Source organism: Primulina eburnea, chromosome 9 (assembly GCF_022965805.1).
Source record: "Primulina eburnea isolate SZY01 chromosome 9, ASM2296580v1, whole genome shotgun sequence".
NCBI classification, from domain to species: domain Eukaryota; kingdom Viridiplantae; phylum Streptophyta; class Magnoliopsida; order Lamiales; family Gesneriaceae; genus Primulina; species Primulina eburnea.
Window position 1 is genome coordinate 23,956,127 of NC_133109.1, and position 144,179 is coordinate 24,100,305.

At 38.6% G+C, this 144,179-nt stretch overlaps 1 protein-coding gene across 2 annotated transcripts; it reads left to right on the plus strand.

Annotated features, from left to right (window-relative positions):
- Nucleotides 1-111,106: 111,106 nt before the first annotated feature.
- On the plus strand, nucleotides 111,107-114,875 carry LOC140841359 (translocation protein SEC62-like). Of its 2 annotated transcripts, none has more exons than XM_073208710.1 (5): nucleotides 111,107-111,261; nucleotides 111,661-111,975; nucleotides 112,686-112,887; nucleotides 113,758-113,986; nucleotides 114,470-114,875. In XM_073208710.1, exons 1-5 carry the CDS (start codon nucleotides 111,169-111,171, stop codon nucleotides 114,681-114,683), a joined length of 1,053 nt encoding a protein of 350 aa, XP_073064811.1. In that variant the 5' UTR covers nucleotides 111,107-111,168; the 3' UTR covers nucleotides 114,684-114,875. The 2 variants fall into 2 exon arrangements, with proteins under 2 accessions (XP_073064811.1, XP_073064813.1); XM_073208712.1 differs by having other exon boundaries at nucleotides 111,146-111,281.
- The last annotated feature ends 29,304 nt before the right edge of the window (nucleotides 114,876-144,179 follow it).

Consider the following 144,179-nt stretch of genomic DNA (forward strand, 5'->3'; position numbering starts at 1 on the left):
CAGTAACAGTATCCGAAAATTACTGTTCACGAGCAACGGGATCTGTTTACGGGCAGCAAGAACAGTACCATGGGCAGCCCAGTTTCGGATCCGGGGCGATTTTCTGATTTTTTAAAATTTTGGGTTAAATTGATATTTTATGAAAATACGGACAATTTTACCCTTACGATAATTTTTATAAAATCAATTACTTAAAAAATAAATAATTGAAATATGATTTTAATTATTTATGGTAAAATGTGTTTTACAAGAATTTTAATTATTTGAAATTAAATAAAAATGTTTATTTAATTTGATAATTATGGCGGTTAGTGATAATTTACGAGATACACGATTTATTGATAATATGTGATATTATCGGATTTATATAAGGCCATCTCCAATCCACTGCACTACATTCTGCACTACATTGGTGTTACACTAAAATCATCTCCAACCACATTGCACTACATTTTACACTACAATAGAATATTCCAAGAATATTATTTTTTTTTCAATATTAATCTTTCTGTTTTATGTTAATTATTTGTAACTTGATAATTTAATGATAATTAAATATTATAATTTATATATTAAAATTTATATATTTAAATATTTTAATTTATATATTAAAATGTGAATTAATTATTTCATATTAACGAAATAATTATTTGATTTACGTACAATTATTTAATACAAACTATATGTTAATAAAATCAAAATATTATTGAAAAAAACACGTTTATTTGATATTAAATTAATAATACAACAAAAATACAATATTAAATATTCGAATTATTGTTGTTTTTTTTCGTAATTTGCACCATTTTAACGCATTATTAATTTAATCTGTGTTTTTTTATTTTTTATTTTTACACTTAATTAACTAATCAAAATATTAACAATTTTATAATTAAAATTACAAAAAATTTATAATTTCAAAAAAATATTAATTAATTAAATATTAAACACTAATATAAAATTAATCAAATTAAAAACAAAAAAAAATAAAAAAAAAACTAAAAAAAATGTGGCGCAGCAACATGTGGTGCAGGTTTTGGCGTTGCTCCAATCCAGCGCCAAATTTGGTGCTGGATTGGAGTGAAATTTCATGGCACCACAATGGTGCCACACCATTGTGGTGCCATGATTGGAGATGGCCTAATATATGATATTATATGTTAAAAGTATGATCGAAAGCCATGACCAATGTGCTAGGTGTAAGGATATTTTACGTGTTTTAATTTTGATTATTTGATAATTAAAAGTAGACCTGGTTTATGGTCTGTTTCCACCCCCTAAATTTGTATTTCAATGTACCATGAATATTTAATGTAAATGTTAGAATCAATGGGAGATCAAGATTTGAAGACGGTGGGCCCGATCCTCAGAAGGAGTTTTGAAGATCGAATACATGTAAAATATTGGAAGCTTATGTAATATTGCATTTGCATCCCTGAATTTACCTAGGTCATGGACATGGATCCGTATGTGGCTCGTACGGATCAATTAGCTCTCGGTTATCGATCATTCTTTATTATTATTTATGATGTATGTGATATATTATAAATAATCAGTATGTGCGTTATTATATAATAACAAGAGTTGCATGAATCCGACAATCATACAAACAATCATGGCACGAGTTTTAAAATTAATGATGAGACAAATTTTTAAAATTAAAATCCCTCATTTTTAAATGAGATCCAAAATTTAAATCAAGCCCATTAAAAGGATAATTAAAAGAAAGTTTAATAATTCCTTGCCTTCCATCAACGGTAGTTGCATGATGAACGCTACCCGCGTTCGGTGTCTGGCTCATATTATTGGGGAGTCCTGGACGCTGAAAAGCTGTGACTTCCACTGACATATTTGATGTGAAATATGTTGAACTCCCATGACTTCGGCTCATATTATTGGGGGATCTCATGGCGATCGTCCACTAAGGTTCAACATTGATGGGCCGGGCTCGACACGTGAAGAGAAAGGGGATCATATTATTGGACCCTCCTCAAACGTGAGGCAAAATTACGTAAGGGTTGCAAGGAGTTGCAATTGGGCTCTACCTTTGGAAGTTATGATTGGTTGATATTATTCGGGATCATAATTTTGCAATTGAGCCTTGCGTACTCACTAAGGAAATTGGATTTCCCGTTTGTCATCAGAGGGTGGTGAAAATGTCAAAATAGTTGGAGGCAATTCGTAAAAACAAAAGTCCATATTTACGTCTTACAAAATATTTTAAAATAGTCGGTAACATTTATTCTGTTTCCGTATCAGTATATTTATGATTTCGTCGCGTAATTCATATCTGTTATTAAAACAAGATAACCGAACAATAATTTTCAAGATTGGCTGGGAAAATTGTTCTAAATTCGGAGAAAATAGCATACACACTAATATCAGTCTTGCTGAACTCACAAAGCATGAAAGATGATGGGATCATAGTATGCAAGCTAAAGTCTAATATACTAGCTTCTATGTCAAATGAAATGCAGAGACAATTTGAGGAAATGATGAGTGTTGTTGACATTCAAATACACATGCAAGAGTTGCACTGTGTATGAAACTCGCATAATGATGCACACCACTTCAAAGAACACATGACTACATGCATGCAAGATGTGGCTCTTGCCAATTAGCATGGTGTAAGTATGATTGGGTCTATTGAGAAGGTGGTGGGCCTGGAATTTGACAAAGCCCGATAAGTCGTGACATATTTGCTTCACTGCAAGAAGTCTGGACATAAGAAATTATCTGGGCCGGAAATGTTTTGGGAATGATAAGTGAATGTCCAAGTAAATACGATTTCAACAACAACCAAAAGAAAACAAGATAGTCTAAACCAAACACAATTGTGACACGTTAGGCTAGGACATGTTTCCCAAGGAAGAATCCACAAGCTAGTGGGAGAGGGCATGTTTGACTCGTCAGACATAAACTCTCTAAGAGACGTCTGAGTTCTATCTGAAAGGAAAAATGACCAAAACCCCTTTCCTAGGGAAAGTAGAACGTGCACATGATATGTTAGATTTGATTCATATAGATGTGTGTGGCCCGCTAAGTGTTAGCACGAGATTTGGCCATTCCTACTTCATTACCTTTACCGATGACCATTCGAGGTTTGGGTATATGTATTTGATGAAATAAAAGTCTGAAGCCTTTGAAAAGTTCAAAGAATACAGAGCAGAAGTAAAGAAACAGTTAGAAAAAAGTATTAAAACACTACGATTAGAACGAAGTGGAGAATACTTGAGTACTGAGTTTCAAAACTACCTTAAAGAGAATGAGATTCTCTCACAGTGGACTCCGCCTGCCACACCCCAGTTGTATGGTGTGTCAATACATTGTAATCGGACGAGATGGACATGCTCCGATCTATGATGGGATTCACTAAGTTGCCGCCATCCCTTTAAGGATATGCGCTTGAAACAGCGGCAAGGTTGTTGAATCAAGTCCATACAAAGGCAGTGAATAAAACTCCATATGATATATGAATGTAAATATTCTTTCTTAATAATATGGGGATGCCCTGCTTACGTGAAGCAGGCAGTGGGAGACAAATTGGGTAGTAGAGCCAATTTGTGCTACTTTGTGGGATATCCAAATAACTCTGTTGGATACTACTTCTCATAGTGAAACAAAGGGGTTTGTTTCAAGGAATGCACCTTCTTAGAGAAAGAGTTACTATTAGATAGAAAAGGTATGATGATAGAACTCGATCGGATTCGAGAACCACCCATGACACAAATAGCATAACCCACACCCCAACAGCCAATAAAAGAAACACAAGCTCTTAGAAGATCCGAAAGGATCTCAAGGCCGCCTAAAAGGTTGAGCCTGCTTCTTGAAGAGGGCCAATGTGAGCCCATTCCTGGATGTGATCCAAGAAATTTCAAGGACGCATTGTCTGATGTCAATTCATCTAGATGGATTGAAGTCATGCAGTCCGAGATGGACTCCATGTATTCGAACCAAGTATGGTCCTTAGTGGATTCACCTGAGGGAATTGTTCCCATAGGATGCAAATGGATTTACAAAAGGAAACTTGGAACGAATGTGAAGGTGGTGACTTTCAAAGCTAGACTGGTAGCAAAAGAATATACTCAAAGACAAGGTGTGGACTATGGGGAAATCTTTTCTCCAGTCACGATATTCAAGTCCATTAGGATACTACTAACAATGGCAACATGGTATGACTATAAAATATGGCAGATGGATGTGAAGACAGTGTTCCTTAATGGGGATATTAAGGAAAAGATTTACATGTCTCAACCTGAAAGATTCACATCAGTAGGAAGTGAGCATAAAGTATGCAAACTTCAGAGATCCATTTATGAATTCAAACAGGCATCAAGGAGCTGGAACCTCAGATTTAACAACACTATCAAAGAGTTTGATTTTGCGAAAAATCATGAGGAACCTTGTGTATAAAGGAAGATTAGTGGGAGTGCAGTGAGATTCCTAGTGCTTTATGTTGATAACATACTACTCATTGCGAATGATGTAGGGATGTTGCAGTCAGCAAAAGAATGATTAGCTGGTAAGTTCTCCATGAAGGATATGGGTGCATCATCATATGTATTAGAAATACAGATCTATGGGGATAGATAAAAAAGGATGCTATGGCTCACCAAATCCACATATATTGATACCATACTGAGGAGATTCTCTATGGAGGAGTCCATGAGAAGATATCTCCCAATGTCTCATGGGGTGAATCTATCCATGTAGAACCCGTAAATTAGACTATCTATAAGTCATACATGATTACTATTATTTAAATTAAAATGATTTTTTTTTTTTTTGCATGAGGATTTAAATTCTTTTCTTTAAATTTAATTATTTTATGCAGTAGTTTAGTTGTTATCTTTTCAGTTAAATAAGTGAGGTCGGACTGGAGTTGGAGTATTGAGATAAAATTTTATATTAATAAAACATTCCTAAAATTTATTTAAGATAAATAATAAGTTATTTTATTGAAAAAGAAAGTTTAAGAAATTATTTAAGCAATTTGAGATAAGTAGTAAATAAGTCCTATTAGGTTCAATAAGTAATCTATTAATTCACTAAAATATTTAATGGGTAGATAAAACTCTAAATATTTAAAATACATTATTTAATCAATTTTTCCCTCCCATTAACATATAAAATTCGGCCACCCCCTTAAAGAATTAACTTTGATTTGTCAACTCTCCATTTTTGATATCTTCCTTATCCCTTCATGGTAGAATAATTCCATCAACTTTAAATCCTCAATAATTATTAATTAAGCAATTTTCCTACCCATTTTTATCTAGCAATTTTCGGCCCCCATTTAAAAGATTTGATATTTGTTTAACAACCACCATTTTATTTCTTCCCTTATTCTTTTCTTGGAAGATAATTCCACCACATTTTAATCACCAATAATTAAACAATTAAGCAATTTTATCCCTTGTATTTTGAAAGATAGAAATTGGCCATCCCTCCATTTAAATCAAATCAAATCACATCTCAATTCCTATCTAACAAACTCTAGGATAGAAAGATTCATTTTGCCATTCAACTTTTCCTCTTATCTCGCAACCTTCCCATTAATTTCCTGGACTTCTCTCCCTCTCCATTTTCCAAAATTTGAGAGCATTTTCAGTAGAGAAAAATCGTGTGAGGCTTGAGAGAAAATTAGAGAGAAAAACAAAAGAAGAACACTCCGTCTCCGCCGCCGCGTCGTCGTATCATTTTTGTTTTCTTCAAAACAAATTTCAGGCATGTATACACGTTTCTTTCTCTTCAATCAAGTTATATAAATAATTTAAAACATAACATGTGCATGAATCATGAAGCGAAATCGATTTTTGGACAGCAACTTTCTAAAAACATGTACAGATTTTTCGGCCTTCCTCTTGTGCCTTCACGGCTTTTGTTGATTTTGTGGTTGCAGAGTTGGCTCGATTTCTAGGGGCTCAAGGCTGATTTTAGCCACAATCTAGGGTGGGTTAGGAATGTGTTAGTCCATTGGTTCCAGTCCTTCCTCCCCCCAGCAACGAGTTTTGAATGCAACACTTCATGTTGCGATTGTTGAGTCTCGAAAATTCTGTTTTTGGATTGTTCAAGGAGGTTCGAATCTTGGTTAGCTTTTGGGTCTGTAACCATGGTTGGAACCCTTCCATGACATGTCTAGGACGTGACCAAGATTCCATTTTATGGCTTGGTTCAGGTTCCCATCGGTTTTTTTAAAAAAACAAGAACAGTGCCCCATCGGTTTTCAAATTCTAATTTCTGCTGTGTGAGTTGGTTTTCGGTTTTGAGGTTGGTGTGGATCTTAGTTGGCTTTTTAGCCCTTATCCATGGTTCACACAATACCTCATGATGTCTAGGTCAAGCCATGGTCGATCATATGGCCATTGGAGTGACCAAGACACCAAGAGAAGCGCTACAACCCACGCACGCACAGTTGGGCTCTCGGGTGGAAGCGTGGCGATGTTTCTGGTGTTGCTTGGATTGTGGCTGGCCTAGGGCCCTTAGCCATGGTTCAAATCACACCTTATGATGTTGGTAAGAGGATCTGGTCGGTGGTTCAAGCCCCAATGGCCATTAGCCTTGCAAACGGCGCAAGGAAGCGTAACAGCTGCTGCTGTAATTTTCTTGATAGAAACTTTGTGCTTCGGTTTATAGGCTCGTTTGAGTTCTTTGTTGGCTTTTAGCCTATGGCCTTGAACTGGACAGTGCCTTATTGAGTTAGGAAGGTCATGCTTTTGGCTGTTTGTGATTTGGTAAGTTTAGAGGTTGGGACCGAGGGCGAGGACCAGTGAGCCATGTTGGGTCGGCAGTAGTAGGAACCCGAGGACCTCATTTTCAGCACTTACTATTTTTATTACAAACTCAGTTTTATTTTGTTGAATTATTTTAAGTTGTCATTTTGAAAAATTTATTTACTTCCGCTGCCATTTTAAACATTGAATATTTTTATCAGTATATTTTATGAAAGAGGCGTTTTATTTATTTAAAGAGAAAATTTTAAATTATTCCTCAAATTTTCAAATACGAAACACGAGCCTTTACAGTTGGTATCAGAGCCTATGTTCTTGTAAAGGGTTGTACTACTACTGACCTCGAGAAGCTCACAAAGTCACGTCTTCGCTCTGTAAGTTTAATGTTTACGCATTTCTTTTAAAGCATGAAATATTTTAACAGAATGTTTTCATGAAATATTTTACGTTCAGATTTTTATTACGCAATATTTATTTAAATTTAAAGAAATAATAGGGATTATGCATGTTAGTTACGTATGGGTTATGTATGGAACAGTATGCCTCCTAGACACGTTCTTGAGCGCACGAGAGATGATGAGCCTCGCCAGGAGGACGGTGAGAATCAGAGGCAGGAGAGAGATTTACCACCTCCACATCCACCGGACATGAATGACCAGATGTTAGCTGGGATGACTCAGTTCTTTGCACAGTATGCAGGGAACAATGCTGTGGCAACCAGGCCGGCAGGGCCTGATGCTACCTATGAGTGGTTCATGAAGATGAGACCGAAGGAGTTTTCAGGGACTGCAGATCCCATGATCGCCGAGGGCAGGATTAAGTCCCTCGAGGTTATCTTTGAGTTCATGGAGCCTAGAGACGAGGATAGGGTCCGTTGTGTGACCTATCTCTTTGGAGGAGATGCCCGCTTATGGTGGGAAGGAGCATCCGTAGCCCTGAACTTGACTACTGTGAGCTGGACGCGCTTCACCGAGGTATTCTAATCGAAATATTTTACTGACGAGGTGCATTCCAGCTTGACCAGGAATTTCATGACCCTGAGGCAGGAAGATATGACTGTTACGGAGTTCATCCATAAGTTTGAGAGGGGTTGCCATTTTGTGCCCCTGATTGCCAACGATGCCGGAGCAAAGCTGAGACGCTTTCTAGATGGTCTACGGCCGATCCTGCGCCGCGATGTTAGGGTGGCTGGCCCTAATAATTATGATGTCGTTGTCTCCAGTGCTCTAGCTGCAGAGCAGGATCAGCAAGATATAGAGAGAGACCGCCAGGGCAAGAGACCAGTCCAAGTGCTACACGCCCTCCTCCTCAGCAGCAGCCCCAGAATAAGAGGCCTTTCCATGGCCCACCCAGGAACAGAGGACAGCAGCAGCGAGGATGCGCAGTCTCGAGGACTTTTGAGCACCCAATATGTCCTAGGTGCACACGCCGCCATGCTGGAGCGTGTATTTATGGTTCAGGGAAGTGTTACAAGTGTGGTAGTCCAGACCATTTGCTGCAGCAGTGCCAACAGGGGAGTCTGCCTACCCAAGGCAGAGTTTTTGCTCTCCATGCAGCGGAGACGAGCCCAGACACCATGCTCATGACAGGTATCTTAAAGCTTTAAGTTAATATTTAAAATTCAATGTTTTGGGAATCTGGATTAAGATTTTGAACTTAGATTTGTGATAGGATTGCATGCTCTAATCAGTGATACATTCGGGAATTAGGTTAGAAGAACTTTGACCTTCGCATGTCTATAGGTTAGTTCTTGTGATTATTGGGTTCAGCTTGACGTTCCCACCTTTCAGGGAGAATTTTTATAGTGGGTTCAGCTAGAAATCCTTGCTAGATTCAGGGGCTACTCATTCATTCTTTTCGGAGACCTTTTGTAGAGGCCTAAAAATCCGTGTTTGAAAATTTGCGGAAAATTTAAAATTTTTCTCTTTTAAATAAATCAAAATTTTCCTCATTCATAAATGAAACGATAAATAAAGTTTGATGTTCAAAATGGCAGCGGAAGAAATTAACATTTTCGAAATAACAGAAAACGTTTATCCAACGATAATTAAAATGTTTGAGCAATCAAATAATAATAAATGTTGAACTGAGGTCCTCGGGTCCTACTACTGGTGACTCGAGCTGGCTCATTGGTCCCCGCCCTCGATTCCAACATCATCAGCACCTACCACAATCAATTCTAGTGAGTCTAAAGACTCAACATGCATATGTCGTAGATAACAAGTAAATAAATAGTAAAATTTTCATGCAAGTGAAAAGATCATGTCATGAGGCATAACGTAAAAATGTCGTGTCATGATTAATTATAATACGTGCATAACTGAACTGAGACATCGTAAATGAAAATGGTTGCTCCTTGGACCCCTATCATGAAATAACTTGTATTAATTTTCTGGTGAGATTATGGTCTACACAAGTAGTCCCTGAACTGAACTGAACTGAGCTGACCGGTAACTGGCAACCGGACCGGTAACTGCGACCGGGTTTAATAATGATGGTAAAGTGACCACAAGCAATATCGCATAAATCTCAAAAATGAATATTTTTGCACGTAATATAATTAATTAACATAATTAAATATCATGTAATAATTTTACTGATTGGATTGGATCGCTCCTAGATTCGATGACTGTCCTCACTGTATCAAAACGGGTCTTTCCAGTGTGCTTATGTCCTAACTCACACGCACCCTCGGAAACTTCTCAGGAGGTCACTCATCCCAAAATTGCCCCAAGTCAAGCACGCTTAACTTTACATAAAGAAGATGCACCTTCGTGATATGAGTAGTACCAATCAAATCTTTTAAGCCCTCTTCAACTGTACAGTCCATTACATTGAACAGTCTCGGAATCCCTCTCCTTCCCGTGTGGGTCGGTTCATTCATGTTCCCTCCACCTAGAAGCCTGCCAGGAGCCGCTCATTGTCCGTGCAACTGATGGCACCGACGATCACCCCCCGCCCTCTTCGGCCCAGGGCCTCACATGCCCACCAGCTTCCGCTTGGTTCTTCCCCGAATCACACCGTACTAAGAGAGGTCGGCTCTGATACCAGCTGTAGAGGCCTAAAAATCCGTGTTTGAAAATTCGCGGAATATTTAAAATTTCTCTTTTAAATAAATAAAAATTTGCCTCATTCATAAATGAACTGATAAATAAAGTTTGATGTTCAAAATGGCAGTGGAAGAAATTAACATTTCGAAATAACAGAAAAAGTTTATCCAACGATAATTAAAATGTTTGAGCAATCAAATAATAATAAATGCTGAACTGAGGTCCTCGGGTCCTACTACTGCCGCCTCGAGCTGGCTCATTGGTCCCCGCCCTCGATCCCAACTTCATCAGCACCTACAACAATCAATTTTAGTGAGTCTAAAGACTCAACATGCATATGTCGTAGATAACAAGTAAATAAATAGTAAAATTTTCATGCAAGTGAAAAGATCATATCATGAGGCATAATGTAAAAATGTCGTGTCATGATTAATTATAATACGTGCATAACTGAACTGAGACATCGTAAATGAAAATGGTTGCTCCTTGGAGCCCTGTCATGAAATAACTTTTAATAATTTTTTGGTGAGATTATGGTCTACGCAAGTGGTCCATGAACTGAACTGAACTGAGCTGACCGGTAACTGGCGACCCGGTTTAATAATGATAGTAAAGTGACCACAAGCAATATCGCATAAATCTCAAAAATGAATATTTTTGCACGTAATATAATTAGTTAACATAATTAAATATCGTGTAATAATTTTACTGATTGGATTGGATCGCTCCCAGATTCGATGACTGTCCTCACTGCATCAAGACGGGTCTTTCCTCCGTGCTTATGTCCTCACTCACACGCACCCTGGGAAACTTCCCAGGAGGTCACCCATCCCAAAATTACCCCAAGTCAAGCACGCTTAACTTTAGAGTTCTTATGTGATGAGCTACCGAAAAGAAGATGCACCTTCGTGATATGAGCAGTACCAATCAAATCTTTTAAGCCCTCTTTAACTGTACAGTCCATTACATTGAACAGTATCGGAATCCCTCTCCTTCCCGTGTGGGTCGGTTCATTCATGTTCCCTCCACCTAGAAGCCTACCAGGAGCCGCTCATTGTCCGTGCAACTGATGGCACCGACGATCACCCCCCGCCCTCTTCGTCCCCGGGCCTCACACCTTTGCTAATTTTCTCAAGGTCAAGACTATTGTGCTAGATATAGCCTATTCATTAGTACTGCCTTCGGGAGAGGAGATGACAGCTACTAATGTGATCCGAGAAATAGACCTCGAGCTTCATGGCAATATTGTTTATGTGGATCTTATCATTTTGCCGATGCCAGAGTTTGATATCATCCTGGGTATGTTCTAGCTACTAAGGAACAGAGTTTTGATTGACTTTCAGCGGAGGTCAGTTATAGTTCGACCGCCTGGGATGGAGCAGTTCTTATTTGAACCAGACATGCACTTTCATTTACAGTGTTTGATATCTTGTGTCCAGGCTAGGAAGCTCATGCATAGAGGGTGTCAAGCGTTTTTGGCAACTTTTATATCCGTTCCCGAGGCACCCAATCAGACAGCCTCCGATGTCGCAATTGTTAGGGATTTTCTAGAAGTTTTTCCTGAGTACGTCTCTGGTATGCCACCCGAGAGAGATGTGGAGTTTTCTATTGAGCTTATGCCAGGTACGGCTCCGATCTCAAAAGCACCATACCGATTAGCACCTACAGAGATGGCAGAACTTTAGAAGCAGATTCAGGAACTTCTTGACAAGGAGTTCATTCGCCCGAGTTTTTCACCATGGGCCGCGCCAGTCTTGTGTGTGAAGAAGAAGGATGGCACGATGAGGCTTTGCATTGACTACCGGGAATTGAACAGGGTTACAGTGAAGAACAAATACCCACTCCCGAGGATTGAAGATTTATTCGACCAGTTGCAGGGAGCTTCAGTATTCTCGAAAATTTATCTGCGTTTCGGTTATCACCAGTTGAGGGTGAAAGATGTCGATGTTCTCAAGACTGCTTTTAGGACTCGTTATGGCCACTTCGAGTTCCTTGTGATGCCGTTTGGTTTGACGAACGCGCCAACGATCTTCATGGATCTCATGAATTGCGTATTTCAGCCATATCTTGATCAGTTCGTGATATTATTCATAGATGACATTCTCGTCTACTCAAAGAATCAAGAGGATCACAGCAGAAATCTGACCGCAGTTTTGCAGACCTTGCAGAAGCTTAAGCTATTCGCGAAGTTTAGTAAATGTGAATTTTGGTTAGAGAAAGTGGCGTTCTTAGGCCACATCGTTTCTAGCAGCGGTATCGAGGTAGACCCAGCGAAAGTTGCAGCAGTCAGAGATTGGGTTGTGCCGCAAAATGCATCAGAGATCCGTAGTTTCCTTGGGCTAGTAGGATACTATCGGAAGTTTATTCAGAGATTCTCCTCTATCGCAGTTCCACTCACGTCTTTGACAAAGAAGAATGCGAAATTTATGTAGAGCGATGAGTGTCAGAAGAGCTTCGATACTTTGAAACAAGCTCTTATCTAAGCGCCAGTATTGGCCATGCCGTCAGGACCAGGAGACTTTGTTTTGTATACCGATGCTTCGAAGCTCGATCTAGGCGCAATGTTGATGCAGCATGGGAAGGTGATAGCGTATGCTTCTCGACAGTTGAAAATCCATGAGAAGAATTACCCTACCCACGATCTAGAGTTGGAAGCCGTAGTTTTTGCCTTGAAGATTTGGAGGCATTATTTTACGGAGAGAAGTGCCAGATCTTTACCGACCATAAGAGCCTCAAGTACTTCTTTATACAGAAAGAGCTGAATATGCGTCAGAGGCGTTGGTTGGAGCTAGTGAAGGACTATGACTGTGATATTAGCTACCACCCGGGTAAAGCTAATGTCGTTTCGGATGCATTGAGCAGGAAAGTCGCAGTGATGGCTCATCTAGCGATTTCAACGCCTCTTCAGTCTGAGATGCAGAGGTTTGATCTAGAGACTTATCCTCGAGGTAGAGTTCCCCGTCTATCTACTTTGACGATTCAGTCTTCTCTTCTAGACCGTATTTGCAGTGGTCAGTCAGCTGATGAGCAGTTGGCAAAGTGGAAGCAGAGAGATGAGGCCAAGGACAGTGTCTTGTATACAATTAGCGACGGTATTGTGAGATACCGAGATAGAATGTGGGTTCCTAGCAGTGACTCTATTCGAGCAGATATTCTATCAGAGGCCCATATGTCGCTGTACTCTATTCATCCGGGGAGTACGAAGATGTACAAAGACCTGCAGTTGTTGTATTGGTGGCCAGATATGAAGAAGGATATAAGACGTTTTGTATCCGAGTGTCTGACGTGCCATCTAGTGAAAGCAGAGCATCAGAGAACAGCAGGCTTGCTCAAGCATCTTTCTATTCCCGAGTGGAAGTGGGAGAATGTTACCATGGACTTCGTGACCGGTTTGCCGAAGTTAGTCAGAGGATCAAATGCTATCTGGGTGATTGTTGATCGTCTTACCAAATCAGCGCACTTCTTGCCCATTAAGACGACTTTCACCACGATTCAGTATGTAGAGTTGTATATCCGAGAGATAGTCAAACTTCATGGTATTCCCGTTTCTATCGTGTCTGACCGAGATCCTAGATTCACTTCCGCATTTTGGAAGAGTCTACATTCTGCAGTGGGTACGAAGTTGTTGTTTAGCACAGCTTTCCACCCTCGGACAGATGGGCAGTCAGATAGAGTTATCCAGGTTTTGGATGATCTTCTTCGTGCTTGTGTCATCGATTTCTCAAGGAGTTGGGAGTCGGAATTTGCCCTTGGTAGAGTTCACCTATAACAACAGCTTCCAGTAGTCTATAGGTATGGCTCCGTTTGAAGCACTGTATGGTCGTAAGTGCAGATCGCATGTTCATTGGGATGAAGTAGGGGAAATATCAGAATTGGGTCCGGAGATCATTCAGCAGGCTGCCGATGTAGTAGTCAAGATTTGTGACAGGATGAGGACTGCTCAGAGCCGACATAAGAGATATGCGTATCAGAGGAGGAGAGATCTAGAGTTTGCCATTGGCGACCATGTTTTTATGAAGGTAGCACCTATGAAAGGTGTCATGCGGTTCTGGAAGAAAGGAAAGCTTAGTCTGAGATTCATCGGACCATTTGAGATCCTCGACAGGGTTGGGACGTTAGCTTATCGTGTTGCTCTTCCGCTGAATCTGGCTAGAGTACACAATGGGTTCCACGTCTCTATGCTGAGGAAGTATATGGCGAATCCTTCGCATGTCTTGAACATCGAGCCGTTGCAGCTCACTCCGAACCTGTATTATGAGGAGAGACCAGTGCAGATCTTAGACAGACAGGAGAAGAAGCTTTGGAACAAGCTGGTTAAGCGAGTGAAAGTCAAATGGCTTAATCATTCAAAGGAGGAAGCTACGTGGGAATCTGAGCCAGAGATGAGGAGTCGGTACCCCGAGTTATTCGGGTAAGTTTTAATTTCAAGAACAAAATTTCTTTTAAGAGGGGAGAGTTGTAGAACCCGTAAATCAAACTACATATAAGCCATGCATAATTACTATTATTTAAATTAAAATGATTTTTTTTTCATGAGGATTTAAATTCTTTTCTTTAAATTTAATTATTTAATGCAGTAGTTTAGTTGTTATCTTTTCAGTTAAATAAGTGAGCCGAACTGGAGGTGGAATATTGAGATAAAATTTAATATTAAGAAAACATTCATAGAATTTATTTAAGATAAATAATAAGTTATTTTATTGATAAAAAAAGTTTAAGTAATTACTTAATTAATTTGAGATAAGTAGTAAATAAGTCCTTTTAGGTTCAATAAGTAATCTATTAATTCATTAAAATATTTAATGGGTAGATAAAACTCTAAATATTTAAAATACATTATTTAAGCAATTTCTCTCTCTCATTATCATATAAAATTCGGTCACCCCCTTAAAGAATTAACTTTGATTTGTCAACTCTCCCTTTTTGATATCTTTCCTTATCCCTTCATGGTAGAATAATTCCTTTAACTTTAAATCCTCAATAATTATTCATCAAGCAATTTTCCTACCCATTTTTATCTAGAAATTTTCGGCCCCCATTTAAAATATTTGATATTTGTTTAACAACTCACCATTTTATTTCTTCCTTTATTCTTTTCTTGGAAGATAATTCTCCCACCTTTTAATCACCAATAATTAAACAATTAAGCAATTTTCTCCCTTGTATTTTGAAAGATAGAAATTGGACATCCCTCCATTTAAATCAAATCAAATCACATCTCATTTCCTATCAAACAAACTCTAGGATAGAAAGATTCATTTTGTCCTTTTATCTTGCAACCTTTCCATTTATTTCCTAGACTTCTCTCCCTCTCCATTTTCGAACATTTCAGAGCATTTTCAGTAGAAAAAATTGTGTGAGGCTTGAGAGAAAAGTAGAGAGAAAAACAAAATAAGAACACTCCGTCTCCGCCGCGCCGCGTCGTCATATCATTTTTGTTTTCTTCAAAACAAATTTCATGCATGTATACACGTTTCTTTTCTCTTCAATCAAGTTATATAAATAATTTAAAACATTACATGTGCATGAATCATGAAGCGAAATCGATTTTTGGACAACAACTTTCTAAAAACATGTACAGATTTTTCGGCCTTCCTCTTGTGCCTTCACGGTTTTTGTTGATTTTGTGGTTGCAGGGTTGGCTCGATTTCCAGGGGCTCAAGGCTGCTTTTAGACACAATCTAGGGTGGGTTAGGAAGGTGTTATTCCATTGGTTCCAGTCCCTCCTCTCCCCAGCAACGAGTTTTGACAGCAACACTTCATGTTGCAATTGTTGAGTCTCGAAAATTCTGTTTTTGGATTGTTCAAGGAGGTTTGAATCTTGGTTGTCTTTTGGGTCTGTAACCATGGTTGGAACCCTTCCTTGACATGTCTAGGACGTGACCAAGATGCCCTTTCATGGCTTGGTTCATGTTCCCATCGGTTTTTAAAACAAACAAGAACAGTGCCCCATCGGTTTTCAAATTTTGATATCTGCTGTGTGAGTTGGTTTTCAGGTTTGAGGTTGGTATGGATCTTGGTTGGCTTTTCAGTCCTTAGCCATGGTTAACACAATACCTCATGATGTCTAGGTCAAGCCATGGTCGATCATATGGCCATTGGAGTGACCAAGACACCAAGAGAAGCGCTACACACCACGCACACACAGTTGGGCTCTCGGGTGGAAGCGTGGCGATGTTTCTGGTGTTGCTTGGATTATGGCTGGCCTAGGGCCCTTAGGATGTTGGTAAGAGGTTGTGGTTGGTGGTTCAAGCCCCAATGGCCATTAGCTTTGCAAACGACGCAAGGAAGCACAACAGCTGCTGCTGTAATTTTCTTGACAGCAACTTTGTGCTTCGGTTCAGAGGCTCGTTTGAGTTCTTGGTTGGCTTTTAGCCTATGGCCTTCGACTGAACAATGCCTTATTGAGTTAGGAAGGTCATGTTTTTGGCCATTTGTGATTTGGTTAAGTTTAGAGGTCGAGACCGAGGCCGGGGACCAGTGAGCCATGTTGGGTCGGCAGTAGTAGGAACCTGAGGACCTCATTTTCAGCACTTACTATTTTTATTCCAAACTCAGTTTTAGTTTGTTGAATTATTTTAAGTTGTCATTTTGAAACATTTATTTACTTCCGCTGCCATTTTAAACATTGAATATTTTTATCAGTATATTTTATGAAAGAGGAGTTTTATTTATTTAAAGAGAAAATTTTAAATTATTCTGCAAATTTTCAAATACGAAACACGGGCCTTTACAATTCAAGTCTATGTGCCATAAGACTGTTGAAGAGATAGAAACCATGAGCCGCATTCCATATGCATATGCCATAGGCAGTATTATGTATGGTATGATATCTACTCGACCTGATATTGCATATGAATTGTGTGTTGCACGCCAATATAAGTCGAATCCCGATCTACTGCATTGGAAAACAGTAAAGGACATTCTTAAGTACTTGAAAAGAACTAAGAATTTGTTCTTAGTATACGGTAGTGGAGAATTAAAATTAGAAGGCTACACTGATTCTTGATTCTTGCTTCCAATCATATGTGGATGATTCGAAATCAACCTTTAAATTTGTATTTAAGCTCAATGGTGGTGCTGTCTCTTGGAAGAGTTCCAAGCAAGACACCACATCGGATTCAACAAGTGAGGCTGAATACATAGCTGCATTGACTGCAGCAAATGAGGGTGTTTGGATGAGGAATTTCATCAAAGAGTTAGGTGTCATTCTTCCAACAGTTGATCCAGTCCCAGTTTACTGTGACAACACCGATGCTGTTGCGCAAGCAAAGGAACCGAGGTCTCATCAGCGATCCAAACATATACTGAGGAAGTTCCACATAATCCAGGAGATTGTGGGAAGAAGAGACATTTCGGTTGAGAGAGTCACCTCAGCAGAGAACGTTGCTGATCCACTGACGAAGCCCCTGCCAGAGACATTGTTTGAGAAGCATCGCGAAGCAATGGGTCTAAGATCTATGGCTAGTTGGATATATGACAAGTGGAAGATTGTTAGAGTAGGTGCCCGGCTAGCCAACTTGTGGCTAGGGCTTTTATTGACTCTAATGTAAAACAATCTTTATTTTAATAATATTTTACGATTTTATTCGATTATGGTATATACCCTTTATTTGTATACCCATGCAAGCTGCATAGATAAAGTCTTTGAATATACAATAAATACCATGAGGTCTGCATCACAACGTAAGATAATGAAACTCATTAGGAAGTGTACCGTATATTCTAAACAGGTTCCTAGTCGAATCAGCCGCCTAAAATAAAGGATAAAGGTCGCTCGAGCTTGAGACTAGCATCTGTGTTGTAAACGTCATGTTTCATTGGCAAGGGTATGGAGATGTCCATTCACATACATGGGTGATCATATGATGATGCACTGAACAACCCTCCCTCGATCTATCCAAGTGGTTCCCACTTATCGAGTGGAATAGTCCGCAGTTATGGTTGTACACCATTAGAAATTTGACCCGGGTCAATGTAAGGGCTATACGTACTAGCATGCACTTTGATTCGTTTACCGACTCCATCGAGGGTCATCAGGTGGCGAGGTTGGGTGTAGTTTCGAAATACGGAGCAAATGCATTGTAGTTGGGGATTCACCGTTCGCCTATGGGTGAAGATATCCTATGTGATCTGATGAGTTAATAGTGCAAGGATTCTCTGGCTGGAGAAAGAAATGTGCTTTAGGGAAAGGTGTTTTTCTAGTTGCACATGCCATGCCACTATTAGTACTCAAAGATAAATCGCATCGTTATCGAATTCATATGCAACTCTCGATATACCAATGGTTGCAGATTCGATTGGGATATATGTGTTGAAGGGACCGTACTGTACGCTAACCATGACTAAAGGTTCTTGCGGGAACTATCAGTGATACCTAGGGGATCATGGGGCGATGCTACTAGACGCTCTTACCATTATCCGATGGGTCCAATCAGAAATGAATTCTGACATTCTTGATCAATGAGTTGATGAAGAGAATGAGGTTAATAGAATAAATTTTATTCTGAATCATATGGAGATGTGAACCCATGGCTAGCTGTATCCCTGAACCATTGAGGGTCACAGAAGTATCGGATTCTGTGTTCCCGTTGAGATAGTCAAATTTTAAGTAGTTGGAATTTGGCGACTTTAGTTTGATGGAGATCAAACAGGAAGCTTATAAGAGAGTTTATGAGCTGATTCCATATGATGAAAGAAATGGAAGTTAGCATGATTGCTAAATAAGGAAGGTGAGAGGAACTGCCTATTTTGTGAAGGAGTTCACTAAAACCGGCAGCTGCCAAATATGGTAACAGCTATATATGGTAAGTTCTAAATTTGGTAAATGAAAATTTTGATCTTCGAAATTTTCGATTTTCATTATATGAACAATACTTATATCTTTGATACATCGACGCTCTCGGATCGTCGATCGTGTTTTTAATGAGTTCGGAATTATTTATTTAGTGAATTTGAAATTTGCTAATTAAATGGTGGTGCTAGTAGTAGTGATTACTAATATGCACAAATTCCCATGAAAATTCTAGAGGAGTGTAGAATTAAATTAACTAAGGAGTTAGTTTATAAATTAAATAATAGTTATTTAATTTAATATACATATACATGTATATATTTTATATGGTGATATAAAATATATGTATATGATATTATTATATCATGTATTATTAAAGGTTAATAAATATATTATATATTAATTATATGAGAGTTTAAAGATAATGAAATTATAAGAGTATTTGTGGGGGAGGGACTCATAATTAGATTAGGAGTCTCATTCTATAAATACAACATTAGGGCTCATTGTTGGGAGATGAAAAATTTGGCACACAATTTTTCCACAAAAATTTCCTTCTCAATTGAATAGTCACGGGCAAGCTTAGATTGGAAGAAAATAAAGTCATTAATTCTTGGATTAAGTGATTTAATTAATTTCCACAATAATTGATAAGAATCAATTATGATTTAAAGAAAATCTTCCCATCCTTTTCCCGTGGAAACTCTCGGCCAAATATACAAAGGGTTGGGAAAATTTTGGCCGAGTGATTTTTCTTTCCACCACCGCACCGTCGACGCTACATCGTCACCGGATTTTGGAAATTCGGAGACTACAGTCTCAACGCACAAATCGCTTGTAATTTCTAGTGCAATCCAAGCGAGGAACATAGATTTCGAACGTGGACCTAATTAGGTGATCAAAGGAGAAGAGCCGTTCGTAGGAAATTACAACAAGGGCTATGTCCGCCTCAAATCGGAATAGTTTGGAGTCCAGCGTTTAGAACGAAAAGGTACAAATTCTAAACACCCTATAAATGATTTGAAGACACGACGCACAAGAACAAAATTTTTAAACTTCCGCTGCATCTTGGGTGCGAGAATAAGATGTCCCAACACGTTAACCTCAGAACTATACATTTTTCCGCATTATACATTTATGAGTCAAGAGTAAATTAAACATTTTTATTTTATGCGTTTTCATATTTTATTATGTTGATGATTTAGCAGGATTTTCTAAAACATCTGTTATTCGTTTTCTTAAAACGTGCTAGAATTTTTCTTTTTAAAAAAACATTACTTAGCATCGGCCAAACCATAAAATATTTTTGACATCATTTTAAAAATAAACATCCAACTGCCATTTAAAAATTCAAAGGAAAATATTTTAAAGCATAAAATCGTCAAACATTTACCAACCTAAAAACATTATTTGAAAAGTATAGTACATACTATAACCTCTCAAAAATCTCTCATAACATAAATAAAGGACGAAAAAATGTCTTTAACATTACTTAAACTCATAAATAATAACTAGTGCGGAAAAATAGCGCCGGTCCTCAGGTTATGTGCACCTACAGTCCAGTCAGATCAACCATCAAGACCTCCATTATCATATTCATAACCAATATAACCTGAATCAATCATACCTAGTGAGTCTAAAGACTCAACACGTCATATCCTTGATAACGAGTAATACGTAATACAGTTAACATATAACAATGAAAAATAATTGTACTTAAAATATCGTTTTCATGAAGATGCATGAACGTTTTGTAAACATTTTCATGATGCATAAAAACATTTTCATAATCTTATGCATAAACATTTTCATATAAACATAAACATATCCATATTCATATCAACATATTCATATTCATATCATGTTCATATCAACATAATCATATTCATATTCGTATTCATTATCGTGTATGTTGAATTCAGATCGTTGATTGTGACTCGTATTCTTAAACGTATTGGGCGATGGATCCATCTACATGTAACCACAGTACTAGGCGGTGGGGGACACCATCAACACTCTCACCAGTCAACTGGGCCCTAGCCTTACGTATTAACATATTCGTGTCATTGGAAATACGATCTTCGAGGCTCTCTCTGGGGCCTTTTCCCATAAATGGGCTCCCTCTGGGGCCTTCTCCCCTCACGACATCTTCAATCATATCATCGTATTCGTATCCACGGAAACACGATCGTCGGGCTCCCACTGGGACCATAACTCTCACGATATTTCCAACATGTAGTAGTCACAATCCCTTCACGTCTTTCAACATGTTATCATCACTTAATAAAAACATGCATAATATCATTTTTATTTTGAAACCAAGCATGCAACATGTCTTTTAAATGTCCATATTTAAATCATAAAAATCATAGATATTTAAAAATCATAACTTAACATATTAAAAATCATAACAATCCATGAACATTTTTAAAATAAAGATTTTAACATCATAAACGTTTAAAATAAAAATTTAAATCATAAACATTTAAAATAAACGTTTTAGCATATTAAATCATAAAACATTAAACATATTAACATCTTAAAAATCCATAAACATTTAAAATTGACATATTAACATATAAACATCCATAATCATATGAGCATATAAAACAACATTTAGAGCACTGCCATGACGTTTACTAATTTTTAGGTTTAAAAAGACCGTTTTACCCCTGGACGTAAAATTTCTCGTTTTTTTACATTATTCTTAATTTCATTGATTCTAACATGTCCCAAATAATTATTTAAGCCTACATAAATTTTCTCATATTTTTATTTAGCATAAAACGAGGACTTTTAAATAAATCTTTAAATGTGACGTATTAATTCATTTTAATCTCGAATTAAACCAAATATTAATATAAATTCCCAAATTAAAAAATTAGAATTATAATAATAATTTAAGCTTAATCATAATTTTTCATTATTTTATAAAGTTTAAAACTAGGCGTTTCAATTAACTCGTTAATTTGCATTTCGGGAGGCGATTAAATATCGAATAAATCCAAAACTCTTTATTTTGATCCCAAATTTTACACATAGCCTTTTTATGATTTATTATACCCTTCCAAGTCATGAGCCACACCCGTGGACCCATGGAATCAAGTTTAGTTATTAAAATCTCGTTTTTGACGCATCGACGAACACACCGAGCCATCTCCCAATTTACTCGAGCCACGCCCGAGCCACCTTGAACCAGAACCTACCTAGGGACCCTCCTAACCAAGCCCAGCCCAAAGAACCAGCCCTGGCACACTCAAAAACTCCCTGGAACTCGATCTAATATTTTGCTGTGTTGTGTGTGTGCTTCCTTGTATGTCTAGGACGCCTAACCCAACTAGGACTCTCCCAGCCGAGCCACCACCGAGCCCACACTACCCTAACCTTCCCTGGACCACGCCAGATCCTGCCCAGACCAGCCCATCCAACAGAACCCGCGCACGCAGCATTGAAACGTGACAGCAACATCACGCGCAACACTTGCTGCCATTCATACCTCACGTCTTCTTGAACCAGCAGCCAACCAAGCCGCCACACCCCCTGCCCAGGCCCTTAAGCACCCTCCTAGGACCCTAAAGAGTCTACCTAGCCCAGCCCAGAACCCCCAGGCCAAGCCCCTTCTTCCCTGCACAACAGCACCCCTGCTTGTCTCCATTGAAGCTCTCGGGTGGAGCTTTTCTTGGCAAGGACTCCTCCCAACCCCTGGTTTTCGAGTCCTAGCATGGCTAGGACTCTTCCCTTGACCCCTTACGGACCCTATACAAGTTCTGGTCCAGCCCCGTCCAAGCCCCATGACCCCATGCATAGAAACGAGGCAACAAGCCACATACATGCACACAACCTTCCAACTCTCGGCCCTTCCTACTGAATTTTTGCCCACCGTTTCTAGCCTTGTTTTCTCAATTATTTATCATGTTTTGGCTATAAATCATTCCATGTTAATACCCTATCCATGGCAGACCCTTAGGCACATGAAATTCACGGTTTTTGGATCAAATTACATGTTTTAAAAATCATATAAGGTGTATATACGAAAATCTTCAAAGGTGCAACTTATTTTCATGCAATTTCAACATAAAATAAATAATATGGTGTGATGATGAGTAAAAAGAGAATATGACGTGCCTTTGCGTTTTAAACGCACGATTTCTCGTTGACGATCGACGACGAGGAGACGGCGGCGGCTTGAACCCTTGCAAACTTTTGAACTTTTCTCCTTCAAAATATTGTGTGTGTTCCGTGTAGTTTGAGGAAAAGAATTCTGAATTTGTGAGATTGTGGGGCGTGGGGTTGTAGGTTTAATGGGTTGGTTTTAGCTTTTATTGTGTGTGTTCCATTACTATTTAATTAAAATATTTAAAATAATTTTGCTTAAATAAGTTTGTGAATTTATTAGCGGGTTGTCAAAACGTTCGTATTTTTGTTGAAAATCCAACACCGATAAAAATTACGTCCCGGCATATAAAATCACCTCAAAACCTCTTATTTTCAAAAATAATAAAAGCATCACCCTTACTTTAAATAATTAAAAACAATTAACCAATAAAAACATTTTCTATTTTTCCGCCATCGGTCTCCGTTCCTCGATCGCAACTCGAATAACCTTTAAAAATACATTTTAATGCAATCATGTAGAAAATATATTTTAAACATGTAAATATGCACAACATAATTAATTTAATACAATTTAAAACAATTAATTAAAATACAAGAGAATTTAATAAATCGAATGCATGTGGTTCACGTGGATCTTTAAATTTTGGGGGCGTTACATTTTCAATGTTACATTTGAGTTTCGTTAAAACCATAGTCTAGGAATTTGACGAGATTAAAATTATTTAACTGCAGTATTTTTCATTTAGTAGTAAATGTTCTTCTAAAAAATGCATGTGTTGATTGCAATTTTCAAAAATAGTTTACAAAAAAAAAAAAAAATCTAGTAGTATTTTTAGCACTAGATGTTACAATTGGTATCAGAGCAAGTGTCCTGTAAAAGATTGTGCCACCGTCAGCTTCAGAAGCTCAGTCGTCAAACATCAAGTCTGTAAGTTTGCATATTTTAAATGTTTTAAATAGTTTAGTACTATCACCTGCATGCTTACATAATATATGTTTTACAGTAATTTACAGTATATGCAAATTTTGGGACTAAAATGCAATAAACGAATAGTATAGGAACCTAATTGAAAAAATGAAAAGCTGAGGGATTTTTCTTGTTTTCTTTCGAAAAATTTTGTTATCAGTGTAATAATTTTCGAATATTAGAACCTAAGAGTAAATTCGAATTTTTATGGGGACTAGAATGCAATATTTGAAGAAATGAGGGACTAAATTGAGGAATGTTCGAAACTTTATGGGTGAATTTTCCCTAGGAACAAGGGCCCCACTACTGGAGGACCTACTCAGAGCTTTCATGATCGACTTCCAGGGTAGTTGGGAGCCGAAACTACCTCTTGTGGAGTTCACATACGACAATAGTTATCAAGTATCTATCGGTATGGCTCCATACGAGGAAATTTACAGGAGAAAGTGTAGATCACCTGTTATTGGAATGAGGTAGGGGAAAGAGAAGATTTGGTACTAGACATTTTGAGTCAGACTACAGATTTAGTGGTCAAGATCCGGGACAGGATGAAGACCGCTCAGAGCTGATAGAAGAGTTATGCAGATCAGCGGTCGGCGATCATGTGTTTGTGAAGTTCGCACCAATTAAGGGTGTAATGAGATTTGGGAAGAAGGGCAAAATCGGTCCTAGATTCATAGGACCATTCGAGATCCTAGAGAGAGTGGGGACACTAGTTTACAAAGTTGCATTACGTCGAATCTGGTGGGAGTTCATAACGTGTTACACGTCTCATGCTGCGGAAGAACATGTCGAACTCTTCGCATGTGCTGAATAATGAGCCGCAGTAGCTGACGTCGAACCTGTCTTTCGTGGAAAGACCTAATCAGATATTGGATAGGCAGGAGAGGAGGCTACAAAACAAGGTGATCCAAATAGTCAAGGTCAAGTGGCTGAATCATTCAGAGGAGGAGGAAACTTGGGAGACTGAGATGAGGAGTCGCTACACAGAGTTATTCGGTATGTTTTCAATTTTGAGGACGAAATTCTATATGAGAGGGAGGAATTGTAAGGTTTAGGAAATTCGAACTACGTAACCTGACGGCATGCAATCTAGGGTTTTACTAAAATATGTGTTTAATTATTTTAATGCATTAAATGCATGATTATTGCATGGATATGTGTTTTATTTCATGGTTTGCTAAAATTTCATGTATAAGGGCCTTTTAGTAGTATTTTGCGCTCGAACGAGGAACCGAGACTTGGGACAGTTAAAGAAAAATATTTTTAATAAATAATTATTTAATATATGGCGTAATTAAGGGTGATTTTCGAATCGGTACGCAAATTTTAGCAAGTCAGGGGACTTTTTGAGGGTTCGATCAATATTTTCAAAAACGTAGTTAAACGAAATATTTTACGGGAGTGTTTTTGGGCTTAAAGGTATTATTTTATTGCATAATGAGCCCAAAATTCTACTTAACCTCCTTAATTTTAATTAAGGGCCCATTATACTACTTATATTATACTTAAACTACATCCCAAAAACCCTAATCTCACACACTCACCTTCGGCCGCCCCTTCTCCCAACTCCAGCAGCCATCTTCAAAATTTTAGCAGCTTTTCCTTAGGTTTTCTCAATTTTCTTTCAAAGAATCTCTTCTCCGTCTCTCTGGTGCACGTTCTCTGCGGATTATATCAAGCTTTTCAAGCGTTAAAACAAAAAGGCACGCCATATACCTAGTTTTTCTCATCATTCACATCATTATATGTTTGAATGTATTTTGATGCATAAGAAATATCAGATTTATCATTTTGCTTTGGTTTTACACGAATTTGAAACAAAAGCATGTATATTCTTGACATGAGGCTCACGATTTCTAGCTTGTGTGTGAAAGGGGCCTGCTAAATCTCGGTGTAGAGGCGGTGTTCACCATGTTGGAAGAATTCTAGGAGCAAGGATCTACTTTGAGGATCGTAAAAATGCAAGGGCCGAGGGTTTTGTCTAGGGTTAAGGCTCGATATGGCTAGATTGGGTGAAAGGGATGGGAGCAACAATGAATTGCTCGGTACCAGCCGTGATTCAGACCTTGGTGGGTCAGTGTCAAGGCTGGGAAGGGGCCATGAGCTACTGGTCTCAAGAGTGAGGTCAATGGGAAGGTTGGATGGCTAGTTGAGTTGCTTTTTGGTGGAGCCGAGCAGTCTGACGAGAAGGGGCTATAGGCATGAGTAGGGCTGGTCTAAGAAGGATTCCACGGCTTGATCTTGGCCTTAGGATAGTGGTCTAAGGGCTGGTCACGTTTGTTCGGGCCTAGGGTCGAGTTTTGAGAGGTTAGGTGCACTAGGGTTCGCATCTTGAGAAGGACCGAAATTTCCAGCAGCTGGCCAAGGGTTGTCGAGGGTCTTAGGTGGTCTGAAACTAGTGGTTTAAGGACTGGTCATGTAGGTTCAAGTCATGGTTTAAGTTTGGAGAATTTTGGCCAAGTTTCGGGTTGATTCAGGTTAAAACCGGGACCCCGATCCAAGTTTTAAAACGAATTATAGTTGTTCATGTGAGAATATTGATGTGGAGACTGGAGGCACCAAAGACTGAGTAGACGGAGCTGGGTGTGTGCACGTTAACCCGAGGGCTGTAAATGTTTCAGCATTATACGTTTATGAGTCAGAAGTAAAACATTGTTATTTTATACATTTTCATATTTTACTATCTTGATGATTTAGCAGGATTTTGGATGTTACATTTTAGTTCCGTTAAAACCATAATCTAGGAATTTGAGGTGATTAAAATTAATTAACTGCAATATTTTTCATTTAGTAGTAAATGATCTTTTTAAAACGCAAGTGTTGATTGTAATTTTCGAAAATAGCTTAAAAAAATTTTCTAGTAGTATTTTTAGCACTAGACGTTACACATACCCACGAAATGCAAACACACAAAAGTTACGGGAATTGAAGTGAGTTACAGCGGCCGATCCTTTGTCTTGGGCAAGTGAAGTTTCGATATTTTTCTCCTTTGTTCTTCGAATTTCTTCCTCGTTCTTCCTTCCAACAACGATCACCCGACTCTCTTCCATCTCAAGCTGGGTTTTCAGTGGGCTTTTGACAAGAAAAAAGGTAGAGATCATCCTCCGTTCGTCACATTCCACCGCTTCGGTATTTGTATTTATAGCGTTTTAAATGCAAATGCACGTTTCTAAACTTTTTTTTCACCATTCAAATTATAATATATGTGTTTTATGTTTTAAAGCATGAAAATTATATTGATCAATTTTGAATGTTGGATGAATATTTTTCAAAATTTTGATGTTTTTACGCTCTTTTGAGACATGTTATGATTTCTAAAGGACTTTCTGTGGTTAGGATACATTAGAAGATGGTAAAAAAATGGTGTTTAAGGGGTAAACGAAGGCTTTATAGTAACGAAGGAAGTGTATTGTGGAAGCTCGAAAGTTAGATTTTCCTTGCATGTTTTGGAATGTTTCCATGGGATAGGCTTGGGGAAAGCAAGGTGCGGGGAGCTTCGGATGGCTGGTGGCTAGTCCAGGAGGGTAGGCTAGGGTCTGGTCAATGTCTGGTCTAAGGGAGCTCGAGGGTGGCTTGATAGAATAGGCGCGTACGACTTGGTTTGGGAGAAAAGAGTTCGAAAATGTTTAGGGAAGAAATGAGGCACGAATCATGCTTCACGGGGGACGGTTCCTGACTCACGGGGGTAGCTTAATGATGAAAAGCTTATGTTTAAAGTTTGGGAAGCAAATATTAAGTTTGGGATTAATTCGGGTTTAAAATGCTTCACGGTTTAGCTATTAAGTAATTATATCGAAAGGCTCAGGTTTACGTCTAAGAAAAATATTAGAATTCAAATTTAAGCCTATATGATGGTTTGGAATAGGTTCGAGTCAATAAAATTAAGAAAAATTCAAAATTGAGAAGTCCGACGTCTAGGGTAAAATGGTCATTTTAGGTCCGGGGTAGTTCGAAAGGTCTAGCAGTGTCCCGAAGAGTCATAATATATGCTAAATGATATTTTAAAATGTTTATGATGAAAATATGATATTTTTATGATATATGCAAAGGCTATTCGATTTTTTCCCCGAAAATACTATTTTATGATCTTTGAAGGATACAATATTTTATAAATAAAAGGAAAGGAAAAATATTTTGAAAGATGTGCATTGATAGTGACATAAAGGATGATTGAGAATATCGTGAGAGAAAAGACCACAGAGGGAGCCCGTTTACGAGAGAATTCCTAGAGAGAGATCGTATTTCCATATTTGGCCATGGCCCAGTGACAAGAGTTGCTGACACCCCGCCCCAAAGGTACTTGGTATAGCTAGAATGATCAGTCGACCACATGATGATTGATCATTTCTTATTTGATTTTAAATATTTATTTTACTTTACTTATTTGATCTTCGAACCATTTAGTTATTTAAATTCTAAAAGTTAATAAATCAATTCGAAGTGTCATTTTAAAAAAATATATATGATTGAAAATAATATTTGTGTAATACAGTTTCGGTGGAACAATATCCGTATTTTTATACACTATACTATAACTTGTATGGTGCACTTGCAATCATATTGTGCTTGAACTTTTTAAATATTTTTATTGGGGGTTCTTAGTCCAAGAAAATGTCGATCAAGTTTTTGACGTTTCTACCAATGACGTTAATTCGCGATTTTTTTTTTCAAAAAAGTTAAAAACCCGAGTAGGGCGCTCTAGGGCGGATAAAACCATCCACCCAGCGCACTCTACTCAGCCACCATTTTAGCATAGGGGGCGCACTAGGGCAGATGTTTTAGTATGCCTGAGCATGCCTAGGTTTTATTACACACCCAAGGGGGGCGCTAGTGGATAAAAAAACATGTGCGCCGCACAATCATTCTCTACGCCAGTTTCCATACACTTTCCGGTCACCTTCAAGTCTTCTTACGCCGAACTTGCTCTAGTTCGTCATTCATGGCATCAAAGCGAGCAAAGGTAACCCATGCTTCTTCCTCATCCTCTAATACTTCAGGTAGATTTGTTAATGATGATCCTAGACAAAGATTTGAACATGCTAAGACCAATAGAAATCCAATTCCAAAGTGTGAGTTCCAGTTGCTGAATAATTTTACTATGGTCAAAGATCAAATTGTGAGCAGTGGTTGGGAAAACTTTTGTGAACCTCCTAAAGCAGTATTGGTGGCGCTGGTCCCAGAATTTTAGGCGAATGCTGCGGAACGTAGAGATATTAAAGCATTTGTTAGGGGCTGCTTGGTGTAGTATGATTCCAAAACTATCAATGAGCTATTAGGTACACCACCAATTGATGACGCAATCTTTGAAGCGTGGATATCATATACGGACTATGAACACATTATTCAAATTGTTTGATATCTGGGATCGAAATGGAATACACATGGTTCATACACTTGTTTTGGAGAGAAGTCCTTGAACGTTGATCCTGCTCTGTGGTATGTAAGAGAGGATCAACATGTTGATTAAAGTTTATTGCAGCTTTTGAAAATGGAACTGTTGAAATGCATGATTCTCGATACAACATTACACACACACACATTTAAAATTCATGAAAGATTGTAGTGAGTAAACTTCTAGGAATGTACACAATTGGCATCGCTAATTGATTGGTGATGTGTTGGATATACATTGAGGCAAACCGCGAACCATTAACGCACCATTGAGCGAACTCTTGTTTGGTTGTATTGTGTCTTGTAACCTATTTTTCTCGAGAGCGAGCAAAATGTTAATATCTAGAGCTTGATATGTGTCGTTTTTGCATGTTTTTTTTGTCATTTTGAGTCACATTGATGCATTTTTCTTGAGATTTCATTTATATTTAGTTGTTTTTATTATACGTTATGCATGTGAATTGTTTTTCATGTGTATGGGTTGATTTGTATGAAATGTGGTCAAGAAAGTTTCAAGGACTAAATTTGAGAAATGCATGCTAGGGTGAATGGAAATGTCCGCCCCAGCATACACATAAAGATAATTGGATCAAAAAATCGAGCCACGTGCGATGGGGCAAGGGAAATTTTCCGCCCTAGTGCGCTCAAGAAGAGAAACAAAGAGGATTTGTGTGCAAGGATAACTACAATATGTTTTTGCCCGCCCTAGCACGAACAGAAAAACGATTTTCGAGCATGTTGCATTGGGCGGGAAATTCCATCAGCCCCAACGCAATTAAGAAGGAAAAAATATGCACCGATTTCTTTTCATTTTTTCTTGATGCTACCTACTTGAGAAACCTTATGACACGTTTTTTAGGGGTATAATAGTTTTTATCAGCAAAGGAGAGCAGTTGGACGTGAGGATAAAATAACCGGAGTCGAGGAAACTTGAAGAATTTAGCCTTTCAGAGTTTTGTGTCTTCCGTTTTTTTATTATTCTAGTAGTTTTAGTTTAAGAATTTAATTTAATTGTTGTGTTTCACATTTAATTATGAATTTTATCACTAAACTTGTCTTTTGTTGAGATTCAAGGTGATCCTACCCAAACGATAGTTTGAACTAATTTAATCATCGACTTGTTTTATTCTCGATTATATTACTTTTTTTCCTTGAATTATTGAAGTCTAACTTTGATAATATTTTATATTGCGTGTGAGTTCGAAAGAATAAGTTGCAATAGGAACGAGTAATATAATCTATGAATTTATAATTTACATAGAAATATGAAATTGAATACATGTTAAGAGTCATAGTCCAATTATTAGAAAGCTAGAAGATTCCATATATCGTTCATGCAATTCACCGTTCGTGTTGAATTAGTTTAACATTGATTGATAAAGTGTGTTAATTATTTATAGAATCTTTTCAAAGGTATTGAACATTAGTCAAGATTATTTATTGAAAATAACGAGGGGTAGGTGAATCGAGATTCAAACAAATTCACTTTCTATTTGATTTTTATATTCATTTTACTTTTCTTATTTAACTTTTGAATAATTTAGTTATTTAAATTCTAGTAGTTAACAAATCAATTCGAAGTATCGCTAGCTAAAGAATATATAATTGAAAATAATATTCGTTTAATACAGTCTCGGTGGAATGATATCTGAATGTTGATACACTATACTTTAACTTGCATCGTGCACTTGTGATCATATTGATCTTGAACTTTTTAATTATTTTTATTGGGGATACTTAGTCCAGGAAAAGCTCGATCAAAATATATGCTTATTGTTGATCAGTTGAGATATATTCCAGCCTTATGTCTTTCTTCAATGCATGATCTATTATGAAGTGATGTTTGATATCAATGTGTTTGGTCCTGGAGTGTAGAATTAGATTGTAGGTGATTTCTATGATGTTTGTATTGTCACCAAAGTTTGGTGACTCATGTGCAATGATCCCATAATCTCTGAATTGTTGTTGTATCCAGAGCAGTTGGTCACAACAGCTTCTAGAAGATAAATACTCTGCTTCAATTGTGGATGTTGCACTGGAAGTTTTCTTATTTCTAAACTAAGAAATCAACATGTGATTGGATCAGTTAATGCAATTAGAGTGTTTAGAAGGGGATTGAATAAACACTCTGGCTTTTTTCAATCTTGTGAGTATGAATCGGTCTTTTAATTGGACTTATCATGAAATCTTGTCTGTCAATATAATCGCTCGACTAATGATAGTGCGGAATTAGACTGAAATATAAATTAAATACTGAGTGTGAGGTAATGTAAGAACTGAATAGATAACAAAATAGAACACAAGATTTTTATGGATGCTCGGAGTCTTCAAATGCTCATACGTAACCCCTTCTATCTCAATGATGGGTTTTTATCTAAAATACTTTGATGTATTACAACAGATTGTAATAATCCACTATAGTTGGACTTGTACACTGCCAAACAGAAAATCTTAGTTTTTCAAATACCTTATGACAAATAACTGGATCACTCTTAAGGAGTAGCCTGAATGCTACAAATAAATATAATGAAATAAGAGCTTAAGTGTGCGATTTGTAAACCGAGAAATGCTCGAAAACTGTATCACAACTTATTGATGATTGTAGATAGTTTGTTCAGTATGTTTCACCAACCTTCTTCAACTGAATCGATCGGCTATATATAGTCTTTGATTCCAACTATCACATTGAATGCATTTAATAACTAATATTCGTTGAATCGTCGTTTAGTCCATGTAGATGACTTTATCTCACAGTAGTACGAAGTATCAGACTGTTCTGTGCTGTACCAACTGTTCTGCTTTGGTACAAACTGTCAGTATTTCGGCTGATACTACAATTGATGACGTGGCTAACTGATCAGAAGTCGGCTGACAGATTAGTTCAGCTGGTCAACATGAGTTTTAACTGATGTTATTTCAGTTTTGGATACTTCAGTTGATAAAGGTTTTTCCAATTCAGTTACGCGAAGTCTTCAGTTCTAGTTACCAATTCGTTTACTGGACTTTATGTCATCGATTTTAAATATTCTTTCAATTACGATCTCTTGATTATGTCGGATCAGATTTGTTCTTCAGTTCTCTTACAGATTTAGTTGTCCAACTCTGAAACTTATAATATTCCAATAATTTCTTTCTTTTTGATGTTTGACAAAATTTAGATATCTTGGATCGATGAACTTATTAGACTGAAATAACGAAATTTATTGTAGATAAAATAATGTACAGATTCTACATAATCATCAGTAGTTTTTCATTGAATTTGAAAGAGGTAAGTACAGATTCGTGCATTCATTTTAAAAAAAAAATAATGCACAGATATCCTACAGACTAACGCCTGATTTAGACTACAGATACTAGATCATTTCTTTGATTTCTTCTCAGCTGGTCCTTTATCAGTTGGTTTGTCTGTTTCACTCCTCTTCTTGATGCTTGTGTCTACTGCTGCTTCCTGCCGTTCTTCCCATTTTTTGTCAACACCTGCTCCTTTGGAGAAAAGAATAAGTGCTGAACTGAATTGGGCATATACTTCAGCCAGTTGATCTTGTACGATGTCAATATTTTAGATAGGATTAATTATATGGACAAAATCAATTCGGTTGCTGAGTAGTTCCTGGGAGGAAAGCATTGTAAGAATTGTAACTTATTCTATTTTCATCTTTTGTATGAGCAGATACATCCTTTGTAAGCTGCTTCAAGTCTTTCATGGTATGATCTTTTAAAGTGTACAGACTCAAAGAATTCAACAACTGAGTGGATTTGATTTGAGAGATATTTGACTGAATATCTATGAAATGTGATAAAATATTGTCCAACATCACATCAGCTGCAAGTGGAAGTTCTGGGAGAATTCTTCAACGGGAGCCTTTTCTTTACCTTTTCCCTTCGGGTTATAATCCACTACTGCAAGCCGTTCTAGGGTTGCATCTTGATCTATATCTTATACCAGTTCTGACACTGTTTCTTATTGAACTGATTGATTGGGAGGCTATCCTGATGCTCCGTTGCAGAGCTAGAAGCTTCAACAGTCTTTTTCGAGATCAGTTTCTGAGCAGCTTCAGACATGAAGTCTCAGGAATCACCAGATGAGATGATGGAAGTTCAGGTGCAGTTTATGGTTCTTGGAATATTGGAGTGACATTTTGTTCAGGTTGTAATTAAGTTGCTTCAGCTTGGACTTCTGTTTCTGTTGTTGAGACCATTTCTACATCTTCAAGCGATGCAACAACGTTATCAGCAGCTGTATCATCTTTGTATTCCATTTAAATATCTTCAACAACTGATTGCAGCATTTCGTTTACATTTTCTAAGGTCAGTTCTTATTCAGTATAGGTAGATGGTTGTGCTGCTGATTCAGAAACTGGTAGAATAATTGTTGATGTGGATGAGTGTTTGGTGCAATAGTTTTCCTTGCTTGGCAGAGCTATTGGACCGTGGTGCTTGAGCTGCTGTGCAGTTTAAAAGATTTGAGCTGCAGCATTACCACCAGCTATAGCTTTTGGTAAAACGGAAAGCGCTCGGTCCTACAATTGGTATCAGAGTCAAGGTCACCAGTTTGATTCTCATTGATTACAAGGAGTGCAATTATTGGGAGGGAGATTGTTGGGTGCAATAATTGTCCTTGATTGGTAGAGCGATCCAACCATGATGCTTGAGCTGCTATGTAGTTTAAATATTCGAATTGTACCATTACCACCAACTATAGCTTTTTTTAAAGCCGTTGCGCTCGGTTCTACAATGAGGATGGTTGATTTACGGAGAAGAGCAGATGAGGGATGTAATGCCCGAGATTTTATTTTGATAATCCAAGATTATTAATTGATAAATTGATATGATTATGGAAGGAAAATCCCGAGAGAGACAAGAGGAAGGCATGTTACATGTGCGAGGACAGAACACCTCGTGCATATGCGCGAAAAGAGGCGCGCATATGCGCGAGTAGCTTATGCCGAGGCAGAAGACCTCGCGCATATGCGCGAGATAGGGCGCGCATATGAGCGATTTTGTGAACTTTAATTATGCCGAGAAAGGGTGCGCATATGCACGAGTAGAAGAATTATGTTGCACCGAGACACTAGGTCTCGCACATATGCGGCGGTGATGGACGCGCATATGCGCGAGACGTGAAAGTACAAAGAAATGAGACACTTGTCCTTGCCATGGATTTAAAGGATAAATCTTCCTTCATTCCTTCAGACTTCCAGCAAGAAATAACGAGACAAGTTCCATGGAAAATTCCTCAAGTATTCCTTGAATCATAGAGTTGTGATTTTGCAAGATCCGACCGTCCGATTTTCAATCCGAGTTTATTTCTGTGTTCCTCTCGTCAAAGACTTCGACAGGATGTAAGTTTTATTACTTTTCTTACATGGTTCAAAATTTGATGTTGGAGGAATCAGGATTTGATTGTTATTATGTGTTCTTGAGATTGTGGTAATCGTATAATCGAAACCGGATCGAAAAACGGATACCGTATAAAATTGTTATCTTTTTCAGGTTATATTTGATTGAGAATATACAGATTTGGTATTGAAATTGTGTTTATTGATTACTTATGAGTTGTTTAGATTGGCCGTTTATTGTTGGTATTGACGGTATCTCGAGATTGTACCGTTATGCCGTTAGAATTTGATAAGATTGAGATGTTTTATTTTGAAGTGTATGTTGATAGTAATATGTCATTTCTGATGTGGTATTGAAAGCTTCGAAGAACAAACAGAGACAGATTAATATTTGATCTCGTCAATCAAGAACTCCGACGAAAAGAAAGGTATAAACCAATGTTGAACTGAGATAGATAACTCAAGTCAGATACAACTGAGTTCCCAAAAACCACATAATTAATGGTTATTTCTTTAATACCTTTGTATTTCTTGAATGCGTATGCTTATTCTATTGATTTATAGAAAAGTAGAGAATAGAAGATAGATATCGAGAAAGAGACTTTGGCAAAGGTGCCAAGTCTTTGGCAGAATTGTCAAGTCACTGGATGTTTGGTTTATATCAATGTGCTTAGGATTAGATTGACTCCTATTGTAGAGATTCGATATAATGTACCAACGTCCGGGAATCGAGATCCCTAGATAAGAGTCGAGTCAGAAATTAAGAGTCTAAGAGTTTGATTTACAATTTATATCGATTCATGTTCTTCAGATTGTGATACATGTTATTTGATAAATGTTTATTCTTTTGTATATGTTTATATGAAATGCATGTATACATTGTTTATGCTGGGAATTATATTCTCGCCGGAGTTATCTGGCTGTTGTTGTGTTTATGTGTGCATAACAACAGGTGGGACATGATCATGGTCGAGAAGAGAATGAAATATTGAGGTTAGAGTGGAGATCCGGGCCCAGAAGTAGAATTGGTTTTCAACACTTGATATGTAGTTGTTGAACCTTAGTTTGTATGATTTTATTTTGAACAAGTTTGTACTTCTGATCAGGTTGTAGATATTAAACTTGATCTTGGAAATGAAATAAGATTGATTATCACATGTTGTTACAGTTTGTAAACGTGTGTAAAAAGATTTGACCCAGTTTATTTAATTGATGCATTTAATCCCAAAGATTATTTAAGAAATGAGTTAGCGTCCGTGTCTCCACAACAGGTGGTATCAGAGCTGTGTGTTCCTTAGACTGAGATAGAAGAGAGTGAGCGGGGTATATTGAGTTTTCTTCCGTGCTTTTGTGGTGCTAACATGTGTTACTGCTTTATAACATACATGTTTCCCTGATTATCTGATTTGATTGGAAACGTGTATTATTTGAGAATGAATCAGAACCGATTCTTGATCAGAGGTAAGATGATCAGAGGAGGACTGAGACATATTTGTTAGACTTGATCACTAACCATTTTGATAATCAGATATGCCTCCTCGAAGAATCCCAGAATAGGGTATTACCTCCAATAATCCGATGGATGTCACAACAACCCCTATGGAAACACTGTTGAAGAGATTTCAGTCATTTAAACCACCGACTCTTAAAGGCACTGGGATGTCTGTTGACTGCGAGAGTTGGCTAGATGACATCGAGATGTTGTTCGATTCACTCGACTATACAGTTGAGCGTAGAGTCAGATTGATTAGGCACCAGTTGCATGATGTTGCAAAGAGTTGGTGGCTTACAACCAAGAGGGCTTTCGAACATAGAGGTACGGTTATTACTTGGAAGATCTTTAAAGCAGAATTTTATAAACGATTTTTCCCAGTATCTTACAAAAATGACAAAGGTGCGGAATTTGCCAACCTGAAACAAGGACAATTGAATATTGAAGAATACGTGGCTAAATTCTATACTTTGCTGCGTTTTGCTCCACATGTTGCTGAGAATGATGAAGCAGTGGCTGATCAGTTTATTAATGGGCTGAATCCTGAGATTTTTACACTGGTAAATATTGGGAGACCGAATAATTTTGCTGATGCTTTGAACAGAGCAAAAGGAGCGGAAGCATGCCTGATCAGGCAGAAAAGAGTTTCATATATTGCTCCAGTACAGAAACAGCAACAACCTTTCCCTCAATTCCACCAACCCCCTCCCAGATTTGATAATGGTAGTAGTAGCAGTGGGAAGAAGGATTATTTGAAAGCCAGAGGGAAACAGTTTAAGAAATCTGGAAGCAGTTCATCTAACTCCAGTGTTTCACGACAGAGCCAGAGTTATACAGGAGTTTATTGCAGAAATTCTGGAGGAAGATATCCCACATACCAATCCAAGGAGTGTTTGGTTGTTGCAACATCTGCAGATAGCAGGGACATTTTGCCAGAGTATGTACACAGCGAGGTTCTCAAAGATCCCAGGGAGCAGAATTTTCTGGATCAGTCGCTGATAGATGATCATATGTTGTTCACTCTTTCCAGCTAGCACCTGCCTAGTCACAACCGAGGCCAGGAGGAAGTCGGACTGTTAGCAAGCCTCCGAGATAGCAGGCCAGAGAAGAACTTGATGATGTTGTTGCAGGTAACTGTTTTCTTTGTGGTTATCCTGCTTATGTATTGATTGATACTTGTGCATTGATGCATGCTTTGCCTGTTGAGTCTTTATTTGCTGTAGTATCATCTTTTCACCGTTGGGGAGAGGTCTTATCTCAGTGAATTCTGTTAGACATTGTATGATGTAGTATGATGCTAATGAGATTGAGTTAGATTGTATTTTACTCGATTTTTCTGATTTTGACTGTATTATCGATATTGTATGCTGACCAAGTACAGAGCTACCGTAGATTGTTTCCAGAATGTTGTAAGATTCAGACCTGAAATAGCTGATGAATGGAAATTTTACGGTAATGGTTCCAAGCGCGAATTCCTTTGATATCTGTGTTATATATGACTCGAATATTATAGAAAGGACTAGAGGGATTCCTTGTGTATTCAGTAGATGTACTGAAATCGAGCCCTTCATTGGCAAATTTACCAGTGGTATGCGAGTTTGCTGATGTCTTTCTAGATGAGATTCTGGGTTTGCCTCCAGTTCGAGAGATAGATTTCAACATTGAGTTAATACCAGGTACAATACCTATTTAGAAAACTCCATACAGAATGGCACTGATTGAATTAAAAGATTTGAAAGTTCAGTTAGAGGATTAAGACCGAGTGTTTCTCCTTGGGGTGCTCTGGTACTGTTTGTCAGAAAGAAAGACGGTTCAATGAGACTCTGCATTGATTATCGACAATTGAAAAAGGCTACGGTAAAGAATAAATACCTTTTGCCTCATATCAATGATTTATTTGATCACTTGCTGGGTTCTTCTATTTATTCCAAGATGGATCTGAGATCTGGATATCATCAGCTAAGAGTCAGAGATTCTAACATATCGAAGACAGCTTTTAGAATCAGGTATGGTCATTATGAGTTTATAGTCATGCCGTTTGGTTTAACGAATGATCCAGCTGTATTTATGGGTTTGATGAACCGTATATTTCAGAAGTATCTAGATAACTTTGTGATTATCTTTATTGATGGTATTCTGATTTATTCAAAGAATCTGAATGATCATGCTGAACATTTGAGAATTGTATTTGAAAACTCCGAGGGCTGAGAAACTGTATGCCAACTTATTGAAATGTGAGTTTTGGCTGAGACAGGTTGTATTTTTGAGGCACATTATATCTGGAGATGGTATTTCTGTTGATCCTAGCAAAGTTGAAGCTGTGATCAATTGGCCTAGACCGACATCAGTGCCAAAGATACGCAGTTTTATGGGTTTAGCAGGCTACTATCGACGATTTATCAAAGATTTTTTAGTATTGCTAAGCCAATTATTCAACTGACTCAGACGAATACTCCATTTGTTTGGTCAGAGGGATGTAAAGTCAGTTTTCTAGAGTTGAAAAAGAAATTAACCGGTGCTCCAGTGTTGACTATTCCATTAGGTACTGGTGATTTTGTTGTTTATTGTGACGCTTCTCACGGAGGATTAGGTTTTGATGCAGCGAGGACATGTTATTGCCTATGCCTCAAGACAATTGAAACCACACGAGACTCGCTACCCGATTCATGATCTTGAATTGGCTGCTATCGTATTTGCATTGAAGATTTGGCGATACTATCTATATGGTGAGAAGTTTGAGATTTATTCTGATCACAAGAGTTTGAAATATTTATTTTCACAGTCAGAACTGAATATGAGGCAATGAAGATGGCTTGATTTATTGAAAGATTTTGATTGTGAAATCAAATATTATCCGAGAAAATCAAATACAGCAGCTCACTATTGTTGTAATTATGGTTCTTATTTATAGTGATAATTATATGGCTTACGATCAAGGATATTTGAGGTTTTTTGCTTATAGGGGTTTTTTCAGTATTTCTATGTTGGGATTAGTTACTAGTTCGAATTTGATACAAATTTATATTTTTTGGGAATTGGTTGGAATTTGCTATATACATAAGGCATTGCATTCTCCGGATAATTCAAATCGAAGCAATTGGATGTCCAACTCGGGCCTATATGACCGATCAATAGAAATAATCGTGTGATTCCTATCAACCGATTCGTTGAGCGTAAACTAATAATACGAACTGGATCGTGTAACTTCATTTAAAAATGAAACTCTTTTTGATGCACTGAGTCGAAAGGTATGTAATTTATCCTTATCGACAATTGGTGTTTCAAATTTGATTGAAGATTTCTGTCTTTCTGGATTAGTATTTGAAACAGATTGTAAGCCTCTGAGACTCTATACTATTCAAGTTGAACCAGAGTTGATTTTAAGAATCAAAGAAAAGAAAGTTGATCAGAATATTCAGAACTCAATTGTGATGGTTAGAGCAGGGCATCAATCAGAATATCGGGTTCGTAATGATGTATTATATTTGAATAATCATCTTGTTGTGCCAGATATTTCAGATTTGAAACAACAGATTTTGTCAGAAGCACACGGTAGTCGATTCAGTATTCATCCTGGTGGCAGAAAGATCTATAACGATATGAAGAAACAGTTTTGGTTGAAACATATGAAATCAGATATTTCATATTTTGTATCCAAGTGCTTGAATTACCAACAGGTGAAAGCAGAAAGAAAGAAACCATGAGGTCTGTTGCATAGCTTATCTATTCCAGAATGGAAATAGGATCACATTTCCATGGATTTTGTGACAAAGCTACCACGATCCTTCAGAGGTTGTGATGCGATTTGGGTCGTTATTGACAGATTGACCAAATCAGCATATTTTATTCCTTATCGAATGACGTACAGACATGACCAAATGGCAGAGATTAATGTTAGAAGTGGTCAGACTGCATGGAGTGCCGAAGTCCACTGTATCAGATCGTGATCCTCGATTTACTTCGCACTTTTGGCACATTTTGCCACAAGCTCTAGGTACGAAGTTACATTTGAGTACTGCATATTATTCTCAGACTGACGGACAGTTAGAACGGACTATCCATACATTAGAGGATATGCTTAGAGCTGTAGTGCTAGATTTTGGCACTAGTTGGCAAGATTCATTACCACTATGTGAATTCTCGTACAACAACAACTATCAGACGAGTATAGAGATGGCTCTGTTTGAAGCGTTATATGGCAAGAAATGCATATCCCCTCTTTATTAGGACAATATCTCTGAGATACCTGAGATTGGGCCTGATATGATTCGAGATATGACTGAGAAAGTAAAGCTGATTCGCCAAAGAATGAAGACAACTCAGGATAGATAGGGCAAATATGCCAATGTTCGACGACGACGTTGGTATTTGAGGCAGGAGACAGAGTATTTCTGACGATTTCTCCTTTCAGACTCATTGTCAGATTTGGCAAGCGAGGAAATTTATCTCCACGTATATTGGTCTGTATGAGATTCTGGAGAAGATAGGTGATCAATCCTATCAACTTGCTCTACCTCTGTCTCTATCTGGAATACATTATGTGTTTCATGTATCTTTATTACAGAAATATCTTCCTGATTATTCTCATATTCTTCAGCCTGACGAGGCCGAACTTGATGAAACTCTGAGTTATTTTGAAAAGCCGATTCAGATTCTTGATCGTAAATAAAAACAACTCAAAACGAAGACTATTCAGCTTGTGAAAGTTCAGTGGAGTCGTCATGGCATTGAAGAAGCTACTTGGGAGACTGAATCAGATATGAGACATAAGTTTCTAGAGTTATTTCACTGATGTGAATTTCCTATTTAGCTTCTGTTATACTTCTTATCTATTTGATTTGATTGCCTGTGATTTCGGGGACGAAATCATGTCTTAGAGCGGGAGAATTGTAATGTCCGAGATTTTATTCTGATAATCCAAGATTATTAATTGATAAATTTATGTGATTATGGAAGGAAAAGCCCGAGAAAGACAAGAGGAAGGCATGTTACATGTGCGGGGACAAAACACCTCGCGCATATGCGCGAGTAGCTTATGCCGAGGACAGAACACCTCCAGCAAAATGGTTGTGCGAGGACAGAACACCTCCAGCAAGGTTTTGATGAGATTTGCTCCACACGTGGCTGAGAATGACGAAGCAGTTGCTGACCAATTCATCAATGGATTGAATCCTGAAATATTTACGTTGGTGAATACAGGGCGACCGAATAACTTTGTAGATACCCTGAACAGAGCAAAGGGAGCTGAAGCGGGCCTGATGAGGCAGAAAGGAGATGTGTATGTCGCTCCAGCACCGAGACCACAGCAGCCATCTACTATTCAATTCCATCAACCGCCTCCAGAGTGGTAGTAGTAGTAGTGGGAAGAAAGATCAGTTGAAAGCTAGAGGAAAGCAGTTTAAGAAGTCTGGCAGCAGTTCTTCTAGCTCCCGTGGTTCCAAACAGAGTTATACCGGAGCTTACTGCAGAACTTGCGGAGAGAGACATCCCACAGAGCAATGCCAAGGAGTGTTTGGTAGTTGCCACATCTGCAGACAGCAGGGACATTTTGTAGAGTATGTCCACAGCGGGGTTCCCAAAGATCCCAGAGAGCCGAATCATCGGGATCAGCAGCACATACTGTTAGACGATCAGCTGCTGTTCACCCGTTCCAGCCAACAACCGCTCAGTTACAGTAAAGGCAAGGAGGAAGCCAGACAGCAAGCCAGCCTCCTAGACAGCAGGCCAGAGTATTTGCTTTGATAGAGGAGCAGGCTTAGGAAGCACCAGATGATGTTGTTGCAGATAACTGTTCTTTATGTGGTTACTCTTTTTATGTATTGATAGATACGGGTGCTTCTCATACTTTTATATCTGAAAGATTTGCATTGAGTCATGCATTGCCTATTGAGTCTTTATCTGCTGTAGTGTCTGTCTCTTCTCCTTTGGGGACATGTTTGATATCAGTGAATGCTGTGAAACATTGTATGCTACAGTATGACGGACATGAGATTGAGTTAGATTGTATTCTGCTTGGGTTGTCTGATTTTGACTGTATTATCGGTATCGATATGTTGACCAAGTACAGAGCTACTGTGGATTTTTCCATAAGATTGTGAGATTCATACCTGAGATGGCTGAAGAATGGAAATATTACGGTAAGGGTTCTAAAGCTAGAATCCCTTTGATATCTGTTATGTCTATGACTCGGTTATTGCAGAAAAGAGCATAGGGGTTCCTTGTATATTCAGTTGACTTATTGAAGTCGAGTCCATCATTGGCTGATTTGCCAGTGGTGTGTGAGTTTGCTGATGTCCTCCAAGATGAGATTCCGAGATTGCCTCCAGTCAAAGAGATAGACTTCAGCATCGAATTTGTACCAGGTACAATTCCGATTTCCAGAGCTCCCTAAAAATGGCACCAATTGAATTGAAAGAGTTGAAAGAGCAGTTAGAAGATTTACTGGCCAAGGGTTACATCAGACCGAGTGTTTCTCCTTGGGGTGCTCCAGTGTTATTTGTCAGAAAGAAAGACGCTTCAATGAGACTTTGCATTGACTACAGGCAACTGAACAAAGCTACGGTAAAGAACAAATATCCTTTGCCTCGTATTGTTGATTTATTTGATCAGTTGCAGGGTTCTTCCGTATATTCCAAGATCAATCTGAGATCTGGATATCATCAGCTGAGTGTCAGAGATTCCGATATACTGAAGACAGCGTTCAGAACCAGGTATGGACATTATGAGTTTATTGTCATGCCATTTGGTTTGACGAATGCTCCAGCTGTATTTATGGGTCTAATGAGCCGTGTCTTTCAGAAGTATCTAGATGATTTCGTGACTATATTCATTGATGATATTTTGATTTATTCGAAGAATATGATTGAGCATGCTGAGCATCTGAGAACTGTGTTGAGAACTCTCAGGACTGAGAAACTGTATGCAAAATTGTCGAAATGTGAATTTTGGTTGAGACAGGTTGTATTCTGGGTCTATCATATCCGGAGATGGTATATTAGTTTATCCCAGTAAGGTTGAAGCCGTGATTAGTTGGCCTAGACTGAATTTTGTACTAGAGATACGTAGTTTAATGGGTTTAGCAGGATATTATCGTCGATTTGTTAAATATTTCTCGAGCATTGCTAAACCTATCACGCAGTTGACTCAAAAGAATGCACCATTTGTTTGGTCAGAAGATTGTGAGTCCAGTTTTTTAGAGTTGAAGAAGAGATTGACCAGTGCACCGATACTGACTATCCTCTCAGGTACTGGTGATTTCGTTGTTTATTGTGATGCTTCTCACAGAGGATTGGGATGTGTTCTGATGCAGCGAGGCCATGTCATTACCTATGCTTCGAGACAGTGAAGCCACATGAGACTGGCTATCCAATTCATGATCTTAAATTGGCAGCCATCGTCTTTGCATTGAAGATATGGCGACGCTATCTTTACAGTGAGAAGTTTGAGATTTATTACGATCATAAAAGCCTGAAATATCTGTTTTCACAATCAGAGTTGAACATGAGGCAGCGAAGATGGCTTGATTTATTAAAAGATTTCGATTGTGAAATCAAATACTACCTAGGGAAGTCCAATGCAGCAGCTAATGCACTAATTCGTAAGGTATGTTCTTTGTCCTAATCGACTATTGGTGTTTCAAATTTGATAGAAGATTGTTGTTTGTCTGGATTAGAATTTCAGACAGATCATAGACCGTTGAGATTATATGTTGTTCAAGTTGAACCAGAACTGATTTTTAGAATTAAAGCGGCTCAGAAAGTTGATCGTAATGTTCAGAATTAAATATCGATGGTCAGAGCAGGGCATCGATCCGAGTATCAAGTACGTGACAGTGTACTGTATGTGAATAATTGTCTTGTTGTGCCGAATGTTTCAGATTTGAAACAACAGATATTGTCAGAAGCGCACAGTAGTCGATTCGGTATTCATCCTGGTGGCAGAAAGATGTATAATGATTTGAAAAGACAGTTCTGGTGGAAACAGATGAAAGCTGATATTGTTGAGTTTGTATCCAGATGTCTGAATTGCCAACGGGTAAAAGCTGAGAGAAAGAAATCAGGAGGTTTATTACAGAGCTTGTCTATTCCTGAATGGAAATGGGATCACATTTCCCTGGACTTCAAGACAAAACTACCGAGATCCTCCCGAGGTTGTGATGTGATTTGGGTCGTGATTGACAGATTGACCAAATCAGCATGTTTTATTCCGTATAAGATTACGTACAGACATGACCAGATGGCAAAGATTTATGTCAGAGAGGTGGTCAAATTGCACGGAGTGCCGAAGTCGATTGTTTCAGACCGTGATCCTCGGTTACTTCCCAGTTCTGGCATAGTTTACAGCAGGCTCTAGGTACGAAGTTACATCTGAGTACCGCATATCATCCACAGACCGACGGACAGTCAGAGCGGACTATCCAGACACTGGAGGATATGCTGAGAGCTATAGTGCTTGATCTTAGCACTAATTGGCAGGATTCATTGCCACTTTGTGTGTTTTCGTACAACAACAGCTATCAGACGAGTATTGAGATGATGTATTGGGATGACATCTCTGAGGTACCTGAGATTGGACCATATATGATCAGAGATATGACAGAAAAAATGAAGCTGATTCAGAAGAGAATGAAGGCATCTCAAGACAGAGAGGCCAAATATGCCAATGTTTGACGTAGACCGTTGGTATTTGAGAAAGTAGACAGAGTATTCTTAAAGATTTCACCTTTCAGAGGAGTTGTCAGATTTGGCAAGAAAGGAAATTTGTCTCCACGTTATATTGGGCCGTATGAGATTCTCGAGAAGATAGGAGATCGTGCCTATCGACTCGCTTTACCGCCTTCTCTATCTGGAATACCTGATGTCTTTCATGTATCATTATTGGGGAAGTACATGCCAGATTTTTCACAAATCATTCAGCCAGACGAGGCCGAACTTGACGAGACATTGAGCTATTTCGAAAAACCGATTCAAATTCTCGATCGGAAGGAAAAGTAGCTCAGAACTAAGACAATTCTGCTTGTGAAAGTCCAGTGGAGTCGCCATGGCATTGAAGAAGATACCTTCACTGATGTGAGTTTTCTATTCAGCTTCTGTTATACCTTTTTATAGATATGATTTGATTGCCTGTGATTTCGGGGACGAAATCGTATCTTAGGGAGGGAGAAATGTAATGCCCATGATTTTTTTATCTGCTAATCTGTAATTATTGATTAATGAATTGATATGATTATGAAGGATCGTTCCGAGACACGAAATGAGATTGCATGTGAGACTGTATGTGCGAGGACAGTACCCCTCGCGCATATGCGCGGCACTGAAGCACGCATATGCGCGAGGAAGGCAGGGGACATCGCGCATATCTGCAAAGGAGGTGCGCGCATATGCGCGAGTTGTGCAGGAGCTATTTGCCGAGTCCAAAGAACCTCGCGCATATGCGCGGAAGAAGAGCGCGCATATGCGCGAGCTGCCGAGGAGATTATTGCCGAGACCAGTAGGTCTCGCACATATGCGTCGAGGAGGGTCGCGCATATGCGCGAGACGTGCTGAACAAAGAAAGAGCCACCTAGCCTTCACATGCATGATATATATATATATATATATATATATATATATATATATATATATATATTTATATATATATATATATGTTGGAAGCTTCATTCTTCAGACAACAACGAAGGAAAAAAACGAGAGTTCTGGGGAAAAACTTTAAGTTCTTGATACTAGAATTCAATTAGAAGAAAATCCGTCCGTTCGATTTTGAATCCGAGTACAGCACCGTGTTCCTATCGACAAGAGCTGCAAACGTAAGTTTTACTACGTTTTGATATGATTTTGAATTTATGATATTGAAGGAATCGGATATGATTCATATATGATGTTCTTGATATAGTAGACATCGTATAATCGAAACCGGATTGAAGAACAGATACCATATGAAATTGTTATGATTTTCAGAATGGTTTTAATTGAGATTTGATATCAGAATTGTATTGTTATTGATTATGGGTTGAGATTGATATTGGTTGATATTTGAATTGCGGAGTATATTGAGATTGTGCAATTATGCCGCTGAAACAGAATTTGATTTAGTTCTGATTATATCCAGTATTGATTTTAGCGGTGTATTGATATTGTACTCCTCGATATTGTCATTGCCAGATTAAGTATTGACAGGCTTTGAATCCGAGACTTAGACAGAGTCAGATTTACAGAAAGAAAGGTATAAATCAATGTGGATCGGGATTGCACAACTCGAGTTGAATTTGACTTGAGTTTCCCTCAATCACATACCTTATTTTATTGCATTGATATCTGCAATTTATGAGATTGATATGCCTGGTCTATTGATTTATAGGCAAAGCATGTATTGAGTCATGGGCTGAACGTACAGTGACTCTCATTATGCGTGCTCTCTCTGTATTTTATCTTTTCACTCGTAAACTCTCATCCTTCTTCTTCACTGAGCTTCGGCTTCTATTTATTGGCATTTGACTGAACGTACAGTGAGACTCATTGAGTGAATCCATTACAGTTTGAATTTGTTCCCCCTAATAGATATCTAAAAAATTTGGCTTTAAGCGCTGCTGCATCATCTCTTATTATACATTGATCATACAATAGCTTTTGTACCTTTGTGCACAGCTGATTAAGCTTGTCGTATCTGCAAACTGGTTTAGTCATAACTGATGTTCTGAACTGGTGAGGTGAAATCAGTTGATTCGTCAGCTGAACAAAATTCACTGATTCAGTTGAACTGGTCAGTTGGGCTCTTCATCAGTTGAACACTTCATCAGTTGGTCGGGTTTCTGAAGGTATTTTGTTGAACCACCTATCAACTGGACAATCAGTTGAACTTCTCTTGATACTTCAGTTGTATTGGTTCAGTTCGATCAATCAGTTGGCACTTTCAGTTTGCGTCTCGATAGCTTCAGTTTAAACTCGGTAACTGATCAGTTCGAAGCCTGATCAGTTTCAGTTTCTACGCACTTAGGTAAACTCGTTAGAAACAAATAAACAAGTTTTGTTATCATCAAAATTAAGATTGCGAACATGAAATGTTCCAACAACTTTTATTCAAAAGAAGCTAGCATAAATTTGTAAGCATAATTTAAATCATAATAGTCAAATCATAAAGCCTTCCATCATTTATCGTTTTAGGTGAAGATTGATACTTGAAAGTTACTAGCTATATCATGTGGACCACTGATTACTCTTATCTCATCATTGCACCTGGGGATGAGCACTAGGCACCAACGTAAATGGAAATACAATCGTTGGGCCCTCTAGGGCCTTCTCCTTTAAACGGGCTCCCTCTGAGGCCTTCTCCATCACGATATTCCCAATAATTATATATCATATCTTTTTTGTCACATCAATTCACATCTTTCAAAATATTTTTCTTTTTTTTTTTAATCATAACATATCGTGTCCTTTCCACTTTCGAAAAATAACATTTTAACTAGGGGTGGGCATAAAACCCGAAAAACCGAAAAAACCGACCGAACCGAATAATTCGGTTTAAATGGTTCGGTTTTATCGGTTTTTCGGTCGGTTATGGTTTTAAAATATATTAAGTTCGGTTTTTCGGTTCGGTTTTCGGTTTTAAGCCCCAAAAAAATCGAAAAACCGAACCAGCCATATTTTTGTTAAATATAAGGTTTTTATATATAATGGGTCATATTATTGTTAAATATAAGTCTTTTTATATATAATGGGCATATTAAGATTTAGGAACTTAGTATCATTAACCCTCAATTTTTCAATCCGATCGTTTTATCTTATTTCTCACCACTCATCAGTCGACGTTCTCTTTTTTTCTGTATATATTTCTTTAATATTTTGTAAGATTATTTGTGTTCCATTCGAGCTGGTTGACACCTTGTTATCATTCTTATTACTGAATATTCCGTTGGATTCATGCATTTTCCGTGTTTACATGGTTAATTAGTTATATATAGTTATTATATTCGTATGACATGTTTATACACAAGACATGTTATATATATATATATATATATATATATATATATATATATATATATATATATATATATAAACATATATATATAAATGATCAAGTCTCACAAATTAAATATTTTAAAAATACTATGATTTAGATTTTAAAGACATAAAGTGACATATAATTTTATCTCTCAACAAAATTTAGCCAACCGTATATAACCGTCCGTAAAAACCGAACCGTATTACAGAAAAACCGAACCGAACCGTAATAAAATGGTTTGGTTTTGGACTAGAGATATTCAAAACCGAAAACCGAAAAACCAAACCGTTGTAGACTAAAATCGAACCAAACCGACCTTTGCCCACCCCTAATTTTAACAGTAAAAATTGCACAGCTTTATCATAATTCATAAAATCTCATATTTTTATCATAAATGTTTGCCAAACCTTTTTGTACACCCAGGTGTAAAATGATTGTTTTGCCCTTGGACTCAAAAATTCTCGATTTTGAATTTTTCTCACTTTTGATGACTCGAGATATCCCAAATAATTATTTAAGCTTAAATTTGACTTTTAATATTTTTATTTATTGTAAACTCGGGCTTTTGGATTTAATTCCTTAATTACTAAATTGTGAAACGTTGAATTTCCGAATTAATTCAAAATTTAATATTTTCTCTCCAAACTTTACACATGAACTTTTCCTTCCTAAAACACCCCTGTGAGCCATGATTCACACCGGTGGACCCAGGGTTCGATCCCCTACCAATATAAATCCAAAAAGTAGAACCCTAAGACATAAACCAAGCCACGACCCAATTCCCTCGAGCCATGACCGAGCCACCCTTGACCAGACCTGACCCTAACCCTCATGGACTCCACCTGGACCAACGCACCAGCCCCAGCCCCAGCCCATGCGCGAAGCCCATCCTTGCGAATGGACCTGAGTCGCACGCTTCGTAGAGTTCTAGCCATGCAAGGACTCTCCTAATCCTCCAACCAATGACCCCACTCACACTCAACCATCCTCGAACCATCCTCTAGACCTTGCTGGACCAGCCTAGCCAGTCCTAGCCGAGCCGTGAACCCTTCCTTCATAAATTGCACCTACGCGTGCATTGGGAAGAGTCCCACCCCTTGTAGACTCTTCCCTAGATGATAACCATGAGTCCTAGGCATAATATGACTCATCCTACCTCAGACCATGTCCAAAACAGCCCTTGCACTAGCCCTGGCCAAGCCGCACGCAACCAAGACACTAGCCGCAGCCTTCCTCCCACGAGAAGCCGTAGAAAACCCTATGTTGGTTGCCTCCCGTGCCAAGCTCGGTTCCAGCATGTATTTTGTCCCCAAACGACTCTTTTCCCGTCCCTTAAGCACTTCCTATTGGTAGTTTGTCCTTAGTAATCATAACGTTTTTCAAACAAGCGTAAAAATATCAAAACTTTGAAAATATTGTTCTATCATCATATGGTTCATGCTTCAATATTTTTCATACAAAAATAATTAAAACAAGCATAATATGATTTGAATGGTGCTTCAAAGAAGTTTATAAGTGTGCCTTTGCGTTTTAGAACGCTCGAATATGCGATCGTTGGCGCGGGTTGGAAAGGGAGACGAGCGGGTGACGAAAACTCCTTGATTTTTCCTCTCCAAATTTTTCTAAAGCATTGTGTGTGTTGTGTGTGTGATGAACGGCTGAATGATGTACAAAAACCTAGGATTTTTATTTTATAGCTTTTGAAATTTGCATATTAATGGGATAAGGTTTTGGGCTTTTGAGTTTAGGAGCAATTGGGTCTACTAATATTAGGTAAATTAGGCCTAATAACACCTATTTAATTGAAAATACAAGTTTACAAAAAAAATTTGCAAAAATAATTGATCTTTCAAAAATCCCTCTTTGCCCAAAACCAGATTCTTGGATAAAATCAAGCTTGTCTTGTAAAATATTTTGGGCTCCAACATTATTAGAAAATTTTAATCATATTAATAAGTCTTGAAAATATTTATTGAAAAAAAATATTTTATCTTGGCCGTCTCCGGTCTGCTTTCCCCAGCCTATTTCGAATATTTGGATAAAATCTTCAATTCTCATGAAATCATGCAATCTAATCATTTAATCATATAATAAGACCTTCAATCATATAATATACATCAAACAAGCATTTAAAATCAATTAAATAAAAAATTTAAGCAATTTAAATCATTTGCATGTATGTGGTTTACATGGGTTAATTGGATTTTTAGACGCTACCGAGTCTAAGACATTGATTACCAAACAATACAAGAGAAAAGAGAAGAAAGGATTTTCGGATTTTCAAATGACCCTGCACATCAGCCACGTGCGAAAGCGACAAGGAAAAATGAATCTTTGGATCGAGTCCAAATTTTTAATGAATATAATGTTTTTAAGTACATGAAATGAATTTTGAACGGTGGAGATCGGGATTGAACACTTTTACAATTGTGTTCTGACCATCTAACAAAAGCTGTTATTTTATCGCACAGTATAGTGTTTTCTTCTTGCAAAATCTATTGCGGTAAATTTATCTGTTGGAGTTCTTCAAAATTAATCCTATATCTTTAAAACATGTTGAAGTACATTCTGGATGGTGGAGATTGGATTTTTTTGCCGTTTTCTGTCGGTCTTTGACCACAGAATAAAAGTTGTTTTCTCGTACAGTTTATGTGCAGCCTTCTTGTGAAAGCTGTTACCGAAATTACTACTGTTGAATCGGTTTGAAACTTAGATGGTGTTTATAAAAGATATTAAGAAAAAATCTGGACGGTGGAAATTTGATTCCTCTACATATTGTAATAGGTTAAGTATAAGAGTGAGTCTTATGTGAGACCGTCTCACGGGTCATAATTCGTGAGACGGGTTGACCCTACCCATATTCACAATAAAAAGTAATACTCTTAGCATAAAAAGTAATACTTTTTCATGGGTGACCCAAATAAGAGATCCGTCTCACAAATATAACCCGTGAGACCGTCTCACACAAGTTTTTGCCTAAGTATAATGAGTTCTTTTGAGAATTTTAAATTTTATATTTGATCATGGATGAGATATTTTTTACCATCTAAGAGTCCCTACAAATTAAGAAAGATTTCAAACTGAATATTCTCCTAGATTCTATCAAAAATTTCAATAATTTGATCTTATTAAGTTTTTGTATAATCACATAAGCTTGGAATTGGCACCTATTAATCCCAAGTGGAGGAGGCGTCGACAAAATTATATATGTCCTTGACCACATACTCAAGCCCGAATGGAGGAGGTTTCAGAAAATTATATCGGTCCTTTACCATATCCTTAACCCCAAGTGAATGAGGCCTTGTCACCTAAGATCGGTTTTTGGCTGAATCCTTAGGCCTGAGTGGACGAAGCCTCGACAAACTAAGAGACACCCCAGGTCGATCTTTGATCGCACCTTCCAGCCCACCCAAGTCAAGTCTTACGGAACAATTCAGGAAAGTGAGCTCATCTCTAGCTCATCTAGATATGAAAATCTCGTTATACCTCGGTGAGGTAACTAGACCATAACAAGACATGGCTTGAGTTGAGTTTTACATACGAGGAGAAAGGCTAACAGAGAGATATTGTGAGATATTTGAGAATCAAAAATAAGATTCGATTTTCAAAAGTCATCTTGGATAAGGAAAGACGTTGGATAAGTATGAGAAAAATTTCAATAAGGAAAGAACTATTTCTTAGAGTAGATGTTCTGTAAGCCAACTGTTGGTTAGAGATTTTATTGACTCAGTTGTAATAAACAATCTTTATTTTAATATAATTCATTATTTCATGGTTTGTTATTTCTTTATCTGTATACACATGTTAACAACATTGATAAAGACCTTGATTATACTTTAATACAAATGAATCATAATTCAATGCTGAAACTCATTTGTAATCACTGTATGATCTAAATTCGTTCCTAGTCGATTCAGCCACCTAAAACATGAATAAAGGTCTCTTGAGCTCGAGATTAGCATATGTAATATTGTGTACTGCATTTCTTGGTAAGGGCATAGAGATGTCCAAACATGCAGATGGGTAGTCATATGATGATTATACGGAACAACCCTCCCTTGGACTTTCCAAGTGGTTATCATTCATCAAGAGGATAAGTCTGTGGTTATGATTATACACCATTAGTCCTTACGACCCGGGAAAACACTGAGGCTCTATATGTTAGGGCTGTGCTTTGACTCGTTTACCGGCTCCAGGAGTGTCATCAGGTGGCGATATTGGGTACAGTTACGACACATGTAGGAGCCAGTGAATTGTAGTCCTACGGGGATATCCTATGTGATCTAATAAAATAATAGTGCATGGAATCTCTTGCCAGAGTATGAGATGTACGTTAGAGAATGAGTTCTTCAATAGTACATGTGATGCCACTATTTACATGTGTCACATAGTTATTGAATTATTATGCAACCCGAGATGAACCAATGGTTGCAGATTCGATCGGGATATATGATATGAAGGGACCATACTGTACGTAAATCATAACCGACTGGTTCTTACAAGAACTATCAGTGATACCTAGGGAATCATGGGGCGATGCTACTAGACGCTCTTACCATGATTTGATGGATTTATGATAGGATCGGTTGAAAGGTTGAAATGTGTTTAGAAGGGGGTGGTTGAATAAACACACATGATTTTTGTAATCTTTTCGAATGAAATGTCAGTTCTGTGACAAACTGACACTAGGAATCTTGTCAGTCGATAACAATCAGTTTAACTGAACACAGTTGCGGAAATAAACTGACTGAAAGATAGAATAAATAACTGAAATAATAACACGAAGATTTATGGATGTTCAGAGATTGAATAACTCATACGTCACCCCTTCTATCACAAGGATAGGATATGCACTGAAAGATTTTGATCAATACAAAAACTTGTACAGACCCATTTCAGTTTGGACTTAACACTGCCAAAACTGAAACTCTTAGTTTACTAACTTTCTCACAGTTCTCAACTGGACTTAGCACAACTGATCTAGTTAAGATCAAATAAGTAATACAATGATTTGTGCTAGTAAGCTGAAAAGGTAGCCTCAAATGCTACATTTAAATCGAATAAGAGTGAGCTTCTGATTCTTGAGTGAGAGCTATAATATTAGCAGGGTAAGGGCAAGCTTGAGAATATATAGATCACTTATTTGTTAAAGAGTTGTTTCTCAACTGCTCTCCTCACCTATTTATAGGCTTCTATTCAACGGTAACATTAAATAATATTTGAATCTTTATATTCGTTGATTGCCACGTCAATATTTTTCAGACAATCTTACACTATAGACTCTGAAAATGCGGCGTTCAACTACGAGTTGCAGTCTGCTTTGTACTGATGTCGGTTGAATGTCCTTTTCAACTGATGACGTGGACAACTGAGTGATCAGTTGATATGAAGACACTAGTAAGCTCTCAACTGAATATATCAACTGATCAGTTTCCAACTGATCAGTCACTTGACTCTGTAAAATTCAGTTCGATTGGTTTCAGTTGCTTTTAATAAACTGCGCATTAATCTTCAGTTAGACAACTGTCAGTTCGTGATCAGTTAGTCCAATATATTAATCTCTTAGTTTGTCAAACCACCGAAATTAGGGTTCCAACGGTTTAATCAGAAATATGATTTCTGACATTGTCATGATCAATTGTTAATACATAGAATGGGGAAAATTTGTTTAAGCCCGAATAAAAGATTACATCTTGAATCACAATGTAGAACCCGTAAAATCAGTAGACGTAAAAGCCATGCATAATTCTAGATTTTTAAAATTTAATTGACTTCATTGCATGATTATTTTAAATGCGTTTATTTGAAGTTAATTATTTATTTATTTTACGCAGTAGTTTAATTGTTACTTTTTCAGTTAAATAAGTGAGGCCGGTCCGGAGATGGAGTTTTGAGATAATTAATAGAGACTTATTTAAGAAGTGGTAATATAGCATGTTTATTTCATTACATTTCAAAAGTTCGTGCATTAGAATTTTAAGTTGCATCTCACGTTCGAACGAGGATCGGAGATCGGGGAATTTTCAGAAAAATTATTTTAACTACACGATTAATTTTTATAAATTAATTTAGAACATTTTAAGTGTATTTTTCTAAAATAGGATTTTATTAAAGTATTTTTACCTGCGAGAGTTTATTTTTAACGGTACGTAAATTTTATCGAATCGGGGGACTTTTTATTGGTTCGGCTAATATTTTCAAATTCTTTCCAACTCAAAATATTTTCCAGGAGTGCGTTTGGATTTAATAGACCTACTTTTAAGCTTGTTGGGCTTAAAACTCTTTTAAACTTTTAATTATTTAATTAGAGCCCATTAAGTATTATTTTTCTATTTAATTAACACCTTAATCCCACTTAACCTAAACCTAAACACCCCATCAGCCGACACCCCAATCCCAGCTGCCATCTCTATCAAATTCAGTGCTACTCTCCTAGGAAAAAAAAAAAACCTTCGGTGGTCGTTTGTCCTTGCTAGGGAAGCTCTCCTCCTCTCGTTTTTCTTTATCATCAACACCGCAAGGCACGTTTTTACTCTTTTTCTGCATCATTCTCGTTACACTACTGATGTACATGTATTTATGCATTTAAACTCTCGATCCAAGCATGGGAGAGAGGATTAGTTTATTTTCATGGGTTTATTGCATTCTTTCATTTGCTGCTCTCTTCTCACGTTTTGTTGATGATTGTGCAAGGGGGCTGCTGTGATATGTTGTTAAGAGGATGATATTGGTGACATGATGATGTTTCAAGGATTAACAAGCGGGTTGGGGTTGTAAGTTGAAGGGCCGAAGAGTTTGTTTGCTGCGTCAAGGTTGGTTGTTGTAGGTCGAGCGAATGGGAGTCGCAGTGGTGCATGGTTCATCCTTGGCCTTGGAGCTGACCCACATGGGTCCGTGACAGGTCCTGGAGTTAGCCGTAGTTGCTGGTGCTGTGGTGGATCGGTGGTAGTGAGTGGTCGTGGGATTTTGGTGCGCAGCGTGGGTTTTGGGTTGTGCAGTGGTTTTGTTTGAGCTTGGCCTAGTTTAGAGGGGTTATTAAGGGCATAATGGTGAGTCTTAAGGGCTTTATAGGTGGGAGTATAAGAGAGGACCGTGGGAGTGAAGGTAGGACATGTGTTTGGTAATTAAAAATCAAGGGAGTGGCCAAGAAATTTTTTCTTAGGAAATTTAGGAATGGACCGAGAGTTTTGGCAAAACTTTGAGTTCCAGCCGTGCGTTTTGTGTTGGGAATTCTAGTTTAGGATCTATTTAGTGTCTTTTTAAGATATGGTAAAAGTTGTAGAAGATTTGGGTAAATTTTGGAATTATTCAGATTAAAACCGGAATCCCGATCCAAGTTTTTAAAACGAATCGTTTAAGTTCTATTTTGGCTCGAGTTTACGTCTAGGAATAATTTTAAATATGTTTTGGGATATTTTAAGGAGTTTGGTAAGCTTCGGGTCAATTTTAGAGGTACAGGGTTGAAACGATAATTTTTGGGTTTCCAGGGGCAAAATGGTCATTTTGCACCCGGGATGAGATTTTAGTCCTAGCAGCGCCCTGAGCACAAATCATAATATTTTTGAAATGTTCATGCATCACGTTTACGATTTTTATGCTATTGTAATAATTATGGTGCATGCTTAATTTAAAGGAATTAAGGGAGGAAGTGAAGAGCACTCCGTCTCCGCCGCGCCGCGTCATTATTTTGTTTGTTTTCTGTCAAAACAAACCAAGGCATGTTTATATCTTCTTTCACTCTGCAATCAAGTCATATAGGTATTTTTAAATATCGCAAGTACATGATTTTAATGCAAGAAAATCGAAGTTGTTCATATTTAATTATGTTATTTAATTTTATTACGTGCATGAAAACATAAAATGATTATTTTTTTAGATTTATGCGATATGGCTTGTGGTTCATTCACTATGTGGGAGTGATATTATTTATACGGTCGCCAGTGACCGCTCAGTTCAGGTTGGTACCACCCGATCGCCAGTGACCGATCAGTTCAGGATGGTACCATCGGGTCTTCAGTGACCGCCAGCTCAGTTCCAGGCTCCCCGGTAGTCAATTACCGATCAGTTCAGCTTAGTGCAGTGGCCGCAGGCGTAAAACATAATCTCAACAGAAAATTTTATCAGTTATTTCAGTACAGGTTCCAAGGAGCAAATATTTTTACTGTGATTATCAGTTCAGTTATGCACGTATTATAATTGCTCAGATCAGTTTATTTTCAGCATGAGTACAGATTATTTTCAGTATGCCTCATGACATGATATTTTATCCCATGCATATTTTACTTCAGATTTTACTCGTTACCTGCGATATATGCATGCTGAGTCTTTAGGCTCACTAGACTTGATTGTTGTAGGTACTGATGAGGTCAGGGCCGAGGGCGGGGACCAGTGAGCCAGCTTGGGTCGGCAGTAGTGGCACCCGAGGACCTCAGTGCAGCAGTGTTTATTTTATTCCGCAAACAAATTTTTATCAGTCATTGGACATTTTTAAATTGTTATTGTGGACAAACAATTATTTCATTCCGCTGCTTTTATTTTAAACATTGAACTTGATTCATCAGTTGGTTTTATGAGTAAGGCCATTTAAGTTCTTTTAAAAAGAAAATTTTTAATTTTCCGCAAATTTTAAAGCAAGCAGTTTTAGGGCCTTTACAGTTGGTATCAGAGCCGACCTCTCTTAGTACGGTGTGGTTCGGGGACGAACCAAGCGGAAGCTGGTGGGCATGTGAGGCCCGGGGCCGAAGAGGGCGGGGGGTGATCGCCGGTGCCATTAGTTGCACGGACAATGAGCGGCTCCTGGCAGGCTTCTAGGTGGAGGGAACATGAATGAACCGACCCACACGGGAATGAGAGGGATTCCGAGACTGTGCAATGTAATGGACTGAACAGTTGAAGAGGGCTTAAAAGATTTGATTGGTACTACTCATATCACGAAGGTGCATCTTCTTTTCGGTAGCTCATCACATAAGAACTCCAAAGTTAAGCGTGCTTGACTTGGGGAAATTTTGGGATGGGTGACCTCCTGGGAAGTTTCCTAGGGTGCGTGTGAGTGAGGACATAAGCACGCTGGAAAGACCCGTCTTGGTACAGTGAGGACAGTCATCGAATCTGGGACGTTACAAGTGGTATCAGAGCGGTGGTTCTGTATAGGGTTTCACTACTACTGACTGCGAGAAGCTCACGATGCCACGTCTTCGGTCTGTAAGTTTTACAGTTCAGCATTTTGTTCAGCATTTTATTTAAAGCATGAATTATTTTGTCAGCATGCTTTCAGATTTTCAGTATTTCAGTGTTCATTTAAAATAAATTTTAGAATTATGCATGTTAGTTACGTACGGGTTATGTATGGAACAGTATGCCCCCTAGACGCCAAGTTGGACGCCCGAGAGGTGGTGGCGAGCATCGTCGCGAGGACAATGATGATCAGAGACAAGAGAGGCAGACACCTCCTCCTCCTCCACCTCCTCCACCGCCCCCACCGGACATGAATGCCCAGATGCTAGCTGGGATGACACAGTTCTTCACACAGTTTGCGGGGAACAATGCTGTGGTGACTAGGCCGACAGGGCCCGAGGCTGTTTACGAGCGATTCATCAAGATGCGCCCGAAGGAATTCTCTGGGACATCTGACCCCATGGTTGCCGAGGGATGGATCAAATCTCTCGAGGTCATCTTTGATTTTATGGAGCTGGGAGACGCGGACAGATTTCGATGCGCCACATATTTATTCAGTGGAGATGCCCGCTTATGGTGGGAAGGAGCTTCGGTAGCCTTGAACTTGGCTACGCTGACTTGGGCACGTTTCACGGAGGTTTTCTACTCCAAGTATTTTACTGAGGAAGTGCGCACCCGATTGACCACGGAGTTTATGAGCTTGAGGCAGGGTGAGATGACGGTTACGGAGTTCATCCGTAAGTTCGAGAGGGGCTGTCACTTTGTGCCCCTGATAGCAAATGATGCCAGAGCCAAGCTGATGCACTTCCTTGTGGGTTTACGGCCGATCTTGCGCCGGGATGTTAGGGTATCTGACCCTGCCACTTATGAGATTGCCGTCTCCAAGGCCTTAGCCGCAGAGCAGGATCTGCGGGATATTGAGAGGGATCGTCAGGGCAAGCGCCCAGTCCAGGCACCGCACCGTCCTCCTCCTCATCAGCATCAGCAGCAGAATAAGAGGCCTTTTCATGGACCGCCCAGGAACCGAGGCCAGCAGCAGCAGCGTGGACGCCCAGCCCCGAGGACTCAGGAGCACCCAGTCTGTCCCAGGTGCTCACGCCGCCATCCTGGAGCATGCATGGCTGGCTCAGGAAAGTGTTTTAAGTGTGGCAGTTCAGACCACATGTTGCTGCAATGTCCTCAGAGGAATCTGCCTACTCAGGGCAGAGTTTTTGCTCTACATGCCACGAAAACGAATCCGGAGACGATGTTGATGACAGGTACCTTTAAGCCTTAAATTATTATTCGAATTTCAGTATTTTGAGAACCTGGATTAAGATTTTTGAACTTAGAACTGTTATAGGATTGCATGCTCTACTCAGAATGATTTTGGGAATCGAGATTTAGATTTCAACTTAGAATTTCAATAGGGTTGCATGCTCTACTTAGTATTATTTTCGGGACTTAGTTAGAAGAACTGTGACCTTTGCATGTCTATAAGCTTAGCTCTTGTGATCGTTGGGTTCTGCTTAGTATTCCGAACTTTCAGGGAGAATTTTCATAGCCGGCAAAGCTACCAAGGCCTTGATAGATTCAGGGGCCACTCACTCGTTTATATCGGAGGTCTTTGCAAACTTTCTCAAGATCAAGACCATTGGGCTAGACATAGCCTTTTCAGTAGTGTTGCCGTCAGGCGAGGAGATGGCAGCTACCAATGTTATCCGAGTTATAGATCTTGAGCTGCACGGTAATCTTGTCTATGCGGATCTGATTGTGCTACCGATGCCGGAATTTGACATCATCCTAGGGATGGACTGGCTACTGAAGAACAGAGTATTGATCGACTTCCAGCGGAGATCTGTTCTTGTCCGACCGCCTGGAATGGAGCAGTTCTTATTTGAGCCTGACAGGTACTTTCTTTTACCGCGCATTATACCATATGTTCAGGCTAGGAAGCTCATGCATAGAGGGTGTCGGGCATTTCTAGCGACCTTTTTATCTGTCCTCGAAGAACCCAGCCAGTCAGCCTCAGATGTTCCGATTGTCAGAGATTTCTTAGACGTTTTTTCCCGAAGACGTCTCTGGTATGCCACCTGAGAGAGAGGTGGAGTTTTCTATTGAGCTTATGCCAGGTACGGCTCCGATCTCCAAAGCACCGTACCGACTAGCACCGACAGAGATGGCAGAGCTTAAGAAGCAGATTCAGGAACTTCTTGACAAGGAGTTCATTCGCCCGAGCTTTTCTCCATGGGGCGCGCCAGTCTTATTTGTGAAGAAGAAGGATGGCTCGATGAGGCTTTGCATTGACTAGCGGGAGTTGAACAGGGTTACAGTGAAGAACAAGTACCCACTGCCGAGGATTGAGGATCTGTTTGACCAGTTGCAGGGAGCTTCGATTTTCTCAAAGATAGATCTGCGTTCTGGTTATCATCAGTTGAGAGTGAGAGATGCTGATGTCTCGAAGACAGCTTTCAGGACTCGTTATGGTCACTATGAGTTCCTTGTGATGCCGTTCGGTCTGACGAATGTGCCAGCGATCTTCATGGATCTCATGAATCGCGTATTTCAGCCGTACCTCGACCAGTTTGTGATAGTTTTCATTGACGACATCCTCGTCTACTCCAAGAGTCGGGAGGAGCACAGCAGGCATCTGACCACAGTGTTGCAGACTTTGCAGAAGCATAAGTTGTTCGCGAAGTTCAGCAAGTGCGAATTCTGGTTAGAGAAGGTGGCGTTCCTAGGCCACATTGTTTCCAGTAGTGGTATTGAGGTAGACCCCGCAAAAGTTGCAGCAGTCAGAGATTGGGTTGTGCCTCAGAATGCATCCGAGATCCGTAGTTTTCTTGGGCTGGCAGGATATTACAGGAAGTTTGTAATGCCCAAGAATTTGGTTACCGTAATCTGAGATGATTAACGTAATCTGAGATGATTTATTGATGATGAACTGATATGATTTTAGATGCATTGTGCCGAGACCGAACGGGGCCAAGTACATGACTTATACAAGAATTGAACAGAACTATTGGCGCTTGCGGGCCATTACGAGATCAAATCGGAGCAAGTATATGATTTATACCACTTGGGGACAGAAAGTCTGGCGCCCGAGCGGTAGAAAGTGACCGCCCGAGCGCCAGTGTTCATCACACATTCGTCGCGGGCAGAGGATGTGGCGCCCGGGCGGTAGATTATTACCGCCCGAGCGCCAAAGGTGCAGTTTGGAAAATCGTGGACAAACCTACCGCGCTCGAGCGGTAGATTTATACCGCCCGAGCGCCGACCCAATTTCAAGAAAATTGCCACGTTTCAATAACATGCAAACGTGATATATATATATATATATATATATATATATATATATATATATGTGCATATTCCTTTAGAAATGAAAAGGAACGAAAAGGAAGAAAGCTTCCGAGAGAAGATTGAAAATCCTTACGCCTTTTGTGAGAAATTCGCCCGTCCGATTTTGAATCCGACTTCAGTATTGAGTTCCTATCAACGTAGGCTACAACTGGACGTAAGTTTTGCTACGTTTGAATATGATTTGAAATTATGGTATTGTCAGAATCTGATATGATTCATATATGATGTTCTTGTCATGTTAGACATCGTATAATCGAAACCGGACTGAAGAATAGATACCATATGGACTTGTTATGATTTTCAGAGTTGATATGATATCAGAATTGAGTGGTTATTGATTATGAGAGGTTGGGGTTGATATCTGACTGATATGGTAGGGCTGGATATATTGAAAATATGACGTTATGTTGTTGAAACAGAATTTGATAGAATTCTGATTATATCCAGTATTGATTGAGTGGTGTATTGATATTGTACCCTCGATATCGTATTGTCAGATTGAGTATTGACAGGCTTGGGTTCGAGACTTCGACAGAGTCAAAGTATCAGAGTGAAAGGTATAAATTAATGTTGAGTTGGGATTGCACAACTCGAGTGTGGTTTGGCTCGAGTCTCCCTAAATCACATACTTAGTTATTACATTGATATTTGTAATTGTTGAGATTGATGTTTGTAGTCTATTGATTTATAGCAACTGCATGTATTGACTGCTGAATTGTTTAGTCATTGGCTGAGTTGCCTAGTCACCGACTAATTCGTCTAGCTATCGGCTGTTTCGCCTAGCTATTGGCTGATTCGCTTATCTATTGACTGATTCGTCTATTTATTGACTGATTCGTCTATCTATTGACTGATTCGTCTAGCTATCGGCTGTTTCGCCTAGCTATTGGCTGATTCGCTTAAATCTTGACTGAGTCGTCAATTCGGTGGCTGTTTCGCCCAGAAATCGGGATCCCTAGGTTAGAGTTGAGTCGAGTCTGAGACGACGCGTTGTTTGAGTTAAGTTTGAGTCTGAGTGTGATTCATTGCATTGCTTGATATTGATTTATATTATTTGATGTTGATTATGTTCCTGATGATGGTACATGTTTAGAATAAGAGTTATTCTTGATATTGCTTCATGTTCTGATTTGATACATGTTATGATTATTGCTTATATGCTTTTATATATGTTTTTATATGATTGCATGTTTACATTGTTTATACTGGGATTTATTCTCACCGGAGTTATCCGGCTGTTGTCTTGTTTTGTATGTGTGCATGACGACAGGTGGGGCAGGTTCAGGGTCACAGAGGTGAAGAAAGATCGAGATTAGCGTGGTGATTCCGGACTTGGACATAGATAGATTTTATTACTTGATTGTAATAGTTGAACCTAGTTGAATACTGGTAGATCATACAGGATGTGTATGTTTATGTTTAATATGTAATTTGAATTGAATTACATTACGTTTCCGCTTTGTATATTAAAAGAAAAATTTTTAGACCCTGTTTTATAATTGATTAATTAGTCCCAAACATGATTAAGAACTTGATTAGCGTCCGGGTCCCCACAAAGTTCATCTAGGGATTCTCATCTATTGCCGTTCCACTCACAGCACTGACCAAGAAGAATGTGAAATTTGTGTGGAGCGAGGAGTGTCAGAAGAGCTTCGATACTTTGAAGCAAGCTCTTATCTCAGCACCCGTTTTGGCTGTACCGTCAGGATCTGGTGTGTTTGTCCTTTATACCGATGCTTCGAAGCTTGGTTTAGGTGCAGTTCTGAGGCAGCATGGGAGAGTGATAGCGTATGCTTCTCGACAGCTAAAGATCCATGAGAAGAACTACCCTACCCATGATCTAGAGTTAGCAGCAGTAGTTTTTGCTTTGAAGATTTGGAGGCATTATCTGTATGGAGAGAAGTGCCAGATCTTTACCGACCATAAGAGCCTCAAGTATTTCTTTACGCAGAAGGAGCTGAACATGCGTCAGAGGCGTTGGTTGGAGCTTGTGAAAGACTATGATTGTGACATTAGCTACCACCCGGGTAAAGCTAATGTAGTTGCGGATGCTTTGAGCAGAAAAGTCGCAGTGATGGCTCACTTGACGATGCAGAAACCTCTTCAGATTGAGATGCAGAGGTTCGATCTTGAGACTTATCCTCGAGGTAGAGTTCCTCGTCTATCTGTCTTGACCATTCAGTCTTCTCTTTTGGACCGTATTCGCAGTGGTCAGGCCGCAGATGATCAGTTGGCACAGTGGAAGAAGAGAGATGAAGCCAAGGGCAGTGTTTTGTATTCAGTCAGCGACGGTATTGTGAGATACCGAGGCAGGATATGGGTTCCTAGCAGTGATTCTATCCAAGCAGACATCTTATCAAAGGCCCATACGTCCCCGTACTCCATTCACCCTGGGAGTACGGAGATGTACAAGGATCTACAGCTATTGTATTGGTGGCCTGGTATGAAGAAGGACATCAGACGATTTGTGTCCGAGTGTCTGACCTGTCAGTTAGTGAAGGCCGAGCATCAGAGACCAGCAGGGTTGCTCAAGCCTCTTTCTATTCCTGAGTGGAAGTGGGAGAACGTCACCATGGATTTTGTGACCGGTTTGCCGAGGTCAGCTAGAGGATCGAATGCCATATGGGTGATTGTAGACCGTCTTACCAAATCAGCGCACTTCTTGCCTATTAAGACGACATTCACCATGAATCAGTATGCAGAGCTGTATATCCGAGAGATAGTCCGACTCCATGGCATTCCCGTTTCTATCGTATCCGACAGAGATCCCAGATTTACTTCCTCATTTTGGAAGAGTTTGCATTCGGCTGTGGGTACGAAGTTGCTGTTTAGCACAGCCTTTCATTCGCAGACAGATGGGCAGTCGGAGCGAGTTATTCAGATTTTGGAGGATCTTCTCCGTGCTTGCGTCATTGATTTCTCAGGGAGTTGGGAGTCTCACTTGCCACTAGTTGAATTCACCTATAACAACAGCTTCCAGTCTTCCATTGGTATGGCTCCGTTTGAAGCACTGTATGGTCGTAAGTGTAGATCTCCTGTTCATTGGGATGAAGTAGGAGAGAGAGCAGAGTTGGGTCCAGAGATTGTTCAGCAGGCAGCAGAGTTAGTAGTCAAGATCCGTGATAGGATGAGGACTGCTCAGAGCTGACAGAAGAGTTATGCCGATTAGCGGAGGAGAGACCTAGAGTTCGCAGTAGGCGACCATGTTTTTGTGAAGGTGGCACCTATGAAGGGTGTCATGCGATTTGGGAAGAAAGGGAAGCTCAGTCCGAGATTCATTGGACCATTTGAGATCCTCGACAGAGTTGGGACGCTAGCTTATCGTGTTGCTCTTCTGCCGAATCTGGCCGGAGTACACAATGTGTTCCACGTCTCCATGCTAAGAAAGTACATGGCGAATCCTTCGCATGTGCTGAATTTTGAACCGTTACAACTTACTCCGAACCTGTCTTATGAGGAGAGACCAGTGCAGATCTTAGACAGACAGGAGAAGAAACTTCGGAACAAGTTGGTTAGGCGAGTCAAAGTCAAATGGCTCAACCATTCAGAAGAGGAAGCTACATGGGAGTCTGAGCCAGAGATGAGAGAGCGTTACCCCGAGTTATTCGGTGAGTTCTAATTTCGAGGACGAAATTTCTTTTAAGGGGGGAAGGATTGTAGAACCCGTAAAATCAGTAGACGTAAAAGCCATGCATAATTCTAGATTTTTAAAATTTAATTGACTTCATTGCATGATTATTTTAAATGCGTTTATTTGAAATTAATTATTTATTTATTTTACACAGTAGTTTAATTGTTACTTTTTCAGTTAAATAAGTGAGGCCGGTCCGGAGATGGAGTTTTGAGATAATTAATAGAGACTTATTTAAGAAGTGGTAATATAGCATGTTTATTTCATTACATTTCAAAAGTTCGTGCATTAGAATTTTAAGTTGCATCTCACGTTCGAACGAGGATCGGAGACCGAGGAATTTTCAGAAAATTATTTTAATTACACGATTAATTTTTATAAATTAATTTAGAACATTTTAAGTGTATTTTTCTAAAATAGGATTTTATTAAAGTATTTTTACCTGCGAGAGTTTATTTTTAACGGTACGTAAATTTTATCGAATCGGGGGACTTTTTATTGGTTCGGCTAATATTTTCAAATTCTTTACAACTCAAAATATTTTCCAGGAGTGCGTTTGGATTTAATGGACCTACTTTTAAGCTTGTTGGGCTTAAAACTCTTTTAAACTTTTAATTATTTAATTAGAGCCCATTAAGTATTATTTTTCTATTTAATTAACACCTTAATCCCACTTAACCTAAACCTAAACACCCCATCAGCCGACACCCCAATCCCAGCTGCCATCTCTATCAAATTCAGTGCTACTCTCCTAGGAAAAAAAAAAACCTTCGGTGGTCGTTTGTCCTTGCTAGGGAAGCTCTCCTCCTCTCGTTTTTCTTTATCATCAACACCGCAAGGCACGTTTTTACTCTTTTTCTGCATCATTCTCGTTACACTACTGATGTACATGTATTTATGCATTTAAACTCTCGATCCAAGCATGGGAGAGAGGATTAGTATATTTTCATGGGTTTATTGCATTCTTTCATTTGCTGCTCTCTTCTCACGTTTTTGTTGATGATTGTGCAAGGGGGCTGCTGTGATATGTTGTTAAGAGGATGATATTGGTGACATGATGATGTTTCAAGGATTAACAAGCGGGTTGGGGTTGTAAGTTGAAGGGCCGAAGAGTTTGTTTGCTGCGTCAAGGTTGGTTGTTGTAGGTCGAGCGAATGGGAGTCGCAGTGGTGCATGGTTCATCCTTGGCCTTGGAGCTGACCCACATGGGTCCGCGACAGGTCCTGGAGTTAGCCGTAGTTGCTGGTGCTGTGGTGGATCGGTGGTAGTGAGTGGCCGTGGGATTTTGGTGCGCAGCGTGGGTTTTGGGTTGTGCAGTGGTTTTGTTTGAGCTTGGCCTAGTTTAGAGGGGTTATTAAGGGCATAATGGTGAGTCTTAAGGGCTTTATAGGTGGGAGTATAAGAGAGGACCGTGGGAGTGAAGGTAGGACATGTGTTTGGTTATTAAAAATCAAGGGAGTGGCCAAGAAATTTTTTCTTAGGAAATTTAGGAATGGACTGAGAGTTTTGGCAAAACTTTGAGTTCCAGCCGTGCGTTTTGTGTTGGGAATTCTAGTTTAGGATCTATTTAGTGTTTTTTTAAGATATGGTAAAAGTTGTAGAAGATTTGGGTAAATTTTGGAATTATTCAGATTAAAACCGGAATCCCGATCCAAGTTTTTAAAACGAATCGTTTAAGTTCTAATTTTGGCTCGAGTTTACGTCTAGGAATAATTTTAAATATGTTTTGGGATATTTTAAGGAGTTTGGTAAGCTTCGGGTCAATTTTAGAGGTCCAGGGTTGAAACGATAATTTTTGGGTTTCCAGGGGCAAAATGGTCATTTTGCACCCGGGGTGAGATTTTAGTCCTAGCAGCGCCCTGAGCACAAATCATAATATTTTTGAAATGTTCATGCATCACGTTTACGATTTTTATGCTATTGTAATAATTATGGTGCATGCTTAATTTAAAGGAATTAAGGGAGGAAGTGAAGAGCACTCCGTCTCAGCCGCGCCGCGTCATTATTTTGTTTGTTTTCTGTCAAAACAAACCAAGGCATGTTTATATCTTCTTTCACTCTGCAATCAAGTCATATAGGTATTTTTAAATATCGCAAGTACATGATTTTAATGCAAGAAAATCGAAGTTGTTCATATTTAATTATGTTATTTAATTATATTACGTGCATGAAAACAGAAAATGATTATTTTTTTAGATTTATGCGATATGGCTTGTGGTTCATTCACTATGTGGGAGTGATATTATTTATACGGTCGCCAGTGACCGCTCAGTTCAGGTTGGTACCACCCGGTCGCCAGTGACTGATCAGTTCAGGATGGTACCATCGGGTCTTCAGTGACCGCCAGCTCAGTTCCAGGCTCCCCGGTAGTCAGTTACCGATCAGTTCAGCTTAGTGCAGTGGCCGCAGGCGTAAAACATAATCTCAACAGAAAATTTTATCAGTTATTTCAGTACAGGCTCCAAGGAGCAAATATTTTTACTGTGATTATCAGTTCAGTTATGCACGTATTATAATTGCTCAGATCAGTTTATTTTCAGCATGAGTACAGATTATTTTCAGTATGCCTCATGACATGATATTTTATCCCATGCATATTTTACTTCAGATTTTACTCGTTACCTGCGATATATGCATGCTGAGTCTTTAGGCTCACTAGACTTGATTGTTGTAGGTACTGATGAGGTCAGGGCCGAGGGCGGGGACCAGTGAGCCAGCTTGGGTCGGCAGTAGTGGCACCCGAGGACCTCAGTGCAGCAGTGTTTATTTTATTCCGCAAACAAATTTTTATCAGTCATTGGACATTTTTAAATTGTTATTGTGGACAAACAATTATTTCATTCCGCTGCTTTTATTTTAAACATTGAACTTGATTCATCAGTTGGTTTTATGAGTAAGGCCATTTAAGTTCTTTTAAAAAGAAAATTTTTAATTTTCCGCAAATTTTAAAGCAAGCAGTTTTAGGGCCTTTACAGTTGGTATCAGAGCCGACCTCTCTTAGTACGGTGTGGTTCGGGGACGAACCAAGCGGAAGCTGGTGGGCATGTGAGGCCCGGGGCCGAAGAGGGCGGGGGGTGATCGCCGGTGCCATCAGTTGCACGGACAATGAGCGGCTCCTGGCAGGCTTCTAGGTGGAGGGAACATGAATGAACCGACCCACACGGGAATGAGAGAGATTCCGAGACTGTGCAATGTAATGGACTGAACAGTTGAAGAGGGCTTAAAAGATTTGATTGGTACTACTCATATCACGAAGGTGCATCTTCTTTTCGGTAGCTCATCACATAAGAACTCCAAAGTTAAGCGTGCTTGACTTGGGGAAATTTTGGGATGGGTGCCCTCCTGGGAAGTTTCCTAGGGTGCGTGTGAGTGAGGACATAAGCACGCTGGAAAGACCCGTCTTGGTACAGTGAGGACAGTCATCGAATCTGGGACGTTACAAGTGGTATCAGAGCGGTGGTTCTGTTTAGGGTTTTACTACTACTGACTGCGAGAAGCTCACGAAGCCACGTCTTCGGTCTGTAAGTTTTACAGTTCAGCATTTTGTTCAGCATTTTATTTAAAGCATGAATTATTTTGTCAGCATGCTTTCAGATTTTCAGTATTTCAGTGTTCATTTAAAATAAATTTTAGAATTATGCATGTTAGTTACGTACGGGTTATGTATGGAGCAGTATGCCCCCTAGACGCCAAGTTGGACGCCCGAGAGGTGGTGGCGAGCATCGTCGCGAGGACAATGATGATCAGAGACAAGAGAGGCAGACACCTCCTCCTCCTCCACCTCCTCCACCGCCCCCACCGGACATGAATGCCCAGATGCTAGCTGGGATGACACAGTTCTTCGCACAGTTTGCGGGGAACAATGCTGTGGTGACTAGGCCGACAGGGCCCGAGGCTGTTTACGAGCGATTCATGAAGATGCGCCCGAAGGAATTCTCTGGGACATCTGACCCCATGGTTGCCGAGGGATGGATCAAATCTCTCGAGGTCATCTTTGATTTTATGGAGCTGGGAGACGCGGACAGAGTTCGATGCGCCACATATTTATTCAGTGGAGATGCCCGCTTATGGTGGGAAGGAGCTTCGGTAGCCTTGAACTTGGCTACGCTGACTTGGGCACGTTTCACGGAGGTTTTCTACTCCAAGTATTTTACTGAGGAAGTGCGCACCCGATTGACCACGGAGTTTATGAGCTTGAGGCAGGGTGAGATGACGGTTACGGAGTTCATCCGTAAGTTCGAGAGGGGCTGTCACTTTGTGCCCCTGATAGCAAATGATGCCAGAGCCAAGCTGATGCACTTCCTTGTGGGTTTACGGCCGATCTTGCGCCGGGATGTTAGGGTATCTGACCCTGCCACTTATGAGATTGCTGTCTCCAAGGCCTTAGCCGCAGAGCAGGATCTGCGGGATATTGAGAGGGATCGTCAAGGCAAGCGCCCAGTCCAGGCACCGCACCGTCCTCCTCCTCATCAGCATCAGCAGCAGAATAAGAGGCATTTTCATGGACCGCCCAGGAACCGAGGCCAGCAGCAGCAGCGGGGACGCCCAGCCCCGAGGACTCAGGAGCACCCAGTCTGTCCCAGGTGCTCACGCCGCCATCCTGGAGCATGCATGGCTGGCTCAGGAAAGTGTTTTAAGTGTGGCAGTTCAGACCACATGTTGCTGCAATGTCCTCAGAGGAATCTGCCTACTCAGGGCAGAGTTTTTGCTCTACATGCCACGGAATCGAATCCGGAGACGATGTTGATGACAGGTACCTTTAAGCCTTAAATTATTATTCAAATTTCAGTATTTTGAGAACCTGGATTAAGATTTTTGAACTTAGAACTGTTATAGGATTGCATGCTCTACTCAGAATGATTTTGGGAATCGAGATTTAGATTTGAACTTAGAATTTCAATAGGGTTGCATGCTCTACTTAGTATTATTTTCGGGACTTAGTTAGAAGAACTGTGACCTTTGCATGTCTATAAGCTTAGCTCTTGTGATCGTTGGGTTCTGCTTAGTATTCCGAACTTTCAGGGAGAATTTTCATAGCCGGCAAAGCTACCAAGGCCTTGATAGATTCAGGGGCCACTCACTCGTTTATATCGGAGGTCTTTGCAAACTTTCTCAAGATCAAGACCATTGGGCTAGACATAGCCTTTTCAGTAGTGTTGCCGTCAGGCGAGGAGATGGCAGCTACCAATGTTATCCGAGTTATAGATCTTGAGCTGCACGGTAATCTTGTCTATGCGGATCTGATTGTGCTACCGATGCCGGAATTTGACATCATCCTAGGGATGGACTGGCTACTGAAGAACAGAGTATTGATCGACTTCCAGCGGAGATCTGTTCTTGTCCGACCGCCTGGAATGGAGCAGTTCTTATTTGAGCCTGACAGGTACTTTCCTTTACCGCGCATTATACCATATGTTCAGGCTAGGAAGCTCATGCATAGAGGGTGTCGGGCATTTCTAGCGACCTTTTTATCTGTCCTCGAAGAACCCAGCCAGTCAGCCTCAGATGTTCCGATTGTCAGAGATTTCTTAGACGTTTTTCCCGAAGACGTCTCTGGTATGCCACCTGAGAGAGAGGTGGAGTTTTCTATTGAGCTTATGCCAGGTACGGCTCCGATCTCCAAAGCACCGTACCGACTAGCACCCGCGGCTAGCTGTATCCCTGAACGATTGAGGGTCTTTACACACAAGGAGTTGTGAACCCGCGGCTAGCTGTATCCCTGAACGATTGAGGGTCACACGAGCACTGGATTATTTGTTCCCGTGGAGAGAATTGAATTCAAGAAATTTAATTTAAAGTTATGATATAGTAAATTCAAGAAGTTGAATTTATGATAATTAAAATTTGATAAAATAAATTCAAGAAGTTGAATTTATGAGTTAGTAAATTCAAAAAGTTGGATTTATGAAATTTGGAAAGAATAAATTCAAGGAGTTTAATTTATAAAATTTTGGGATTTAATTTGTTAAACTCAAAAGTTGAGTTTATTAAATATTAAATTTTGGAGGTGATAAATTGGAGGAGTTGAATTTATAATTTAATATTAAATTCAAATGTTGAATTTATAAGGGACTTAAACTAAATGTAATGGGTATATGTATAATGGTATTGTAGGAGTACAAGAACAACATACATATTATTAAGGTTCTTAATTGGACTTTAAAAGATTAATTAATTAGTTAAAACAAGTTGGACTATAATAATTAATTGATTAAGCCCATTACATGTTTGATTTAATTAATGTGCCCTAAGTTTATATATATTTGTATTAGGCTCATGGTTAAACACAATTTTTCGAAAAACCCTAGCCTCCAAGAGAACACAATTTTCGAAAATCACTCTCCTCTCTCTCTAAAATATTTCGGCCACCTTGAATTTTTTAGGGTTGAACCGACTCTCGATTTTTAATCTCCAACGTTAAAAGTTCTTCTAAATATTCTATTGCTATTGTCCTTGTCTTCTTTCCAAATGTAGAATGTAACAGTAAATGAACATTGGACACTAGCCATATAAACTAATAAAGACTCTTTTATTTCTGATTCATGAAAGAGAAAAATGGTGCAATGATCTCTGTTTTATTTGAGAACAATTTCGATGAACAAACAGAAAACTGACTGAAAATTGTCCGGTTGGATCCAGCTAACATGGAATGCATCATCTTGATTGAAGATTAATCCAGCACGAGCCAAAACCAGCCTTTTATGATTATCCGCCACGAGAAGCTGTTAAAAAAATGATATACCAATTGGACAATCAAACAACCAGTTACGGTTTGTTATCATCAACAATGACAATTTTAATTACGATAGATTCCTTAGTATATCATAAACTATCAAAAAATTGTGTTCACAAACAATATACAAGGAGCGAAATAAACTTTATTAAATAGTGGTGGGCAAATTTTTTGTTAAACCAAGATTAGCAATTGAATTGAATTAATTCAAAAATTTTGTGAAATTAATTTGAACATTTATATTTTATTTTTATAAATACCGAGATCGTTTTTTATATAAAAAAAAAAATCATTTAAACCGATTTAATATTTAAATAAAAAAAAATCAATTTTGCATTGATTCTCAATTTTACAGTTTTGGATTTTCCTTAGGTTGTTGACCCATAATATTAAAAAAGATAGTATTCTTTTTACCCTTCTTAAGCATGTTTATTTAAAAATGAATCTTTATTGAAAACTCCAGCAAAACCAGTTAATTAATTTAGTTCCGGACTTTCTTCGTATTTTTTTGAATAAATTAATATTCATGTTGGATAATATATATCATATATATTATAGATTTGTATTTATTGGGTTTTGTATATTAATGGACTTTTCATTTTGAGTACTGAATGTTGGATAAGTGGATGTGAGTTTGTCCACATTGGAAAATGAAGATGACATTAGTGAGCTTTTATTGATTTACTGAAACGTTTTTACTTTAAAATTGTAGTAGCCCGAATTCCAAATTGGGTAATTAACGGAGTATTGGTGATTAAGAAGGTTTAATGTGTAATTTTGACCGTGGTCATGATCGGACGGACCGAAGATGGTTCGGTAACAACGAAGAGGTCGGAAGGTCCGAAGTGAGTTCGATGGATCCGATCATGAGGTGTCAAGAGCAGCTGGACACGTGCATGTTCGGACGGTCCGAAGTGTATGATCGGAGGATCCGATCATGAGCTGTCAAGAGCTGATGGACACGTAAGAGTTCGGACGTTCCGAAGAGGGTTCGGACGATCCGAACATGGCCTATAAATAGTGGTCGGATTTCCTCATTTTGACTCGCCAATTCAGAGAATTCCATAGCATTTCAGTCGTTTCTGACAGGTTCTAGTCTTGTTCAGAGATTTGGGCACTAGCGGGGAGCTGCTGGTCTTGTAGCAGAGCTGTGCTCTAGTTGGGAGCTAGCGGCATCAGCGGGCTAGCGACGGACGAAAGTTTGGAATTTTATCAGTATTTATCTCAGGATTATCTAGTTAAGTCTGGTAGATAAGTTTAGTGATGGTTTTCACTTGATGAATAGGCTTGGATTAGACCTGTTGTCTGGTGGTTCCAGTGGATTAGGATTGCTGTGATAGAGGTACGAAAGTACTATCCGAGATATCCTGGTTGAGTATACATTCATATATGTGTTGCATGAGTATTTGCTGCATTGTTATATGTCATATGATGCATGCTATTATGTCACGAGTTATGATGCATATTGCATATCATGTTGAGCCGTATCTCCTTCGAGATAGCCTTTACTGTTGAGCTGTATCTCTTTCGAGATAAGCTATATCTTGGGACCGCTCAGCCCTGTCTTGTGGACGCATGGACACCGAGAGTACACAGTGGCCGACGGGTCGGGAGGGCTTCGGTGGTCCGGGACATTTTAGGTCCACGTCTGTCTTGTAGTGGATGCAGTGACCCAGAGGTTGGACCGCGCGGCACTATCCACTTGGCGCCTCTAGACTGAGCATTGTTGAGATCCTTTTGTGACTCCTGTTTCTTGACTACCCCGGTATCATGATCATAGCATGTGCATTTCATATAGGTCTGTATACTCATACTTTTGTACTGGGCGTTCTTATCGCTCACGTCCTCGGTTTTGTTTATTCTTGGACACCCCATTCCCACGGGGCAGGCCTCAGGTTGGACAGCTCAGGAGGAGCAGGAGGAGGACGTTGAGTATCTGGTTGGTTTAGTTTATCGGTATTGTTTTGATTCGATATGGTTGTATTGGATATTTTATTTTTGAGTTATTCTAGACTTCGATTGGGTTGTATAATCGGTATTGTTGTTGACTTTTCCGCTGTTATCTCTGATTATTGTTAATTAGGTTGATTGTATGCTTAGTTCTTGATTAGTAGGTGATTCTGGAACGGGTCACTACATTTATGGTATCAGAGCATGCGTACGATTTTGGGATATAGATTTCTGTTTTGGGAATTCCGTTGACCAATTTACTAGTTTCTCCATTCTATGTTGTAGCAATGGCTGACCACTTTGGTGACGGGAGTAGTCAGGGGAGTGTAGGTCGATGGGGTGATCAGGACGATCATAGACGTCATCGTGAGCATCGTCATCGTCGGGATGGTCCTAGGCGTTTTGATTTGCATCGTTTCATTCAGATGGGGCCTAAGCCTTTAGTTGGCGGTGAGACTCCCGATGATGCGGAGGATTGGTTAGAGCGCATGGAGAGTTGTTTCCGCGCATTCCAGTGCACCGATGAGCAGAAGATGGAGACCCTTAGTTTTCTTCTCGAGGGCCGTGCTCGCAAGTGGTGGCGATCGACTTCTGCGCCGATAGTTCAGTCGCAGGGTAGAGCGACTTGGGTCGATTTCCGTGCAGCGTTCATGCAGCTGTACTTTCCTCCAGCCCTTCGCCAGGCCAAGACGATTGAGCTCCTGAATCTGAAGCAGGGTAGTATGTCTGTTGATGAGTATCAGCAGAAATTCTTTGAGTTGTTACCCTTCGCTCCTCATATCAGTGGCAGTTCTGAAGCCAAGTACGATCATTTCCTTCAGGGCCTTAACCAGGAGATCTTTGATCGAGTCACTGTCTGTGATAATCCTACTTCTTACGATGGGTTGGTGAACCGGTGTCGCCAGGCAGAGATCAGTCTCCAGCGTGGTAGGGCTATTTTTTCTTCTAGACCTTCGCATACTTTGAGCCCTCGACCTCAGTCTTTCAAGAAGTCAGGTTCTTCTTCTTCTGGATCTGGATCAAGGTCTAGCGGTGATGTTCGCTTTGGTGAGAAGAAGGATGCTTGTGTGCATTGTGGGAAGAACCATCCATCGGAGCAATGCCGAGTAGCCGCAGGAGCTTGTTTTCAGTGCGGAGAGATGGGTCATCTCAAGAAGAATTTTCCTCAGTTGCGAGGTGGAGCAGGATCTGGTTCTGGATCCCAGACGACTGTTCAGCAGAGGAGACAGGGTCAGGCAGTGGATAGTTCGAATATTCGACCTCGTGCCCAAGGTCAGGTTTTTGCGCTGAACCAAGATCAGCCTGGGATGTAATTGTTATACAGTTGTAATGAAGAATATTTGCAGTATATTACAATGGTGTTTTATTCTCTTGCCTAGATTTCGAGGACGAAATCGTTTTAAGGGGGGGAGAATGTAGTAGCCCGAATTCCAAATTGGGTAATTAACGGAGTATTGGTGATTAAGAAGGTTTAATGTGTAATTTTGACCGTGGTCATGATCGGACGGACCGAAGATGGTTCGGTAACAACGAAGAGGTCGGAAGGTCCGAAGTGAGTTCGATGGATCCGATCATGAGGTGTCAAGAGCAGCTGGACACGTGCATGTTCGGACGGTCCGAAGTGTATGATCGGAGGATCCGATCATGAGCTGTCAAGAGCTGATGGACACGTAAGAGTTCGGACGTTCCGAAGAGGGTTCGGACGATCCGAACATGACCTATAAATAGTGGTCGGATTTCCTCATTTTGACTCGCCAATTCAGAGAATTCCATAGCATTTCAGTCGTTTCTGACAGGTTCTAGTCTTGTTCAGAGATTTGGGCACTAGCGGGGAGCTGCTGGTCTTGTAGCAGAGCTGTGCTCTAGTTGGGAGCTAGCGGCATCAGCGGGCTAGCGACGGACGAAGGTTTGGAATTTTATCAGTATTTATCTCAGGATTATCTAGTTAAGTCTGGTAGATAAGTTTAGTGATGGTTTTCACTTGATGAATAGGCTTGGATTAGACCTGTTGTCTGGTGGTTCCAGTGGATTAGGATTGCTGTGATAGAGGTACGAAAGTACTATCCGAGATATCCTGGTTGAGTATACATTCATATATGTGTTGCATGAGTATTTGCTGCATTGTTATATGTCATATGATGCATGCTATTATGTCACGAGTTATGATGCATATTGCATATCATGTTGAGCCGTATCTCCTTCGAGATAGCCTTTACTGTTGAGCTGTATCTCTTTCGAGATAAGCTATATCTTGGGACCGCTCAGCCCTGTCTTGTGGACGCATGGACACCGAGAGTACACAGTGGCCGACGGGTCGGGAGGGCTTCGGTGGTCCGGGACATTTTAGGTCCACGTCTGTCTTGTAGTGGATGCAGTGACCCAGAGGTTGGACCGCGCGGCACTATCCACTTGGCGCCTCTAGACTGAGCATTGTTGAGATCCTTTTGTGACTCCTGTTTCTTGACTACCCCGGTATCATGATCATAGCATGTGCATTTCATATAGGTCTGTATACTCATACTTTTGTACTGGGCGTTCTTATCGCTCACGTCCTCGGTTTTGTTTATTCTTGGACACCCCATTCCCACGGGGCAGGCCTCAGGTTGGACAGCTCAGGAGGAGCAGGAGGAGGACGTTGAGTATCTGGTTGGTTTAGTTTATCGGTATTGTTTTGATTCGATATGGTTGTATTGGATATTTTATTTTTGAGTTATTCTAGACTTCGATTGGGTTGTATAATCGGTATTGTTGTTGACTTTTCCGCTGTTATCTCTGATTATTGTTAATTAGGTTGATTGTATGCTTAGTTCTTGATTAGTAGGTGATTCTGGAACGGGTCACTACAAAAATATACTAATTTTTTTTTAAAAAAAATCTTTTAGGCTTCGGCCGAACACACATATGTGTGTGTCTATATATATATATATATAAATATATATATATATATATATATATATATATATATATATATATATATATATATATATATATATATATATATACACCATTAAAGTAAACAAACCTTTATTTAAAAATTCATAAATACAGTGCAAAACATAAAATCGTCATCATTAAACCAAATCTAAAACTATCATTTTTTTCAAAAATAGCTTAAATGTCATAAACCTCTCAAAAGCACTCTTACTTCAAAAAATCATCAAATCTTTAAAATCATGTAAAAGTATAATTGTGCGGAAAACTAGCAATGCATAGGTCCTTGGGTTAATGTACCATCCGTCTAGTCAGTTCAGTCATTCAACCCTCTTGTCTCAATATCAAAATCCTCACATGCATCATTCACATCTAGTAAGTCTATTGACTTAGCAAGACTTAACCATAATAACAAAAAATATGTATACATCCACATTCAAAAGTAAAAAAACTTTTAATAAAAATAACTTTTTCATGACATGCATAAATTTAAACCTTTTCTTTCATCATATAATTTTCCTTTCATCATATACATATACATTCATGTCATCATATACATATACGTTTTCCCTTAAATGAATTCAAAACATTAATTGTGACTTTCGTATCAGTTGTTGTCGATTAATCAATCTTACGTATTACCATGGTACTAGACGGCAGGGACATCAACGTCACTCACACCCGTCAACTAAGTCTTGGCCTTACATGTCATCGTGTCACTTCGTATTCGTATTCGTGTTCGTATTAGTCACAATCAAATCACCTATTCAAAATATTTTATCATATCCATCCCTTATAAAAATCCACGCGTATAACATTTTCTTGAAACCAAGCATGCAACTTATTCTTTAACATTTTACAATTTCATCATAACTTTACATAATATTTAAAAATATGTATTTTAACATTTGTTACTGTATTCAGGACATTTCCAGGAATTCCAACATTTTTAGGTGTCAAATAACCGTTTTGCCCTTGAAACCCTAACTTTCCCAGTTTATAGGACCTTAAACGATGACCTAAATCCATCCAAACTTACCATAACACTTTAAAGTTCACCCATAAACATTTCTTAGATGTAAACTTAAGCTCCTCGACTAAATTCGTAATTCGTTTTAAAACTTGAACCAAAATACCGTTTTTAACCCGAATCAACTCGAAACTTAACCAAACTTCACCAAAATTTAACCATAGCTTATTAACACCTAACCAACCCTTTTTCAACACAATTCAAGCCATCAAAAACCCTTAGAAAACCTTAGAGACCTATTGAACTTTTTTGCCCTTGTTCGAAAACCCTAACCCCTAACAAGACATGCGTTCCTTCGACACTAGGCCTTGACCAACGTGAAAAACCCCTAACCAACCATCATAGGACCTAGACTGGACACTATACCAACCTCTACAGCCCAGGTACGAGTGCGTGAACAAACAACTCCTTGCGCGCGATGTAGTCTTGTGCGGCCAAACCATGAGCCTACCTTTCCTATCCACTCCAGCCATGTGTCGACCATCATGGCTTGATGCTAGGACCCTCACATGCCCAGCCTCTCGCCTGGAAATCACTCTGCACGACCTCCTTTTTTTTAATAAAAAAAACCGCAAGCCCTTCGCCTTTTGTCTCCAAAAAGTTCAGCCCTTCCATCTTTCTTTTCCAGCCCTTAACCTTGCATCTAGGAGTCTCTAAACCCTCTTAAAATTGGCCCTCCTAATATCCATAACGTGTTAGCCCCCTTGTGCATCAATAACATGATATAAAAAGCATGAAAACCTAAGCTTTTGTCATGTATAATTCAATAAACGAAAATATAATGAGGGTAACATATTTTTCATGCAACCATGTATTTTCACACATAATATGATATGAACGATGAGTTAAGAAAGATTAAGGCGTTCCTTTGTGTGTTTCACGCACGAAAATCAATTATAGGCACGAAAAACGTTGGCTGACAGACGGGGAGACCTTGCTGTGTTTTCTTCCTAAAAATCGTCTTGAATTGTCTTGAAAGTGCGTGTGTGCGTATGTTATTTGAAGAGAAAAAACCTAGGAGTCTTTAGGTGGTGTGTGCGTGAGTTTTGTGTGATTTAATTAGTGCTTGGAACTCTAGTTTTAACGTAAAATACTATGGTAGAAGTTTAAGCCCAATAATCCTAGTATAATAGACCTATTACAAGGCAAGAAAATTATTTTGTTTAAGAAAGTTTTCGAAAATAATAACCAAGCCTCCAAAATTCATTGTTTTTGTCCAAAATCGATCATCATTTTCAAAAATCATACATTAAATGTACTATATATTAAATAATTAAAAATAATCATTTAATAAAAAAAATTCCTTTTACAGTCTCTGGTCTATGTTCCTCGGTCCCTCCTCGAATAACCTTTAAAAACATAGTTTTGCGCATTCTAATAGAAAATCATATTTTAAACATGTAAACATGCTTAAAACATTTAACTAATGCAATTAAATTTATTTAATTAGGAATTTTCCTAGATTTGCATGCAGTTGGATTACGTATTTTTGGACCTTACAGTTACACTTTATAAAGTTATAGGAATTATTGGTGAATATGCTCTATCTCGCACACGCTTGCCGTGCTTGTGCAGGGGTGCAAATCAAGGACCTGATTTGCATCGGAAAAAACTTTGACTTGTGTGCAAGCGTACGAGCGCGAACTCGGTGAATCGAATATCAGACCTATCAAGGAAAAACTGCCCACCAAGGTTCGCCTAGATTTTGCTATTTTATTTTTAGACATTCATTCAAGACGGGTGTGGATTCATCTGGATGAGACTTTGCACTATCAAGGAAAAACTGCCCACCAAGGTTTACCTAGCTTTTGCTATTTTATTTTTTGAAATTCATTCAAGATAGGTAGCTTTGCTATTTTATTTTTTGAAATTCATTCAAGATGGGTGTGGATTCATCTGGATGAGACTTTGCATTTGCATAATTGTTGGTTTTTCAGTTGCCCGACCTTTGGTGCGTCAGCTAGCCAACCCTTGGGCTTTCGTTAACGCATATGGCTGTATGTATGGATAACATATGCCAATATAATAGAGGCTGCCCCAAGACTTCGAAGACTTGCCTAAAATCAATCCATCCATCTCTTCTGTTTTCTTTCGCTTTTTCTCCTGGTGTTCTACGCAAACTGCTGATAAAGTTTAGGTATTTTTTCAGTTATCTGGTGTAGTGATATGTGCTATCTCGCTACAAATCTGTTTTAATAAAAGTATACTTGTTACAAGCCACGGTTTGGTTTACTGTTTCTTGTTGTTTTAAATTTATGATATTTATACTTCCCATAGCATATTGATTTCGTTTAGTTCTCTGTATGTGTTAGATCATAATTTTTTTGGTTACTGCTATGTAACTGATGTATTCATATTTCAGATTTTACCAATTTGGCTAACAATCATAAAACAGATCCGATATACTGGTTGCAATCATTTTCCCCAAATATGGCTACTGATTCAAATGATTAAATTATACGACAATGCATGTAAGCCATGCTGACAAGGTGGAGAGATTCGACGGCTCAAATTTCGAAAGGTGTTAACATAAGATGTTCTTCTATCTCACCACATTGAATCTAGCCAGGTTCTTTGCAATTGATGCTCTCAAAAAATCTGAAGTTTACCAAGATGTGCAGATGCTACTAGTTAAATTATAATTCACCCAAGTGTAGGTTTTCTGCAAGTAATATATTTTGTAAGTACAAGATCAATCTAGAGAGAGTTATTTTAAGTTTAAATTTATTAATTTATAACTTACCAAATGCAAGAATGAAGTTAACAAATTATAAATTTTGTCAAGGCTCAAGGATTTATTCTTGGTTTATGTAATATTTTTTAACTAAAAGTACAACAAAGGAAAACACCATAAATAACGGTTCCAAGAAAATTAAATATTTAAACACACACATAATATAATATAGTTCCCACTATAGAAAATACCCAATTAACCGATATTTTATATATGGTACATATGATTATATATATAAATATACAAATATATAATTGCGTAAAGTAAATGTTTAATTAAATCATTATATGTCGTTTAGAACAACCGGCAGAGCCACGCTATTGCCTAAATGAAATATATGATTTAATAAGTTAGTTGCGGTAAACTAAAAGTTAGTTGCGGTAATTAAAAGTTAGTTGCGGAAAATAAAAGTTATGTTGGGGATCGATGAAGAGTTTAGAGGGGGGTGAATAAAATCTTTTCCTTTGATGATAATTTTTACAAAGGATGCTAGAATCATGTTAAATATTGTAGCTGTTCTTGTTCGAGTCTAAGTCCAGCAGATCACAAAAGTAAGTGCGGAAACGATTCAATGGAGTAGGTTGAAAATAGTAATAACAGTAGGCAATAAAATAGTGGTTGTTTCTGGAAGTTCGAAGATAAAATCTTCTACGTCTCCCCTTCTTCTGTTTCCAGAAGATATCACTAAAAGACTTTGGTTTTTACAGTACACACTTGTACACACCCACTTTAGTGGGCTTATCTTTTTCCTACTGAAACTCTTAGTAACTCAACACAAAATTTAAATACAACAAGGTTCTGGAAAAGACTCTTTTCTAGTTTTACAAACTCTTCTTCGAAATATAGTAAAAGTGTTTTGCTTGAAGAGATGAAGAAATAGCAGAACAAAATAATCTCCAAAGATGAGATGTATAATATGAAGTGTGTACTGCTTTTTTGCGAGTTTGAGCTTAGAAGATGATTAGTTCACGGTTGTTCAATGTAGTGTTGGATAGATAAAATGATCAGCGATGTTCTCTAAATGGTTTTGATCTTTATATAAAGATAAATTGAATGCAACGTCTATAATCAAAAACGGCTCTTTTGATTTCTGAAAGAAACAACTTTATTCCTTAAAAGGATCCTGCAAAAAGCTTTCAACACAATCAGTCTTGTTACTTACCAAACAAAATGGGTAAAGCGAATTAAATGACTTCGTACAGCAATTAATGATGCAATTAATGCTTGGTAATAGGTAAATTAACGGTAACATTTAAGATAGGAACGATTGAGTGAAATGCCGTTAAGTACTGATCCAGTAAGGCTAAGTTCTGCTACTGTTATACTAAGCCGTTGAACAATAACTAAAGTACTGCTTCTGGTAAAGCGAGTCAAGAGCTACTGCTTTGCATTATCTTCTGGTTGGTGTTATTCCTACTGGTTTTGATTCTCTTCACCACAATAAAATAGTCCTAACAATTTCTCCCTTTGCGGTGATGCCAAAACCTGGAAGTTAGCAACAATGAATAATAAAGCAGATAGCAACTAAAACTACATGATTAATAAGTAAATAAGCAGTTTGATCAGAGTTTGTTAAACACTAAGAGATCCTAGTCATCTGTTCCAATATCTCGGAACAGAGTTTCCTCATCCTGAGGATCTTGATTTATGAGGGATGGTTCTGCTTGATTTTCTCCAATCCTTCCTTCTTCTGATCTTCTTCCTTGTGCTTCCATCAAGACTTCTGTTCCCCCTTTTTGGCATCAGCAATATGAGCACGAGTGAGTAAGAGATCCAGTTGTCCAGTAAGTGTAATAATGATTCCTGAAGAGTTGAGTGTCAACCTCAATTTTTGCCAACTACTCTGCGGTATTGCTGACATACTTCATGACTCGTTCTCTGAAATTGGTGGTGGCGTAGACTTCACCAGCATGGGCATGAGATAAATGCTTGACAGTCTCTGAGAGGCTGTCAATAGTCCTTTTAAGATGAGTAATCTCAAATTCAAGGTTGAATTGATCTTCTTCTAGGGATTTGCTACTTTCACGCATTCGTTCTCTAATTTCAGCGAGATGCACAATGTGAGAAATTTGAGAGGGTGAGTCACCAGGAACAACAACTAATGCAGTAGAAGAGATAGGATCAGTAGAAGCAGTAAAGATAGCAGTAGATGGTGCAGTAGAGAGTCTGTCATTAACAGTAGATTGCTCAGCAGCAACGGTTTCAACAGCAGCTTATTCAATAACAGAAGAACTTACAGGAAGTGTGCTTTCTTCTGATTGAACGACTTCCATGGCCTCCAACTGTTCAGCGGGTTGAATCGGATCATTCAAGATCGCGACCATCTCATCTTGATGTTCAGTGGAGAAGATCTTCAAATTTGGAAATGAGGGAGATTGGGCAGCATGCGATTATTCCTGGGGTTGATCTGCTAATTGGACTATTGGTTGAACTGATTCATCAGCTCGAATTGTGTATGGTATCGCAGAATCATCTCGAGTGATAGATTGATAGACTTCATCCACTGACGCCAGTTCACGAACAGATATGAGAGAAGAGGAATGAGTAGGCATCTTGAGAGATGCAGGAGTACTGGAAACCTTAGCTTCTGTAGGAGCTATATTTCTTTCCTCAACTGGCTTAATCTGATCAAGATCTGGAATAAAGCCTACTAAATATGGTTCAGAATCTCCAAAATTCTATTCTTGAGCAAGAAGTTGCTCATCCATTATTAACAAATGGTCAGTCAATATAAGGATCACGTTTTGATCTTGAGTAGCAGTGGGAATTAATGCATCAAAATTAGACTTAAGAGTCTTTAATACTTATTCCAGCTTCTGACGTTTAACCTGCTAAAAAATGAAGCTGCAACGTCTCATCTCTTCAATCACATTTTATGTCTTTTCAAATTAAAAGACCTTTCTCTCATATTTTACCATTCTTCCAAAAGTACATGGTGTTTTGAAAAACGTGAGTGGATGAAATACCCGAACCTTGTGCCATTCATCAAAGAAAGTCATTTCTTCATTTGCAGAATTTCAATTTCTTCCAAAAGAAGATTAATACAAGTAGAGACGGATGATTTGGCATTTTGAAATTTTGGTTCTTCAATGTGTTTCCCCTTGCCTTTTCTTGAAGATGAGGCAGTAATCACGGGTCGAAAAGCAGAATACCCGGTAGTTGATTCACGAATAACAACTCCAGACACGGGTCTGAAAGTTGAAGCAGTACAAGTTGTTGGAACAGAACTAGCAGTTGGTTTTGAAACAGAGGAGGTTTTTGGTGCAGTAGGGACGGCTTCTGGAAACACTTGTCTCAACGGAATAGTTTCCAACTCAGAGATGGCTGTTGTCTTCTTGATTCGAAGATCAGTGCGAGCTTTCTTCTCCTTGTGCCATTCATCAAAGAAAGTCATTTCTTCATTTGCAGAATTTCAATTTCTTCCAAATGAAGATTAATACCAGTAGAGACGGATGATTTGGCATTTTGAAATTTTGGTTCTTCAATGTGTTTCCCCTTGCCTTTTCTTGAAGATGAGGCAGTAATCACAGGTCGAAAAGCAGAATACCCGGTAGTTGATTCACGAATAACAACTCTAGACACGGGTCTGAAAGTTGAAGCAGTACAAGTTGTTGGAACAGAACTAGCAGTTGGTTTTGAAACAGAGGATGTTTGTGGTGCAGTAGGGACGGCTTCTGGAAACACTTGTCTCAACGGAACAGTTTCCAACTCAGAGATGGCTATTGTCTTCTTGATTCGAAGATCAGTGCGAGCTTTCTTCTTGCTGGGAGTAGGTGGCAGAGATGGTTGAATAGGAGCAGCAGACTCTTCAGAAACTGTCTTATCAGAATCAGTGGAGATAACCACTCTCTTTCTTTTAATTTTCTTCTGAGGTGCTAGAGCCTAAGCTTGAGCATCTCCCATTTCCTTTTCCAAAGCAATAAACTCAGCCACGGTTGGATTTTGCCTCAACGCAAGCACATTATCAGCATCTGCCATTGTGACGTACGAGGGTCCAAATCAGAAGTAAGAGCAAAACCAGCATCCTTAAGCATTTGACTGATCTGCACAGCGAAACCAAAACTCCTCCTGACCACCATTTCCTTCATTATTTTGAAAAAAAAAACGACTCCAATCCACCTTATATCTAGAGGTGATGGCTACCATTACTTGAACCTTTTGTTTTGTTAGCCGATCGAACATTTCGGCTTTGACTAACAGCGCTTTGGCAACAATATCAGCAAGTACTTGAAATTCCATCTTCAACAGCTTCTTGAAACAGGACGGAGATAGTTCTTCTCCAGAAGCTGAGAAATTCAGTAGAGCAGTAGACATTTCTTCCTTGGAAATTTCAGAAAGTTCATTGATCCCTGAAAAAGGGAGAAAGAAGGTTGATCCAAGCAAAGCAGCATCAATAGAGAAAGATGCATTGCCCTGGGAATACATGAATTTTTCTTCTTCCACAGTCGCCTTAGTATAAAACTCCAAAAGGGCAGTTTTGTATATCACAACAGGTGCTTCCAAGAATTTTCTGAGTCCTGATTTCTCAATAGTTTAGAACATCTTGAGAAGATTCTCATCCTTGATAGTAAGGACAGATGCAAAGTTAACTTGGTAAGCATTCAAGATGTAAGCTCCGGTCATTTCTATAAGTAAAGAGGATTCGATGAGAATATGAGTGCAAGAGAAAGCAGTAGTCGATAATCAAAATACTGGAAGCGTAAAAATGAAAAGAGATGAAAGAGGCGGTTAATATTCAAAAATGTACACCCGTCAGTTAAACATAAGGACACGTGTCAATATGTTTGCGGTTGAGTATCTGAAAAGTTAAGGGGTGTCAGCAAAACTAATGATTTTTTTTATAAAAAAAATTGATTTGAAAAGAGCGGGCTGTCCAATTGGTTATTGTAAATAATCAGAAGAAGATTTGTCGTTTTATGATAACGTCTGCTGGAAGTAACAGGGTACTGAAATATTTTCAGCACTTTGATGAGACCAGTAGACACGTTGTTTTATCGAAAAGACAAATATTCTATCTATTACTGATAAAGCACGAAAATCTTAGTCTGACTAAGATAGTGTTCCCCCTAAATCAATGCAACTAATAAATGCGAAGATACGATTTTTGAGGAAAAGATAGATGAATCTAGGTATTCGTGTAGTCAGATCGACATCTCTTCAGCTTCCCGAGACTATATATAAATACCTGCAAATTTACAAACTAAGTCATTCTCTTTTCATCAAATCAAAACAAATGAGTCTTCTCCAGAGTCAGAATCAGCAGAGGAATTCCGAAGACAACTTCCAGCCTCTCGTAAGCAGATGTTTGAAGACATCCTTTTTAAGATATGAAGACTGGGAAGAAAATCCTCAGTTTATAATATGAACAATCAGTTAGATTGTTCGTTTTTGTTAGGACTAAGCTGCAGAATAATCCCTTTCACAAACCATGACCATGCAAAGCGAGGGGATCCCAGCAGTCCTTAGATAAGTTCCTGCTGAAGTACTTTGCAACATAGAAGTACTTCAAGCTGCTGATATCAACAAATGTAGTAGATAAACTCAATGTAATGCTTCTGGTTTTATGAATGAAAAATCTCATTTTGACATGTTTTGTTTATCTACTGCTTTCATTGAATGAATGATGATAAAAATTGCGTAAGAAAAACTCAGTCTGTTTAAATCAGAAGAACGGTTCGGTTGACTTGAAACTCTTCAACTTATTCACCATTAAATGCAACATGTCTATAAATAATATGACAACAAATGTTAAGAAAAACAATAATTCGATATGTCGGACTCAAGCAATTATTATGACTGTAGCAGCACTCATGTCTTGGTAACACCAGAGAAACTTCCACATCTAGAAGCTTTGAAGAGAACCATAGAGGAATATGTCTGGATAAAGGTCATTTCTATATGGTTCAAAGTGCAGGAGCTGCAGAATGTGTATCAGAAGGGTTTGACTTATACTACTGCTCAGAGGGCAAGAGCAAGAAAGTACAAATGGGAGTTTGATGTTGATCAAGTTTCTGAGCTTGCTACTGAAAGAGTTCTGCTTCAGATGATGCTCTGGAAGGAATGGCATCTGCTCGAGAAGATTTCCAGCACAGAGTCCCTTAAAAAGATTAGGAGTCATAATTTAAACAACTAGATATCTAAGTGGAAAGATTCTGTAAGGTCTGAATTGTCTCGAGTAACCTGGTTTCGATTAATTAAATACCAGTAGTTATTGTAAATTGTCTTTTTATTCTTCTGCAAAGAGAACATAGTTAGTACAGTAACACAAAATTGATAATATTTAACCAGATGATGAAATAAATAAAATCAAGTTAAATCAATTAAACCAAATATATTTCAAAAGTAAGAAAACTTATTCTCAGGCAGAGGTTTAGTAAAGATATTTGTTGCTTGTAAATCAGTAGAAACATATTCCAGACGAATGTCCTTCTTCTGCACATGATCTCTTATAAAATGATGTCTGATTTCGATGTGCTTCGTTCTGGAATGATTTACTGTATTTTGCGTGATTGCAATGGCAGTGGTATTGTCATAGAAGATAGGTGATTCGGAGGCTTGAATTCTATAGTCTTTGATTTGTTTTTACATCCATAGTATTTGAGAGCGGCAACTTACAGCAGCAAGGTATCCTTCTTCTGTAGTAGACGTAGCTATGGAAGTATGCTTTTTACAAACCAGGAAATCAGCCTATCACCAAGAAATTGACAAAAACCACTTGTGTTTTTCCTGTCTAGTTTGCAACATGCATAATCAGCATCTAAATATCCAATAAGATTGAAAGATGTATCATTGGGATACCAAAAGCCGACATTTTGAGTTCCCTTTAAGTACTTCAGATTACATTTAGCAGCAATATAATGAGATTGCTTAGGATTAGATTGAAATCTTGCACAAATTCAGACAGCAAATTGAATATCAGGTCTACTAGCAGTAAGATACAATAGAGAGCCAATAAGACCACGATACTGAGTTACTTCCACTGGAACTCCACTTTCATCCTTATCAAGCTTGGTAGATGAGCTCATTGGAGTGGAAGCAGCAGAGCATGCTTCAATACCAAACTTTTTCAGTAGCTCCTTAGTATACTTGGCTTGATTTATGAAAATACCAGTATCAATATGTTTGATCTGCAATCCTAGGAAGAATGTTAATTCTCCCATAATGCTCATTTCGAATTGATCCTGCATTAACTTAGCAAACTTTGCACATAGTTTGGGGTTATTTGACCCAAAAATAATGTCATCCACATAGATCTGCACTAATATAATATGTTTATTCTTGACTAAAGTGCACAAGGTCTTGTCTACTTTGCCAATTGTAAAATCATGATTGATAAGGAATTGTGACAGAGTGTCATAACACGCTCTAAGTGCATGTTTTAAACCATACGGGGCTTTGTGTAATTTGAATACATGATGAGGTGAAAAATGATCAATAAAAACTGGAGGTTGTTCGACGTAGACTTCTTCTTGTAGAACCCGTTAAATCAGACTACGTATAAGCCATGCATAATTTATAGTATTTAAATTAAAAATGATTTCTTTATTATTTAAGGCATTTTAAAGTTATTTAATCTTGATTATTTATATTAAATCGCATGAATATAGTTTTATCTTTTCAGTTAAATAAGTGAGGCCGGACTGGAGTTGGAGTAATGAGATAAATTTTAATAATGAGAAAATATTCCTAGACTTAATTTAAGATAAAGAATAATTTATTTTAATGTAAAAGAATGTTTAAGGAATTATTTAATTAATTAGAGTTAAGTAGTAAATAATTCTTTTATTTCCAATTATTTAATTAAAAGCCTAAATTTTTATATGTGACCAATTGAGATAAGTTAATCTAGGCTTATTTTATTTAAGAAATTGTAACTTAACATGTTGGTAATTTATTTTAAAGATTTAACTATGCCTACAAGAAAATTACTATCCTAAATTAAAGTTATTATTTCACTAAAATACATAATTTGTGTTTAAAACTTTAATTAGTTAAAATTCCATAATTAAGAAATTTTTTTCCCTCCATTTGTTTAGTGAATTTCGGTCACCCCATTGTAGGATTAATTTTGTGTTGAAAACTCACCATTTTTGAATCCCTTCCATATCCATTATTGGTAGATAATCCCTTCATTTTAAATCAATAATAATTAATGATTTAATAAATATTCATACCATTGTTTGGCAAGAGAATTTTCTGCCACCTCCTTTGTTAGATTTAAATTATTTGGCAACTCTCCATCTTTAATTTATTTTTTTATCTTTTCTTGGGAGATAAATCCATCACATTTAATCTTCAATAATTTTTAATTAATAAAATTTTCTACCTTATTTTGATTAAATTTTCGGCCATCTCATCCCCCACATCTCCCTCAAATCAAATCATTTCTCTTATCTCTCAACTCAAGGATAGAAAAGTTTCTATCTTGCCGTTCTATCTCCCAAATATTTAGCAACTTCCCCATTCATTTCCCTAGAATTTCTTCTCTCCCTTTCTCAGAAAATATCAGTAGCTAGACCTCTCAAAAATCGTGAGAAGCTAGGGAGAAACAAGAGAGAAAACTAGTAAGAAAAGCAACTCCGTCTCCGCCCCGCCGCGTCGTTGTATTGATTTGTTTTCGTTTCAAACAAATCCAAGCCATGTTTATATTACCCCTTGCTCTTCAATCAAGTCATATAAATATTTTTAAACCATATTATGTTCATATTTCATTCAGCAAAACCGAAATCATGGCAGCAATTTTCGAAAATCATGTGCAGATTTTTTTGGGCTCTCACTTGTTCTTCACGGTTTTGGAGCGTTTTTGTGATTGCAGGGGTTGGCTCGATTCCAGGAATTCAAGGCTGCATCTAGGCATGTACTAGGATGTGTTAGGGAGGTGCTGGTCCATCGGTTTGAGTGCCCTCGCCACAAGCAAGACGAAATGGACAGCAACTCCCATAGTGCAACTTTTTGTGTTTCGATTTCCTGTTGGGTGTCTAAGGGAGAGTTCGGACCTTGGCTGCCCTAGGGGCTGTAGCCATGGTTAGAACCCCTCATTGACATGCCTAGGACGTGACAAATATGACCTTTCATGGTTTGGTTCACGTTCCCATAGGTTTTAAAAACAAACAAGAACAGGGCCCCATCGGTTTTTCAATTTCTGATTTTGCTGTGTGAGTTGTCTTTCGGTTTGTGGTGTTAGGTGGGTTGTGGTTGGATTCTAGCCCTTAGCCATGACTCATACAATACTTAGCATGTCTAGCATGGACCATGGTTAACCTCATAACCATTGGATGCTTCATTTGACAGCAAAATAAGCTACACCCCCCATGGTTCAGCATGTGTTCTCGGGTGAGGCTTCGGGTTTGTCGTAGGTGTTGGCTTGGATTGTGGTTGGCCTAGGGCCCTTAGCCATGGTTCAAATCGCACCTTAAGATGTTGGTAAGAGGCTCTGGTTGGTAGTTAAAACCCCAATGGCCGATAGTCTAGAAAACGAAAAACGAAAGCACAAGAGCTGCTGCTGTATATTATTGGACAACAGGTTTGGCTTCGGTTCAGAGGTGTCGTTTCAGTTATTGGTCGTCTTTTAGCCTATGGCCTTGGACTGGACAATACGTTATTGAGTTAGGAAGGTCATGTTTTTAGTCGTTTGTGATTGGTTAAGTTCAGAGGTCGTACGAGAATTTACGGTGCAATGTGTCAAAGTGACTCTCGAAAGAGCGTTTCATGTTTTTGGCCTCCTTTCACCAAATTTATAGTTTTACAATTTTTAGGAGCATTATGTCATCATGTGAGGCGTATTTTGGCCATGACTAAATGATGGTTCGATGTTGGTTCGGGTTGGTACGGAGTCATGTTTAGATACTAAGTTTGTTGGGCATAATTGTCTCATTTTTGGTGCGGTTATGATATGTTGGTCGAGTTGAGTTTGTTTGCAAATTACTCACGTTATAATTAGGCTGCAGCGAGCCTGGAACGATACAACTCAATTGGTAAAATAAAATAGGATAATAATTATATTACGTGCATAAAATATAAAAGTTTATTTTTGAGATATATGCGATATGTCTTGTGGCCACCTCACGCTCATGAGATTGCAGCTTATGGGATTATTACTTCACCCGGTGACTCACGACCGGTTCATGTTCATGTATGGGTACGGATATCCAGTCCAAGGGCTGTGATGATCTCTACCGCCCAGTATACTGTGGTTTAGTCTGATCAGACGATTCGGTTCATGTTATGGGCCACTTGCGTAGAACAATATCTCAACAGAAAATCATGATATTCTATTTTATGACAGGGCTCTATTGAGCAAGCATTTTACGTACGAATTTTCAGTTATGCACGTTTTTATAATTATTCATGACACGATTTTTACGTTACGCACTACGATATGATATCTTTACATGGCATGAAATTTTATGATAAATTTTACTTTTTATTCATGATATATGCATGCTGGGTCTTTAGACTCACTAGACTTGATTGTTGTAGGTACTGATGAGGTTGGAACTGGGGGCGGGGACAAGTGAGCGAGCTTGGGTTGGCAATAGTAGGAACCCGAAGACCTCATTTTCAGCACTTACTATTTTTATTCAAAACTCACTTTTATTTTGTTGAATTATTTTAAGTTGTTGTTTTGAATACATTATTTACTTCCGCTGCTACTTTAAATATTAAATCTTTTATCAGTTTATTTTACGAATGAGGCATTTTATTTATTTAAAGAGAAATATTTTAAATAATTCCGCAAATTATCAAATACGAAATACGGGCCTCTACAGTTGGTATCAGAGCCTATGTTCTTGTAAAGGGTTGTGCTATTACTGATCTCGAGAAGCTCACGAAGTCACGTCCTCGGTCTGTAAGTTTTACGTTTACGCATTTTGTTTAAAGCATGAAATATTTTAACAGCGTGTTTTCATGAAATATTTTATGTCAAGATTATTATTAGGCAGTATTTATTAAATTTAAATAAATCATAGAATTATGCATGTTGGTTACGTATGGTTATGTATGGAACAGTATGCCTCCTAGACGCAATCTTGAGCGCACGAGAGACGATGAGCATCGTCATGAGGATGGTGAGGAGCGTAGGCAGGAAGGAGATTTACCACCGCCCCCTCCACCGGACATGAACGCCCATATGCTAGCTGGGATGACGCGGTTCTTCGCACAGTTTGCGGGGAACAATACTTGGGCAGCCAGGCCGACGGGGCCTGAGGCTACCTATGAGCGGTTCATGAAGATGAGACTGAAGGAGCACTCAGGGACGACAAATCCCATGATTGCTGAGGGCTGGATTAAGTCCCTCGAGGTTATCTTCGAGTTCATGGGGCTTGGAGATGAGGAACGAGTTCGTTGTGTGACCTATCTGTTGGGAGGAGACGCTCGCTTATGGTGGGAAGGACCATCTGTAGCCTTGAATGTGGCTACTTTGAGCTGGACACGCTTTACAGAGGCAGGGAGATATGACTGTTACGGAGTTCATCCGTAAGTTTCAGAGGGGTTGCCATTTTGTTCCCCTAATTGCCAATGATGCTGGGGCCAAGTTGAGACAGTTTCTGGATGGTCTACGGCCGATCTTGCGTCGTGATGTTAGGGTGACTGGCCCTACTACCTATGACGTCGATGTCTCCAGAGTTCTAGTTGCAGAGCAGGATCTGAATGACATTGAGAGAGATCGACAGGGCAAGCGACCAGTCCAAGTACCGCGCCGCCCTCTTCCTCAGCAACAGCCCCTGAGTAAGAGTCCTTTTCACGGCCCACCTAGAAACAGAGGACAACAGCAGCAGCGGGGATGCGCAGTCCCGAGGACTTTTGAGCACACAGTCTGTCCTAGATGCACACTCCGCCATGCTGGAGCGTGTATGTATGGATCAGGGAAGTGTTACAAGTGTGGTAGTCCAGATCACTTGCTGCAGCAATGCCTGCAGGGGAGTCTGCCTACCTAGGGCAGAGGTTTTGCTCTCCATGCAGCGGAGACGAACCCGGAGACCATGCTCATGACAGGTACCTTTAAGTTTTAAGTTTTTATTTGGGAATTTAAGTTTTGGGGTTGAGATTTTGAACTTAGAAATTTTGATAGGATTGCATGCTCTAATCAGTGTTATTTTCGGGGATTTAGTTTAGAAGAACTCTGGCCTTCGCATGTCTATAAGTTTAGTTCTTGTAACTATTGGGTTCAGCTTAGTGTTCCAATCTTTCAGGGAGAATTTTTATAGCTGGTTCACCTACGAAAGCCTTGATAGATTCAGGGGCTACTCATTCGTTCATTTCGGAGACACTTGCCAATTTTCTCAAGGTCAAGACCATTGGGCTAGATATAGCCTATTCAGTAGTACTGGCTTCGGGAGAGGAGATGGCAGCTACTAATTTGATCCGAAACATAGACCTCGAGCTTCATGGCAATCTTGTTTATGCAGATCTTATCGTTTTTCCGATGCCAGAGTTTGATATCATTCTGGGTATGGACTGGCTACTAAGGAACAGGGTTTTGATCGAATTTCAGCGTAGATCTGTTCTAGTCCGACCGCCTGGGATGGAGCAGTTCTTATTTGAGCCAGAGAGGTACTTTCATTTACCGCGTTTGATATCTTGTGTTCAGGCTAGGAAGCTCATGCATAGAGGGTGTCGAGCGTTCTTAGTGACTTTTGTGTCTGTTCCCGAACCACCCAGTCAGTCAGCCTCCGATGTCCCAATTGTTAGGGATTTTCTAGACGTTTTTCCTGATGACGTCTCTGGTTTGCCACCTGTGAGAGAGGTGGAGTTTTCTATTGAGCTTATGCCAGGTATCGCACCGATCTCTAAAGCACCGTACCGTTTAGCACCGACAGAGATGGCAGAACTTAAGAAGCAGATTCAGGAGCTTCTTGACAAGGAGTTCATTCGCCTGAGTTTTTCACCATAGGGCGCGCCAGTCTTATTTGTGAAGAATAAGGATGGTTCTATGAGGCTCTGCATTGATTACCGGGAGTTGAACAGGGTTACAGTGAAGAACAAATACCCACTTCCGAGGATTGAAGATTTATTTGACCAGTTGCAGGGAGCCTCGGCTTTCTCAAAGATTGATCTGCGTTCTGGTTATCACCAGTTGAGGGTGAAGGACTCCGATGTTCTCAAGACTGCTTTTAGGACTCGTTATGGCCACTTCGAGTTCCTTGTGATGTTGTTCGGTTTGACGAATGCGCCAGCGATCTTCATGGATCTCATGAATCGCGTATTTCAGCCGTATCTTGATCAGTTCGTGATAGTATTCATAGATGACATTCTCGTCTACTCAAAGAATCAAGAGGATCATAGTAGACATTTGACAACAGTTTTGCAGACCTTGCAAAAGCACAAGTTATTCGCAAAGTTCAGTAAGTGCGAATTCTGGTTAGAGAAGGTGGCGTTCTTAGGCAACATTGTTTCCAACAGCGGGATTGAGGTAGACCCAGCGAAAGTTGCAGCAGTCAGAGATTGGGTTGTGCCGCAGAATGCATCAGAGATCCGTAGTTTCCTTGGGCTAGCAGGATACTATCGGAAGTTTATTCAGGGATTCTCCTATATCGCAGTTCCACTCACGTCATTGACAAAGAAGAATGCTAAGTACGCGTAGAGCGATGAGTGTCAGATGAGCTTCGATACTTTGAAGCAAGCTCTTATCTCAACAACAGTTTTGGCCATGCCGTCAGGGCCTGGAGACTTTGTTTTGTATACCGATGCTTCGAAGCTCGGTTTAGGTGCAGTGCTGATGCAGCGTGGGAAGGTGATAGTGTATGCTTCTCGTCAGTTGAAAATCCATGAGAAGAATTACCATACCCACGATCTAGAGTTGGCAGCCGTCGTATTTGCCTTGAAGATTTGGAGGCATTATTTGTACGGAGAGAAGTGTCAGATCTTTAGCGACCATAAGAGCCTCAAGTACTTCTTTACGTAGAAATAGTTGAATATACGTCAGAGGCGTTGGTTGGAGCTAGTGAAGGACTATGACTGTGACATTAGCTACCACCCGGGCAAGGCTAATGTAGTTGCAGATGCACTGAGCAGGAAAGTCACAGTGATGGCTCATATGACGATTCTGAGACCTCTTCAGTTTGAGATTCAGAGGTTTGACCTAGAGACTTATCCTCGAGGTAGAGTTCCACGCCTATCTACTTTGACGATTCAGTCTTCCCTTCTAGACCGTATCCGCAGTGGTCAGTCAGCAGATGAGCAGTTGGGAAAGTGGAAGCAGAGAGATGAGGCCAAGGGCAATATCTTGTATACAGTTAGCGACGGTATTGTGAGATATCGAGATAGAATGTGGGTTCCTAGCAGTGATTCTATCCAAACAGATATTTTATCCGAGGCCCACATGTCGCCGTACTCTATTCACCCTAGGAGTACGAAGATGTACAAGGATCTGCAGTTATTGTATTGGTGGCCCGGAATGAAGAAGTATATCAGACGTTTTGTGTCTGAGTGTCTGACATGTCAGCTAATGAAGGCGGAGCATCAGAGACCAGCAGGTCTGCTCAAGCCTCTTCTTATCCTCGAGTGGAAGTGGGAGAATGTTACCATGGACTTCGTGCTCGGTTTGCCGAATTCAGTCAGAGGATCAAATGCTATCTAGGTGATTGTTGATCGTCTTACCAAATCAGCGTACTTCTTTCCTATCAAGATGACTTTCACCATGATTCAGTATGCAGAGTTGTATATTCGAGAGATAGTCAGACTTCATGGCATTCCCGTTTCTATAGTATCTGTCGAGATCCTAGATTCACTTCCGCATTTTGGAAGAGTCTGCATTCAGCAGTGGGTATGAAGTGGTTGTTTAGCACAGCTTTCCACCCTCAGACAGATGGGCAATTAGAGAGAGTTATCCAGATTTTAGAGGATCTTCTCCGTGCTTGTGTCATCGATTTCTCAGGGAGTTGGAAGTCGAATTTGCCATCGGTAGAGTTCACCTATAACAACAGCTTTCAGTCGTCTATAGGTATGGCTCAGTATGAATCACTGTATGGTCGTAAGTGCAGATCGCCTGTTCATTGGGATGAAGTAGGGGAGAGATCAGAATTGGGTCCGGAGATTATTCAGCAGGCTGCCGATGTAGCAGTCAAGATCCGTGATAGGATGATGACTACTCAGAGTCGACAGAAAAGCTATACGGATCAGAGGAGGAGAGATCTAGAGTTTTCCGTTGGCGACCATGTTTTTGTGAAGGTAGCACCTATGAAAGGTGTCATGCGGTTCGGGAAGAAAGGAAAGCTCAGTCCGAGATTCATCGGACCCTTTGAGATTCTCGACAGGGTTTGGACGTTTGCTTATCATGTTGATCTTCCGCCGAATCTGGCCGGAGTACACAATGTGTTCCACGTCTCTATGCTGAGGAAGAGTATGACAAATCCTTCGCATGTCTTGAATTTTGAACCGTTGCAGCTCACCCCGAACCTGTCTTATGTAGAGAGACAAGTGCAAATCTTAGACAGACAGGAGAAGAAGCTTCGTAACAAACTGGTTAAGCGAGTGAAAGTCAAATGGCTTAATCATTCAGAGGAGAAAGCTACGTGGGAGTCTGAGCCAGAGATGAGGAGTCGATATTCTGAGTTATTCGGTGAGTTTTAATTTCGAGGACGAAATCTCTCTTAAATGGGGGAGAGTTGTAGAACCCGTTAAATCAGACTACGTATAAGCCATGCATAATTTCTAGTATTTAAATTAAAAATGATTTCGTTATTATTTAAGGTATTTTAAAGTTATTTAGTCTTGATTATTTATTTTAAATCACAGGAGTATAGTTTTATCTTTTCAGTTAAATAAGCGCGGCCGGACTGGAGTTGGAGTAATGAGATAAATTTTAATAATAAAAAATATTCCTAGACTTAATTTAAGATAAAGAATAATTTATTTTAATATAAAAGAATGTTTAAGGAATTATCTAATTAATTAGAGTAGTAAATAATTCTTTTATGTCCAATAATTTAATTAAAAGCCTAAATTAAAATATGTGACCAATTGAGATAAGTTAATCTAGGCTTATTTTGTTTAAGAAATTGTAACTTAATATATTGGTAATTTATTTTAAAGATTCAGCAATGCATACAAGAAAATTACTATCATAAATTAAATTTATTATTTCATTAAAATATATAATTAGTGTTTAAAACTTTAATGAGTTAAAATTCAATAATTAAGCAATTTTTTCTCTCTCCATTTGTTTAGTGAATTTCGATCACCCAATTGAAGGATTAATTTTGTGTTTTGAATCCCTTCAATATCCATTCTTGGTAGATAATCCCTTCATTTTTAATCAACAATAATTAATGATTTAAGCAATATTCCTACCCTTATTTGACAAGAGAATTTTCGGCCACCTCCTTTGTTAGATTTAAAATATTTGACAACTCTCCATCTTTAATTCATTTCCTTATCTTTTCTTGGGAGATAATTCCATCACATTTAATCTTCACTAATTATTAATTAAGTAATTTTTCTACCTTATTTTGAATGAAATTTTCAGCCATCTCATCCCCCATATCTCCTCAAATCAAATCATTTCCCTTATCTCTCAACTCAAGGATAGAAAAGTTTCTATATTGTCATTCTATCTCCCAAATATTTTGCAAGTTCCCCATTCATTTCCCTAGACATTCTTCTCTCCCTTTCTTCAAAAATATCAGTAGCTAGACCTCTCAAAAATCATGAGAAGCTAGGGAGAAAAAAGAGATAAAACTAGTAAGAAAAGCAACTTCGTCTCCGCCGCACCGCGTCGTCGTATTGATTTGTTTTCGTTTCAAACAAATCCAAGGCATGTTTATATTATCCCTTGCTCTTCAATCAAGTCATATACATATTTTTAAACCATATTATGATAATATTTCATTCAGAAAAACCGAAATCATGGTAGCAATTTTCGAAAATCATGTGCAGATTGTTTTCGGCTCTCACTTGTTCTTCATGGTTTTGGAGCGTTTTTGTGATTGCAAGGGATGGCTCGATTCCAGGCATTCAAGGCTGCATCTAGGCATGTACTAGGATTTGTAAGGGAGGTGATGGTACATCGGTTTGAGTCCCCTCCCCACAAGCAAGATGAAATGGACAGCAACTCCCATAGTGCAACTTTTTGTGTTTCGATTTCCTGTTGGGTGTCTAAGGGAGAGTTCGGACCTTGGCTGCCCTAGTGGCTGTAGCCATGGTTAGAACCCCTCCTTGACATGTCTAGGACGTGACCAAGATGACCATTCATGGCTTGGTTCACGTTCCCATCTGTTTTTAAAACAAACAAGAACAGGGCCCCATCGGTTTTTCAATTTCTGATTTTGCTGTGTGAGTTGTCTTTCGGTTTGTTGTTTTAGGTGGGTTGTGGTTGGCTTATAGCCCTTAGCCATCACACACACAATACCTTAGCATGTCTAGCATGGACCATGGTTAACCTCATAACCATTGGATCCTTCATTTGACAGCAAAATAAGCTACACCCCCCACGGTTCAGCATGTGTTCTCAGGTGGGGGCCTCGAGCTTGTCGTAGGTGTTGGCTTGGATTGTGGTTGGCCTAGGGCCCTTAGCCATGGTTCAAATCACACCTTAAGATGCTGGTAAGAGGCTCTCATCAGTGGTTCAAACCCCAATGGCCGAAAGTCTCGAAAACGAAACACGAAATCACAAGAGCTGCTGCTGTATATTATTGGACAGCAGGTTTGGCTTCGGTTCAGAGGTGTCGTTTCAGTTATTGGTCATCTTTTAGCCTATGACCTTGGACTGGACAATACCTTATTGAGTTAGGAAGGTCATGTTTTTAGCCGTTTGTGATTGGTTAAGTTCAGAGGTCGTACGAGAATTTACGGTGCAATGCGTCAAAGTGACTCTCGAAAGAGCGTTTCATGTTTTTGGCCTCCTTTCAGCAAATTTAGAGTTTTACAATTTTTAGGAGCATTATGTCATCATGTTAGGCGTATTTTGGCCATGACTAAACGATGGTTCGGGTTGGTACGGAGTCATGTTTAGATACTAAGTTTGTTCGGCGTAATTGTCTCGTTTTTTGTGCGGTTATGATATGTTGGTCGAGTTGAGTTTATTTGCATATTCCTCATGTTAGAATTAGGTCGCAGCGAGCTTGGGAACGATCCAACTCAATTGGTTAAATAAAACAGGATAATAATTATATTACGTGCATAAAATATAAAAGTTTATTTTTGAGATATATGCGATATGTCTTGTGGCCACCTCACGCTCATGGGATTGCAACTTATGGGATTATTACTTCACCCGGTGACTCACGACCGGTTCATGTTCATGTATGTGTAGGGATATCCAGTCCAAGGGCTGTGATGATCTCTACCGCCCAGTATACTGTGGTTTAGTCTGATCAGACGATTCAGTTAATGTTATGGGCCACTTGCGTAGAACATTATCTCAACAGAAAATTATGATATACTATTTTATGACAGGGTTCTATTGAGCAAGAATTTTACGTACGATTTTTCAGTTATGCACGTATTTATAATTATTTATGACACGATTTTTACGTTACGCTCTACGATATGATATCTTTACATGGCATGAAATTTTATGATATATTTTACTTGTTCTTCACGATATATGCATGATGGGTCTTTAGATTCACTAGACTTGATTGTTATATGTACTGATGAGGTCGGGACCGGGGGCAGGGACCAGTGAGCGAGCTTTGGTCGGTAGTAGTACGAACCCGAGATCCTCATTTTCAGCACTTACTATTTTTATTCCAAACTCAGTTTTTATTTTGTTGAATTATTTTAAGTTGTTTTTAATACATTATTTACTTCCGCTGCTACCTTAAATATTAAATATTTTTATCAGTTTATTTTACGAATGATGTATTTTATTTATTTAAAGAGAAAATTTTAAATAATTCCGTAAATTTTCAAATGCGAAATACGAGCCTCTACACTTCTTGTAGTAGACCATTTAGGAAAGCACTCTTCACATCCATTTGATAAACTTTGAAATCCTTGCTACTGGCGCGTAGGTTTCATCATAGTCTATTCCTTCCTCTTGTCTGAAAGCTTGAGCCAACAATCTTGCTTTATTTCTAATCATAGTGCCTTCTTCATTTAGTTTGTTTCTGAATACCCATCGGGTTCCAATGACATCTTGGTGAGATGGTCTAGGTACTAGAAACCAAACTTCATTTCTTTTGAATTGATTCAGTTCTTCTTGCATAGATTCAATCCAACTTGGATCCAGAAGAGTTTCCTCAATTTTCTTTGGTTCATCTTGAGAAATAAAAGCAGCATGCATATATTCATTAATCATTTGCCTTCTGGTTCTCAAAGGCGCTGCTAGATTTCTAATAACTAAAGATGGAGAATGAGATTTTCTCAAAATAAAATGGTTTAAAGGAATTTCTTCCTGGTTTGATATATTTGGATTGATCTCAGCTGAACCAGTAGCAGGGTCTGGAGTGTCAACTGCTGGTACTGGTATATCTGATGTCTGTACTTCTGGTTTCACTATTGAAATGTCTGGTTCTGGATTTTGAACGTCTTTGATATTTGGTTATGCATCATCTTCACTATCTAGTTCCAAGTGAATCATGCCTAACCTGTTACTCAAATTTGACATATTAGAAATTTCAGGAACACTGTTGTCTTCATCGAAGACAACATGAACAGATTCTTCAATATTTAGAGTTTTATTATTGAAGATTCTGAAAGCTTTTCTTACTACAGAGTAACCAAAAAATAGTCCAGCATTTGATTCAAAATCAAATGCAGTTAAATAGTTTTTACCGTTATTGAGCACAAAGAATTTGCAACCAAACACATAGAAATAAGATACATTAGGCTTACTCCCTTTCCCTATCTCATAAGAAGTCTGATTATGCCTTTAGTTGACCATGGTTCCGTTTTGTGTATAACACGCGATGTTGATTGTTCTGCACAGAATCGCTGAGAGATGTCTGCATATGCTAGAATTGTTCTAGTAGCTTCTTTAAGAGTTCTGTTTCTCCTCTCAGCTACTCCGTTTTGCTGAAGCTTTCTGGCAGCTGAATACTCATGATGAATCCCCTGTTCATCTAAATAAATCTCAAGGATTTTTTTAGTAAACTCAGTACCTCGATCGCTTCTGATTTTAATAATAGAAGAGGATTTTTCATTTTGAATCTTTTTCAGAAGCTTGATTAGGAGGCTACTGGTTTGATCTTTTCCAGCAAGAAATATTACCCAAGTAAATCTAGAGAAATCATCAATAACAACAATGGTGTATTTCATTCATCCTAAGCTCGTGATAGGGATTGGACCAAATAATTCCATATGCAGCAATTCCAAACACTTTGAAGTTGATTTACTACCTTTGTTCTTGAAGATGGATCTGATATGTTTCCCAAGCTGACATGCAGAACATACGTGATTCTTAACAAAATTAATATCAGGAAAACCATAAACTATGTTCTGCTTCTTGAGATTATTGATTGACTTGAAATTCAAATGATTCAATATTTTGTGCCAGAGCCAATGTTTATCACTAAGAGAGGCAACTAAACATGTAAGAGCATTAACATGGTCTAAGTTCCATGAAAATTTGTAGGTGTTGCCTTCCCTCATTCCAGTTAATACAGTAGACTCAACAGAGTCTTTAACTCTGCATATGTACTTCTGAAAAGCTACAGAATAACCATTATCACACAGTTGAGTAATGCTAATCAAATTATAATAGAGATTCTAAACCAGTAGTACATCATTAATAGTTATGTTACCATGGATAATCTTACTCTTACCCACGGTTTTACCTTTTGAGTTATCTCCAAAGGTTATCTTTGGTCCAGTACAACTCATTATTTCAGAAAGTAGATTCTTCTGTCCAGTCATGTGTCTGGAGCAACCACTGTCCATATACCACGTGGAGCTGCTTATATTAGCTTTCTTCACCTATCCCTGCAGACACAAATTTTGGTATCCAGTACCCAATCTACTTGGGTCCAAGCCTTATTAGTCTCTTATGAACCCACATTTGTACAATTTTTTGGTAATTTTGTACTTCGGGTATCCATAGAGGTGTGTGCAACAGAAAGTCTGTTATTTCTAATAGTATGCATATTTGAATGTTGTATTTCCCTTCTGTTTGTGTTGTCTTGCATGTATCTCTTCTGAACAGGTCTAGAATTATAGTACTGATAGTTTTTAACCTTCATAGGAGGTTGTCCTCCTGAGTTGAATTGTAGAGGCCCGCAATTCGTAATCGTAAATTTGCGAAATTATTTAAAAAAATTCTCTTTAAATAAATAACATGCATCATTCATAAAATAAACTGAAAAAAAAAGATTTAATGTTCAAAGTAATAGCGGAAGTAAATATTATTTTCAAAACCACAACTTAAAAATAATTCATCAAAGTAAAAAAAAATTGAGTTTGAGCATAAATAGTAAATGATGAAAAGTGAGGTCCTCGGGTTCCTACAACTACTGACCCAAGCTAGCTCACTGGTCCCGCCCTCAGTCTCGACCTCATCAGTACCTACAACAATCAAGTCTAGTGAGTCTAAAGACTCAGCATGCATATATCATGAATAACAAGTAAATATATCATAAAATTTCGTGCAACATAAAAATATCGTATCGTAAAGCGTTAGAATCCGAATGTATGAGTTGAATGATTGGATTAGAGAATGGCAAGATTCAGTTGGTTCCGAGATTTCTTTTGTAAGATGGAATCGATTTTATTCTTAATAAATTATCAATTTCGATTTGTTGTTGTGTTCTTATTTTTTGCAAATAATTTTATTAGTAAAATGACATCAATAATAATTTTAAGACCAGTCAATTAAACCAAGAATATTGTGAAAGTGAGAAAACTTAGTCTCGGGTAATGGTTTGGTGAAGATGTCATTTTCTTGTTGCTCAGTTGAGATATACACCAGTTTAATGTCCTTCTTCAAAGCATGATCTCTAATGAAGTGATGCCTGCCATCTATATGCTTGGTCCTTGAGTGAAGAACTGGATTATAGGTGATGGCAATTGTGCTCGTATTGTCACAAAATATGGGCGATTTTTTTTGTAATTATTCCATAATCTCTAAGTTGTTGCTGGATCCAGATCAGTTGTGCACAACAACTACCAGCAGCAAGATATTCTGCTTCAGTTGTTGAGGTAGCTATGGATGTCTGCTTTTTGCTGAACCAGGAGATCAATCTGTCTCCAAGAAACTTACATGATCCACTTGTACTTTTTCTATCAAGTTTGCATCCTGCATAATCTGTATCTGAATATCCAACTAAATTGAAAGATGAGTCTTTAGAGTACCATAACCCAACATTTTGTGTACCCTTAAAATATTTCAAATTCTTTTAGCATCTGAGAAATGTGATTGCTTAGGATTTGCTTGAAATCTAGCACACATACAGACAGCAAATACAATATCAGGGCGACTGGCAGTTAGGTACAACAATGAACCTATTAAACCTCGATATAATGTCGCCTCAAATGATATTCCCCCTTGATCAGTGTCCAATTTTACTGATGAGCTCATGGGAGTATTTGCAGCTGAACATGATTCCATGCCAAATTTCTTCAGCAGCTCCTTTGTATATGTAGTCTGACTGATGAATATACCAGTCTCCAGTTGCTTCACTTGCAGTCCAAGAAAGTGTCAGTTTACCCATCATGCTCATTTCGAACTTTTCCTGCATCAACTTAGAAAATTTCTCACATAATTTGGGGTTAGTTGACCCAAATATGATACCATCAACATAAATTTGAATAAGTAAGATGTGATTATTCTTGGAAAATTTGAACAAGGTTTTATCAACTGATCCAACAGAAAAATTATGATCAGTTAGAAATTTTGAAAGAGTTTCGTACCAAGCTCTGGGAGCTTGTTTAAGACCATATAAAGCTTTGTTCAAATGATATACATGATCAGGAAAGTTGTGATTTATAAAGTCTGGGGGTCATTCAACATATACTTCCTCTTGTCGTTGACCGTTCAGGAACGCACTCTTTACATCCATTTGATAGACTTTGAAGTTCTTGAATGAAGCATATGCAAGGAATATTCTGATAGCTTCCAGCCTTGCAACTGGTGTATATGTTTCATCATAATCAATTCTTTCTTCTTGCCTATATCCTTGTGCTACTAGTCTCGCTTTATTGCGCACAACTAAACCATCCTCGTTCAGTTTGTTCCTGTACACCCATTTTGTACATATAATAGTTTTTGAAATTGGTCTTGGAACTAAGTTCCAGACATTGTTATGAGTGAACTGATTTAGCTCTTCTTGCATTGCATTTACCCAGTTAGGATCAGCAAGAGCGTCATCAGTTTTCTTTGGTTCTAGTTGTGAAACAAAAGCTGGATAGATAAATAAATTTAGCATTTGATTGCGAGTTCTTACTGGATCAGATGGATTTTCTATTACCAATTCAGGTGGATGTGATTTTCTCCATCTATACTCAGTATTTGTTGTATCAGCAATTTATTCAGTTGGTAACTGAATGTCATCAGTTTGCTCTATCAACTGATCATTAGGAATGGCTTCTAGTTCAGCTAATTGATCTAACACTTTTGGTTCGGGTGTTTGGAGGTTGTTTTGATTTATATGATTGTCTCCTTCATCATTATCCTCCAAACTGATATCTGTAAATCGATCAACTAGCTCAACTTGATCAGTTGGCTTATCAGTTAGTTAAGTTTCATCGAAATCAACATGAGCAGATTCTTCAGCATTTAGGGTTTTCTTGTTGAAGACTCCATAAGCTATACTAACTGATGAATATCCAAGAAATATTCCTTCTGCAGATTTAGCTGATTAGTCCCTTAGGAACCCACACTTGGATTAGTCTAACAGACTTTCCAGTAGCTATATTCCAAATGGTTTTTCTCTGCTTTTGTGTGCTTGGTGTGTAGTGTACAGATGATACATTATGTGTTTTAGCTTTATTCAACTGATTTTTCAGTCTATATCTCTTCTGAACTGACTTGCAGTTATAGTAATTGAAATAGCTATTCAATAGTTCTTGTGAAACCTCTTTGATGACTGCCTTTGTGAATCAGTTGAGAATTTTTTACTATAACCAATCCCATATCTTCTAGCCTTACTCACATTCTTAGTAGGTTGCTCAATCAGTTTACTGGACACAATTTGTTCTTGTACCACTGTTGCTTTGACAAAGTGAATATATTTCCCTTTGTCTATTTTTAGCTTTAGTTGAGTGTCATTTGGATACATTTCTCCTTGAGTGTTGAATACTAAACAAGTTTTATCAGAAACTGATTTTTGTGAATTCTGCATCTCATTCAGTGCAGTGGATGACTTGTTCCAAGACTAAATGAGCTTAGTCTGTTTTGAGTTTTCAAGAATCAACTTCTGGATTAATGATTGATTTTTGTCTCTCTCAGCTTTTAACTCAGCAATTTCTCTTTTTAGACTCAACCCATCAACTGATTCATCAGTTTTGGTTTTATTGTCTCTGGAAGCAGTTTGCTTTGCTTTGATTTTTTCAAATGATGATGCAAGCTTTTGATACTCATTTACCATGTCATGTAGTGTCAGAATGAGTTCTTCTCGTGTGAAATCAGTTGAGCTGAAATCAAATACCTGTTGGCTAGATGATTCTTCTTCTGCATCATTAGCCATCAAACACTTGACTTCCTCATCATCACTAGAGCTGCATGAGCTTTCTGGTTCTGACTCCTCACTGTCTGTTTCTACCCATTTAGATTTATTTTCTTCAGCTAAGAGTACCTCGTGTTTCTTTCTGAAGGACTTCTTATCTTCCTTGGGTCTTCTTTTGTGTTCATATGGATTCTTTCTTCTATCAGTTGATCCCTGACAGTCCTTCTTGGGTTTAGGACAATCAGCAATAAAGTGACATGATTTGCCACAGTTGTAGCAGGCATTTGATTCATCTTTGGAGCTGTTCCTTGGGTATGGCTTATGAAAGTTTCCTTGATTCTTTCTCATGAACCTTCCAAATTTTTTGATGAACAAATACATAGCATCATTGCTAAACTAATCAGCAGATTTCTCGACTGAACTGATTGGTTCTGTTCTGACAACTGCTAGAGCAGTTGTGGCTGCAGGGGTAGATGGTTCTCCTTCTCTGGTCTGTAGTTCAAATTCATAAGCCTTTAAATCAGCAAACAGATCATGAAGTTCAATTTGATTCAGATCTTTGGACTCCCTCATTGCCATGGTCTTACATCACATTCCTTGGGAAGACCTCTCATTACCTTTAGTACAATCTCTTTGTTGGTATACACTTTTTCAAGTGCATTTAACTCATTGACGATACTGCTTACTCTTTCATCATACTCGTCCATTGATTCTCCTGCTTTCATTTTGATGTTATCAAACCTTTGAACAGCAACAGAGAGTTTATTTTCTTTGGTTTGATCATTTCCTTCACATAGTTGGATCAGCTTTTCCCAAATTTCTTTGGCTGTCTTACACATCTTTATTTTGCTGAAGGTTACTTTGTCCAGCGTTTTGTACAGAATTTCTTTAGCCACATTATCAAGATTTGCTTCTCTTTTATTTTCAGTTGTCCATTCATCTCTGGGCTTTTCTATTCTTTGTGGTGCCCCTTCTGTTATGGCAACTGCTGTGTTTGTTTTCAGAATCTTCATGGGTCCATCAGTTATGACATACCACATGTCATCATCTTGTGCAGCTAAATGAGCCTGCATTCTGATTTTCCAATCATCAAATTTTTCTCTGGAGAACATAGGAATTTTGTTGAATGAAGTCATTCTAGCAAGTTTATAGATCAAAAGTATTAAAGAACAAGATTCACCCGCTTTGATACCACTTGATAAGATCGATTAACGTATCAAGAGTGTTTAGAAAGGGGGTTGAATAAACACTCACAATTAAAACTGATTTTTTTTTTCAAATTTTGAGTTCAGTTTGGTGACAAACTGATTCTCGGAATCTTGTTGGTCAATGACAATCAGTTAAACTGAAGTAGTTGCGGAAAATAACTGACTGAAAGATAGAATACAAAACTGAAATAAAATACGTAAGGATTGTTTCTGGATGTTCGGAGATTTCAATTACTCCTACATCACCCCTTCTATCTCAAGGATAGGAATTCCACTAAAAGACTTTGATCGAATACAAGATTTGTACTGATCCACTCCAGTTTGGACTTATCACTGCCAAAAACTGAAACTCTTAGTATTACAATATGTTCTCAGTGCGTAATTGATCTTAGCACTATCGAATTTATCGATTATTACAGAGTGCTAGTGAGCTCAAATTGTAGCCTTGACTGCTACGAATAAATCAAGTAAGTGTGAGCTAAGATTTTTGCAGAATAACAGCAAGCTTCGAATGAAGTAATCTCGTTGTTATTCAGCTATTCTTCTGTCATATTTATAAGCTTCCCCTCCAACGGTAACTTGAGATATATTTGAATCTTTGTAGCCGTTGATTGCCACTTCATCATTCCTTGGTAATTGTTTGCTTCATTTATTGTAATGCGGTGTCTTATCATGCGTTGTTCCAAGTTATATTGATTGAAGTGTGACGTTTCACATTCAGTTGTTGTAAGGTCCAAAATTAAGACGACGTAATCCAACGGCATGCAAATCTAGGAATTCTGAAAAATGGTTAATTAAATTATTTTAACTGCTTAATTGATTATGTGATATGCATGATTATATGTTAAATAGAATTTTATTGTCATTATGCATAAATTGTATTTTTAAGGATTGATCAAGTTGCGGTCGAAGAACGGAGACCGATGGCTGAAAAGCGAAAAATGTTTTTAGTAAATAATTATTTTTAATGATTTAAAATATAGTTGATGGTTTCTTCTCATTTTTGGAAAATAGGGGGTTTTGGGATGATTTAATACGCCGAGACGTAAATTTTATCGGTGTTGGTTTTTCAACAAAAATACTAACTTTTTGACAACTCGGTTATTTAATTCACAAACTATTTTAACCAAAATTTATTAATATTTTATTTAACTCTAATTAATGACTAATGGGCTTAATTTAGGGGCTTAATAGGCCTAAAGCCTTGTTAGGGTTTAATTAAGTTATATATTATGTAAACCTTTCCCAAAACCCCACACTTTGCACCTCCATCTCACGGCCACACACTTTGCACCAATTAAAACTCTCCCCACCACTCAACCACACGGCACACACCATCATCAAATTTGAAAGAAAATCGGTGGAAAAGTTCAAGAGAAAATCTTAGCCAAGGTTCTTGTCCGTTCTTCGCAAATCGTCAACGGTTTTTCGTGCGTTAATTACGCAAAGGCACGCCTACTCTTCCTTCAAACCATCAACACATCATATTATTTGTTTTATGCATGAATTTTTTTGAAAAACATACCAGCATGTTAAATTTTCGTAAGAGATGTGCATGTGTTCTAAATTGGTGTTGTAAATTACCAAAATCATGTTTTATATGTGTTAAAGGGGCTGCCATGATCAGGACATGCTTAGACATTGTTTAGACGAATTTAGACACCAAAAACAGCACCCAAAAAAACACACACGAATCACAAACACAAGTGGATGCACAATCTGCTGTCATGGGATATATGGTTCGGTTGTTGCTCTTCACGGCTAGGCTGGGTGTTGGATGGTTCCAGGGGCTAGCCAAGGTCATGAGGAGTCAAGGGAAGAGTCCTAGCCATGCTAGGACTCGAGCTAAGAGGCTGGGAGGAGTCCTTGACAGCAAGGACTCCTACCCGAGAGGAGTCATGCAGGGACACGCGACTTCTGTGTTTGTGCAGACTTGGGGGCTCGGTCCAGGAGGCCTGGGCTGGGTCAGGGTGCGTCCTTAGGGTCCTAGGAGGGTGCTTGAGGGGCTGGTTCAAGGGGTGACTCGATGGTTAGAATCCTACCATCAGAAAACGTGAGAAAGGTGCATGACAGCAAGGGTGGATGCGAGGCTGCTGTCCTTTGGTTCAGGGGCTTTGCTGCTTGGGTTTAGGGTGTGGGTTGGTCTGGGCTAGGTCTAGGCGTGGTCCAGGGAAGGTGAGGGTCATGAGGGGTCAGGTGGTTAAGGGCTGGAGGTGTCCTAGTTGGCTAGGAGTCTTGGGGAAGAGAAAGGAGCGCACACACAACACAGCAGAATATTGGGTCGACTTCCAGCAAGTTTTTGAGCGGGTTAGGATCATGTTTTTGGGGCTGGGCTTGCACAGTAGGGTCCCTAGATGGGTTGGCTAGGTTTTGGATCAAGGTGGCTCGGGAGTGGCTCGGGTAAATTAAGAGATGGCTCGGTGTGTTTGTCGAAGGGTCAAAAATGAGATTAATAAAAGAAAAATTCATCCAAGGGTCCATGGGGGTGGTTAATGACTTGGAGGGGTAGAATAAATATTAATAATGTTATGTTTAAAATTTGGGATCAAAATAACGAGTTTTGGTTTTATTCGGAATTTAATCGCCGCACGAAATGCTAATTAACGAGTTAATTGAAACGCATAGTTTTATGCCTTATAAAATTATGAAAAATTAGGTTTAAGCTTAAATAATTATTATAAGTCTAAGTTTTTAGTTTGGGAATTTTATGGTAAGGTTTGGTTTAATTCGTGATTAAAACGCATTAATACTTTATATTTAAAGATTAATTTAAAAGTCATCGAATTACGCTAAATAAAAATATGAGAAAATTCATGTAAGCTTAAATAATTATTTGGGACATGTTAGAATCAATGAAATTAAGAAAATGTCAAAAATGTGAAATTTTATGTTTACGGGTAAAACTGTCTTTTTACACCTAAAAATTAGTAAACATCATAGCAGTGTCCTGAATGTTGTTTTATATGTTAATATGATTATTTTGAATTATTATGGATGTTTATATATTAATATGTCAATTTTAAATGTTTATGGATTTTTAATACCTTAATATGTTTAATGTTTTATGATTTAATATGCTAAAACGTTTATTTTAAATGTTTATGATCTAAATGTTTATTTTAAACGTTTAGGAAATTAAAATGTTTATTTTAAAGCTGTTCATAGATGTTTATGATTTTTAATATGTTAAGTTATGATTTTTAAATGTCTATGATTTTTATGATTTAAATATGATCATTAAAAAATATGTTGCATGCTTGGTTTCAAAATAAAATGATATTATATGCATGTTTTTATTAAGTGATGATAACATGTTGAAGGAAGTGAAGGAATTGTGACTACTACATGTTGGAAATATCGTGAAGGTTATGGTCCTAGTGGGAGCCCGACGATCGCGTTTCCTTGGTTACAGATACGAATACGAATACGTGATAAGAATAAGAATATGTTAATACGTAGGCCAAGGCCCAGTTGACCAGTGAGAGTGTTGCTGGTGTCTCCGCCGCCCAGTACTATGGTTTTCTCTAGATGGATCCATCGCCCAATACGTTTAAGAATACGAGTCACAATCACGATCTGAATTCAACAAACACGAACATGAATATGAATATGAATATGGATACGAATATGGATATGAATATGAATATGGATACGAATATGGATATGAATACGAATATGTTTATGTTAGGAAAAATGTTTATGTTTAAAGTCTATGCATATTAGGAAAAATGATATTTTAAATACAAATATTTTTCACTGTTATATGTTGACTGTATTACGTATTACTTTTTATCAAAAGTAGGACGTGTTGAGTCTTTAGACTCACTAGGTGTGTTGATGCAGGTGATATAAATAGCAATGATATTGGAGGTCTTGACGAGTGACTTGCTGGACTGTCGGTGCACATAACCCGAGGACTAGCGCTTCTATTTCCGCATTTAAGTTTATGACTTTAAGTTAAAGATTTTTATGACATTTTACTTTATGTTTTTGAGAGGTTTTTGAGAGGTAGTATGGGCTATAATTTTCAAATATTTATTGTTTTTTAGGTTTGGTAAAACGCTTTATGATTTATTGTCCTAACTATTGCTATTTGGACTTTCAAGTACTAGTTGGATGTTTTATTTATAAAATGGTGACAAAAATATTTTATGGTTCGACCGATGCTAAGTGAGGTTTAAAAAAATAAAAATTCTAGTATTTTTTAAGCAATAAAAACGACAGACGTTTCAGTTGTAGTCTTCTATGTCTTTTTGTCGGTTGAATGTTCTTTCCCGAGACATGTTTGAAGGTTGCTTAGCTTAAAGACATACGGCTGAATGTATTATCTGTCAGTTGACGAGGAGAACAACTGAATAGCGTTTTAGTTGTGTAGATGAGTTTACTAGATTCAGTTGCTGAGTTCAGTTTACTCGATCAGTTGCTGAGTTCAGTTTACTCGATCAGTTGCTTCGTATTTTCAGTTGGTTCATATTTTGTCAAACGCCGGAATTTATTTTTCAACAAATATGTATAATTCTAAGTCTAGACACATACATCTTAGATACAATATCATTCGAAAACTACTCTCAACTGGAGTCATATCTATTGACTATGTAAAGTCAAAGGACAATATAGAGGATACATTAAACAAATGTTTAAACAGAGAGTTAGTAGCAAAATCATCAAGGAGAATGAGACTGAAGCCTATAGAATATATTAGTGCAAATAAAACCCAACCTACATTGAATGGAGATCCCAATAACTAGGTTCAATGGGACGACCTAATAGTACTGATTTGGTAGATCACTGTCGGGGTTATCTCTAGTTTATTCCCATTTTGAAATAGTGAATGTTGAGGATAATCATATGGATTTTAATGATTTCGATGAGAAGCAATATAAAATCACCTATTGAGAGAGAAGTAGGCCCGCTTCTAACGAATTTCAAGGCTCAATTCTAGACCTTCTTGCTGAAAAAGGAGTGTGTTCATGGAACAACGAAAACAATCATGATAACAGAATAGTATCAGGGACAATCGTCTGTGAAGTATATCTTAATTTATACAAACAGTTGTACAGTTCAAAGACACCACGTCTACTGTCAACCAGAGAATGAATGTGCTTTCACAATGGAATGTTCAAAGGGCAATACATACATATCATATGCAGGATTCAAGTGTTAAACTTTATCATAAAGATCTTCGTTTACATTTCAATTTTCATTCATGTGGCGAATTGTTTGATAATATATATCATATATCTTATTGAGTTGTGTGTGTTAATGAGCTTTCCATTTTGAGTGAATAAAAATTGGATAAATGGATGTGGGTTTGTCCAACCTAGGAAAAGGAAGTTGACATAAATGAGCTTATATTGAGTTACACTTTATGAATGTATAAGAAAAGTTAGTCAAAAATATCTCTCACATGCGCCTGCACAGGGGTGCAAATCAAGGGTCTGATTTGCACTAGAAAAAATGCTTGACTTGTGTGTAAGTATATGAGTACAATCTGGGTGTGTCGAATGTCAGATCGATGCAGGGAAAAATTTCCACCAAAATTCATTAGGCTTTTGCTATTTTATTTTTAAAAAATTCAATCCATATGGATATGGATCCTTCTGGATGAGACTTTTCGCCAATAAATCGTGGAACAAACATGAATGAGCAAAGGCTTTTAGTTAGGGAGGGGTTTGTTAATGAGTATTTAAATAATTTTCCCATAACATGATTTTTTTATTTATTTAGAAGTAATAAATTATTTTTTTGAAGAAGAAATTTCGAAGAAACAAATTTTGGTATTCTTTAAATTTGAGTTTGAGTGTGAATGTTTAACCCGAATAAAATAGATAAATTAGACTCGACTCCACTGGAATAAAATAATATTATCCAAATATTCTATTGTTTGGTCGAATTAGTATTCACGATTTTGGGCTTAAAGCCCAGTGGGCCCACTATTTCTTTTGTATGTAATAATTGGTATATATCCATATAAAATGAAAAGGAAAAATACTCACGAGAGGTAAAAATGAAGAAATCAGGCGGAGGCGGTGGAGGCGCCGGAGATAAAAAGCGAGCTCGGCGTTCTTACGGAGACTCCGCCACCGACACTCCTCCTAGGGTTTGTTAATTTTTAAATGTGTACGGATTTACGATCATGCATTCTTCTAGTATAATAACATTTCGTATCTGTTTATGTCACGGTAATGTTTCGTGGAATTTTGACGTTTTGTGATGCTCTTAGATTTCGTTGAAAGATCGGATTTCAGTGAGAAAATTAAGCATAAATATGTTTATGTGTAACTGTGGAATTTTGATTGTTCAAGGGGAAATTTGAAATCCACGGTTATTTGTGGGATTTTGAAGATTTATGTGAAAAGGTGGTGGGTTTATGGGAAAATGAATGTAATTTACTAGAGTATTGATTTTGCTAGCACAGCTGATTTTGCATTTTTACGTGTAGACACCACTTTGTGTTACATTTCTGAGAAATGAAATTTATTTTTATTTCAAATTTCAGAAGCAAGCTGCAAAAAAGGACATGTTTCAGATTTTTGCTGAGAAAGTGCGAAATCATAAGGATCTGGGATCTAGGTGGGCTGTTTTACAGGAGTCCCGAGTTGAATACTTCAGAGGAAAAGATTTTGTTAGCTTTTTGAGAAATCATTCAGAACTCAAAGATGTACTTGAATCAGATAAAGATTTAGAGATTGAAGATATTGCCAATATTCTTCTGAGTAAGAATCTTATTGTGAGGTGTGACCGAGTTGTCAAAATTGTTCGGCCTGGGAGAAGAAAACTATCAACTTGGCCAGCTCATTTGGAGATATTCGGTGTAAGTTCAGTTTATAGTTTTCCTTAAAAAATAATAATGATAATAATGGTGATGATAAAGGAGAAACTCTTTATTTTGTGAGATTATTCATTTTAGCTTAGGTTGTCATTTCCTAATTTTCCTTAGCTCTTTTTGTGGATCGAAAAGCTTTCGTTTATTCGATAATCAAGATTAAAATGAATATACTTCATGGTATTTATGGTTTTGTGGGTGAAATCATCTTAGCATGTGCACGGCAATGGTGGAGATGTAAAAACTTGTGGCTTCGTTGCAACATATTGACAAAATTTACCATCTTTTAGTTAAATTGGCGATTGATGTATAGGTGAGGGATGGAGTTACTTGATAATCTAACATAATCTCGTTGTCTATTTGTCATTTCTGGAATTTTAGTCCAGAATTTTTTTGTCATGTTCTTGGTTCTGTTGTTGAAAAAAGGGGATTCCAAGTGCCAGAAGGTGGTTTAAATGAGGCGCCAAGATTTTCTAGTAAATTTTGAATGAACTTTTCTTAATTTTTTCGCATAATGTGGATGAATGAGCCAGATGTTTTCCTTCTATGGTCCAAGTGTTGCCTTGCCTCCTTGTTTTCCCCCTTATTTTTTCCCATTTTGTTCGCTTTAATGATTCACTTGGTTCATGTGTTGAGAATTTTTTATTAATATTTGAATGGATTTCTAATTTTCCATCTTTTATCATTACATATTGCAGGATCAAGTGTTTTCCAATAATGATGCTTTTTTTGCATGGACTTTTGTTAATCGAAGGCCATTGTGGCAGACGCTCCTCTCATTTTCCTGGCCTGTTTTGACTCTAGCCATCTGCTTGTTTCCTGTGTATCCCCACCAAGTTAAGCTGCTCATTCTCTACTTGTGTGCTGGAATACTGCTGCTTATATGTTGCCTGCTTTTAGGTATGTTCATTGGTTCTGGTGTTTTCCTATTTTAATTGATTTTTTCTTGCATTTTTTATTTTCTGTTACTCGGTAAACTGTAACAAGGAGTAATTATACTTGTTGGGTTACAGTTTTCGAAATATTTGAATTTTGTTCTAAAAGACGTAAAAGGTAAAAACTGAAATTTATCACCTGTGAAAAAACAGTGTCAATTGAGACTAGGTTTCTGAATATCCTGACTTAAGACATGGTACACGAGTTTCTGTTGCCGAAAAATCTTTCCAAGGAGGAGATTACGGTGCTCAGAATCGAGAGGTTATAATAGCGGTGTACTTTTGTTAAATGTTATTGCTGTGTCCTAATTAATCTATTCTGGCTATTAAGCTGGCTTTATGGCAAATTCTATCTTTTTTCCTCCACTGCTTTGGGTCGTCTGGATTAGTTCTTAGTCCTACTTAGAGTGGCTACTAGACACTAGTGCGCAGATCACTGGGCACGAGAAGGTTACCACGAGCAAGTCAGTTTGGGGGATTGAAGGCATCTATTATTGGTATTCTTTTGTTGCTGTCTGACGCCAAATCATACACCAACTTTGTTTTAGCAAAATATTTTTTAAAGGTATTTTTTCAGGGACATTGTTGACGTTGACACACTATCGCATCCATTTATTTTAATGCCAGTGCTGTAAAACTCTGGGGAATTATTTGTTGATTGTTATGTGAAATTTCCTCTAGCAAATCTATGTTATAATGGCGAGGCGCAAATCACTGACCTATATTACTATTTTATATCTTATAACCAGTACACTTCTTATGTATGTTGCAAGTTTGAGAGCAACTGCTAGTTGGTTAACTATAATAAGACTTTTAAGGTTTCTCTTTAATGCAGTGAGATCCGTCATCTTTGGAGCTCTATGGATTATTCTTGGAAGGCATGTTTGGTTCTTCCCTAACATTCTTGCAGAGGAAGCAACGCTCAAGGAATTGTTCCAGTTTTGGCCCAAGAAAGATGAGGGGGAGCGTCCAAAGTGGACAGCGAGGTTATTTTATGCAGTGGTGGCTGTGCTGGTCATTCTACTATTGAGGCACCATGCACCAGATGAAGCTGCTAGAGCGAGGTATGTGTATTCCTCGACCCTCGTGATCATAACCAACCAGCATTTGAATAATATAATGGATTAAGTTTAGGATGATACAAAGTTCTTGGTCACGTATAAATTCATGAGACGTAAAATTTGAATCTCTTTGTTAATGCATAGAGTACGGAAGAAACATTAGTTACACGAGAATATTTATTATTGGATCTTTGGCGTTAATCTGCTAATAGTGGATTACAGTCTTCATTTCTGAATTAATCATCTGCTCAACAGTATGTTAAGCATTTTAAGCTGTGGCTTGATTGTTGTTAAAGTTCCGGAAGGATACTGAATGTCTGAAACTAGAAGGGGTAGCGTTATTAAGTTGAACAATTGTTTTCCTCCGTTGCCATCATCGTGTGTAGAACCTACTTGACTGGACCAAGGCGTGCATATATGTGCCTTGTGCAAAGCTATCTGCACTTGACAAATTCAACGGGCTGAACTTGTGTTTCATTTCTGCAGGTACCAGAAACGTGTTTCCAACATAATAGACGATGTTCTTGAGTGGTCCCCTAGCCTTGCGCTCTCGGGTATGATGGAGAAGCAAACCTTGTTTAACATGACTAATTCCAAGAACGGTACCGATGATAGTACCGCCGAAACTGATCTAGCCGAAAATAGAGAGGAAGAAACACAAATAGAAAATGAGGGGGAAAGAAAAGATGAAACATATTGAATCCTACATGGTACAAGGATATGTAACAAAACACAGGTCATGAAAATTCATTCACAAAATTACATCTTTATCTGTGTGTGCTTTTTTGAGATGATGCTTTCTTATTTTTACTGTAAACCTTGTGTATGCTTTGTAAACTGTAGTTTCAAAATCAATGTGAAGTGCTACGCTGGAAAAGTATTATGATCTCTATCTATTTCTTGTCAAGACAACGCGAGTGGGTTGAGGTCAGGTTGAAGCAAAGGGTATCACAAAAAAATTCTTAACTCGAACTAGAATCAATTAGATCAACACTTTTTGATTTTTTACTATACGATATTAATATATTATCTTTTTGTTTCTAAAAAATAATTAAATAAAAAATTTTAAACAAAAGAAACCCAACCTCAGTATTTTCTAAAACAAATATAATTATTAGAACAAATAACTTTAAAATAAAATAAAATAAAAAGACAAACTACTGAAAGTTTTAAATAAAAAACGGGCTGGGTGAGTTTGGACTGAGGATGATCTGTTTCTTAATTCATCAACCACAACTCAACCCCTACCCAAAAAAATTTCGGGCCAGATTTCAAGTCCGAATCGATCTGACCTGTACCCAAAAATCACCAACTCTTTCAGATCGACTCATATGGGATGGACGAATCGGGTTAATTTTGACACCCTCTATGCGCACACATAGTAAGTTATTTTATTATTTATTAAATAAGGGATTCTGGTAGAAATTATATTGGATCCCTAAAAAATTGATTCTTGTAGCAATTATATTGGATCCCTTAAAATTTGATTTCCCGAAGTGTCTTCCAGATAACTTGTTTATTCTTACAAAAAAATACAACATAATAAAATCAAAATTGCAGCACAAAGTTTAATATGATAGATGGGATCCTACCTATGTGGACACTACCACCATGATAGGATGGATGACCAAAATTTTGTAACACATACGATTTAAAAAAAAGTGGGTCCTATATAAATATGATCAAATCTTGACCATCCATCTTATCATGAGGACAACGCTCACATGAGTAGGATGAAATAAACCGTTTAATATGAATATATTTGGTTTCTCCAATATACAATGTCTTGTCATTTGCGTAAATCGCCTCGATAAGAAAAATAACCAATCTCTTTTTGCCAAAGCACAAAAATTGAGATGATTTTCTAACATAATATATATACAAGCACACAAAAAACGACCGTCAATGTTAGTTATAGCTCTAGGATATTTTTATATCATATGATGCTTACTGGTAAAATTAGGTGACATACATAGGTAATTTTCCGAGCAGAGATGTGTTCCTTCTCTATGAATATTGATGACCGGGTAGAATGAACCAGAGCTAGATTATTTGTACACTTGAAAACAAGAAGCGTTAGTGGGACATCAGAATGTTTTTGCCTTGACCACTCTAACACTCAAATCAGTCAAGTATTCAAAAAAAAAAAAAGTACTTTTAAGAGAATATATAGAGTGCTTGTGAGAATTAAAAGAGAACTCCTTTATTTTACCTCTGCTAAGGGCATTTATAGGATACCAGAGTCGGTGAATGCTCCTAGATGCTCGGGTAATGACCACGATGTGAGGACGTGGCCCACGTCTTGGCTTCAGCATTATCTGAAAACGTGAAGAGGAACATGTCTCGTGATTATCGGTGGACAGAGTCCATGATCAATTGACTTAGTCTTCTTGTGTTGTCTGACTGAGGCCATGAGTCTGGGCTTATACAAGTTGGTAGTGGTCCACCAAATTTCTCGGCTGATGTATGCTTTGGGGTGGTTTAAACAGGGTACTCTCTTTATACCTGGGATGGCTTCCACCTGATCTACTCTTGGCTTGCACCCAATCTCCTCTTGGCTTCTTGAGACCAACTCTAGATCGACTCTTCTTTTGTTCTTCTTTCCCCGCTGGACCCGGGTCCAAGGATGACCCATGCCCTTTTCGAGACATCACCAATCCCTCTTAAATAGTAGAGCTAGAGTCTTTCACTCGCTTTCTTGAGTGGTCAGATTTGGACTAGGGGAGAAGAATAATTACATTTCAAATTTTAAGAGGGTTAGGGCTGACAGAAGGGTGACATAAGCCCTAGAAGTTGAAAAGATAGGTTACATGTCAAACATCGTTTCACCTACTTAACCCGACTTTTCGTCTTCTTGGCTGACCCAGTTCAATTTCCGAGGTGTATTATGTCTGTTCACTTAACCTGAGAACAAAAATGCATATTACTCTTTATAAATACCGAGAACCCTCTCCCACTTCTCACTTTTGCAACCTCAAGTTTTCTACTCTCCTGCTCTCAGTTCCGTCATACCATGCTTTTCCCAACGAAATCATTTCCACAATTCTAACCACTTTTTACTCGTCTCCATTTTCGCAAGTTTTCTTTTCATTTCCAGCATGTCTAATTCTACCTCTTCTATTTCTGGTGTCAATGATCACGGTTAATCAAACTTAGAGTCTATCGTGTTGCACTTCGAGTCCACCCCATTCATGTCTCCTATTATCCCTTCCACCGCCACCTCTAAAAAACTAGTTCCCACATTTCCCTCCAAACAGTCCAAAAAATCCAAACTTTCTATTGAATACTTAATTTTGGAGTTTGACAAACTGAGCGTGAAAAGATTGAACAACTGATCAAGAAAACTGAAGGTAATTGAACTAAAGTTTTCCCGAACTGAAGATTAATGTATATATAATCAAAGGCAACTGAACTGATCAAGGCTCAACTGAACAATCAATTAAGACTGATCAGTTACGCAGCGATCAGTTAAGACTATCGGCTAAAGAAGTCAACTGATTTATCAGTTTTACACGTCATCAGTTAAAAGGACGTAGCCAACAACCGACAGTTTGTAAAAGAGTAGCAGGAACTCCGCATTTCAGAAAAGCTACAGTGTTCAACTGTCAGAAGAATGTTGAATTGGCATTCAACGGATGTAAAGGCTCCAAATGCATTCATTATTACCGTTGGAAGCAAAGCCTATAAATATTCGAGAAGATCAGCTGAGGAGACGTTAACTAAGCCACCGATCTTTTATGAAGTTATTCATTTTACTGAAACCTCGAGTATTCTTTCAAAGCTCAGTTTTTTTTTTTACAGAAGCTCACATTTATCATACACAGCAATAGCTTTCAGGTTATACATCGAGCTCAAGCACAAAAACTCACTGTAATTATATTCGATCTTTTAAAGATCAGTTGTGCTTTGAATTTGTATCAGTTGAGTACTGATAAAATTTTATTGATACTAAGAGTTTCAGTCTTGGCAGTGTTAAGTCCAAACTGAAGTGAGTTTGTACAAATCATTGTATAGATCAAAGTCTTTTAATGAAAATCCTATCTTCGAGATAGAAGGGGTGATGTAGGAGTATTTGAAATCTCCGAACATCCACAAATCGTGTGTTCCTTCTTATCATTTTTATTCTCTTTGTCATTAAGTTTATTTCCGCATTTATATCAGTTAAATGATTGACATTGACAACAAGATTCGCGAATTCAGTTTATCACTAAACTAATTCATTCATCGAAGAAGTTGTGAAAATTGTAAGTGTTTATTCAACCCCCTTTCTAAACACTTTATCACACCCAACCGATCATACAAGTGGTATCAGAGCAGTTGAATATTATTTTTGAATACTTACTATATATTCATATGTTCAATATATCTTTTTTCAATAAAATCCCAATATTCTCAAGAGAAGAGTTTGAAGACTGGAAGATTAGAATGTAGGTTCATCTAGCTGCATAAGATAATGACATGTGGTACGTTATCACTGAAGGACCCATGAAAATAATGAAAGCAAATAATGCAGTGACAATAACTGATGGTGCACTCCATCGTATTGAAAAGCCCAGAGAATAATGAACTACAAAAGATAAGAAGAAAGCCCACCTAGACAATGTGGCTAAACATATTTTGTATAAAACCTTGGATAAGGTGACATTCAGTAAGATCAAGCTCTGCAAGACAGGAAAGGAAATTTGGGAGAAATTAATCCAGTTGTGTGAGGACAATGAACAGACTAAAGAAAACAAACTTTCTGTTGCTTTTCAGAAGTTTGATAACATCAAAATGAAGACTGGAAAGTCTATGAACGAATATGATGAAAGAATCAGCGGCATCATAAACAAACTGAATGCACTTGGAAAAGTGTAATCAAATAAAGAAGTAGCGCTGAAATTGGTTCTAGGTCTTCCCAAGTAATGGGATGTTAAGACCATGATAATGAGAGAATCAAAGGACCTAAATAAGGTCGAACTACATGATTTATTTGCTGAACCGAAAGCCTATGAGTTCGAACTGCAAACAAGAGAAGGAGAGCCTTCCACACCAGCAGTCACAAAAGCTCTTAGTGCTCACAAGCTGGAACCAACTGGTTCAGTTGAGAAATCTGTTGATCAGCTGAGTAATGATGCAATGTAATTATTTGTAAAGAAATTTGGAAAATTCATGAGACGAAACCAATATTCTTTCCAACGACATTATCAGCAGAACAATGCAAAGGAAGAACCAAACTCTTGCTTCAACTGTGGAAAACAAGGACACTTTATTGCTGCCTGTCCAAAACCAAATAAGGACAGTAAACATTCAATTGAAAAGAGGAAGAAATCAGTTGATTACAGAAGAAGGGACATGAATGATAAAAGATCATTCAAGAAGAAACATGAAGTTTAGCTTGCTGAAGAAAACAAAGCAAAATGGGCAGAGATTGACAGTGAGAAGTCAGAGTCTGAGAACTCGAGCAGCTACAATGATGATGATGAAGAAGTTAAATTTTTAATGGCGAATGATGGAGAACTGGAGTTAACAAATGAACATGTATTTGACTTCAGCTCTACTGATTTTACACGAGAATAACTCATTAACACTTTGCATGAGATGGTAAATGAGTATCCAAAACTTGCTCACTCTTTTGAAAGAACCAAAGCTGAGCAAACAGATCCCATAAACAACAAAACTAAAACTGATGAATCAGTTGAAATGTTGAGTCTAAAAAGGGAGATTGCAAAGCAGAAAGCTGAAATGAGCGAGATCCAATCTTTGATTCATCAGTTGAAAAACAAAATTTCAAATCAAACCGATTTGATTCAAGCTTGGAATAAATCCTCAGTCACGCTGACTGAAATGTAGAGTGTTCAAAAATCAGTTACTGATAAAACTGTTTTAGGCTTCAATAGCATTGAAGAAATCTGTTGGAACATTTCATGTTCGCAATCATTGCATGATTTTTATGTTAACAAAACTTGTCATTTTGTTACTAATAATCAACATTAGTGCGCAGAAAGCTGAAACTGAAATTATCAGTTTATGAAGCCACAACTGAAGCTAGTGGAGATGCCAACTGATTGAATCAACTGATCGCTAAAAACTGAATCAGTCAAACTGATGTGTCAAACAAGCAGTTCAGCTGACTGTCCAGCTGATAGGTAATTCAGCAGGAGAACCTTAGAAGCCTGGCCAGCCGATGATATGTCTAACTGACGAAGGGCCATGCTGACCAGTTCAACTGAAGGAGTGAAATCAGTTCAATTGACGAGTCAACTGATTTCACCAGCCCAACTGAAGATCAGTCCAGTTGACTAGTTAAAAGCATCAGTCAGAATCTTTCAGTTGAAAATTAAGACAAGCTTATTCAAATAGATTCCAGCTGTGCGTAAAGGTACAAAGCATTTGTTCAGTCAAAGGATAATAATGGACGTTGCATCAGAACATTAAAGACAAGCGTTCCAGAAGGACAGTCGAAAAGTCGAGAAAAAATGTCCAAGGAGCCAATTCAAAATTCATCGGATACATCTGTTAGAGTAGATGCCCTGCAAGCCAACGGTTGGCTAGGGAATTTATTGACTCAAGTGAAATAAACAATCTTTATTTTAATATAATTTAACTTTTAATGGTTTCGTTATAATTTATCTGTATACCCATGCAATCAGCATAGATAAAGTCCTTGATTATGCTTTAATACAAATGAATCGTAATTCGATGTTGAAACTCATTTGTAAACACTGCATATTCTAAATTCGTTCCTAGTCGATTCAGCCGCCTAAAACATGGATAAAGGTCGCTTGAGCTCGAGACTAGCATCTGTGATGTTGTGTACTGCGTTTCTTGGTAAGGGCATAGAGATGTCCAAACATGCAGATGGGTAGTCATATGATGATTATACCGAACAACCCTCCCTCGGACTTTCCAAGTGGTTATCATTCATCGAGAGGATAAGTCTGTGGTTATGATTGTACACCATTAGTCCTTACGACCCGGGACAACACTGAGGCTCTATATGCTAGGGCTGTGCTTTGACTCGTTTACCGGCTCCAGGAGAGTCATCAGGTGGCGAGGTTGGGTATAGTTGCGACACATATAGGAGCCAGTGCATTGTAGTCGGGTATTCACCGCTCACCTAAGGGTGTGGATATCCTATGTGATCTAATGAAATAATAGTGCATGGAATCTCTGGCCAGAGTATGAGATGTACGTTGGAGAAGGAGTTCTCCAATAGTAAACGCGATGCCACTATTATAGTTATCACATAGTTATCGAATTAATATGCAACCCTCGATGAACCAATGGTTGCAGATTCGATCGGGATATATGAGATGAAGGGACCGTACTGTACGTTAATCATAATCGACTGGTTCTTGCAGGCAGTATCAGTGATACCTAGGGGATCATGGGGCGATGCTACTAGACGCTCTTACCATGATCCGATGGGTGCAATCAGAAATGAGTTCTGGCATTCTTAATCAAGGTGTTGATGAAAAGAATGAGGCTAACTAGGGTAAGCCCCAACAAAGGATTATGTCCTGAATCACAAAGAGTTGTGAACCTACGGCTAGCTGTATCCTTGAACCATTGAGGGTCACACAAGTGCTGGATTGTTTGTTCCCATTGAGAGAATAAATTCAAGGAGTTGAATTTATATTATGATATAGTAAATTCAAGGAGTTGAATTTATGATAAATAAATTTTGAGAAAAATAAATTCAAGGAGTTGAATTTATGAGATAGTAAATTCAAGGAGTTGAATTTATCAATTTATAAAATTTGGAGAGAATAAATTCAAAGAGTTGAATTTATAAAATTTGATAATTTAATTTATTAAACTCAAATGTTGGGTTTTATTAAATATTAAATTTTGCAGGTGATAAAACTCAAGGAGTTGAATTTACAATTTATATAATAAACTGAAATGTTGAATTTATAATTAATTTAATTTATTAAACTCAAAAGTTGAGTTTATTAATTATTAAATTAAATATAATGAGAGTATGTTTAATGGGCTTGTAGGAGTACAAGTCTAACATATTAAATAATTAAAGTTATTAATGGACTTTGATTAATTAATTAAACTAGTTGGACTAGTCCAATTAATTAATCAAGCTCATTAAGGTTAATTATTGAATTTAGGTCAAGATTATTGTTTGTGAGAGAAATATGTAGATTGACCTAGCCTCCATTTTGCCAATTGTGATTCACGAGAGTTTCAAGGAATTGATATTCTTTCTTTCAGATTTTACAATATGCAATAATTTTAGAATATTTTATTGACTTAATTAAGTTAATTAATTAAGTAAATTAAATATTAGAAATAAAAAGGAGAATTTGATTCTCATTAACGTGAAGGGCATCCAAAAGTAAAAAAGAAGATTTTATTTTTTTTCGGCTCTTCCATTCATTGTACTCTCAAAAGGTTTTGAACAAAAAAATTTGTGTGTTCTATCTCTTCGCAAAAATCTTCTATACTTTCTAGTGCAAGTTAGAAGAGGAACAAATAATTTGGTCGTGGACCTAATTCGGAGATTTGAAGAAAGTTCGAAGGGATTTACAACAAGAGCTACATCCGCTTATACCGGAGTAGTTGGTGTCAAGTGATTTAATCACCAAAGGTATAATTCTAACACCCTATGTTTGATTCATGAAAACCATACGAGTGTCCAAAAGTTATTTTGTTTTTCAAAATAAAATAAAAATTTTAAACTTCCGCTGCGTTTGGGCATGTAGAAACCGAGATCCATCAACATCAATGTAAAAAGGATCGATTTTAGGTGCTCAAATGCGCAACGGAAGCAACAAAATTTTCGAAAATCATATTTTCTAGCATAAAATTTTCGAGCACCTCTAGTACTAGTGTGTAACATATACAAAAACACAAACTATGACATTCATAGGGTGTTTAAAATATTACCTATCAATCTCAAATATTGATGTAATGGCTCCAACCAAGTTGTAAACAACTTGGCTCTTCAAAGGCAAGACAAATCTACAAGCTCTCCTTGTCCTTGAGTCCTTCCTTCAAAATCAAGCCCACCACCAACTAGGTAGATCCTCTCATATTTTGCACTAGAAAAATATGAGGATTTTTCTTTGAGAAGTGTAGGAAATCTTCAACAATTGAAGAACAAAACTTTGAGAGAATATGATTGCTAATTTTCGGCCAAGTGAGAGTGAATGGGATGAGTGAATGACTTGCCTTGGTTGTGGGAAAAGCCAAAGCTAGCATGTGCATGCCATGCCAATTTTTAATCAAAAGTATTCGACAACCTTTCACCTCTCATGCATGCAAATCAAGTGGGCTTGTAACATTTACAAAGGACCCATGGACTTTTAATTTAAATTGTCTCAAATATATTTGAGCCCAATTAAACTTTACTTGATTTTACTCAAGTCCACTAGTTAAATAATTATTTTCAATTGGGATCTACAAGGCCCAATGTTATTTAATTAATTCAACACGTGAATTAATTTAATTATTTGAACTCTACTAGGCCCACTAGTATTTAATTAATTCAACACTTGAATTAATTTTATTTAGTCCATAATAATGTTTATGAAAATCACAATTTTCAACTACATTATTTATTTGGCCAACTTTTTAATTTAGGAACACATTCATAAATTAAAAATTACATTTCTTTCATAGAAGTCATACTTCTATTTTTCTTTACGCTTATAAACTCATTTATAAGCCGTTCAACACATTGAACTATTTTACTTCTCAACGGGATCTAGATAGCTAGTACTCGTGTGACCCTCAATGGTTCATTGATACAATTAGCCGTGGGTTCACATCTCCATGTGATTCGGACTAAACATGTCCTTATATGTGCATACCCCAATTGCTCCATTCTTACTTATCAACTCCTTGATAACAAGAACGTCAGAACTCAAGTCTGATAGTACCCAACCAATCATGTTAAACACCTAGCAGCATCGCTTACATGATTCCCTAGGTATCAAATGATAGTGCCTGCAAGAACCATTCAATTATGGTTAGCGTACAGTACGGTCCCTTCAACTCATATATCCCGACCGATTCGACAACCATTGGTATATCGAGAGTTGTCAATGAATCGATACTATGTGTCATGTCGTAGTAGCATCGATGGTGTAATCTATGAAACCCCTTTCATAATTACCACCATACTCTGATCAGAGATTTCATACTACACATACATGAGAACACATAGGATATCCATACCCGAAGGTAAGCGGTGAATCCCCGACTACAATGCATTGAATCCTATATGTTTTGACAGAACACCCAACCTTGCCACCTGATGACCCCATGAGAGTCGGTAAACAAGTCAAAGTGTAATTCTAGTACATAGAGTCTCAATGTTGTCCCGGGTCATAAGGACTAATGGTGTACAACCATAATGTGACGAACCGTATTCTACACTACTTAAAATTTGCGGAAAAATTAAAAATTTTCTTAAATAAAACATTCATACGGTCGTCACTCAACATTCATAAAAATAAATCTCACAATCATCCGTTACCAATAAAATTTTGCTAAAATAAACTGTCTCAAAACGTCTCACGTTCAAATCAAAACATCAGAGTATTTTAAAAATTTGCATAAACATAAACTTGCGGTCCTCGGGTTTAGCCTGCCACTCAGCCCAAGCCTGCCTCTTGGTCATTACCTCCCGTCTCCTCAACATAGTCACCTGCATCGATCAAGTCTAGTGAGTCTAAAGACTCAACACGTATAAACTGGAATAACGAGTACTACATAATAAGATCGCATGCAACTTTAAAATAGGACATACATAATTGAAACTTGAACTTGCGCATTAAAACTTGAACATACGTACATACATACTTCGACGTGCCATAACTCAAACTTTCATAAACATACTGCATACGTAAACATAAATAACGTCATCATTTTTGCGTAGAGGATGTTTCAAAGCAAGTGACCCATAACGTAAAAGAGCCTGATCACACTATACCACAGTACTGGGCTGACATGGACGTATCCACTGCCGCATACATAAGATCCCTGTTCATAATTTAACAGGCCAGTTGATCCACGTTCATAATTTAACGCTTCACAACCACGATCTAACCCGTTAATAATTTAACGGGCGGATTGGTCCCCGTTCATAATTTAACGATTTCCAATCCTAACATAACTTGGTCACAAGACATTTAGCATACCTCAAAAACTTAACATATTTTATTGCACGTCATACATACTTACTTGGCGTTGAGGGATTCGTTGGACTTCGATCGGGGCCGTTGCTGCAACATACTAACATAAACTTGTATGCTCAACTCACATAACTTAACGTAGAAATCATACTTACTCTCGAGTTCGATCATTACTTAGGACGTTCTACAATTTCGCATGACACGACCTCGATAATCCTTGCCCTAAATCATGACATCAACCTCAAAACAAACTATATTATTTTTCCCAAAAATAGAAGGACACGGACCCCGTACCTACATCCGTGTAGGGGTCCGTGTAGGTACTGGAAGTAGACACCGAAAGGAAGCAAAGGCACGGACCCCGTGTCAGGGTCCGGGTGAGGGTCCGTGTAGGCACTGGAAAAAGACAATAAGTGAAACCCAAAGGCACGGACCCCGTGCCCTCATCCGTGTAGGGGTCCGTGTAGATACTGGAAAAAGACGTCGAGGAGAAAACAAAGGCACGGACCCCGTGTCAGGGTCCGTGTACGGGTCCGTGTACCCACTGTGATCGCGAACTTACGAAAATTCTGAACACCCAATGCTTATCCTTCTAGACTCGATTATACGGACCAAGCACCAACACCTCGAGACTCATCCTAGCATACCATAACATAAACCCAAATTGTACAAACGTTTCAAAACAACAGTGTTCGCTCTACGACACCCACGACCCAAAATATGGCAATTGACATCAAACTGTCTCCTACGACTTCCAATTAGCTCGAGTGCCTATCGACATGAAACGTAACCTCAAAAACACTCTTAACATCATTACTAACATACCCGTACGCAGCAACAATCGCCCGTCGATTTCCAACGAAGCCTGCAACTTAAAACTTCAAGAAACGTATCAATAACATAATTTTCTTAAATTTCAGTTTGCGCAGTTGCACGGAAAATATCATAACTCACTCATTTTTCGTCCAAAAATTTCGAATCATATATCAAATCGAAGGTATCGAAAATTTCTACGTTTTTGCCGTTGAAAGGTTTCCCAAAATATGAACGGAATAATCGCAGTTTTGACATGAACAGTAAAAACGAGTTTTAGATCTAAAAATTTTCCTTCGCAATTGATCCGATTCATGATCCGCTTAAACTACTATCATCATACATAACTTTTACGCATAAAAACAATGCAATACAATATATGACTTGATCGACACAGCAAGAACAGATTATACGTGCCTTTTTGATATTTAAAAGTACCGTACGACGACACCGAAGCGGAGATGGAGCGAGGCTTGATCCGGGACGATTGTGACGCTAAAATTTTTTGAAGAAAATTCACAAAGCTTGCTGGAAAAGTTCAGAGGAGGGGGCGGCTGCTATGGGGAGAAAAACCCTAGAATTTTCTCTCTTAAAAATATAAAATCTGAAACGTAAGGTGAGTGTGTGTGTTTAGTGTGTGTAAAAACGTGTAAGTGTGTGTGAGTGTGTGTAACGTGTGTGTGTGTTTTAATTAGGAGAAACTCTAGCTAAATAGACTATTTAAAATACTAATAAAAGTTAACACACACTAATTTAATCAAACTCTACAATTAAAATAATTACACACCAATTTTAAAAGTTTCAAACTCTTGAATATCTAAATACACAATAATGTTTTAAAATATTAAAACTTGATAACTTAATAAATTTCCCCATCCTCAACTTAAAATAAAATACCACATTTTAAATTGCCAAAAATCGTCACCGGGTCTTTTCCTCAATCCCGCTTCGAATAATCGCCTGAAACATGAAACTCGAAAAACGTTTTAACGTGCATCGCATAAACATAATTAATTTAAAATAATGCATTTAAATAAATCATGCATCGCCGAAACTCATTTAAAATTAATTTAAATGATTTAATAATTAAATGAATGCATGGGTTATACGTGTATTAAATTTGGGCACTACAGTTCCTCCCCCACTTATAAAAATTTCGTCCTTGAAATTAAGTCTTACCGAATAACTCCGGGTAGCGAAGTCTCATGTCGGCCTCTGATTCCCAAGTGGCTTCTTCCACCGATTGATTCAGCCATTGAACTTTGACCAACTTGGTCGTCTTGTTCCGAAGTCTGCGCTCCTGTCTGTCTAGGATTTGGACTGGTTTCTCCTCGTAAGACAGGTCTGGAGTCAACTGCAGTGGCTCATAACTCAGAACATGAGAAGGATTAGCCAAATATTTTCTTAGCATCGAGACATGGAACACATTGTGCACCCCGGCCAGATTCGGCGGAAGGGCTACACGATACGCTAGCGTCCCAACTCTGTCCAAGATCTCAAACGGTCCAATAAACCTCGGACTCAACTTGCCTCTCTTTCCAAATCTCATAACACCCTTCATAGGTGCTATCTTGACGAAAACGTGATCACCCACTGAAAATTCGAGATCTCTCCTCCTCTTATCAGCATAACTCTTCTGACGGCTCTGGGCGGTCTTCATTCTGTCCCGAATCTTGACCACCACGTCTGCAGTCTGCTGAACTATTTCTGGGCCAAGTTCTGTCCTCTCACCAACTTCATTCCAATGAACTGGTGATCTGCACTTCCTCCCGTACAACGCCTCATAGGGAGCCATACCAATAGATGCTTGGAAGCTGTTGTTGTATGTGAACTCCACTAGAGGTAGTCTAGACTCCCAAGTTCCTTGAAAATCAATCATGCACGCCCTTAGCAAGTCCTCTAAAACTTGAATCACTCGCTCAGACTGGCCATCTGTCTGCGGGTGAAACGCTGTACTGAAAAGCAACTTCGTCCCCATGGCTGCATGTAAGCTCTTCCAGAAGGACGATGTAAACCTCGGGTCCCTGTCGGACACAATAGAGACTGGGAAACCATGCAGTCGGACGATCTCCTGGATATAAAGATCCGCATACTGGGTCATGGAGAAAGTCGTCTTCACTGGCAGGAAATGCGCTGATTTAGTGAGTCGGTCCACTATAACCCAAATAGAATTTGATCCTCTGACTGATCTCGGCAACCCAACAACAAAATCCATAGTAATGTTCTCCCACTTCCACTCGGGGATGGGGAGTGACTTTACCAACCCTGCTGGTCTCTGATGTTCAGCTTTTACTTGCTGACAAGTGAGACATTCTGATACGAACCTACGGATGTCTCGCTTCATCCCTGGCCACCAATACAATAACTGAAGGTCTTTGTACATCTTGGTGCCTCCTGGGTGAATGGAATACGGAGATGCGTGTGCCTCTGTCAAAATATCATGTCTGATCAAACCAACACTAGGCACCCACATTCTACCTCTGTATCTCACAATGCCGTCTGAAACTGTGTACAGCACACTGCCCTTGGCTTCGTCTTTCAGTCTCCATTTCTGTAACTGCTCATCTGAAGACTGACCTGCTCGGATTCGGTCTAGCAAATCAGATTTGACTGTCAGATTAGACAGCCTAGGAGCCTTGCCATCACGATAAATCTCTAGACCAAACTTCTGAATCTCCGACTGTAGTGGTCTCTGAGCTGTCAACTGAGCTACCACTGCCACTTTTCTGCTCAAGGCGTCTGCGACAACATTAGCTTTTCCCGGATGGTAGCTAATCTCGCAGTCGTAATCTTTCACAAGTTCTAACCACCGTCTCTGTCTCATATTCAACTCTTTCTGCGTGAAGAAATATTTGAGACTCTTGTGGTCGGTGAAAATCTGGCATTTCTCGCCGTATAGGTAGTGTATCCAAATTTTCAATGCAAAGACAACGGCGGCTAATTCCAAATCGTGAGTCGGGTAGTTCTTCTCATGCACCTTTAACTGTCTGGAAGCATAAGCTATGACCCGACCTTGCTGCATCAACACTGCGCCTAATCCGAGCTTAGATGCATCGGTATAAAGCACAAACTCGCCTTGCCCTGTCGGCATGGCTAGCACTGGCGCTGAAATAAGAGCTTGCTTCAAGGTGTCGAAGCTCTTCTGGCATTCCTTGCTCCACACAAACTTTGCATTTTTCTTGGTTAGTGAGGTGAGCGGCACTGCTATGGACGAAAATCCCTTAATAAACTTACGGTAATAGCCTGCTAAACCCAAAAAGCTGCGGATTTCAGATGCGTTCTTTGGCTCAACCCATTCTTTAACAGCTGCCACCTTCGATGGGTCCACCTCAATACCACTGCTGGATACTATATGCCCCAAAAATGCAACTTTCTGCAGCCAAAATTCACACTTACTGAACTTCGCAAATAACTTGCGACTCTGCAAGGTCTGCAAAACTGTCCTCAAATGCTGGTTGTGCTCCTCATGGCTCTTCGAGTAAATAAGAATGTCGTCAATGAATACTATGACGAATTGATCGAGGAACGGCTGAAATACTCGGTTCATGAGATCCATGAAAATTGCTGGAGCGTTGGTCAATCCAAACGGCATTACTAAGAACTCGTAATGCCCGTATCTGGTCCTGAAAGCTGTCTTATGAACATCTGCATCCTTAACTTTAAGCTGATGATACCCTGATCGAAGATCTATCTTAGAGAACATGGTAGCTCCCTGCAACTGATCGAACAAGTCTTCGATTCTAGGCAACGGGTATTTGTTCTTAATCGTTACCTTGTTTAGTTCACGGTAATCGATGCACAACCTCATGCTCCCATCCTTCTTCTTCACAAAGAGCACTGGTGCGCCCCACGGTGAGAAACTGGGGCGGATAAAGCCTTTGTCGAGGAGCTCTTGAATCTGCTGCTTGAGCTCTAACATCTCAGCTGGAGCTAACCTGTATGGCGCCTTAGAGATTGGCGCTGTGCCTGGCACGAGATCGATTGCAAATTCCACCTCTCTCTCTGGTGGAAGGCCGGTGACGTCATCAGGAAAGACGTCTGGAAATTCTTCGACTACAGGTACCTCTGACAGAGATGGAGTGGGCACGTCAGGCGCTGAAATAATACTAGCCAAAAAGGCCTGACATCCCTTGGAGATCAAACTTCTCGCCTGCATGCATGAAATCATGCGAGGAAAGCTTCTCCATCTGGCTGACTCAAAAAGAAATTGCTCCATGCCCGGCGGTCTAACTAAAACTGACCTCTTCTGAAAATCTATCAGAACTCTATTCTTAGTCAGCCAGTCCATGCCCAAGATAATGTCGAATTCTGGCATCGGCAATATGATTAAATCTGCATACACTAGGTGGCCATGCAGTTCTAGGTCGATATCTCTGACCACACTGGTAGCTAACAGCTCTTCCCCTGATGGGACCACTACCGAAAAATTCACGTCTAGGCCAATGGACTTGATGTCTAAATGATTGGCAAACGTCTCTGATATGAAGGAGTGTGTGGCTCCTGAATCTATCAGTGCAGTCGTAGCTAATCTCTTTATGAAAATATTCCTTGAGAAGCGTTAGCACAACACAACTTATATCCCCAAGACACTAACAAGGTAGTAACCCAAATATACTCAAACAATACTAGCATCCTACTTATCCCAAGTAAAATTCCACATGCAAATCAAATAGTACTGAACTTAGGTAGAAAAGTTTACCGGTAAGTAAAGTAGTGTCTGGGTCCGCCTCCTGTGCATGCATGGCGAATACCCTGCCCTGGGTTGGCTGCTTCCACTGCGGGCACTCCTTAAGCATATGATCTGTAGCTCCACACTTGAAGCACCTGCCTGATCCATACAAGCACTGTCCCGGGTGTTGACGATTGCATTTAGGACACACGGGAAAGGCAACGGGCTTCTGAGGCGCCCCTTGCTGCTGAACTGGACCCTTGCCCTTTGGTGGTCCATGATAAGGCTTCTTCGCTGGCGGCCCCTGATACGGTTTCTTAAACTGGGTTCGTTGATTCTGCTGCTGTTGGTGTTGCGGTGGTGCTTGATAGGGCCTCTTGCCCTGCCTGTCAGCCTCAATATCTCGTTGGTCCTGCTCTGCCGCCAAGGCCCTAGATACGGCGACTGCATAAGAAGTGGGACCAGATACTCTCACATCGCGGCGCAGGATCGGCCGCAGTCCATTCAGAAAATGCCTCAACTTTGCTTGGGCATCGTTCACAATGAGGGGCACGAAGTGACACCCCCTCTCAAACCTTCTCACAAACTCTGCTACGCTACTATTTCCTTGCCGCAGCGTCATGAACTCGTTGGTGAGTCGGGTTCGTACTTCCTCAGTGAAGTACTTGGAGTAGAAGACTTCCTTGAAACCATTCCATGGCAGTACTTGCAGATTAACCGCCACGGACGCGCTCTCCCACCATAACCTGGCATCTCCAGTTAATAAGAAAATGGCACAACGTACCCTATCAGCATCTGCCAGCTCCATAAAGTTGAAAATCACTTCGATGGACTTGATCCACCCTTCAGCTATCATCGGGTCAGTGGTACCCGCAAACTCCTTCGGACTCATCCTCCGGAACCTCTCATATACCGCCTCAGGTCTAGGCCTCTCCTCGGGGCCTACAGCAGTCTGGTTCCTCGCAAACTGCGCGAAGAACTGCGTCATGCCTGCAAGCATCTGCGCCTGCATATCTGGAGGTGGTGGTGGAGGTGGAGGATTGGCTCTTTCCTCCTCTCGGTGCTCCCTGTCCTCAGTCCTATCTTCCTGGTTAACCATACGTCTAGGAGGCATACTGTTCCAACAATTACCCATCACGTAAACCCAACATGCATGAATATAATACCAATATCATAAGATGCACAAAATTTGAACTTTAAAACATAAACATGCTGAAATCATGATCTAATGCATAGTACATAGCGTAACTCAAAACTTTAAAACTTACAGACTTGAGGTGTGACTTCGAGAGCTTCTTGCGACTGGCAGTAGGCGTAACCCTTTACAAGAACACCGCTCTGATACCAACTGTGACGAACCGTATTCTACACTACTTAAAATTTGCGGAAAAATTAAAAATTTTCTTAAATAAAACATTCATACGGTCGTCACTCAAAATTCATAAAAATAAATCTCACAATCATCCGTTACCAATAAAATTTTGCTAAAATAAACTGTCTCAAAACGTCTCACGTTCAAATCAAAACATCAGTGTATTTTAAAAATTTGCATAAACATAAACTTGCGGTCCTCGGGTTTAGCCTGCCACTCAGCCCAAGCCTGCCCCTTGGTCATCACCTCCCGTCTCCTCAACATAGTCACCTGCATCGATCAAGTCTAGTGAGTCTAAAGACTCAACACGTATAAACTGGAATAACGAGTACTACATAATAAGATCGCATGCAACTTTAAAATAGGACATACATAATTGAAACTTGAACTTGCGCATTAAAACTTGAACATACGTACATACATACTTCGACGTGCCATAACTCAAACTTTCATAAACATACTGCATACGTAAACATAAATAACGTCATCATTTTTGCGTAGAGGATGTTTCAAAGCAAGTGACCCATAACGTAAAAGAGCCTGATCAGACTATACCACAGTACTGGGCTGACATGGACGTATCCACTGCCGCATACATAAGATCCCTGTTCATAATTTAACAGGCCAGTTGATCCACGTTCATAATTTAACGCTTCACAACCACGATCTAACCCGTTCATAATTTAACGGGCGGATTGGTCCCCGTTCATAATTTAACGATTTCCAATCCTAACATAACTTGGTCACAAGACATTTAGCATACCTCAAAAACTTAACATATTTTATTGCACGTCATACATACTTACTTGGCGTTGAGGGATTCGTTGGACTTCGATCGGGGCCGTTGCTGCAACATACTAACATAAACTTGTATGCTCAACTCACATAACTTAACGTAGAAATCATACTTACTCTCGAGTTCGATCATTACTTCAGACGTTCTACAATTTCGCATGACACGACCTCGATAATCCTTGCCCTAAATCATGACATCAACCTCAAAACAAACTATATTATTTTTCCCAAAAATAGAAGGACACGGACCCCGTACCTACATCCGTGTAGGGGTCCGTGTAGGTACTGGAAGTAGACACCGAAAGGAAGCAAAGGCACGGACCCCGTGTCAGGGTCCGGGTGAGGGTCCGTGTAGGCACTGGAAAAAGACAATAAGTGAAACCCAAAGGCACGGACCCCATGCCCTCATCCGTGTAGGGGTCCGTGTAGATACTGGAAAAAGACGTCGAGGAGAAAACAAAGGCACGGACCCCGTGTCAGGGTCCGTGTACGGGTCCGTGTACCCACTGTGATCGCGAACTTACGAAAATTCTGAACACCCAATGCTTATCCTTCTAGACTCGATTATACGGACCAAGCACCAACACCTCGAGACTCATCCTAGCATACCATAACATAAACCCAAATTGTACAAACGTTTCAAAACAACAGTGTTCGCTCTACGACACCCACGACCCAAAATATGGCAATTGACATCAAACTGTCTCCTACGACTTCCAATTAGCTCGAGTGCCTATCGACATGAAACGTAACCTCAAAAACACTCTTAACATCATTACTAACATACCCGTACGCAGCAACAATCGCCCGTCGATTTCCAACGAAGCCTGCAACTTAAAACTTCAAGAAACGTATCAATAACATAATTTTCTTAAATTTCAGTTTGCGCAGTTGCACGGAAAATATCATAACTCACTCATTTTTCGTCCAAAAATTTCGAATCATATATCAAATCGAAGGTATCGAAAATTTCTACGTTTTTGCCGTTGAAAGGTTTCCCAAAATATGAACGGAATAATCGCAGTTTTGACATGAACAGTAAAAACGAGTTTTAGATCTAAAAATTTTCCTTCGCAATTGATCCGATTCATGATCCGCTTAAACTACTATCATCATACATAACTTTTACGCATAAAAACAATGCAATACAATATATGACTTGATCGACACAGCAAGAACAGATTATACGTGCCTTTTTGATATTTAAAAGTACCGTACGACGACACCGAAGCGGAGATGGAGCGAGGCTTGATCCGGGACGATTGTGACGCTAAAATTTTTTGAAGAAAATTCACAAAGCTTGCTGGAAAAGTTCAGAGGAGGGGGCGGCTGCTATGGGGAGAAAAACCCTAGAATTTTCTCTCTTAAAAATATAAAATCTGAAACGTAAGGTGAGTGTGTGTGTTTAGTGTGTGTAAAAACGTGTAAGTGTGTGTGAGTGTGTGTAACGTGTGTGTGTGTTTTAATTAGGAGAAACTCTAGCTAAATAGACTATTTAAAATACTAATAAAAGTTAACACACACTAATTTAATCAAACTCTACAATTAAAATAATTACACACCAATTTTAAAAGTTTCAAACTCTTGAATATCTAAATACACAATAATGTTTTAAAATATTAAAACTTGATAACTTAATAAATTTCCCCATCCTCAACTTAAAATAAAATACCACATTTTAAATTGCCAAAAATCGTCACCGGGTCTTTTCCTCAATCCCGCTTCGAATAATCGCCTGAAACATGAAACTCGAAAAACGTTTTAACGTGCATCGCATAAACATAATTAATTTAAAATAATGCATTTAAATAAATCATGCATCGCCGAAACTCATTTAAAATTAATTTAAATGATTTAATAATTAAATGAATGCATGGGTTATACGTGTATTAAATTTGGGCACTACACATAAACTAGGACTTTTCCACTCGATAAGTGAGAACCACTTGGAAAGTCCTTTATGGAGGGTTGTTCAGTGCACTCTACAAGGAGCACCTATCTGCATGCTCGGACATCACAATGTCCCCTACCAATGAAACATGGTACTCACATCACAGATACTAGTCTCGAACTCGAGCGACCTATATCCTTCTTAGCGGCGGCTGAATCGACTAGGAACTGTTTAGAATATACAGTATTCCAAATATGAGTTTCATGATACTCATCATATGAGCATCTCATATTCTTTCTACTATTTGTATATTCAAGGGCTTTATCTATGCAACTAGCATGGGTATACAGATAAAGATGTGCCAAAATAATAATTTCAATTATTATTAAAATAAAGACTGTTTATACATAGAGTTTCATTGTGAACACTCAGCCAACACTTGGCTCGACATGCACCTACTCTAACACAATGATCTCTCTGTACGCTCAAGATTCTCGCCTATAAATAAGATGATCAGTGAGGACTCAAGATGCAAGATAAGAAATAAAAGTAGTGAGAACAAGAATCACTACAAGTGTGAAAAAAAAGGCACGCATATTGCTCATCAGCTTTCAAGAAGCATTTTGCCCAGCTGAGGGAACACTCCATAGTTATATCTGCTTAGCTTAGAAGCATAACTCTCTCAGTGTGTGAGAACATCCTTGTTCATGTAACGTACCGTATTTTGAACTACTTGAAAATTGCGAAAAAATAAAAAATTTCTTAAATATAAAATAAACTTTCAAATTGTGATCATCCATAATCCGTTCTCAAAAATATTTGCCACCAAACGTTCGAAATTTAAAAGCTTGCAAAAGAATTTTTCTAAGCATTATGACAGTAACATAAAAATCAGAATATTTGAACATTGCATAAATTCTTAAAACTTTGGCAGTCCTCGGGTTTAGCCTCCCGCTCAGTCCAAGCCGGCTCACTGGTCCCCACCCCTCGTCTCCTCAAAGTCTTCCTCACCTGCATCGATCAAGTCTAGTGAGTCTAAAGACTCAACATATATAAACTGGAAGTAACAAGTAATACGTAATAAAATCACATGCAACTTTAAAGTAGAACGTACATACTTGAAACTTGAACTCGCGTACATGAGATTGAACATACTTACATACATACATAGACGTGCCATCACATAAAACTTTTCTTAAACATGCTTACTTCATACATACTTGAGCATACACAACATAATTTTGTGTAGATGCATGTTTCAAGGCAAGTGAGCCATAAATAAATGCGCCTGATCAGACTAAAGCACAATACTGGGCTGACATGGAAGATCCACTACCATAAACATGAGACCCTCTTTCATAATTTAACAAGTGGATTGGTCCCTGGTCATATTTTCCGCTTTCCAATCCTGAACTAAACCCACTCATAATTTAACGGGGTGGATTGGTCCCTGGTCATACTTTACCGCTTTCCAATCCCATACATAATTTTGGTCACAAGACATTTAGCATACCTCAAAAACATAAAAGTATTTTCTTTGCACGTCGAACATACTTACTTGGCGTTGAGGAATTCGTTAGATCTCGCTTGGGGCCACTGCCGTAACATACTAACACGAGTTTTAAAAAAATGCTTAAATTGCATAATCTAGACGTAGGTACTTGAGCTCCCCACCGAAGTGAATAAGTAGCTTATGACATTCTAGTTCACTCAGGACTTGACCTCATTTAATCATCGTACTAACCGTGATCTTTAACCCCAAATCAAATATTAATGTGAAATTAAAATCATTCCCCAAAAATGAAGGTTCACGGACCCCGTGCCCAGGTTCGGATCTGGGTCCGTGTAGGTTCTGGAAAGACACACCAAAAAGAAGGAAGGACACGGACCCCATGCTAGGGTCTGTCTAGGGGTCCGTGTAGGCACTGGAAAATGACACTTCGAAGAAACAAGTACAGGGTTACAGTTGATTGTTTCCACAAGATTGTGAAGTTCAGACCTGAGATGGCCAACGAGTGGAAATTTTACGGTAAGAGTTCTCGAGCCAGAATCCTTTTGATATCTGCTATGAATATGACTCGATTATTACAGAAAGGAGCGGAATGATTCCTTGTTTATTCAGTTGATTTACTGAAATCGAGTCCATCATTGGCGGATTTGCCAGTTGAATGCGAGTTTGGTGACGTCTTTCCAGATGAGATTCCGGGTTTGCCTCTGATTCGAGAGATAGACTTCAGCATTGAGTTGATGCCAGTTACAGTTCCGATTTCTAGAGCTCCGTACAGAATGACACCGATTGAATTGAAAGAGTTGAAACATCAGTTGGAGGATTTATTGGCCAAGGGTTAAATTAGACCAAATGTGTCTCCTTGGGGTGCTCTAGTACTGTTTGTGAGGAAGAAAGACGGTTCAATGAGACTCTATATTGACTACCGACAATTGAATAAAGCAACGGTAAAGAATAAATATCCGTTGTCTCGTATTGATGATTTGTTTGATCAGTTGCAGGGTTCTTTTGTATATTCCAAGATCGATCTGAGATCTGGATATCATCAGCTAAGAGTCAGGGATTCTGATATCTCGAAGACAGCATTCAGAACCAGGTATGGACATTATATGTTTATTGTCATGCCATTTGGTTTGACGAATGCTCCAGCGGTGTTTATGGGTCTGATGAGCCGTGTCTTCCAGAAATATCTCGATGACTTTGTGATTATATTCATTGATGATATTTTGATTTACTCGAAGAATATGATTGATATTTCTGAGCATCAGAGAATTGTGTTGAGAATCTTGAGGGCCGAGAAATTATATGCTAAAATGTCGAAATGTGAGTTTTGGCTGAGACATGTTGTATTTCTGGGGCATATTATATCCGGAGATGGTATATCCGTTGATCCCAGTAAGGTTCAGGCTGTTATTTATTGGCCGAGACCGACTTCAGTACCCGAGATTCACAGTTTCATGGGTTTGGCAGGATATTATCGACGTTTCATTAAATATTTCTCGAGTATTGCCAAGCCGATTACACAGTTGAGTCAGAAGAATGCACCATTTATTTGGTCAGAAGACTGTGAGTCCGGTTTTCTTAAGTTGAAGAAGAGATTGACCAGTGCTCCGGTGTTGACTATTCCGTCAGGTACTGGTGATTTTGTGGTTTATTGCGATGCATCTCACCGAGGATTAGGTTGTGTTTTGATGCAGCGGGGACATGTTATTGCATATGCTTCGAGACAGTTGAAGCCACATGAGACTCGATACCCGATTCATGATCTTGAATTGACAACCATTGTCTTTGCATTGAAGATATGGCGACACTACCTTTACGGTGAGAAGTTTGAAATCTATTCTGATCACAAAAGCTTGAATCATCTTTTTTCACAGTCCGAGTTGAATATGAGGCAGCGAAGATGGCTTGATTTATAGAAAGATTTCGATTGTGAAATCAAATACTATCCTGGAAAATCAAATGCAGCAGCTGATGCACTGAGTCGAAAGGTATGTTCCTTATCCTTATCGATGATGGGTGTTTCAAATTTGACAGAAGATTGCTATTTGTCTGGATTAGTCTTTGAAACAGATCGTCAGCCTCTGAGATTATATGCTATTCGTGCCGAACAAGAACTGATATTGCGAATCAAAGAAGCACTGAGAGTGGACCAGAATGTACAGAATTCGATAGCTATGGTCATGGCTGGACATCAGTCGGAGTATTAGGTTTGTGACGGTGTCTTGTATGTGAATAATCGTATTGTTGTGCCGAATGTTTCAGATTTGGGACAGCGGATATTAGCAGAAGCGCACAACAGTCGTTTCAGCATTCATCCTGGTGGCAGAAAGATGTATAATGATTTGAAGACACAATATTGGTGGAAATAGATGAAATCTGATGTTACTGAGTTTGTAGCCAAGTGTCTGAATTGCCATCAGGTAAAAGCGGAAAGAAAGAAACCAGGAGGTCTACTGCACAGTTTGTCTATTCCTGAATGGAAATGGGATCACATTTCCATGGATTTTGTGAAGCAGTTACCGAGATCCTCCTGAGGTTGTGATGCGATTTGGGTCGTGATTGATAGATTGACCAAATCAGTATGCTTTATTCCGTACAAGATGACGTACAGACATGACCAGATGGCCAATATTTATGTCAGAGAAATGGTCAGATTGCATGGAGTGCCGAAGTCGATTGTATCAGACCGTGATCCTCGGTTTACTTCGCACTTCTGGCAGAGTTTGCAGCAGGCTCTCGGTACGAAGTTACATCTGAGTACTGCATATCATCCACAGACCGACGGACAGTCAGAGCGGACTATCCAGACACTGGAAGATATGCTGAGAGCTGTACTACTTGGTTTTAGCACTAGTTGGCAAGATGCATTGCCACTTTGTGAATTTTCATACAACAACAACTATCATACGGGTATTGAGATGACACCATTTAAAGCATTGTACAGAAAGAAGTGTTGATCCCCTCTGTATTGGGATGATATCTCTGAATTTCCTGAGACTGACCTGAGATGATCAGAGATATGACTGAGAAAGTGAAGCTGATTCAGAAGAAAATGAAGGCAGCTCAAGACAGACATGCCAAATATGCCAATGTTCGACGTAGACCGTTGGTATTTGAGGCAGGAAACCGAGTATTCTTGAAGATTTTACCTTTCCGATGATTTGTCAGATTTGGCAAGAAAGGGAAGCTGTCTCCACGGTATATTGGGCCGTATGAGATTCTCGAGAAGATAGGAGATCGTGCCTATCGACTCGCGTTACCGCCTTCTTTATCGGGAATACATGATGTCTTTCATGTATCTTTATTGAGGAAATATCTGCCTGATTCTTCACATGTTATGCAGCCAGACGAAGCCGAGCTTGATGAGACATTGAGATATGCCGAAAAGCCGATTCATATTCTTGATCGGAAAGAAAAGAAGCTCAGAACGAAGACTATTTTACTTGTGAAAGTTCAGTGGAGTCGTCATGGCGTTGAAGAAGCTACCTTGGAGACTGAATCAGACATGAGACATAGATTCCCAGAGTTATTTCACTGATGTGAGTTTTCTATTCAGTTTCTATTACATGCGTTCTTGTTGATATGATTTGATTGCCTGTGATTTCGGGGACGAAGTCGTATCTTAGTGGGAGAGACATGTAATGCCCGAAATTTGCTCTGTTGCTAATCTGAAATGAATTGTTGATAATTTGATATGATTATAGATAGAACGGATTAGATCGGGAGAGGCGGAAGGAAGAGTCGAATTATGTGCGAGGATTAGCTCTCGCGAATATGTGTGACCCAGCCGGGCACATATGCACGAGATGTCTAGAGTACCTCGCGCATATGCGCGAGTCATCCGGAAAGCCAAGTAGAATTCCAGAGAACCTCGCGCATATGCGCGACTAGGATCCGGGCATGTGCGCGAGGGTACCTGAGAGTTGTGAAGAAATCCTCGCGCATATGCGCCGAGTAGGGGCGCGCATATACGCGAGGTGCTGTGCAGCTAACGCGCCGAGACATATTGTCTCGCGCATATGCGCCGAGTGATGTTGCGCATATGCGTGAGACATGTGTTATAAAGGATGAGGCCACCTAGCTTGGACATGCATATATAATATGTAACTTCCTTCATTTCTTCTGAATAACAACGGAATTGTTGAGGAAAAGCTTTAGCTTCTTGATAGCTTATATTTCAATCGTGCCAAATCCGTCCGTCTAAATTTTGATCCAACTTCAGTACTATGATCCTATCGTCGACAGCTACAACTGGACGTAAGTTTTGTTACGTTTTGATATGGTTTGAAATTATGATATTGCTAGCATCAGATATGATTTATATATGAAGTTCCTGACATGTTAGACATCGTAGAATTGAAGTCAGATTGAGAAACAGATTAATTATGGAATTGTTATGGTTTTTCATATTATATCGATTGATATTGGAAAGATTTGGATTATTGATTGGTTACAGATTGTATTGGATATTGGTTATGGATTGTAATTGATATCTGTTGATATTGTATTGACGGGGATATCGGGATGGTTCCGTTGTACAATTGATTTTGAGTTAGATTCAGATTTATCAGAATTAGTATTGATTTGAGCAGTATATTGATATTGTACTACTTGATATTTCATTGCCAGATTGAGTATTGACAGACTTTGAATTCCAGACGAGAACGTCGTCAGAAATGTAATAAAAAAGGTATAAGTAAATGTGGTACCGGGAGAACGACTCGATTATGATATACTTGAGTTTCCCTAAATCATATACTTATTGTTATTGTATGCATTGATTCGATTGATATGCTTGTTCTATTGATTTATAGAAAGCAGGTATTAGACGAGTATTAGACGATTGATCTTGTGACAGAGGTGCCGATCGTGATGAAATCGTCACTGGAACATTGCACATTATCACAGGATTGTGAATTGGCGAAGGTGCCAAAGTCTTTGACAGATAGGTCAAGACACCGGATGTTTGGTTATATCGATGTTGAATAGAATTGGAGTTTCTTCTATTACTAATATTCGATATGGAATGCCAATGTCTGGAAACCGGGTTCCCTAGACTAGGATTGAGTCTAGTCTGAGACGTGGAGTCATGAGCCTGATTGATAGTTTTACATTGATTATGTTTTCAGATTTTGATATGTACAACTGATATCTGTTTCATGCTTTTACATTGATTATATAATTGCATGTATCGTTTATTTATACTGGGATGTATATCTCACCGGAGTTATCCGGCTGTTGTCGTGTTTGTATGTGTGCATGTCAATAGGTGGGACGAGATCAGGGTCGATGAGATGAAGAGAGATTGTGATTAGAGTGGAGACTACGGACTTTGATTAGAGATAGGGTTTGGACACTTGACATCTAGTTGTTGAACCTTAGTTTGAATGATTGTATATAGTACAATACTTGTACTTTGCTTTCGATGTATATAATCGAATGAATTTCATTACGTTCCACATTTGACTTTTGTATATAAATAAAATTAGACCCTGTTTATTATAATGAATTATATAGTCCCAATGATGATTAAGAATATGATTAGCGTCCTGGTCCCCACATAGATAATACAGATATCAAAGGAATTCTAAATCTAGAATCATTACCGTACAATGTTCATTCTTCGGCCATTTCAGGTCTGAAGCTTACCATCTTCTGGAAATAGTCTACGGTAGATCTGTACTTGGTCAGCATATCACTATCAATCATGCAGTCAAAATCAGACAATACAAGTACAACATAGGCCAACTCGATCTCATTCTCATCTTACTGTAATATACGATGTTTCACAGAATTCACTGATATCAAAACATCTCCCCAAAAGGTAAAGAGATAACTACTACAGCAGATACGGACTCAACAGATAAAGCATACATCAATGCAAATCATTCAGAAGTAATGTGTAGGATGTACGAGTATCTCTCAATACATATGCAAAGTAATCATAAAAAGAACAGTTACCTACCACTATATCATCAAGTGCATCCTGGGTCTGTTCCTCGGTCACTGCAACCACTCTGGCTTTCTTCTGGCCCTGGTTGTGACTGAGTAGAGGGTGGATGGAACGAGTGAACAACAGATGATCGTCTATCAGTCCGAGTCACTGATCCAGATGATTCTGCTCCCTGGAATCTTTGGGAACCTTCTGTGGACACACCCTAGCAAAATGTCACTGATGTCGACAGATGTGGCAACTACCATATACTCCATGGCATTGCTCTGTGGGATGTCTCCCTCCGCAGGTTCTGCAATAAACTCCGGTATAACTCTGGCTAGAACCACTGGAGCTAGATGAACCACTCCCTAACTTCTTAAACTGTTTCTTTCGAGCTTTCAATTGATCTTTCTTTCCACCACTAGTACTACCACTATCAAATCTGAGAGGGATTGTTGTTTCTGTAGTGAAGCAACATACGACTTTCCTTGTTGTTGTATCAAACTCGCTTCAGCTTCTTTAGCTCTGTTCAATACCTCAGCAAAATTATGGGGTCGGTTCACATTTATCAATGTAAATATCTCAGGATTCAATCCATTAATAAACCGATCAGTTACAATTTCATCATTCCCAGCCACATGAGGAGCAAAACGTAGCAAGGTAGAGAATTTAACAACATATTCTTCAATGTTTAGCTGACCCTGTCTCAGATTTTCAAACTCCGTCCTCTTGTCCTCTCGGTTCGAAACTGGGAAAAAACCTTCGATAGAATTCAACTTTGAAGATCTTCCACGTAATCACCGTACCACGCTGTTTCAAGGCTTCCTTGGTTGCGATCCACCAACTCTTTGCGACTTCCTGTAACTGGTGCCCAATCAGTTTGACTCTACGTTCATCGGTGTAATCAAGTGAATCAAACAGTATCTCTAAATCATCTAGCCAACTCTCACAATCAACAGTCATCAGTACCCTTCAGAATCGGCGGTTTACATGACTGAAACCTCTGTAATAGTGCTTCCATCTGAGTTACTAACACATCCATCGGATCAATCAAGATACTACCATGTCCTGGGATTCTTTGAGGAGATAGATCTGATTATCAAAAAAGATTAGTAACCCAATACAACCAACCTATTTCAGTTCTCCTCTGATCATCTTACTGCTGATCAAAATCAGTTCTGATTCATCCTCAATAATACATATTACCAATTATATCAAATCATTCAGGTAAACACGTATTAAGTAAAGCAGTAAATCATGCTAGCATTTAAAAGCAAAGAAGAAAATTCTTTCTACCCCGCTAACTAGCTTCTATCTCAATCTAAGGAACCTACAGTTCTAGAACCCAATGCTCTGATACCACCTGCTATGGGGACCCGGACGCTAATTCATTTCTTAATCGTCTTTGGGAATAATTTAATCAATTATAATAAACAGGGTCTAATTTTTTTTTAAAAATACAAATGCGGAAACGTAATGTAAATCAATTTGATATACATATCAAACTTAAACGTACAAGTCTTGTACTGAATACAATAAAATCAAATTAGGTTCAACGACATATATCAGTGCTGAATCTTAATCTATTTTTGAGCCCGGATCTCCACGCTAATCTGTAATATCTCATCCTCTTCGTGACCCTGATTCTGTCTCACCTTTTTTTATGCACAGATACAAACACAACAACAGCCAGATAACTCCGGTGAGAATTATATTCCCAGTATAAACCAAGTATATATGCATTTCATATAAACAGATATAAAACATGAAACAGATATTCATAACATGTATCACTGTCAGAAACATGAATTACTATCAAACTGTAAATCACACTCTGAACATGTATCACAATCCAAGACCTAAATCGATATCAAACTGTAAATCAAACTCTGTGACTCTGAGACTCTGACTCGACTCTTTCCTAATCTATGGATCCCCATCTGAATAAGAACGTAACAATCTCCCACCTACTCTCCCGATCGTGGTGGCGGTACGTTCTTATTTACAGACTTTGGCCCTCTCTATATCGAATCTCGGCTATAGGAGCTGCTCTTCTCCTAAGTAAAATTGATACGA

Excerpts from the sequence above, each read along its gene's own strand:
- LOC140841359 (XM_073208710.1), top strand. The coding sequence starts at position 111,169 with ATGAAGAAATCAGGCGGAGGCGGTGGAGGCGCCGGAGATAAAAAGCGA. Across the intron at positions 111,262-111,660 it reads CCACCGACACTCCTCCTAGG|AAGCAAGCTGCAAAAAAGGA; the intron begins GTTTGTTAATTT and ends TTCAAATTTCAG. Across the intron at positions 111,976-112,685 it reads CTCATTTGGAGATATTCGGT|GATCAAGTGTTTTCCAATAA; the intron begins GTAAGTTCAGTT and ends TACATATTGCAG.